The sequence below is a fragment of the Xenia sp. Carnegie-2017 genome, unplaced genomic scaffold (assembly GCF_021976095.1).
Source record: "Xenia sp. Carnegie-2017 unplaced genomic scaffold, XeniaSp_v1 HiC_scaffold_6, whole genome shotgun sequence".
NCBI classification, from domain to species: Eukaryota; Metazoa; Cnidaria; class Anthozoa; order Malacalcyonacea; family Xeniidae; genus Xenia; species Xenia sp. Carnegie-2017.
In genome coordinates, this window is record NW_025813526.1 from 6,743,471 (window position 1) to 6,861,717 (window position 118,247).

The 118,247-nt window shown below is 33.3% G+C and overlaps 1 protein-coding gene and 2 long non-coding RNA genes across 3 annotated transcripts; 2 read left to right on the forward strand and 1 right to left on the reverse strand.

Annotated features, from left to right (window-relative positions):
• Positions 1 to 53,675: 53,675 nt before the first annotated feature.
• LOC124457685 lies at positions 53,676 to 54,794 on the reverse strand. Its single transcript, XM_047007889.1, has 2 exons — positions 53,898 to 54,794; positions 53,676 to 53,781 (listed from the first exon to the last, which is right to left on the reverse strand). The coding sequence occupies exons 1-2, from the start codon at positions 54,744 to 54,746 to the stop codon at positions 53,776 to 53,778; spliced, it is 855 nt and encodes a 284-aa protein (XP_046863845.1). The 5' UTR covers positions 54,747 to 54,794; the 3' UTR covers positions 53,676 to 53,775.
• A 262-nt stretch (positions 54,795 to 55,056) lies between these two features.
• Positions 55,057 to 64,469, forward strand: LOC124458407. The gene is made up of 3 exons (XR_006953157.1): positions 55,057 to 55,067; positions 59,000 to 59,008; positions 64,403 to 64,469. It is a non-coding gene; the product is annotated as an uncharacterized LOC124458407 (long non-coding RNA).
• Positions 64,470 to 93,478: 29,009 nt separating this feature from the next.
• LOC124457697 lies at positions 93,479 to 113,015 on the forward strand. Its single transcript, XR_006952739.1, has 4 exons — positions 93,479 to 93,541; positions 102,649 to 102,657; positions 103,442 to 103,452; positions 113,006 to 113,015. It is a non-coding gene; the product is annotated as an uncharacterized LOC124457697 (long non-coding RNA).
• The last annotated feature ends 5,232 nt before the right edge of the window (positions 113,016 to 118,247 follow it).

Sequence of the window (118,247 nt, forward strand, 5' to 3'; positions counted from 1 at the left end):
TTTGTAGGTTTTAATTGTTCGTAGTTCTTCGTTGTTTAGGGTGACAGGTGGTTTGCAGAGGTTATTTGTGATTTTGTGACGAATGTTTTCGTTTGGTCTGTTGTTGGTGTACTTTAAAGCGGATTCCAGGTCGGCAACGTAGTCAAGTTTGTTAGCGTCTTTAAAGTTGTAATTTAATCCTTTATGTTTAAAATTTTATTTGCTGTTCGGTTAGTGGTTTGTTCTAGAAATTTCAAATTTTCAAACTTATAAAATCGACATATGGGATAGATATTCTCAGAAGAACAAGAAAATGGTAATTATTCGCACGTAAAGAGTCATCAACATTGGAGCAGCTTCACTTCCTACACAAATGCAAACAACAACGAATCCTACCGAACAGCATCAACTATCGACCACCATTAAAAACAACCCACTTTCAACAACTTGCACAATCAAACGGCCGCCGTATGTTAAACGTCCTCATATAGATGTACACAACCGTATTACGATCTCTAACCGTCATAAACTACATGAACATCGAGAAACCGTAACATCATACATTTACACAATCAGACAAATCCATGAAGCCATCAAAAGCAACATCCGCACATCGAACAAAACGACACCACGAACTTCATCGAAAATTACAAGAATCAAGATCTTACAAACAAGTCCATCCCAACACAAACGAATTTGTCACAAACATCTCGAACAAACCACTAACCGAACAGCAAACTAAAATTTTAAACAAAGGATTAAATTACAACTTTAAAGACGCGAACAAACTTGACTACGTTGCCGACCTGAATCCGCTTTGAAGGACACCTACTTAATAGACCAAACGAAAGAAGACATTCGTCACAAAATTTCAAATAACCTCTGCCACAAACCACCTGTCACCCTAAACTACGAAGAGCTACGAGCAATTAAAAACCTACAAAACGATGACCAAGTAATCATATTACGAGCTGACAAAGGACGCAAAACAGTTATCATGGACAGATCAGAATACATCGACAAAGCCAAAACCCTCCTACAAGACACCATCACCTACGAACTTCTCCACACAGACCCCAGCAAAACGACCACCAACCGCATCAACCAGAAACTGAAATATTTAAAAGACAAAAAGAAACTAAACGAAAACGACTACAGAAGAGTCCGACCCAATGACGCATCCACCGCCAAATTCTACGGACTACCAAAAATCCATAAAGAAAACAACCCACTTCGACCTATCGTATCGCTTCCAGGATCACCTACGTATGAACTTTCAAAATATCTTTATAACATTCTGTATCCATTAGTCAAAAATTCACCTCACACCATCAGAAATGTCACCATTTTCCTGGCCAGTATTGAAAACATTAAACTAAGACCAGACGAAATCATGATATCCTACGACGTGACATCACTCTTCACATCCATACCACTAGACATTGCCAAACAAATTACAAACGAACTACTCACAAACGACAAAACTTGGCAAGCTTTAACACAACTAGACAGAAATGACATCCTAGACTTACTCAACCTTTGCCTCTCCACTGAATTCACCTTCCAAAACACATACTACAGACAAATTTCAGGCACACCCATGGGATCACCACTATCCACCTTCCTCGCAGAAGCTGTCATGCAACACCTCGAAACACAATCAGTCACAAACAACACAAACATCAGACTATGGAAAAGATATGTCAACGACATCTTTCCCATAGTCAAGAAAGACAAAACTGAACAAATCCTACACACCATAAACAATACCACAAAGAACATCACCTTTACTAAAGACGAAGAACACGACAAAAAACTTACCTCCTCGACATCCTACTAACCAGAATAGATACGGCACACTAAACACACAAGTATACCGCAAAACCACCCACACAGACCAAATACTCGATTTCAACAGCAATCATCCAACACAACACAAAATAAGCTGCATTCGAACACTTTTCAACAGGATAAACACTCATTGTAATACGGAAGAAGCCAAAACAGAACGCAACTACTTATACTCCACATTTACTAAAAAACTACCCTAGAAACTTCATAAACAAAACTATATACAAAATACAAAACAAAACACAAACCGACAAAGCAACAAAACCGGACGAAACAGTAAAAATCGTCACATTACCATACATAAACGGAACATCAGAAATGACTGCCAGACTTCTTCGACCATTTAATATTAACGTCGCCCACAAACCTACACAAAAACTCAAATCATGTTTCACCAAACATAAAGACAAAACAACAATTCATAATACAACTGACGCGATCTATATGATACCATATAAAGACTGATACCATGTAAAGACTGATGAAAGTGTTATAAATATAAAAGGAAAAAAAGTAGGATAATTCTCAGGACCTTTGTAACTTTCAAAATCAACGATCATAGCAGTTGGAAAAGCAGGAAGATATTGACTGCTGTGATAGTTGATATCTGCAAAAGATCCAGTGGCAACATTGCAAAGGCTAACATTCGGCCACCATTTCATAATTTACATAACTCTTGCACTCTTAGCTAAATATATAAGAGGTTCAAGTCCTGAAAGGCCTTTTTTAAATTCACAGATGATATCTGCTTTAGAAACGTATCACAAAACAAACTTCCAATAAAATGAAAGATACTTGGATTAAGTTAGACATGCCCTTGAAAATCAGAATGACCAGATGACGTAAACAACGCGTTTGAGCATGCCCGCACGCTCGCATAAAGTTAGCTTACGAATAACTTTTGTAGAAATTATATAGCATAGTAATGCTGGTTTCTAAGTGCATGGCCATGTCGTTCCAACAAGCGTAGAATAGGTTACATTCGTAAGTTATTGCAAGGCAACATGAAGTGTAAGAAACGTTAATGCAAAATATGCGATCTGTTAATTTGGATTCTTTCTGAAAATATATTAAATTGCAACTGCCTTAAAAAACATTATAATATAAGAATCTGTCCAACTTTTTAAATTATTTTCAAGAAAATTTACATTATCAACGTTACTTCTTGAGATTGAAATACAAATCATTGAAAGAAGTTTTCTCAAGAGGTTTATTATATTATAAGCGAAGCTTTTCATTTTAACAATTTGACGTAAATATTGTTAAACTTCGCAGATTTGGCTTACCTAAAATGTACCCACTGAACACTGAAAAAGTTCTTTTCACTTTAATGGCATCATTGTTAGATCACAAATTCATATTTGCACCAATTCCTTTGATTTCACGTGCAGCTTAACTTAACACTTAAACTAATTCATTCTTACATTTGTGATAAAAATTTCACCTTTTTTTAAACTGTTTTCCACATGGAATTCGGACACAAAATCTACAGTGTGAAAATTATAACCTCCTGCTTTCAATAAAGGAAGAAACACAATGAAACAATGGCAATAGAATATTTTACAGGTAGTTGGTGTAGCATATTTATGACGTCATCAGCATCAAATGCTTAAGCATCTAATAAAATTTTTTTGTTGAGTCCTTCCCAGCGAAAGTGAAGAAAATCAGATTTGTAGCCTGTGCCCAGCTTTTATTTAACAGATATCGAAAGAGTACAAAGTTATTTTCGTGTTTAAAGAAATTTTTAAAATTTCTTTTTCTTGTTTAGCAGGCGCTATACACTGTAGCAAAAAAATCTATTTTTACTTTAGATATTTGAAAACTCTCTTTACACTTCACTGCTGCATTTTAGTTTGAACCGAATAGGCGTGGACAAGTTTTAGTTGTTCTTGTAAGAAATCTGTAAATTATGTTTCCATTCTTTCCTTTACGTGTTTATCATACTCTAACTGTTATTTTTCTTTTACCACTCTGAATTTTTTCCATAATAAAATGTGGCATAATCTCCATTCTACCACAAGCCAACGACTCGGTGCTAACTTTGCAGAGTGCATTTCCGAGATCTTCCACGAATTACACTAATGACTGGACGTTCTTTAGAAAGGAGTTGTGCAATAAAAGTTACGGAATATGAGGCCTTTTTTCGGGTTATTTTTCTTGAAAGAAAATTTCAATTCTTTCACAAGATGAGCGACCTCTATTCCACAAATGATGAAATTTTTAAGGTTAGCCGCAGTTTATGCCAGAAGAAGTCGACTTTTCCTCCATCACCTTTATTATTTCGTTCATCTTTTAATGGCTATTGTTCAAAGCTAATTTTGATAAACTATGTTGTGCCTTTTGTACAACAACATGATCATCTTTAAAATGCTCATGGAGTAAAGTAACTGAAATCGGCCAATGGATTGCAGGCGTCCTGCGTGCTCAATTGGGAATGAAATGGACTACTCTTTATTTTTTCGCCTTTTATTAAGTCCTCTGTTTCTTTAGTGATCAATCACACTTGATTTTGAATTTCTTTTCCTTGAACTGTTCAGAAGTATAATAGAGAACAACATACGTGACTTTATAACACAATGATCTAGCTCCATTAAACCCTAATCACTTTCTTGTTGGTTAATAACAAGCATCATTTGCCAGAAGTCTTAGATGGAACTGGAGCCTACAGTCTACAAAAGAGGTGGCATCATGTCCAACAACTAACAAAAATTTCGAGAAATATAGAGGAAGGAGCTCTTACCTCGTATACATGCATGTAAGAGATGGTTTTGTGCAAAAAACTGCCATAAGAGTGAGAAGGTAGGTATGATCATGGAACCTATTGCACAACCTGGAGAATGGCATGTAGCTTCCGTTCTAGAAGCTTGCCCGGTTAAAGATAGACTTGTAAGATCTGTCAAAGTAAAATCATAAGACAAAGAATACAATACGGCTGTGTATCGAATTTACTCATTAGAATACGTGCAATATGATGCATAACATTTACGCTTATCCGAAAAAACGTTTAAAATATAAATGCGATAAGCACTGTTCCATCGGGAGAGGGAGGGGGAGGGATATTAAAAAATTATTATATAACGTAATTTGTTGACTGTAGTGATTTTGTAAGAAATCACAGAAATCACTCAAAAACTAGGTCAAGCACACTGTCGTCACTTTAAGAAAAATAAAATCTTTTGCAAAAAGCATTTTTTAGCGTAGCCATCCATTGAGATTTATTTCGTATTTTTGAAAGCACATGCCAACTATCGTTACCAATCAACTGTTTTGACGGATTTCTGGCAGGCGCGAAGCGGTAATCCATTATTTGAAGACATCGTTACACTTATTCTTGTTGGCTCTTTTATATTTTGAAAGATGAGGACTAACCGCCCGCATTATAGCATCGACGGTTTTAACAGGCCAACACGAGACGTCGTATTTTTGACAGATCGGAACAAAATTTGCTATGAAAGAGGGGTAATTTAAAGGCTCTACAGTAGACCAAGACATATCAGTCGCCATACAGATTACATGGTTCAATTGAGTTTCGTTGAATGGAATTTTCTGTTTAGAGCAGATTTTATACATATACGTTCTTACCTTATTAAAATAAGAGACACGTGACTTCTCGCGGGGATCTATAGACGATTTTTCTGTATCACGTGACTCTTGCTCCGAATCTTCCGAATCACTTGAAACAGGCACTGGCAGGGTAAAATGTGGTTTATTATCTTGAGATTGGAAAGCAATAATTGCTACCACTGACTGTATTTCAGGTAGATTATAATTTTTCATTACACCCTGTGGGTCGTTCAATTTTTTGTCCTGTTATATAGTAAGATACAAAACATTTATCCATCTTCATGTATCTTTAATTAAAGTTAAAGCATGCTCAGGTCAGTTGCATCCAGGGGCGGATCTAAGATTTTTCAAACATCAGTCATAAAACGTCGGAGGCGCTCCGCACCTGGGGGGGGTCTGAGGCATTCTCCCCTGAGAAATTTTGAATTTCAGAGTCTTGAAAATGCCATTTTCAGCGTTTTAGAGCAATACAAAATGTATTTTGTGGGCATCGTTTTTGCGTAAAAACAACACATTTTTCTTACGTTTTTGTCAAAAAAAAATAAAGTGAACAATACTTGAATGTTTTGCCAAATATTTAGGCTCATTATCATGCCAAATATATGGCTCATTAGCATGTCTAGGAACGTAAATTTATTTTACAATAATGCTATTCAAAAACAGATATATTCTTTAAAATTTCTACCAAGTTGTCAGGCATAGACCCCCCTAGAGACCCCCATTCAAACCTCTATGTAATAAGTTAAGTTAGAAATTTGGTACTACAAGTGACAGTTCATAGATATAGAAAAGCTCAGACTTCAAACCATGCAAGTTTATTGTAACTCTTTACCCATCTCCACATCAGTGCCAGCAAATTCACCCTTTGAGAAAAACTCAAAATTTTTTTCTGCCAAAGATTAAGCAAAAATTATCAGAGTGAAAATTTGCAGTTAAGGTTAGCTTAATGCCATAAATGTTTATTAGGCATTTCACTAGACTATTATCTTCTGCAAGGTGTGCTATATAGCAATCACTAGTAGCATTGTATTATCAAATACAAACAGAATGTAACCAACATGTCTTTAATTATATAATTACATGAATGTTAAAAATGGTTTATGTGTCATGCTTACTGGTTATGATAAATATCTTTTCATATGATCAAAGCTTGTTTAAATGTAAATCTAAAATAATTTAGTTTAGAAATTATAATGATCATCAGAAAAATTACCTAGTGATCATGAAAAGTACTTTGCTGTTTTGCCAAATTTCAAGGTTTATCTGCATACATAGGAAGACATTTTTACTTTATAGAAAATGCTTTTCATACATCAATAGCCCTTTGGAATTTATGGCAACAATCTGGTATGAGCCGTAGATTAACACACCTTTACATCTCTACATGAGGTGTTCAGTTAGAAAAGGGGACAATATGTGACATGGGACAACATTTCATGTATGTGAAATACTCAGGTTTAATACCATTCCAGTCAAATTGTCAAAATAAAAAGCTTCATGGATCATAAGACTCAAGATCACAGGTTATAGTAAACAGCTTCTCATGTAATCAATGTTAGTTTTCTCAAATCTTAAACAATATGTAGTATAACTGTCCAATGATTGAATGATCAATGATCATAAACTGAAAAGCCCCAAACATTTGTTTATGATAAAGTAAATAATAGTATGGCACCTTATGGCTACAGATTTTTTGTCCATTGAAATATATTTGCAGAAATGTAGGATTTTGCTGCCATATAACGGCCACGATTCACCAAGCATTAAAGAAATCATAGCTAAAAGTCCTTTGGCAACAACAATTTTAGAAGCATCAATCTGCTTACCATACGCCATATTAACATAAATCCCATCACACACTCGCATAAATTGACTTTGATATATTGCATTCATGCATACACTTCACTTGTCCTTTACTTACGATTTTCGATGTAAATTTCTGCTGATAAAACTCAAAACAATGTTGGCTTTCTTTTGAACATCAATGACTGAAATGTCGCTCGCGAGATCGTCTTTGCCAAGCATTTACAATTCATCCATAAATTTTTTACCCTCTTGAAAAAATTCCCAGTTTGGAAAGCAGCATTCATGTCAACATATGAATTTGTAAAAGATTTCCATAAATTCCATCTGATTGTAGTTTAGTTTCTATCAAGCTTTAGAAAATTACTATGAACGATCAAACATTCAATTCAGATATTGAGCTTGACTATGTTAGTTCAGTTGGCTATCAGTCGAAATCGGTCAAACCAATCACAGTAAGACAAAAATTCAAATGAACCAATTGTAAGATAGCAATTGGACTCCCTTATAGGTCCGGCCACCCCTATTATAGGTCGAGATTATTCCAGACTGTCCACTCATCGGGCCATTGACCAATAAAATAGCGTTTCCGGCGTTCATAGACTCCTTTATAAGTCGAACCAGTCAAGCCACCCCGCTTATCAGTCGGTTATTCCAGGTCAATTAAAATTCAACTTATCTGGTTACCAAGGAGATATTCATTGCATTAGTCATTAATTTTCAATAATAAATAAAGCTGGATTTTTATCACGAAGTAAATGCGATAATAAAGTAAGAAAATTATTGATTTTTAATTAATATGAATAGGTAATTTTTGAATTTCAAACATCAGTCGCGCGATGGATTTGACATACTCTAGATCCGCCCCTGGTTGCATCTATGAAAGAGGGTGAAAAATTAGTCCAAAAGTATGCAAAAATCCGCGCGAATCTTAAGCGGCACTAATTCGATTTCAAAGTGTCTCGACAGCACGAAGGAGAATTCTTTGAAAGGGCGTCTGAACCAATTGTTAATGCTGAAAAATCTGTAGCAGAAGCTATTAACAAAAATCAAGACAAAGAAATTGAAGGGTTGCAAGAAGTCACTCAAGTGGTTGAGAACACTCAACAGCAGCTTGCCCAAGGGCTAGAGGATCTAGTCCTTTTAACAAAAGGCAAACAATCTTGTAAGGCTATAGAGAATTCATATTTGCTTGATTGGTTGAGGCTGTTGATTATATAAACGACGTAGAGTTTAAAAATCTTGTAAAATCTATTGGCCCATCTACAAGAAAAAAGGCTTCTCCAGCTACCGAGAGCCAGGTAAAGAAAAACAAAAACTCGAACGTTACAATGTTCTAAAAGAAAAAACAAGAAGTCGTCCAGACAAGTCTTTAAAACAACATGAACAGGAGTTAGAGTGCACTATTATAATAGCCCATCAGAGCTTATCGATAGCCTTCACCTTTCCTGCAAGTATGTAGAGGCTGGTAATGACTCTCGAGAGTTAGAAAAGAATATTGAAGCTTGTCTAACAAAACTGCCAGACGAAGGTGCGATAATGAAAGTTATTACCGAAAGATTAGAAAAAAAATACGTGCGTTAAAAATTTCCTCTTATAATATACAGAGGTAGTGTTTATTGTCGATATAAGTAGTAATGGCTGATGAAGTATTAGAAGATGAAATTACTATTGATTTAGACTAAATAGAATCACATCGAGTGTTCAAGGGAGACTTAATAACTTTGAAACTCCCATTCAACCTCCTTTGTCCTTAGATAATGACAAAAAATATCAAGTAGCTCATAATGAGGCTAGTTTGTGGAATAACATTACTCTTGGAATAACATTACTCTTGGAATAACATTACTACAGAAGACAATAAACTCGTCTTTGAGATTGCAAGAGGAAGTTATGGTAGCGATCCAAGCACAGGAGAGCTTAAACAAGATGTAATTCTAAGGGAAACGATCGCAATACCCCCAGGACTTACAACATTCCGACATCAATCAAGCCATTAAAGATGATATGGAATCATTGGGTATAAAGCTCGAACATGAAGATGAAAATGCAAGACGTGAGCCACCCTTTGAACTTTCCGTAAACATTCCAACATCAAAGTCTGCAATCACGATTAAAGGCGGCCTTTTGGTTTCGTTTAACGTAGAAAACAGCATAGGCCCTAATCTTGGGTTTGTTATTAACGGAGGGTTTGTTATTACTAGAGGAAAAACTCTAAGTCAGAATCAAATTAACATTACAGATGTGCAAAAAAACCAAATTCACTGCTCGTTGATTAATTCCTCTATAATCAACGGAAGTTATAATAATGTTATTAGTTCGTATGTTCCAGACCGAGGGTCAGAACGCTTGTTAAAAAAAGTCCTACTCCACCGATCTACCTACCAATTATGAAAACCAGCACCATTAGAAGCATTTGAATGGAAATTACTGACCAATCAGGAAACGTCATTGATATTAAACGGTTAAAAAGTAACTTACACTTTAAATATTCGCCCGAAAATTTAATTGTATATGCTTATAAGCGGATTCCGATTCAAATCTGTTGTCATAACAACAGCTATTTTCTGTAGATAATATACATAATAATGATAATTCAAGCATGGAGACGTGGTATAGTTTGTCGGAAATTCGTCGGGGGGTCATTGATAGGAAACCTTTTGGGCCGTGCTGGTAAGGCAAAGGGTGCGCTTTTAGTGCGGGGAAGTCCGCAGCCTTAGAATCTCGCTTAGGTAAGTTTGCTCCGAAAATCAAGAATGTGGCTGTGGCGGCTGGTAAAAAGCAACTCGTCACACAGCTACAGCAGCCAAAGAGGCGGTTATATCGACGGCAAAAGAGCAGTTGTCGCCTGAAAACGTAAGCAGTCAGGTTGCCGATCTCGCCCGCGGGGATCTTAAAAGAGTGGCTAGAAAATCTAAATCACGTGCATCTGCAGTTGCTTGTGCAGGGGCTGAAGATGGTATTAGTACCGAAAATACGCGCGCAAAAAGTGCCCACAGCGCCTTAATGAAAGAAGCTATACCTAAACTTAATGAACTGGTTGAGACTCCTGAAGCTAGAAAAGATATCATATCGTGCGCTGAAAGTCTTAGATAGATAGATAGATAGATAGATGATGTATTTGTTAAAACTGGCAGCCATATTGCTGAAATACGTTTAAGATTACATATAATACATATATAAATAAATTAACTAAATTACATCTTCAAAGAGTTATAAGTTATAAAACTATTTCTAAAACGTTTGGTATTAAAGTTAGTATTAAATGAAGATTGAGTCCTAAGTTCCATAGTTGAACGTTCTAAACGAGGAGGCAAAAGGTCATGAAGCTTATGTGAGGAGTCTGCTACTATCTTCTGAAACAACGCTGTTGTTATATCATTCCTCCTTTCGCTAAGGCGTTGCAAATTAGTAAACTGCAGAGCGTTTTCATATTCTTGATGAGGCAGGATTATTTTTAATGCTCGCTTTTGGACTGACCCTAGGGCATCTGACAGATACAAAGTCAGACTATTGTGGAACACAGACAAGCATACTCCAAGACAGGTCTTATACACGTTTTGTAAAATTGGAGCAATTCCTTGACTTCGATATTTGCTCGTTTTAGTTGAATAAGATAATAAAGGCGTTTACGGCATTTCTTAATTATTTCATTTACGTGGATGTTCCACTTAAGGTTACTGGCTATAACCAATCCCAAAACTTTCGCGTGTTGGACAATATCCAGTGTAATGTTATTGATGGTAATTGGTTGAAGGTCATTGGTGTTAGATCCAAAACAAATTCGCATCTCTTTACATTTGGTTTCATTTAACTGGAACTTATCACGCGAGATGTTGTTCGCTAATGTGTCCATTTGGTTTTGTAAGTTACTTGTTTGAAATTTCGTAATTACTTCACTAACAGTGGTATCGTCCACGAATTTCCCCATTTCATTATTTGTTAACTTGAGATCGTTAATCATTATCAAAAATAGCCAAGGCCCCAAGTTTGTGCCCTGCGGAACGCCTGCAGGTACGAGTTTCCACTCTGAAAAGCAATCGAATTTCAGCTATACTCTTTGTTTCCTGAAGGAGAGGAAATCCATAATCCAGTGTAGAACCCATTTCGGTATATCAACTGCACGTAGTTTTTCAACCAATAAGTTATGATCAATCAGATCAAAAGCTTTCTTGAAATCCAATAACAGCACACGAACAGCCGCCCCGTTACCATCAGTTGCTTTATTCCACGACAGTTACATACTAAGTAAAGCTATAGTTGTGCTTGAATTTGGGATTGCCCCATGCTGATTAGAGTCTATCTTCTTAAGTACAGCTGGCTTGACATAATTTTTCACAACAAACTCCTCGGCTACTTTTGATACAATCGCAGTAAGGGATATACGCCTTAAGTGTTTATTAATATCTTGTACAGCTTTCTGCTTTGGAATTGGTGTAATATTTGCTTTTTTCCATGATTCTGGTAAACGGGCCTCTTTAAAGGAGCTGTTTATAGTATCTGCCACGGGAGCGGCCAATAAATCAGCATTCTCTTTTAGAACCCAGGCGGGAATACCGTATGGGCCAGTTACTTTCCTTGCGTTAAGAGCTGACAACAACTTGAAAGCAGTAAACTCAGTGACAGGTAATAACCTCGGAAAATCGTCATTCTCATTATCAAAGCATAAATGTTAGGGCAGTGGGTTAAAATCTTTATGGGTGTTAGAAAAGATTCGTTGATCATGTTTGCAAGTTGCTCAGGAAAATGATTAGAGGGTGTTAGTGCATTATCAATATTTTGCAAGGTTGACATCATATCTTCCTGTGAAGAAACCGACGGTGAAATACCACTTAACTTTTTGATTTCCTTCCACCAACTTGCAGATGAGCACGATTTTAAATGCTCTACTTTGTTTTGGTAAAAACGTTTCCGACAAGATTTTCTTTCTCGGTTTACTTTACTCTTCAAGGTCTTCTTTAGCAATTTTGTCATCCAAGGAGGCTCATTATTGATCAGCATCTTCTTTTTTGTTGGGAGTAGGAAATGAAGACCAAAGTTAATGATGAGCTCTAACATTTTCATTTTGTCATCACTATTTCTCATTTTGTCGTCACTATTTCTTCCTACCCACTGTTCGACATTAATCTCTTTTAAATATTTACCAAAGGCCGAACGTTTGGATGGTCGCAAATCCCTTGACATTACCACTAATTTAGTCCCAGAGTTTTCAGACCTTTTTAATGGTTACACTTCCACGGTGACATGATCGGATAGTCCAAAGGGGGGACGTTTAATTGTAGAGTCGTAAAATTTTTTCAAATTTGTTAAAATCAAATCCAGCTTATTATTGCCACGAGTAGGAAAATTTACGATCTGAAGCAAATGGAAACTATTCTTTAGCAGACGAAAGTTCAATTTGTTAAAATCGCCCGAGATAATTATCCCACAATTTGGAAATTTTGTTTTAACTGTTTGTAGTGATTCAAAAAGATAATTGATCATAACCTCATCATTAGCCCCCGGTGGGTGGTACAAATTACATAAAATAATATTGGACACACCTCTTGTTTAGCGGGTCAGTCTTAGATCTAAACATAATGCTTCGAGCTCATTTGTTAAAAGGTCTTGCAGGATGCTAAAGTTAATTGTATTTCGAATATAGACGCAAACACCACCATGAATGCGTTTACGTCTATCGCGTCTAATTAAATTATATCCGGGTAGCGAAACAATGTTATCATCAATATGACTTTGCAACCAAGTTTCCACGATGCATAGAATATCCACACTTGAACTGGCAATGTACGCATGTAATTCATCGATTTTGGGGGCCAGCCACAGGATATTAGACAACATTATGGATGGTACAAATACATTTGGTGATCCACAACGTTTAAAGGATACTCTTGGAATAATAATACACTTGCTTTTGTTATGACCAGACGGTCTGCAACGGGAACGTAAGTTATAATGATCGCTTGGATTAAGAGACTATCTTACTAGTGTAGGTATTGTTCGAACAAACTTAAGCGATTGTGTGATAGACAAACAACTCTCTAATGTACTATCTTCTTTTTCTTTAAAAATGTCTTTCACTATAAATTGATCGTGTTGGTGTTGTTGGCTGTCGCCTTTTATACATAGCACAGGTATTCTCTCCAAGACTTTTGTTGTTCCTGTCTGAATTCTTTCGTCAGGCTGAATTCCGTTGGTAATTTCTGTTGATGGGAATCACGATGCTGAAGATGCCAAGAAGTCAACTGACGATTCTGCAAAGGAGCTTGTTCATGGAAGTATTGGTGATAAGGGCGTGGTTGGAACGACTGACGATGCCAAAAATGGGTTTGTTTATGGCCTGGTGCGTTCGAATGTACTCGCTTCATTACTCTATCACTACGTGTGATTTTTAAGTCTTTATCTACTTCAGAATTAAAGTTGCTCTGATGTTTTCGTTGATGCTCGGCATTCTTAGAGACAAGTTCGTTGCTAGGAGTTTCATTTCTTTGCGCCTGCTGGTTTTGAGTGTTAATCGTTTCGCTGATTTTACAGCTTTGATAATTATTCCGCTGCTTGCATTGATATTCATGTAATTGGGACTCAAATTAATTTAAGCATTTATTATACTATAGAAATCTTTCTGATATTTGCTTTGTTGCTTTCGTCGATACTCAATAAGCTGTTTATCAATTTGAACTTGAGTCGTTCTTCTACTCTTGCAGCCTTGACCTGCTGGAGGGGAGTTAACTAAGTCCTGCACGCCTACGCTCTTCTCGAGATTAGCTGGTTTTGCATTACAAATTAAGGGCACATTGTTTTGCGATATAGTCGTTTCGTCATTTAAAGGAATTTTTGGTTTAATAGTTGGCGTGGCATGTGACAAAACAAGCACTTCACTTTCCATCTTTGTTAAGCGTGACTTTAGATTCAAATTTTCTGTTGTCAATTTAAATATATCTTGCTTGTCTCTAAGTATGAGTTGCTTTTGTTCTGAAATTTTTGCCACCATTTCAAACACCGTTAATTCAATTTGATTTTTAAACTCATCAAACTTGTCCTCTAAGGATGTTTCAGTGTCTCCGGCTCAGTGGCGTGGTGGCATAGTTTTTACTGCGGTGGCCAACACAAATTTTGCGCCCCTTTCACCTTTTCTTATAGCTATTTTCAAGTATTTTAGTTATTTTTATTTTATAAAACACAAACATGAATCTTCATAAAAAGAAAGTAACTTAAAAACCAAGTTTCATCTAGCAATTATATGCCTGTTACGTTTTTTGTTTTTCATAGAAAAATATATTTATATTAATGCCTTTGCAAGCGTTGGGGAGGTTTTCCCAAGTAAAGTTATGATTCTGTCTTTGTCGACAGAAAGGAGAGTTTCCCTTTCAACGTTCATTAAAAGCAATGGTTCCAGGCGTTCCTGTACCATCGTAGATCAAATCCTCGTTTTTACTCTCTTCTGCGAAGAAAAAGAACGTTCAGCAGTTGCTGAGCTAATGGGTATTGCCACTGCAATTGAATAAACTTTGCATAATGTTGGATATGCGTCGACTAAATGGTAATTTGGAAAACAAAGCAGCTTCAAGGCATCTAACAATGACAGAGTTTTAGCCTTCTCGGTAATTGACGCATTATTCGAATGCTTACTTATGTCAGTATCAGAATAATTTTCATCATCACCATCATCATCATCAATAGTTTCAAAGTTCTGCTCATTATGATCATGGTAACTTTGAGTTGTAAACTGAAAACAGGGAAATTTTTTAAATGTTTCTGCAAAGCTTAACAGTTCAGTAGCGCATCTTTGGGAATCTCTCTTATATACGTCACAAAAGGCTTTCACTGCGGATTGAAGATTGTGAGATGTCTTGTACTTGCTCGAGAGCGCGTCAAATTGATTGGGTGCGATTAAAGCAAATGATTTCATTAGTGGTCGATTCTTTTCAAAACGATTCTTCATTGAAGATTGAATGGAATCTAGCACCTTAAAAAATTTGTCTCGCCTCCATTGTGCTTTTGGTGAATCTGCCAAATCATCTCTGGCTTGTTGTCCGTCCATTGGTCGTCGACGACGAGGTCGTGTATACCTCCATTCGACATCTAACGCAAAAGAATCGAACATTTCAATGATTTTTTCTGGTTTGTCACATATGATTTGAATTCTAGAAATTGAGCTATCAACCATATCCATTGCTTTTCCAAAGTCAGCATTTACGCTCTGTAGGTATCGACTTAAAGGTCCAGTAAATCCAAAAATATCTTGGAAAAGACAGGCAGTCGCAACAAATTGCTTTGTCTGAAAAGGTGCTTGCAATCCATTTGCTGTTGCTCGCTGACTTTCAGTGGTAACGTTGTCCGTTAAAAAGAAAAGAGAACTCTTCCCAGTGCTCTCGCCGACGTCTCCGAGTTCGGTTGCGTTGCCGCTTGTGCCACTAGGTGGCAGTATCCCTTTTCTGGTTCGGGAATATTAACCCGATTCCCTTTCGATAGGCTGTCCACAAATGGGACGAATTGTAACGGAATTTCCCTATCTCTTAGGATTGACTAACCCATGTCCAACTGCTGTTCACATGGAACCTTTCTCCACTTCAGTCTTCAAAGTTCTCATTTGAATATTTGCTACTACCACCAACATCTGCACCAGTGGCCGTTTCACCCTGGCTTGCGCCAAAGGCTGCGTCACGACCACTGCGCCCTCCTACTCGTCAAAACATCGCACTTGCTTTGACGGCCGAGTATAGGTGCGACGCTTGAGCGCCATCCATTTTCAGGGCTAGTTGATTCGGCAGGTGAGTTGTTACACACTCCTTTTTGCTAATGCCGAGATTAAGATCAACAACTGTTTCAGGATCAAACGTGTTTTCTTTCGTATCAATAGAAATATTTCAATTCAATTCATTTTCAGCAGATTCTGAGATGCCTTCGCCTTCCTTACGTTCATTTGAATTGACAAAGCTGTCAATATCAGATCATTCACCAACAAAGTCACTGCTTTTGATTCATTTGAAAGTATGCTCATCTTGATCGTTTACATATGTCGACTCAGATTTTTCTTGCGCATGCACTTTTTTAAGGTCTTCACTGTTGTTCGGCGTTTCCCCGAGTTTTAATTCTAACTCCTCTGTTGCTTGTGACAAAATGCATGGTGGGTCATTTTGTATAGGTTTAAAGTAATCAAGCAAAACTCCCCCAAGTTTTGAAAATTCTTCTTGTCTAGCTTTCTTTAATCTTCGATACTCAGCACCCGACTTTTTTCTCTTTGTGCTGTTGAAAGAATTAGACATTGCAGTTAGTCTTTAACATTGCACCATGATCCATGAGGTACATTAAATAATATTAAAATAGACTTCCCAACACAAGTGGAATTATCAAATGAAATGTTTGTTGTGTGAATTACATCTGTATTACATCTGCTCAAAATGAGAGTTTTGCATTTTGAGACATTAATTTAATTGGTCTTCAAATGTTGTTGTTTAAAAAATATCTTAATTTCAATTAAATATATGCTGTTACGCACATTTGATAACTGCGGATAAATGAATCTTGAACATTTACGACGAAGCTTTAAGTGATTTAAAAAAGTTTTACCGTATAATAACTTGCTTTACTACTGAAAATGACAAATGAATCGTCGTAACGATGAAAATGTAAATAACACAATACAAAAAATGCGGTACATGCTGTGGTATCATTAAGGGCTGTTATCATTTGTTGGCGATGTTAAATTCAATAGAAATCAGCAGAGCAAAGCTGAATATATGAATATTCATCCCCCGCAATTAGAGTTCTAGTTTCTCCCCTGCATTTATGTTGTCTACAGTCATCGTGACAAATCATGCAGGCGTTGTGGCCACAAACGAAACATCTAATTATAGAATGTTCGTCAATATCTTATTCTTTAATCGACCCCCTTACAAGGTTTCATTTTGGTCTGTCTTCTTTTTCCCTATTTCCCTAAAGTTAACTTTATTCACTGAATATATAACTGCGAAAATAACTGTTACTGTTTCAAATGCATTTCTAATTTTTTATAGCCCATTTTTAAGCCTTGATGACTCGTATTCAATTCAGCGCCCCCAAAATCAACAGCTAGGGGGGCCCTGGCCCCCCTGGCCCCCCTGCTACCACGCCACTGCTCCGGCTCGACATGGGGTTGCGCCGATAAGAGATTCCGTTAAATCGTCTTTATTTGTTTGTGAGGAAAGTTTTTGAAAGGAACTATCAATAAAGTCCCGTAACTCCTCGATTGTCGACTGGTCAAAAGCCGATACAGGCAAACTTCGCGTTTCAGCTTTAGCAAATTCGCCCCGTGTTTCACAGCTTTCACGTATAGTTTTCTCAGCAGATTCATGCTTATTTTCAATATCGGTGTTAATCTTATCGTGTACTTCAGACAAGTTAGCGCTTGAGGACACCAAGACGCTTATCAACAAATTCTTAAAAGATTCTCCGTCCTTTCCATTAAAAGACATTGTACTTAGCTTGCCCAGATACCAAGTTATAATCAAATCTAGATCGCTGCTAACAAACTTTCCGACGGTGTTTTCGACAAAATTTCGCAAAGATGTCAGGTCACCTGTCCACTTTAATCGTTGACCATCAAACATCAAAAGGGCTTCTTCTTTTATTAATTTAATCGCATGTATATCTGTTATATCTCGTATGATACGGCTTATTTCGAGCAAGTCCATTTGAACTTCTACCGCCGCCAGATTGTACGTATTATTATTTTAGATATCTCTTGCTAGGCAACAGCTTACTTCTCAAGACTTAGGTATTCTAAGGCCGCGTTCAGACTGAGTGCCGGAGAACGATACCCGGGTTCGGGCACAGATCTGCAGGCTGTTCACACTACGAAGTACTTACTAGTTTCGTCTATGTTTATTTTGATTTCTTCCATAGTTAACAAGTTTTAAAACCATGTGCAACACATGCCTCTGCGTACATTTCACTCTGGTTATGGTATGTTTGATGGCGGCCGTATCTATTGTTATGTTTCACCATAATAAAGCAGAGTCAAGCAGAAGATTGCAGGGTCATCGTGCTTTAGTTTTACATGTGACAAAAGTATTTTGCAAGACAAGATCTTTAATTCATAATATTATTGAATCAAAACATCATAATCGTTGTGGACGTGTATGGGCCTTTCCTCAAATGAAAAACATTTTGGACAGTGAATTCACTGGCTTGAGCGAAAACAGATGGCTGGAGAGTTATCGTTTACCAAAGCGCCTATTTCTGAAACTAGTAAATTCGATGCGTTTACTTGGTCGACAATCCACAACGCTGCGACCTGCTATACCAGTTAACATCATTGTAGCAATGATGTTAAAAAGGCTAGGAAAGGGTCTTGATTATCGAGAAATCGGAGACAAATTTGGAGTAGGAGCGTCAACAGCTTGTACAAAAGTCAACGACGCTCTGAAATTTTTGATACGTACGAAAAAATATATGTTGAATCGTTTACAAGAGCATAGAAATTTAAAAGAAATAGTAAATGGCTTTGCCAAAAAGTGGAATATCCCCCAGTGTTTAGGCGCAGTAGATGGCCCCCACATCCCTATTAGGGCTCCTGTAATGCATCATGCTGATTACTTCAACAGAAAATTTTTTCATTCTGTAATTTTGCATGCTGTTTTTGACAGTGAATGCCACTTTACAGACATTTTTGTTGGCTGGCCTGGCAAATCCCATGATGCACGTGTTTTCAGCTGTTCAAACATTGGACAAAGAACCATTAATGGGAATTTAATCGAGGGTTGTACTTTAACCAAACAAATTAATGGAAAAAACATTGAACCGTTCCTTATCGGCGATCCTGCTTATCCTTTACTGAAACACCTAATGAAAAACTATGCTGGTGCTAATTTGGGACATGAGAAGGAATATTTTAATGATAGGTTAAACCGTGCACGCATTCAAATTGAGAGCATTTGGCCTTTTGAAAGGTCGGTGGCGATGCCTACTACATCCTTTAGAATGTGACATTGAGAAGGTTTCACTCCATGTTACTGCCGCCTGCATTTTGCACAATATATGTCAGGAAGGTAATGCTGAGTATCTTCAAGAATGGGATGACAGGAATAATGATAATTTGGATTACCATTCAGAATCAAATTCAACAAGAGAGGAAAATGAAACTGTTGAAAATGCTGAAGATATAAGAAAAGTACTAACTCATTATGTCTCTCATTATTGATGGCAACAGCTAAAATGAAAATTCAATCAAGTACTTTGAATTTTTTTGATGCTTAAAGATAGCGAAGAAGTGTTTTTATTGCAGACTTTCACAAATAAACATTCTTGTTGAAGAAAAACAGTAACTAGGAGAAAAATCAACCAGAGTGACTGACCTGATGTTGGACTACCTGTTGTAGTTCCATTTAAGCAAAATTTAAGCAGCATAGTTTAGCAAATTGAAAAATTTACATACTTGGCACACAAAAGACAAAAAAGAAACCTGCAACTTTATTGAAATATACACAGATTATACATGTACATGCTAAGCATTTTACTTTATCAAAGAGTTGTTCCTGTTTAAATTCATCATGTTACCTGGTTTCTTATGTGTAGGGACAAAACAATCAATAACACTTGTCATTCTTGCTCACACTCCAGTCCATAACAGCCTAGTTTAATGCCTTTATCTTTATACCCACATATCTATTGAGAATTTGGAAGGCTCTTCAATAGAAAAATAAATACTGAACAAAAGAATACATTGTTAGTTGAGTCAAGAAATCATCAAATTAAGCAGAGTTCATTAAAGATGAGGAAGAGACTGCAAAGATTTGAAAGAACAGCTTATTTATTTCTCAACCTCTCAATTGAATGCATGAAGAAAAAATACACTTAAGAAAAAGACATGGTCAGTCATTTTATTTTTTACATTTCTGATAAAATGTCTATAATTGCACAATAATTGAACAATAACACTATTAAGGCTAACTAAGCTGTTTTCAACATAAAAAATGAATTACCATCACTTGTATGTAGAAACAAAACTGCTTACCATTGCACCTTTTAATTCATATGCAAAGCATTCAAGAATCCAATCAATGCAGCAGTTGATCACTTAACTTAAACTTAACAATCTATATAGTCTGACCTTCACATTATATGCTGACATGTAAAGTATGTTATCCTCGTGAGAATTTTAGTCATGCTGTGCAAATTGATCTAAATCAATATCTTCACATGATGAAGTGTGAGGTGATGGTGTCACTCTATCCGAAGGACTGCTACTATATGGCGATGAGCTTCTTGATAAAACATGAGGTTGAAAACCATGGGTCATGTGATGAGAAAATGGAGTATTTTGTGGGTATATTGGATTGCCGAAAGGTACGTGCTGTCACGCACCATGACAGGCCCCTGTCAACATTTGAGTCATTCCAACCATTGTGTTACAGAGATTAGAAAATATTTCCTTAAAAAATTCTCTGTCTTCTTGACGTTCAACCTCGCGCATTTCTGGACTTAAAACACTGTTGGACAATGTCTTCTGCAATTCTTCAAATTGATCATTAGAACTCTTGACCACATCAACTAGTCTAGCTCTTTTATTGTATCGTCTTTGAATTGATTTTCCAGCTCTTTTTCTTGTATTTTGTACAGCAGCATCGTGACCAGCAGCATCATGATCAGCAACATCGAGATCAGCAGCATGATGATTAGTAGCATCTACACCAGTGACCAATTGACCAGTACAATCCTGTCCAGAGTCTTCTGTCTGTACCGCACTATCATTTTGAAACAACTGATCCTCAGGAGGATCATTAACCGGCCTAGTACCTTCATATTTCATCAATAATTATGTTTACATTAATTGTTTTCAGTATTTTCAAAAACAACATAAAACTGGTAGAAAAACAAAGATTTTAGGTTGAGCTGTGATAATGCTATCTTACCGAGAATTCCATCCAGCAAGTCCCAGTGCTTTAAAGCCATTTTTTCCACGCTGCTAAGAGCGCTTGAGAAGTATGGGTGTTCGGATCCAGATGTTTTCATTCTGTCCTTCAATTTTACATATCCACTTCGCAGCTTCTTCAGCTTTGTCTTAATTTGATCAACAGTCCTTTCTGTATGTGACTCTTCTTTCATGATTCTTTGTATATTGTTAAACAATTCTTTATTTGAGCTCATACTATCAATGTTGTTTTGCACAGTTTCCGAGTTATAAGCGTTCAAAAGAGCAACTGTTTCCTCGTTCGTCCATTTAACACCCGCCATCTCTGTTGTGACGCCGTTCTTTGCGTTCACATTGGTGCCCGTGCCTGAGCCCCGTACTCGGGTACTACCTAATTTGGGGGTGCCCAAACCCGGGCACTTTAACTCAGGCAGCATCAAAATGTTGTGTTCACATTGATGCCCGTGCATGAGCACCATACCGGAGCACTCAGTCTGAACGCGCTGTAAGCAACTTAGTTTCTGGTAATGGTATGATGTACGCTTAAAAATATCTGCTTAATTGATTAATTATGATATAATAGCAGACAAAAATTTTTTTGATATGTATGTACAATGTCCGAATTGCAAAACTATAGCAATAAGTACGGACATCATATCTCCTGCAATTCAACTCTTTGACAAGCCTGTTGCCGATCACTCTCTTGAGCGTCTTCAGTACGCGAAAATTGCTTCCCGCGATCAAGATTACAACAAAAAAGATGTTACTATAACCAATGAAGAGAATAACAAGCTTCTGTGGTTTCACATAGCTGTCCTTGAGGTTAGGATAGTTATGTAGTAACTATAATAACAACGACAATGTTGCTCTAACAAATGGTGGCTGGAGCCTGTTTCAAATGGTTCAGCTCCAAGTTAACAACAAGACTGTTGAAGAGCTAAATAAGTTTGCTCCAATTGTCAACACTATCATGCAGCTGGTGATTGCATCGGAGGTTTCGTCCATGAGCACTGCTAAAAGCGCTTTCTAGTACCGCGACACTGGGACTGGTGCACCTAATCCTAATAAGCTTGTCGACAGAATAAACGTTCAGCTCCTTTAGCTATAATGTGCCTAATGCTACTGGTGTGACTGGTGCCTTCTTTCAGCAACATTTTAACTTAGATGTTAACGCAACAAAAAACCCTAACTTCAACAATGGCTCTGCTGCTCGCTGCCAACTTTACGCCGGTGCTAAAGACGTCACAATGATCCTTCCTCTCGCCAAGATCTTAGGCTTCGTCTAAGACTTTGACAACGCTTTCTTAGGTGTAAAGTTTACTTTGAAATTTACTCGCGACACTGCTGAAAACACACTTCATGGAGCAAATGGGGTAGGTGCTGGAAAATATAAGATAAATCATCTTTCGCTTTGGCGTCACATCAGGCCTTCAATCGAAGTGGTGTCTTTGATAGAAAGCAAGTTGGTCGCTGGATACACACGCACGTCATATGTCGAGCAGGGTCGTATCTACCAAAAACGATTTGGCCTTATAAAAACAAGTCATTGCGTCGTGGCTTGTAAAAACAAACAGTAGTGAAGAGCTACCAACTCACATCTTTGTGTCTATCCAAGACGCTGAACGCTTTAACAATCAAGAACAAACTATACATGTCTTTGACCATGCTAATTTAAATCAAATTTGTGTTGAGATCAATAATACTCAAAAGTATCCTGATAAACCGCTTGATGTTAGTTACACAGCTGCTAACAGCTATTACAGTAGAGCCTACATGATGTTTCAAGACGCTGAAATGAAGTACAGCGATCCAGATACTGGCTCTCAAGTAAGCTTAGGAGACTTTGCAAGCCTGTTTCCTATTTACCATTTCGATGAAAGTCATCATGCCGATGTTTTGAGAAAAAAAGGAGGCAAGATTAGAATTCGTTGGACTTTGGACCAATCTTTTCTCAGCGCGATTAATGCTGGTGGCAGCAATGAGTATAACATGTTCTGTTTGGTGCTTAGCGAACGATTTATTCGACTTAATGGGATAAATGGTAGAATTGAAGTAATCGTTTAGACTGTTAGTCTGCTTATTACTCTGATGTGATGTAATATGTTGATATTAAAGATTAAAAATCAAAATTTTTCTTGACTGTTTATATACGCAAGTTGTTTTGCATGTGCACAAAAATGTCGAACATTGATAACGCAATATTTATTGAAGTTCTCAGACCGGCCATGGAGCGAGTAATCACTCAGGATTTAAAGGCGCTGGTACTAATCTTCCAGGGTCAAGAAGTGTAAAAGGCTGTAGCTTTATGTGAAATTTTGTTGGAAAACTCATACCTACGGTCACTAAACTCATATCAAAAGTGTTACCGTCTCTAAGTTTAGCAGCTATATCAGGTGCTATCACCAGCAGCACGCAAAAAGCAGTTGCTGGTAGTCGTGTAGTTAGGAAATGTGGTGCAGCTTTTAAATGTGGTGGACGTAATAACTACACAGATTACGGCGTTACACTTTCAACGGCGCAGAAAAATAACCTGGCAAAGGCAGTTAGAGACGGAACCGGAGTGACTTTACGATTTACCAAAAAAAGCACTTGACGGCCCTGACATGCTTATGCTTACTAAGTCGCAAATTAAGCGCATAATGGGTGCAAAACCCACAAGATCTGGGTTGGGTGTAAAATTGTCTAAGAGTCAGATTACAGCCATGGCGCGCGCAAAAATCGTTTGATTCCTTGGTTATTTGCATGCAGGTATAGCTGCTTTCATCGTAGCGCCTGTCCTAGTGAAAATCTTTAGATTTGGAACGTCGTGGGAAGGAGTATACCTCCCCGGGACTCGGTGACGCGGGTATATAAGTGGAAGCCACTATCAAACAAAAATATCAATAGTATAGTAAATGATAATCTAAAAGCAGTAGCGAAAGGTTTTAGAGTGGTGTTCTCAAAAGACATGCTTCCTAAAGAGCCTCTTAAAGATGAAGAAAGTGTTATAAGCAACTTACAAGACTTTCTTCTTTGAGGTGGGACTCACTGTGTTTGCGTCTTTGCTTATGAATTATGTGTCGATTACTTTGACAGCTTCGACCTTCCACCACCGGACGTTGTCAAAAAGTAGATGGAGCGGTCAAGAGGTGTAAGATACTCTTGTAAAGAGATACAGGATCGTACTGTTTATACTGTTAGATAGGAAAACTTGTTGTTAAAGGAAAAATCGAATATATAAAAAGCCAACCAAGCCTCACGGGTAAAATGACAGTAGAATGACGGTTGCGTTTTGTATGCGTTGCAAAAGATTGCAACCAGTTATAAGTGGTATAGTTGTAAATCACAACGGCAACCCCAGACTTGCGGGCGCTGTGGTGTATGTCATAGTGCTGTTTCTAGGTTTTTTCCCAAAGTGAATCTTGTCACAATGGAGAAAAAAATAATCGTTTCTACGGAAGGAAGCGTTGAGGAACGCATTGTTGAGGCGTACTAGAGTCCTGCGGGGTACTTACGTCGCCGTGCTGCTATTCCAAATCAGGCTAAAGAGGCTGGCATCGGCGAGGACGTGGCTCATGAATGGCTAACAAAACAAGGTATCTGGTAAATGTACTTGCTCGCACCATTGCGAAGTGCTATCCCCCAACCTAAATTTGATATCAGCACCCCGAATGAGGTCCACAAGGCCTCTCTTGTATATGCCTCACGATCGAGTCGGAAGACGCACATTCAAATACTCATTGACGGTCGTCGACGTAGCAAGCCGTTAGAAGAAGGCCGAGGCAATCATAGACAGGACAGCGACCCAGGTGGGAAGGCGTTGGATTCTATTTATGCCCGTGGGGCTCTTCCATGTCCTAAAGTTTTACAAGTCGACCCTGTCTCGGAGTTACGCAGTGCTGTGCGAAAAATTTACCTACGTTAAAGTAGAACACACATTTTCAGGAAGACACGTTGTAGAAGACGATTCCCAGTATTTTTGCCAGGGATCAAGTTCACAGCCTAAAGCCATTTTTCCATCCAAGGAACACCACAAGAAAAACATAAAAGTACTGTACCAGTTAGCATGATAAACATCGACTTCTTTTCTTACAGTTCTCGACAATTTATTAATGCCCCAATCAAGTTCAAACCATCAGCAATATCACTACTTGAAGATTGAAGCTACTGAATATCTGGAAGAGTAAGATCAAAAACACATCTAGTTATTGCGAGTTGCGCAATAAATCAAAAGATGTCAAATTATGTAACAGACGGGAAAATTTACTAGAGGTCTTACGATTATAATTGCCTTCAACGTTAAAACTCATTTCTTCCAAGGAAAAACAATAGCAACATACAGTTCAACAAAAGTATCTAAGCTAGTAATACGCTCAACCCATCTTGTCTTTTCAACCTCTTTTTTGCAGAATTTTGACAGTGCTCTCCAATGCATTTCTCTAAAATCAGTTGTCTGCCCTAGAAATAGTTGAAAAAGTTAGCAACTTCCTTCACATGTTCCAAAACATTTCTTACATTCTGAAAAGCACAAACTCCACAAATAATAATATTTAATCTGTGACTAAAACAGTATGCTTTCTCATTCAAATTTGTAAACATTGCAACAATACCATTAGTGCATTCAGCAACCGCACTTGCGCCATCATAACCCTGCCAACGACAGTCCTGAATGTCCAAATTCAACTCCTCGTTTAAACATTTCAAAATCACAGATGCAAGGTTCTTCGCAGACATATGTTGAGCTCATCGTAAACATAACGAGAAACCAAAGACATCTGTTCCTTATTAGAAATATCACATGTTTGTCTGCAATCAATGCATAAAACTTGTGCTTTTTTACTTCAACTAGAAGCTGCTCAGTTATGAATTGACCAAAACACCTAATTAACTCATTCTGAGCAGTTTTAAAAATTTTTGAGGCATTTTTATCACGATGCTTAAGATGGGTTTCCTAAATGGTGACCCCTGCACGAGCACGGAAGTTTAATAATTCAGTAAAATTACCTACATGATTTTCAGAATATTCACCAACTTCAGGATGATACTGAGAATAATCCCGATGACCTCTAAGGGGTAAGTAAATGCAACCTGCAAGAATGATGGTACCAAGTACTAGAATCATTTTTTCCTATTCTTAGAAATCTTTTTTTTTAAGATACGGTCAATCATGACGTTTATTGGCTGGTCTTTACCGGAATTCTGATCGAGGATGTCCTTAAGAAGAGCAGCAGTGTGAACATGAAGACCTGATGGTGTACTTATATGCCTTTTTATTGCACTTTTAGCATCAGTCTAATGTGGTAATGGCTCAGAAAATTTTTTTAATTCTACTGTTTTTGGAGGGAAAACAATCACCAAACAAAACACATGGTAAGCAAAAACCATCATTAAGATTTGGAGAATGCAAAAACCAAAGATAATTCTTCAGCCAATCATGTCGAAAGGATCTACATGCGAAATTCATAGCATTCATCAGGTACGAATACATTCTTCACAAGTTTTTCAATTTCATGAATTTTCATACCTCTTACCTTTTCTCATGTAAAAACAACATCATATGGATTTCTAGTCAAACCAGCATTTGCAGTTTAATTATCTGGTAATTGCAAGGTAGAAGATGAAATAGAATAAGAAGTATAACAAGGACCCAAAGCACTACTCTGAGATACACCATATGGATGAGCCTTAGTTGCCATAGTTGTCTCAATAGGACCAGAAGGTGTAAACCTCAACTTTTTTTGTATATATACTGGGTTTTTTAGCTTGTGACGAGTGACTACTTCCCTTTTTTAGTTTCCTTCCCACCAAGTATCAAAGACACATAATAATTGTGTTTGAATGCAGTTGCTTGAGGAACTAAATATTCAAAGCAAAACAAAAGTCTCAAATAATTACTAGTGGAGGCACAAGCCCTAGATAAAACTCTAGGTTCAATTCTTTGTTCAAATAATAAATTCCACTTATAAGCACTAGAGTATATGCCAGGATAATAAGAAAAAATGCCACAGCATGTCAATGAAGAGAGTGCCACAAACAAACAAACGCGGTCCATGCCATATCTTTTGCATTTAACACAGTTTGTGCGTTCAAAGAGATCAGGGTATCGTAGAAATATTTAATGAAACTTTGGTGGAGCGACTTTTCGGTTATCAGTATCATCGCGAGGTGGCTGAGCCCGGAACTCGGAACAAAGAATGGGTGTCAAGATTATATGAGGTGGTTAAAGCGCTCAATAACGAAACTACTCGTTTGACGGGCAAACTGCCTTCCCTTGCGATTCGGAAGAAGAGCATTAATGCAAAACCTGCTGCGCCGGCGCTTCGTCAAGTTGGTTCCAAACAGCGGCGCATCCTTTTGGATGTTGTGGTGCAGTATTTGTACGCGCCTGGCGAACTCGAGGGTCACGAACTGTTTAGGGTGACCGATCCTATCTGGAGTGTGACCTCTCACCAGGTCGAGCGGGCTGTGGTTTAGGGCGGGAAGCCCGTGTTGTATTATTTTGTCCAAGCGCGCGTTTGTGCGCAAGGAGCTCCAAGAGGTGCCCTTTAGGACCGGAACACCTCCAACTTAGTCGACGGGGTGCTGTCATGATTTATTCCTTGTTGCGTTTTTGGGTAGTACACAAACGGAGCCTTGCAACTAGCCGTGGAGCAGCTCTTCTATGAAGATATTAGTTCTTTGTACGCCTGCGGCACTGGTATTTGTAGGGTAGAGATCCCATCAGCCACGATCTAGCACTTCATGTCCAGCGGGCTTAACATGTCTTGTTGACATGCTCGCCGAAGATCTGGTGCCCACGACTGCACAGCATATCCATACCATGGCGGAAGCACTTTTCTTCGAAGGGCGCCTCTTTGTACTGGGCATGCTTTTTCACGACGGACTTTTTAACACCATCGGCTTTCAGGATAGAGTGCATCTTGGGCCTGAGCCCCAAAAACTCAGCGATTGGCGCCTCAGCACTCTCATCCTTCATTTTACCCAGAGCCTTCTTGTTGGCTGTGCTGAACACCAAATAGTCTTTTGGGTAGTTGTTGGTGTCGAACTGACCGGCATTGCGTCTCATGTCGGCGTACACGTCCACAGTCTGGATCTACAGCACAAGGCTGTCGGTGTCGATGTAGGGGAGCTCTGCTGATGAAACGTACTTCAGCCTTGAGATGGTTGTAGTACCAGTCGCTCATCAAATGCTTCGAGAGGTCGAGAATGCTCATTCCTACGGACACTGGCCGGTTGAGCAGCTGACTGCTTTTATTCACGTGAACGGCAGGAGGTCTACCGCATCGCCAAAGATTAGATGCCGATTTTATGTCGGCTTGGCGACAAGTTTGCGGAGTCCCTCGTCCTCGCTTGGCCGTAGCAGCTTCATGTCGACACGCTTTCGTAGGTTCTCCATCGCCTTGCCAAAGACGCTGTTGGTCAGCAGCTTGTAAACGTTGACCTCGAAGTCACTTTTTGCTTTCTTCTGGTGTTCGGTGTTTTTCCGAATGTAGGTCTCCATCCATTGGCTCAGGTCGAAGCTGTGTGCCTTGTGGATCTTTATCAAGCGCATGCCAAGCTGCAGATTGAGCTGCATATTCCGATAGTGCAGGACGTATCGGGTCTTTTCTAGCAGGTTGGGGACCAGGTTTTCGACCTTGTAAGACGCACCCCCATACTTTTGTTTGAGGAGATTTTGCTGGTAATCCGACATCCACGCGTTGTCGACCTTCAGACGTTTCAGCGCTAACGGATAGGCATTTTGCTCATCATGCAGCTCTTCTGGGTATTCCAGATCAACTTCGATAATGTAGTCCTTCTCTGCGTCAACAGCTTGTCCAGGGTAGCTTTGCATGGACTGGGTGGACACACTCGAACGTGCCTTTTAGTAGCGACTGCGACATGGCCCAGCCGTGCAGGTTGTTGGCATCGTAGTACTGGATCCATCTTGTTGGCCTTCCTTCATCGTAGTCCTTACACCTTAGTGTTGTTGGCCTTGGCAAAGCACCTGCTGGCCATAATTATGCCGCCCCGCCGGCCCTTCTCAATAAAGAGACGCATATCTTTGTCAGGGAGAAGCTCAAGCACCACCCCTGTGTGCTTAAGAACAGCATCCCTAACCCGAGATGGTGTAGTAGTGGGACGCGTCTAGCTTGTATCGCCGAGGCAGAGTTTTGGAAAATCTCGAAGACGTCGGCGAGGCAGAGGATATCGGTCCGAAGGTAGAGGTCGTTTTAGTCTCTGAGGGTTGTACAGCCGAAGGCGTCCCAGACCATTTTTCCGCGGGCATAATCGTCATCTGTAATGCCTTCATCGAAGAGTTGGCTTTAGAAGGCCTCCTTCAGCTGGAGGGAATTCTCATAAAATTTAGACCAGCCGTCTACATACTCGTAGAGGTAGACCCCATTCCGGTGCAGGAGGGTACGCCTCTTGGGGCTTGAATCGAAGTCCACGGTGATGCACATGTTTCGCGGACTGCTGACTTTCACCAGTCTATCCAGACTTGAGAGCATAAACTGACCACTGTCGATAAATCAAAGCTGGCCGATGCTATACGAAGTAAATTTCTCGCGGTGCTGGGGATGTAAATAACCTTCCCTTTAGTCTCGGCGATAGCCTACACGATGAGGTGGCTGTAGTAGCCCCACAGGTTGTGGAAGACAACCAGTATGGTTTTCATCTTCGGACTCAACAGCAGCTTGAAGTTTCAGTCATTGTGGGGCGCATATCGATACTTGCAAGTAATGTGGCAGTGGTCTCGGACGGAATCGCCTTCGAGGGGCTTTCTGCATACTTGGCAGGTTGTGGCTTTCTTGTGTTTCCCCAATCCTTTCCTTTCATGTGCATAGGCTCGGGGTTAGACAAACTGCTCTTCCTCTTTGAGCGCTTCCAGCAAATGCTTTGCCGCGTCGGGTCCTCGGTAGAGCTGCGGTGGCTGCATTTTCCCGTCGGAACGAACGACTATGTACGAGTAGCCGCATGCCTATGAGCTGGCTTAAAGTTTTAAAGCTCCTTGAAATAAGTGAAAAATATTATTTAAAGCAAAGGTGTTGTGACCATCTAACATTCCTGTGTTGGATATTTATGAACAAAGACAATTTAAATGTAAATAAAGATGTAAACTCATTAAATGAATAGTTGCTTGGCATATTTTAAAAAGGCCGAAAGACCTCCTTTGTCTACTAGTAAGGAAGGAGTAATTCATATACCTAAATTCGTACAATAAAATATCTTCAGAATTGTGACCAGGGATATACCCAGCGGGAAGCGTATTTTCAAGATAATCATCAAAGCCCAGCAAAGTGCTTTTAAACGAGCCATTTAATACAAAAATAGCCTATAAAAAGAAATACTTACATAGAAGCGTAACGTCTCGTCTTGACTCTCAAGACATCAACAGAGAGTATTAAAATACAAGTGTAGAGGGATATGTATATAATAGCTATTTACATAATGTTAAATTACATGGTGTGATGAAAACGTGAAAGTAAATACGGGATAACCTGGTATGACGTGGCATGAGTAGAAACACGAAAGAAACAAAAAAACACACAGTCATAAATTATACAGAGATAGCGATGGACAAAGTCAGATTAAAGCAACTGAAGGACAATGGAGTTTCCTTGGACTTTAAGAGATGGTTTATTTCGCTGATTAAAAGGCTTTCGTGAATAAGAAGCTCATATGAGTCTGAGCGAGATATAAAAGTTTTAAAATCATGGAAGGTGGCGGTGTATCCTGTTGATTTAAGGTGTGATAGTATGGAAGAATGACTGGGATGATTAGAAGGCTTACCAGTCAAAGGGGTGATGCCCAAATGCTCTGAAGTTGGAGGGTGTAGGTGGCAGGGAGTTTGACCAACGTAGAATGCGAAGCAGCACCGACACTTAAAAGAATAGACAACATTTGATTTGCGATCCATACAATGTGTAACTGTACGTCCTTTGTATATATATATATATATATATATATATTATTATGGATAATATTCCTGGATAAAAGAGCGCTCAATATTCTATATATTAGAAGAGCGTAAGATAAAATGAACTAAAATAAAATAAAATGGACAATTGTTTGCTGTCGCTACTCAGAGTTTCACGCCGTAGGGCGATCTTCAGGCAACTGACAGATAATATTATATTTGCTGACTATATACATCGACTAAAAGGTGTTAAGTTACATGACGGCATGCACTAAACATATCGGAAAGTTTATTTAAAATGTTCTTTTTACGTCCTTTCAGGATAAGTAGCCTTTCTTCAAGGCAAAGACGGCAGGTTCTTTGGTTTTTGTTCGGAGGTGGAAGTTGTTTGATGAAGTCCCATTTAATGTTGTAGTTACGTTTGTTTTCTTTCAGTGTCCACGTGTATTTAGAAAGTTCTGTCTCGTTGCGGTATTTAATGTTCGTAATTGATTTAATGTGGTTTCGATATCGTGTCTTAAAAGCGCGTGCAGTAACACCTATGTAAGTTTTTGTTTCGTTGTTGTCAGTCGTTGTCACGTCGGCTTTGTAAATCACGTTGGGTTTCAGGCAATTTCCATTTGTCGGGCATAGATGTTTCTGTCTGCAGTTACATTTCTTTGGTGGGTTGTTCTTGTTCTGGGTTGTGTCTGGGTTAAGTCTTTTTAAAATAGTCTTGTTGTGTCTGGTTATGAAGATCATCTATAGTATAAAGTGTATATACTATGTGCCCTACCGGCTATCACCATATTAAAATGGTGACTCCTGCACTTGGGACACAGGACGTACGTTTATATATATTAGTTAACTTCTTTGCTGATCTAATTCATCAAAATTTTTAAATTGAAGAGATCAACACATTGAATGATTTAGAAAGCGACGACAACATCGTTAAAATAAAGCCCCGTGAAGGAAACGGTGTTGTCATCTTAAACAAAGACGACTACAAGAAAAAATGGCGACAACTCAAAATTCGTGCTCTTAAGTCAAGCACCGTCAAATTGACCATACAGTTTCAAAACCAAGTAAGGACTCTCCTGAAAAACTCTAAAGCATCTAAATAAATTAAACAAAGAAGATACGACGAGCTCTACCCAACAGATTCTTAATTAGGTAATCTCTATGGACTACCCAAAATGCATAAAACCAACATACCACTAAGGCCTATCCTATCATGAATAAATCATTACACGTATAAGATAGCAAAATTTCTTATCTCTACTCTCACCTCAATCTCATCCAATTCTTTCATCATCAATGATTTCTTTTCTTTTATCGAGGATCTTTTATCCTTGAACGTCAAAACTTATAATGTTGTAATGGACAATTTTGATATGTCTTCACTCTATACTAACATTCCCGTTGATGAAACCATTAAAATATTTACCAACCGTTTGTTTGCCCACCATAATTCTTTTCAAAGTCACAGTCGCGCCAACTTTAGTAATCTCTTAAACCTAGCAGTTAAGAATTGCCATTTTTCATTAAACTGTCATCTATACCACCAATTTGATGGCGTTTCCACGAGCAGCCCCTTAAGATCCTTGTTCCCTAACATATTCCTGCCAATCAATGAAAAAACATGGCTGAAAAATTGTCTCTCTCACTTTAAACCCTTACTTTATAGAAGATAAGTTTATAACTGTTTTTCCTTTTTTGTACTTATGACCATGTGCAACACTTTCTTACCTATTTAAGCCTCAAACACCCCAATATTAAGTTCACGAGTGAAATCGATTCCATATATTGACATCACTATTCATCGCGCTAATGGAAAGTTCTCACGTCCATATACAGGAAACCTACATTCACTGGTTTTTTACTAAGTTCCACAGCTTCATCCTACAAAAAATATAAACACAGTTAATATTATGTTTAGCTCACCGCTTCTTTAATCTTTGCTCCGCTTGTAAAAACTTTAATGCTGAAATCAAAAAAGTACGCAGATTATTTATTTCCAATTCATTTTCTTGTCACATATTTGTGCACAGTGTGAAGATGTTTTTTTGACGAAGTCCTCCAACCCAAACCACCTGTTTATACTGTACCCAAGAAAATACTGTATTTCGGCCTTCCATTTACTGGTTTACACTCATCTCAAACACTCCCTCAAATCAATCGCCTTTGTCATGCCACTTTCCCACACTGTGAAATATGATTATAATTTTGATACACCAAACGCCTCTCCAGACTGTTTCCTTTCAAGGACAAAGTGTACCTATAAAGGTGAGCTTTGCATATATGTATATTGTGTGTGTTTAGTGGTGTAGAGAAAAATCATAAAACTACATATTCATCCCGTCAAGCCTGCTTCGTGATTGCTCACTCTTCAGGGGATTTAATAAATAAAATACTTAAATGCTTAAATATAAAAGACGACGGAAGTTAGAGTATTAATTAAGGTGTATGGTTACAAATTACATTTGTGTGTTTTGGATCTATAGCCACAAGAAGAAACAAGCTCATTGCGTTTATTAAGGGATGATTTGGATGGTTGTAGAGGATGAAGAATTTTTCTTTGAAGCAAAGGTTTCATCTTTTACTGGTGCTGTTGTATGGTTTGCTGTGTGTGATGATGTTTCGTGAGATGTTGTGGTCAATACTGCAGTCTTTAAGGGTCCAAATGTGCTCACTGAAATCAGTTGAGTTTCGTAGTTTTTAGTGGCGGAAAGAGTAAGTGTGATTTCTATTTCTAGTCTTAAATTAGTTTTCTGTAAGTCCAATGGACTTACAGTTTGTTCACGTGACTACTTGACCACGTTGCCGACCTGGAATCCGCTTTAAAGTACACCAACTTAACAGACCAAACGAAAGAAGACATTCGTCACAAAATCACAAATAACCTCTGCCACAAACCACCTGTCACCCTAAACTACGAAGAACTACGAGCAATTAAAAACCTTTCAAAACGATGACGAAATAATCATATTACGAGCTGACAAAGGACGGAAAACAGTTATCATGGACAGATCAGAATACATGGACAAAGCAAAAACCCTCCTAAAAGACACCACCACCTACGAGCTTCCCCAAACAGACCCCAGCAAAACGACCACCAACAGCACCAACCAGAAACTGAAACAACTGAAAGACAAAAAGAAAGTAAACGAAAACGACTACAGAAGAATCCAACCCATTGACGCATCCACCGCCAAATTATACGGACTACCAAAAATCCACAAAGAAAACAACCCACTTCGACCTATCGTATCGCTTCCAGGATCACCTACGTATGAACTTTTAAAATATCTTTATAAAATTCTGTATCCATTACTCAAAAATTAACCTCACACCATCAGAAATGCCACCATTTTCCTCGCCAGTATTGAAAACATTAAACTACGACCAGACGAAATCATAATACCCTACGACGTGACATCACTCTTCACAACCTAACCACTAGACATCGCCAAGCAAATTACAAGCGAACTACTCACAAACGAAAAAACTTGGCAAGCTACAACACAACTAGACAAAAATGACATCCTAGACTTACTCAACCTTCGCCTCTCCACTGAATTCACCTTCCAAAACACATACTACAGAAAAATTTCAGGCACACCAATGGGATCACCACTATTCACCTTCCTCGCAGAAGCTGTCATGCAACACCTCGAAACACAATCAGTCACAAACAACACAAACGTCAGACTATGCAAAAGACCTGTCGACGACATCTTTGCCATAGTCAAGAAAAACAAAATGAACAAATCCTACACACCATAAACAATACCACAAAGAACATTACCTTTACTAAAGACGAAGAGCACGACAAACAACTTACCTTCCTCGACATCCTACTAACAAGAACAGATGACGGTACACTAAACACACAAGTATACCGCAAAACCACCCACACAGACCAAATACTCGATTTCAACAGAAATCATCCCACACAACACAAAATAAGCAGCATTCGAACACTTTTCAACAGGATAAACACTCATAGTAATACGAAAGAAGCCAAAAAAAAACAGAACGCAACTACTTATACTCCACATTTATTAAAAACAACTAACCTAGAAATTCCATAAACAAAACTTTATACAAAATACAAAACAAAACACAAACCGACAAAAGCAACAAAAAACCGGACGAAACACTAAAAATCGCTACATTACCATACATAAACGCAACATCAGAAATGACTGCCAGAATTCTTTGACCATTTAATATTAACGTCGCCCACAAACCTACACAAAAACTCAAATCATGTTTCACCAAACATAAAGACAAAAGAACAATTCATGATACAATTGACGCGATCTACATGATACCATGTAAAGACTATTCAAAGCAATACATAGGAAAAACATCTAAGAAAATTGAAACAAGACTCACAGAACACAAAAACGCTATAAAACGACGAGATCGGAACTCACTACCGGCAGAACATACCCACGGAAACAACCACACATTCGACTGGGCAGAAACTAAATTACTCGAACGCGTACAGACTAAATACGCACGCGAATTTAAAGAAGTACAGTGAAGACAACGACACAATAAACAGACATATCTTTATACCCATCATATAGTCACAACTAAAGAAAAAGGACAAAAAAACTACAAACAAAACCTAAACTACAACACTGCACTCTAATAATATTAACACCGATCATATTCACAATTCCCCAAAACCCCTGGCAATGCATTTCACCCCATCCATTCATTTTAATCCACCCGCTATTCCAATTAGACGCTCTAAGCGTCTACCAGCTAAAAGCACGTGTACATAAATATCATCATTCTGATGAAAGCTCGAAACTACGAGTCGAAAGCTCAATAAAAAGTTATTTAATATACGTAGAAACCTTTATCTTTATATATATATATATATATATATATATATATATATATATATATATATATATATATATATATATATATAAAATAAAATGAACTAAAATAAAATGGACAATTGTTTGCTGTCGCTACTCAGAGTTTCACGCCGTAGGGCGATCTTCAGGCAACTGACAGATAATATTTTATTTGCTAACTATATACATCGACTAAAAGGTGTTAAGTTACATGACGGCATGCACTAAACATATCGGAACGTTTATTTAAAATGTTCTTTTTACGTCCTTTCAGGATAAGTAGCCTTTCTTCAAGGCAAAGACGGCAGGTTCTTTGGTTTTTGTTCGGAGGTGGAAGTTGTTTGATGAAGTCCCATTTAATGTTGTAGTTACGTTTGTTTTCTTTCAGTGTCCACGTGTATTTAGAAAGTTCTGTCTCGTTGCGGTATTTAATGTTCGTAATTGATTTAATGTGGTTTCGATATCGTGTCTTAAAAGCGCATGCAGTAACACCTATGTAAGTTTTTGTTTCGTTGTTGTCAGTCGTTGTCACGTTGTCACGTCGTTCCGATATGTTTAGTGCATGCCGTCATGTAACTTAACACCTTTTAGTCGATGTATATAGTCAGCAAATAAAATATTATCTGTCAGTTGCCTGAAGATCGCCCTACGGCGTGAAACTCTGAGTAGCGACAGCAAACAATTGTCCATTTTATTTTAGTTCATTTTATTTTTACGCTCTTCTAATATATAGAATATTGAGCGCTCTTTTATCCAGGAATATTATCCATAATAATATATATATATATATATATATATATATACCAAGTGTATAAAAATGTGCCTGACCTCCTATATATATGTATATTTATATACAAGGTGTATATACAATATGCCCTCCGTCTATCACCATAGTGACGTACAGTTAGTTACACATTGTATGGATTGTATTGTAGAATCTCCATAGTGCTCAAACCTATAAAGGTAAGCTTTGCTGACTTTGGCAGGCTCAACTATTTATATTATAAATTGTTTTGTAACTAAAAAAAACCATGATAAAATTTATAATAAGAGAACCCGGGAGAGCGTTTATGAGGCAGTCAGCGGCTATAAAAATAAAAACAGAGAGCGAGCCTGTGTTGATATACATATAAATATAGGCAAATTAAGTGAAATAATAAATAAGATATATATAAAACAAATATATTTCAAAAAAGGTATATTTACTATACAATGCACAACATTTCGTTGACAAGATTCTAAACTCAAATTTTAAATGGTTTTATGCAATGTTCAAAGTCCAATTTTATAATAATAGGGACGTTTCTTTGTAAACATCATCATCATCATCATCAATATCATATTCCATTCCATATACCCTGTAAGAAAAAGTATATATGGTTAAATATGAAGTGTAACCATGTTAATAAATAAGACTACTTAAATGTCCTTACCGTTAAATCCAGACGAAATTAATCACATATACCATTATTAGTGGGATCATTGTTAACCATCATTGATTTATGTAAACAAAAAAACCCAAGATGTAGAAAATTAAAATGACAATTCTTTCACCTTCCATGTTATATTTGAAAATTTTTTAATCGAAGGAATACCAAATGGTTTTGGCTCTTCTAGTATATTAAAAGTACTGCTATTTGGTTATGGTTTTTGTAAGGTATTAATTTTTTCATGTAATTTCTTGTGTATTTTAATATATTTTCTTTTTCAATTTCTTATTACCATTTCATTTATTTCTCTTTTATTCATCCTTTGGAATTTCCTTTTTTTACTTTAATAAATTGATTTCTTCTTCAAGAATTTTTTTATTTCTTCTTCTCTCTACAGCATATAAGTGCATGACGAAAAACACACAGTGATGGACACATTGATAATTGTCCAATAAAAAGCGTTTTCATCTGATGACTTTGACAATTTTTACAGTAAAAACAGTATTTTTAAAATAGTTTTCGATATTTGTAATATGCAATGGTACTTTTGTTTTCATTCATTTCTGTCAATAACTAAAATAAATCAAATCAGTCATAAAAGAGCATACAATAATGTGTTTTTTCCTTTTTTCATTATTTTAAGTTCTTTTTTGTATATCCTGTAATATTTCTGAAGAAAAAATGTAAAGTTACGGTTTTTTATAATTTTGTAATAGTATAAAGTGTTTTTCACTGTTCCATTTTTTAAATTCTTTCTTGAATTTTTTTATCTTTTTTCAATATGATTTATATGATTAATAAAAAATTAATTAAAAGATAATTACTTGTATATTATATTTATTTGGTAAGGTATATGTATATGTATTTTCTACATTTAGTTTTCTAAACACAGTTAAAAATTCATATGTTTCATCCATTACATTCATAAGAGTGTTTCTTTTGCTGCTTTTCTTACTCCTAAAATAGAACATAGTTTAAAAAGAGCAAGCACAAGCATGTCGTTCTGATTAGGAAAAATTACCAGAAAAAAATTAACAGAGTTTTTAAAAGATATGATTATCTGTAATGGGAAATTTACATCTTATATTTATAAATAAATTACAGATTATGGGATATATTTTAAAGAATGAACAACTGTACAATGATTTAAGATACACCCCGTGGCATAATAAGGAAAAAAGATGAAGTGATTTTCGATTTAAAGAAAATACGAAGGAAATGAACAAAATATGTTTTAAAGGAAAATGTGAATAACGAAGTATTTATTATCTTGGCTGGTTGCTGTTATAATCATTTGTTCTGAAATTTATTATTCAGCTTTATCAATATTGTAAATGCTTGCCGGTATTCCAGCAACTTTTGGTTTGTATATTGGATATAAAGATATCGAAAGCATCTAACTTTATGAAAGTTTGAAATAGTAAATAAGGCTTGCAGGGAACAAGAAAATAAGAGAAAATTTAAATTAAAAAAACTGGTGTAGAAGATAATGCTACTTTAATTTTATTATTACATGTATATATTGATATGTTAAAGGATTTGTTAGTTTCTCATCATGTATATGATGATTTAAAAAATTGCATGGTGAGGACTCAAAACATTCTGATATTGTTGCAAATTATCCTCAATTATATTTGAACACGCTCAAGAAAAATGATGAAAATCAAATTTATTCACCTTGTGGTTATTCTGATTCCACGTATAAAGATGAATCGACAAACGGAGACATGAATAGTTAAAGAATGGATGAGAATTTTAAACTTGTAGACACTGTTTGTGCAGGACTGCATTTTTATAGAATTTATCGCAAAAATTGTTAAAATTATGATTATTTTAAAATAGGTATGGAATCTATAGGATATCCTTGATATTAATAGAATACTTGGATTTGTAGACAAAAAAATAATGTGTAAATACAGTGAAGAAATTATTAGAGAAGAAATAAATATTTTAAATATGGATATAAGAGAGGGAGTTTTTACAGTATATGAATAGTTTTTTTTTATTTGCCTCGTGATACTGCACAATACTTTTGTGATAGATATTTGAAAAAAAACGTTAGCTAAAATAATGATGGAAAATTAGACTAACCAAATTAAAATCACAAATTACGGATTGGAAAAAGTGATCACATAAAGAATGGTAAAGGAATAGGAAGAAAGACATCAAATTGCTAAAGTACAGAATAAAAATTTGTGGAAAGAGAAAAACCATTATTACGTACGGTCGAGAATAGCAATAAAAAGCTAGAAGAGATGAAAGCAATGAAGAAATGAAATGAATTTTTGACGTAATGACGTGATGAAAAATGAATTGATTTGTATGAATTAATTGTTAAAAAAACTTGAAGGAAAATGTATAATTATATATAAGTACAAAATTTTATTATTTTTAACAGTCATATTAAAATCACAAATTAATGGGTATTAAAAAAATTGGTAAAAGAATTGGAAGGAAAACTTTATATTATTTTAAAGTTGTATATTTTTATTGGAGATGGAAAATGTTAACAAAATTTTTACACTATTGTGTAAAACTTTGCAATACAGACAAAGATGGCGTTTTATTAAAGGCTATCGAAATGATGCAGAGAAATGTAGAAAACTTCAAGAACAAAACCATCTTTTTGTCTCAAGATTTAAAGAAAAAACAACAATAAAAGAAAAAACAATCTACATCTTAAAGCAAAACAATGTATAAATTTTTCAGTACAATACTTCATATGAAATAAACTTCGAGTAAAATAGTAAACGTTTATGCTGGTTGAAGCATGTGATGTAGTAATTTATTTGAAGCAAAATGTATATTAATAGAAGTGAGAGCAGTCGATATAAGTCAATGTTTTATTTAATGGAATGAAATGGAGTGAAATAAAAAAAGGTTTTCTCTTTCATCTAAAAGCCAATTCACTCTTCCTTTTGAGTCCGTGCGTCACCGGACGCACTACACAACGAATACAACTATCTCAAACATGTTATTGAAAAGAAGGAACTATAACACAGACCTCATCAAACGCAACACTTACAAACATAATGAACTAAATACTAAACGACAACAGCAAGGATACTTTATATTAAAGCGACATATAATACAATCTCGCGTATCTTTCGTCTGGACAACGTGTTATTTATAAACCAATCACAAAGTAAGGACACGAATCAACAAACATAAAGGACAAAGAACAATCCAACGTACGACAAGGTGCAATTTAAAAATAAACTGCTCCGACTGTCACGCTTCCAATTTTGGGGTGACTAACAGGAATTTAAAATAAGATTTACTGAACACAAACGAGCGAGAAAGAAGAATGATAAAACCAATCACATTGTTGAACATCACCGACTGACAAAAAACATCAGTAACTGGGACTCGAAAAATCCATTACTTACAGCACTGACTATAGACAACGGCTTATGTTAGAAAGTTGGTACACCAACTTGAAGCAAATCCTCCTGAACATATCATGACATTTACCGCCACATTACTAATGATTTATTTACGATATAAACAAACGAGCTACCGAACACATTACATTAGATTAGTCCACGATGTTAACACACCATGGAGAACTACACACCCCACATATCCTTTACAAGATATACGATGGCCTAAGAACAAGATAACAAATAACGCCAACTTGACGTTTACTCCTCATTTGACTCCAAAGATGACCATTGTTAAGTTTAGGATTATACTAACTAGGACGATCTACACCCAAAAACATAAAATAAATAATGGTAATCAATAAGAATTTGCATATCAGGAAGGACTAGGAGTAAATTTGCAGGTGGGGCACGCTACTGGTCATAATGAGTGATTATGAGTATTTCTAATACATAATTAAAGCTTTTTATTTTGACAATTTGACTGGGATAGTTATAAACATGAGCTATTTCACGTTCTTCAAATGTCCCATGTCACATATTATTTTTTTTCTTAACCAAATATCTTATGTAGAGATGTCAAGGTGCGTTGATCTACTACTCAAACCAGATTGTTTCCTAGAAATTTTTATAAGGGCTGCCTGTGTAAGAAAAATATTTTCCATGAAGTAAAAATGTGATCCTAAGCATGTTCAAAAGCTTTTGAGGCAATGTTAATCGGTTGCGTAGCCAGCCCGAACGTTTTGCATCTGCTGTGTAAGTTTTAGAACATAACTATTCATTTTTTTTAGAAATCTATTGTTTTTACAGTAAGTGAACACAAAAAACTTAACATAGCAGGACCAAATTTGCGGACTGCCTACGCCACTAATATTAACATCTTTAATTTAAATGAAGAACATTCATTAACATCTTTGGTCATCAATTTCATGTAATCTGTAGAAGTCATCTCATCTAGCTATCTGATCAAAGGCATGCTCCTTACATTCTGTTTGTATTGGCAAACACAGTACATCTTCTACTTCATTGCTATAGAGTACCTACAGCTTGCATAGACTTGCTGAAGTTAAAAATAAAATGCCTACAAAACACGAATTGCATTAAGCTTTTCTTAAATGCTAATTTTCACTCGCGCAATATTTGTTAAATATTTGGCAGAAAAAAATTGTGAATTCTCTAATATTGAATATGTTAATATTTAGAAACAACAGGAATGGTATGTACTTGTTTTTGTTATTGTTGCTCGTTCGTGTAATATGAAACCATTTGACCATAAATATTGTCAACAGACTTATGTTCATTTTATCTGAGTTAAGATGTTCTTTGGTAATGCAAAAATTCCTTTAGTTATTGGTATAAATTCTTTTACAAAATTTATTTTAGAATTATAGATTTTCCGACTTCTGACTCATGCTATAATACTAATTTCCAAGGTGTATCGAACAAAAACAGGATGAGGCCGTGGCTTTGAAATGTTGTGTATGTTTGTGGACAAATTTTAGTCCTTCACTGCAAAAAATAAGTCTGTTAAAACGAAAAAAGCACGCGTGCTGACTTGCATGTGTGTTAAAAATAGCACAAAAGCGCCTTTTAAATAAATTTCACGAGTAAAAAGAGCACGAAATATGATTGTTTATATTGTTGAAAAATAGCACACGTGCTATCATGTTGAAAAAACACACAGCACTTAGGTCGGAAAAAGAGCTGTATTAAAAAACAAGTTGCACTTGTTGTGATGGAATGCAGCATTAAGCAATTTAAGAGAGTCGACTACGAACAACGACTACGGTTGAATGTCGCAAATGAGAACTGGACGAGTACGGTGAAATATATTGAATTTTAAATTTTTGTTTGCAGTTTTAGATATTCACTACGCAGTACGACTACGTTTGATTTAAAGTTCAAAATGGCATTTCAAGAGGTGAGAGATTTTTTGGTTTTCTTTTTTGCTGATGGCATTCTCAGTGAAGAGGAGTTTGTCGTACTTTACGACATTTATAGGTCTACAAATCCTTCGCACCCTTATTGAGATTTTTAGCCATTATGCCTCGAAAAGATCGATGCAACAGAATGCTTTGCTGAGTTTCGAGTTGCAAAATGCGACATCGTTAGTCTTGCAAAAGTCCTGAGAATTCCGAACTAGTTCATATGCGACCAAGGAACTGTTTGCAGTGAATTAGAAGGCCTTTGCTTACTGTTGATGAGACGTGCATATCCTTGCCATTACGTTAATTTAATTTGCTTGTCCTATTCCAGAACTTTTTTCAATTTTAAAAACTGCTCTTGATTGAGCTTACAATACCCATGGACTTCGCCTGACATCTTGGGATCAGTTTTTTGTCAACTAGAGCTATCAGTAACAAAGGAAGCCATCTAACAATTTGTTTGGTGTTTATTGATGGCGCTTTTCTTCCAATATCTCGTATATATCTTTGTATAAATGGTGATCCTGCCTACCCCCTACGACTGAAACTAATGGGCCGTTTATAAAACGTGATGTAGCAGTTTGAACTGGGGAAATGAAGGCATTTAACAAGAAAATGAGATAGATACCGGTATCAGTCGAGTGGCTGTTTTGGATATTGCAAATTTTTTCAATTCATTGATTACAAAAAGGATTTAAAGATTGGAATGAGTGCAGTTGTGAAGCAATTTATTGTTAGTGCATTTTTCAGAAATGTTCTTACTTGCATATAAGGGAACATTACAACAAAATATTTTCATTTTCAGAATGTACCAATGGTCAGAACGCTTTTTATGTAGGTTAATTTTATTTTAAGATGTCCAAGTTACTTCATCATGTTAAAGAAATATTTCTTTTCAAATAAAAACACTTAAAACTATTACTCACTTCTCAGAAGTGTAAATATATTGATCTTTAAGACAAATAAGAAACCCAAATGAAGCAAAAATATACATTTCAAGAGTCATTCTTTGCTAAATAATTTACCTAAAGTAGCCATTATCTAATTTTGACTTTGCATTTGCTGTCCAATGAGCTTTTTCTTTCAGTTTTAGTTGTTGTTGGTGGTAGTCAGCCTGAATATGTAGTTGATTGAGACGTTGTTCTTGTTCTAACCACATCTGCTTTTGCATTTGATCCAACTTCGCTCTTTCTAATGACATTCTCTCACGCTTAATCCCAGCATGCTGTTTTTTGAAAAGCATGTCCTCCGGCCTTACTCTTGCTTTTTGCGCAATTTGGCTTCTAAATACATGAAAGCCTCTGCACTTTTGCGTCTGACTTTCCTTTCTTATTTTCTTTTGCATTTTTCGTCTTCACTTTCATCATTGCTGCCATAATCATTTGCATCAGCACAGCCGGCTTGAGATTTTTCCATGTTGTTGTCATGCCTTGTTGCCTAATATCCAATGCTTTTTTCTTTCGTTTTCACTTATGATCTTCTTTTCACATTCTTTTGGCGGAAATCCATCAAAATGAATAAGCCCAGTTGAGGTCTCCTATTTTCTGATGTTTGCCTTGTAATCTACAACAAGTTTATTTAAGTGTTGTCTTATATTCTATTTATTTCTTGGGTTTTCTTTAAAACCATAATAACCATTCAAAAAAATGCAAGTTCTGACCACTTTTGCCCTTGTTCTCTAAAGCCGAATTTGAAGTTTTATGGTTAAATAACTTTAACTTCACGAAGAAACAAAATAGCTTTTGGTCATTCCAGCGAAAAGTTCCACTATATTGGATATAAAGAAATTCATATAACAAGTGCAGAGCATTATATTTCACCAGGACATAATATCTTGTAATTTAGTTTCATTTATTCATCATCATTTCTAGTATTGTTCACAATACTGTAGTTTTCAACATCTAGTAGTTGTGGAAAAAATTGAATACTCTTTTGTTTCGAATTCTGAATTGTAGTAGGGTAGGGTTTGTTGTATGCAAATTTAAACAAGCAAGATTTCAGTAGCTTTCAATAAGAAGAGATCAAAATCAATTAATCAGCAGATCTTAGAGTTACTTTCGACAACAATTTACAAACGAAAAAGACGGCTGAATAGCAAGTATTGCTTACACTATGACATCTATGGAGACTGCACACATTATTGTTTGACATTTTTCAATATGCATCTTCAAGTTTTGCAAGAGTCAAATAAAATAATAGCACATTTACATTTGTAGTATGGTTTACGTAAATTTTTCTCACGACACACCGTCTGCAATTCCAGTACGAGTGCTAACAACTAATTATGCGCAGAAAAATTGTACCTACTCCTTTCGCGCAATTCAACAGTAGTCGTTGGTCGTAGTGCGCTATATTAAATTGCCTATTAAAGAACACGGAGCAAGCAATTTATTAATCTGCATGTTGACTTACATGTCTGCTAAAATAGCACAAAAGAACTCATGTAAACAAATTGCACGGGCATACAAACAGAAAAATTTTACAAACAAGTTAAAAAGTTCGCATATATTTTTCGAGATTTTTATCGTCTTTTATAAACGCTAAGTATGGATTCATGTAGAAAAATTATCCCATTTTTTTGTAATATGATTATTATTTTGAATTCATGTTTGTTTTTCAGTATTATTTATAAACAGTTATGTGTTCGTAAGTGATACATTTCTGCAGTAAAAAATTGTTTTGCAGATAAAGTATTGTGTATATTGTTTTTCTTTTCACCAAATGCAAGAACAGCACACCTCTTTAAAAACCTTTGCTTCTAATATGTGACAATGGAACAGTTACGACGATTGGTGATAAAATGGTATGTTTTAAGGCTCAATTCATTCTAATAATCTTTCATTAAATAGTTTTATTGTTCCTGAAAATGATTTTCAAATATTGATGGACTGTGAGGTAGTGGTTAGTTCCGTGATTGTCGTCATCGCTTAAAGGTTCAGGAACAAGGCGGCGTATTTCATTGATATGATTTGCGGAGAACTCAACTCAACTTTCAGGGACAGCAACCATATTGTTGATTTGGATATCACCGACAGCGCCATCAAGATCAATGCCATATAAAATTACATCATCGATATTTACGTCTGTTAAAGCAGATTAATTAAGCTGAGAGCGCCATAGTGCTGGGTGTGACATACTCCGCATAGTTCAAAGCCCATTATGATTCCACTGGTAAACAAACTCAATGAGCGATGCTTGTATTGCAAGAATTTAATTATGTTGCAAAGCAGACAAATTGATTTCATCGTGCGCATCAAGTAGGTCGCTTTGCTCCATAAATTGGAATAAATCTTTATAATAGGAGGAACTCACTCTATTCACCTCCGCTCAAAGAAGCTTAAATCTTTAGTTATGCACGTTGCGTCCGGCTATGAAATTTCCTCTGTTTAGTCCTCTATTAGCTTTCATAAACAGTGCAGCGTGTACATTTTCAAACACCCTATCACTCTGTACGCGAGATGTAAGCCCAAATCTTCGTGCACCATTTACATGGAATTCCGATGAAAAATGTAAGAGGACGAAAAAAACTTCAATGACCAATTTATGTTGGATTCACTTGGGAAAAAACTGACTTTATGAATCAAAACTTTAAATATTTCTAATGGTGGAAATTAAAAGGAATTTTTGCATATAAAATTTTCAAGAAAACAAGAAAAAATGTCAACTACACTGCAAGACGTCTTACCTTGAGAAAAATTTTGAGAAAATATATTGATGATGTAGTACAATATGCAATATGCTATAAAAAACGTGTTGATGGTAATGAAATAACTGATAATTCAGCAAGATATGCAAACGATGCTCGACGCTCGCGCTTTAGAAACAACTAGTTCTTAATATGTAAAATATTTAAATATTTTTTAAAATCATAAGAAAACATTAAACCAAACCCAGAAATATTTACTAATTACGGTGAGAATATTTTTAATGAAATAATTAAGTACACAAATTGATTTAAATTAAAATATTGACCCTAATATTTGTGCTAACAATACTAAGATACCTCTCTTTTGACTTTTTCTTCTTTTAACTCTTACAAATATTTGTCCTCTAAATGCTCCTTTACCCAATTGATTACTTGCAACTTTAATTGTTTATCTATTAAACGTTGATTTAAATTTTTTTTCTTTAGATCAAAATATTCCTCAAACTCTTGAAGTTTTTGCTGATGTTAACGCTAAATTTTTTTATTGATGCTTTTTTAATACACATTTGAGCGTATTGAGAATTTTACAAAACTTAATAAATCCTCTTTTTTTCATTTTCCTTCTGTTTGTCGTCTTCCCATTTTTTTGTAAATAATCTTATTTATAAAAAATACTATTTAAAAATTTAAATGTATTTTATAAAAAATTCGCTATAAATGTTAACACAATTGTTCTACTTACCACTGAACAATTAGATATTTCTTTTCATGCATATATTTATTGGAATTGCTTACTATTTAATTTATATAAATGTATTTTTTTAAAAAAATAGTTCAAAATAAACCATATTTTTCCTATCAAAAAATAAACATTAATACAAAATTATCTTCTGTTTTTTTCTTTTTTTATTAACTTACCCTCAATACTCTGATTTTTTGATTATGTGAAAAATAATGTTTAATAGTTTATTGAGATCTTTAATCTGTTTGAATTTTTTTTCACGTTTTTTTACTCTGATAACAACTCTTTTTGCAACCATTTTAAAATTTTAATAGTTAAATGATAGACATATATTCAATAGACTTCATAAATGCAAAGCATCCTAATTCCTAACTTCTAGACAGTTATTATTGTCAAACAAAATTAAGAAGTCAAGGTTCTGATACAAATTTAAGCAATAATTTGTATCAGCTTGCACCAAGTAAAAACATGGGCAATCATATCGTAAATGTGTAACGTGAAAGAAAATGCAATTTTTACATTAAATTTGAGTAGTATACCAGAGCGTACTCGTTATTATTATTTTATTATCAAGAAAATTGAAGCAGACAAATTATAGAAAAAGATTCATTTTTTTTTAAAGATGGAAGAAGCAAAAAACGTTTTGAATTATTTGTAGAGAGAAATAAAGAAAAATTCAAAACAAAAATTCAAAAGTATGAAATTAGAAAGAAAATCAAATTCAAGAATGAAAAAAATAAAACAAGCAATCATCTCTACAAACACCAACTCCGAATTTGGAAAAAATACTGAGAAATGTTGTTAAGAATATCAGAGTCGTGCATCACCGTCGCTAGAGCCTCCACACTTATGGACGAAGATTTAACAGAGTAAAGCAATGCTAAATTAACTCTTCTTTAAGTACTTATCATTATATCCTACAAAATAGGCCCCTGTAAGTATGCTTCAGAATGTACATTCATCAAAAAATATCTCTTAAAAAGGTTACGTCGATGAACCTTAGAAATACCATGTCTCCAATTGCAAACACAAATACTATGTCATGAAACACGTAGAGCTCTCTCTAAAACTATAACAATGTAACCACATTGCGTACTATCATAACAGTTGTAGAAAAAATGTAGGTAATCAATCTGATCAATTTAATCAAGATTAAGTATTTGCTCATTCCTATCACGTATTTACAAGTCCTCCTAGGAAGAATACTGATTGGATGGCAAAAGAAAGGAAGTTGATTGATGTTACTGAAAGTATAACAAAAAGAGAGGATGACCCAGAAAAAAAACTTGAAAAATACAACAAATAATTCAATACCAATCCTAAAACACTTAAAACATGTTACATTTTAACAACGAACAAAAATTGTATTTGTAGACAATTTTATTCTGATATGAAAAGAAATATCATATATAATAATGAAGAGTAAGTAAATTAGTTATCTTAACTATTTGTGAAAAGAAATAAATTACTTGATCAATTAAAACTGCTTAACCAAGAAATGAATATAAACAACAAATGGAGTATTATTTTAGAAAAAAAGTGAAGATACGATTGTATAACTATTTGTAAATACTTAATACGTCTTTCATACAAGAGATAGTAATAAATTTGTTTTTTCCCATCCGAAAAAAAGCAAAAAACTTGCCGTATTTGCCTTGAAGAAAGACTAATATCGTAAAAGGACTTAAAAAGAACATATTAAATAAACTTTCCGATATGTTTAGTGCATGCCGTCGTGTAACTTAACACCTTTTAATCGTTGTATATAGTCAGCGAATAATATATAATCTGTCAGTTGCCTGAAGATCGCACTACTACGGTATAAAATTCCGAGTAGCGACAGTAAAGAATTGTCAATTTTATTTCATTTTATATCTATATATATATATTGGTGTTAAGAAAAATTCACAAAACTACAGATTCATCCCGACAAGCCTGTTTCGTGATTGCTCATTCTTCAGGGAATTTAATGAACATGATACTTAAATGCTTAAAATATATATACAAGATGACGGAAGTTAGTGTATTAATCAAGGTGTATACTTACAAATTACATAGGAGGGTTTTGGATCTATAGCGACAAGAGGAAACAAGTTCGTTGCATTTATTATTGGATGAATTGGATGTTTGTTAGAGGATGAATTATTTTTCTTTGATTCAAAGGTTGCATCTTTTACTTGTGCTTTTGTATGGTTTGCTTTGTGTGATAATGTTGCATGAGATGCCGTGGTGAATGATGCTATCTTTAAGGAACCAAATGTGCTTACTGAGTTCGGTCGATTTTTGTTGTTTTTTTTGGCGGAAAGGTGCAGTGTGATTTCTATGTCTAGTCTAAAATTCGTTTTCTGTCAGTCCAATGTACGTCTCAGTTGTGTTATTGTCCGTTTGTTTAACAATAGCTTCGTAGACGGTTTGGATGACTGAAGGCAGTTTTGTTCAAGTGGGCAGCTTTGTTTTTGTCGGCAGGTGCATGTTTTTCTATGTGACTTTTTGTTTGTTGTGTTGTCGTTAGTTTTGTCTGATGTTCTTAGTATGTCTTTGTTATGATTGTTGATTATTTGTTCGATATCATTCATGCAGCTGTAGCTGAGTTTAATGGTGTTACGGTTGAATATTTTCTTGAGTTTATGGTCTATGGGGAATTTTTTGTCGACTATTGAAAGGAATTTGTGGCTATGTTCGTGTAGATGGTTTTGCTAAAAGGAGGGTTGTACCAAAGTATATTTTGTCGAAGTCTGTTTTTCCGTTTGGTAGTAGCGTCTGAGTCGAATTTTACTGTGTATCGGTATCCGTTTTCGTTGAGTGCTTTTTGGTATGGTGCAGTTATTTGGTGAAATGATGCTTTGTCGGATAATAGAAATGATAGACGTTTGTTGATGGGGGCTGGTATGTTCTTCGTTGTTGTTGGTGGATGGTTGCTTTCGCTGTGGACGTATTGCAGAGAAGTGTTGGGTTTTGTGTAAGGTCGATATGAAAACTTGTTAAGATTGAAGCTGATGTTAAGGAAGTCGATGATTTTTTGTTTGCTTTGATAGTTATTCGTAGTCCATTGTTGTTAAAGATGCGGCATATTTTTTGTGGATGTTCTCTGTTTCTCGTGGTCTGGCATTTGAAATGGCAAGTCCGTCTTCTCGATAAAGTCTATTGTAATGTATTGTAATTGAGAAAGGAGGGAGCTTCCTACGATTCTTCTTTCTCCATCAATGGCTAATTTGTATTCTAAAGTGTACCCCATTTCATCTAGTTCTGATTTAACTTCCCTTAAACAGCATGATGCCATTAAAATTTGCATGGAATTACCCTTGTATCCAAATGATGAGATTTGTGAAATATTTTGATTTCTGCACATATAGTTTTATCATGACTATAAGGGACTTCCTATTTCAAAGATGATTTTCATCGTTATAAAATTTGTCCCACATCCAAATTTGGATATATTATAGGGAATATAAACTTATGTGAAATAACAAAGCTTAAAAATATCCTTCCATGTAGTTTTTTAGATATAAACCTATATTTTCTAGACAACCACAATTCGCTCTTAGTTTACATTTAATTATATTATGCGCAAATGTGTCAGGGTAATTTAGCGATGATTTTCGATACTTTAGAACTTTATGCCACCTCCAGATTTTGGATATATCATAGAAAATATGAAAAACTATAATGTGTATCAAAGTTTAAAAAAATTCTTCCGTATACTTTTTGAATTATAAACATTTTTGTGTGAAATGACCGAAATCGCTCTTTATGCATATTTCATTTTATTATGACTGTAAGAGCCTTCCTATTTCGAATATGTTTTTTTCATAGTTTTAAAATTTGTGTCACCTCCAGATTTTCGGTATATCATAGAAAATATAAACAACTATATTATATATCCAAGTTTAAAAAAATTCTTGTAGGTAGTATTTTAACTATAGACATTTTTGTGTGAAATGAGAGGAAATCGCTCTTTATGCATATATAAGTATATTACGTGTATTTGTGTCACCGCACTTTAACTATGATTTTCATTTATTTAGAAATTTGTCCCACCTCAATATTTTTTGATATATTTGGGAAAATATCAAATGTTATACTCTAAGAAAATTTAAAAAATTCCACTTTGTTGTTTCTGAAATATAGGCCAAAATAAAGTGCATTAAAGCAAGGTGATACATCAAAGCTTAGTTTATTTATGAATTTCGTGACTCCCATTCTTTACATGTGATGTTTTAGGACAAAAATATTGTCGTACACCTTTAAGAAATGTTTTTAGTGTTTTATTTCATAGAAAACGTGAATTAAAAACAAGTTTTAGAGTTGTCATTTTGAATAATGAGATTTAGTCGAATGTGGTGTTGATTGCTTTGCTGATTGTTGTGTTGAGTGTTGTGCCCAATGTGGTTCCAATTTCAAAGCAGTTACCCGGCAGCCAGGAAGGATTATTAAAATACTTGATGATCGGCACCCGGGAAAATTGGAAATATACGCTGCCTTCGATACCCAGGAGTCAAAGTTCTAGATATACCTTCGTAACTTATTATAAAAATATAATAAAGCCATGGTTTATGATTTGCGTCACGGGATTTTTTGCTTTCACGGTTATCGTTCCGACATCTCTATTTACGAATTAAAAGTCAAGTATTGGGCTGAAATGTTATTTGTCATGTTTGGTTACTCAAGCAAAGCTACAAGTCACCAATGAAACATTATAAAGAGTAAGTTTGTCAATTACAGTATATTACTGCACTGTGATTTGACTGATTTTATAAACAATTTTTTATCTTCATCCCATATAGTGCATTGTTATTCTTAATGTCGTTAGTCCTTGATTTTCGTATAATTTCTCTTAGAGCCTGGATCCTTTTTTTATTTGAACAACTATGTTATTTGGATTCAATTCAAAAACATTCTACGATAGTTATTAGATTAAGGCTTATGTGTGACAGAACACACATGGTACGTATATAAGTGGTACTTTTTGAAAGGGGCGGATCTAGGATTTTTCAAACATTAGTCATAAAACGTCGGAAGCGCTACGGACCTGGGGGGTCTGAGGCATTCTTCCCTGAGAAATTTTGAAATTAAGAGCCTTGAAGATGCTCGTATACTTCTTTTGATAGCTCGTGGTTATGGTTTTCCTTTATACGGACTACCTCCAATGGTTGACCATCAGACGAAGGTGTGAGATAAATTTCAAATAGGCAACCTTGACGAACTGTTTTTTTGTGATTCTAAATCTGTCTGCTTTCTTCCATGGCTCTCCCCCAAACTTACAAGACAATAATATTAAATAGTACTGCAAAAAAAGGATTTGCCTTTTCACTCGTTTTGGAGTGCGCTTTTTTTGCCGCCTTTGATGATCTTAAGGCGGATCTCCACTAGACGATTTTTGTGACGATCGTCTTAAAAATTCGCTGCACCACATGCGCAGTAGGAAATAAAAATCGTCAACTAAATCGTCAAGCGCTCGACGAAAAGTAGAAACGGTTTCTACTTTTCGTCGAGCGCTTGACGATCGTCGTAAATTGAACCAATGAAATTTCATGCCGTGAAACTAATTACCATTTCTCTAAAGTCAAAATGGCTGCCACCAGTGGAGAAAACGAATTCCAACTGAACGGTACAAATCCTGTAGAAAATATACCGTCAGAGATTCAAATACTTGCATCTCCGAGGAATATCTCAGTGGTGCAACATTTTGTTGATCAAAATGTGGTACAAGATGTTGGAGAGCTCGATAAGGAAATGTTTTTGCAAGCTCTCCGAGACTATAGTTGCTTGTGGGATACAAGCAATATAAACTACAAAAATAGGACCATAAAACTTAATGCATGGAAATCTTTGTGTCGAATGTTCCAGCGAGAAGGTAAGTGTTCTAAATTAATGGAGGACTTCAAGAAACTTGAGAATTTCACTTATGTGTTGTTTGGTTATTGTGATGTAACATGTTAAACATGCTAAAGTGGACAGGAAAACTTCTCGACGTTTCTGCATAAGGGTGTTCGTCTCACCATTTCGTTTGACTGTGCTCCTTGACTATATGTGTTATTTCGTATTTTATGTCAACTCTAACAAAATTTGTTTCTTGCCCTTTTTTCAGTTCCATACCTTCAGAAAATTTTTAAGAACCTTAACGATTCTCTAAAAAAATGCCTTGATAGGAGACGAGCATTGTCTAAATCTGGGGCAGCTGCTTTGACACTTCCAACATGCAAATATTTTGAGGTTATGAGCTTTCTTCATGAGAAAACAAGCAATTTGGAAACTCGCAGCAATGTGGATCTTGAAATCCAAACAATACCAGAGAACATATTGGACATATCCTCATCACAATCTCCAGGACCTAGTCAGCCTTCTTCAAGCTGTTCAAGCGTATCAGATGAGGCAAAATATGGTAAAAGAAAACGTCCTAATTCTAACGATCAACTAGACCCATTTCTTGACCATGTGAAGAGTATGGACCAGAAAATGGTAAATTATTTAGAAGGAATGTCAAGTAAAAGAGAAAATGAAGATAAGGATGAAGCAGAGTTATTTTGTATGAGTCTTGTTCCAGTTTTAAGAGATATGGAAAAAAAGCAACTCAGACAAGCTAAATTAAAAATTCAACAGCTTTTGTATGATTTACAATATTCAGATACCTAATGAAAATTGTTGTAGAACTTCACATATTGCATTATAAATTAATAACAAACTCTCACTTATACAAGATACATTCCTTCCAATGAATACAGATATATAGCAAGTGAAATCATTTATTTTTAAAATTACAGCTTAAACATGTATTGCTAACTACATAAGTGAAAAACCCCTTTCGTATGAAAATCCATCACATCACTAATGCTCATATTGAATATAAATGGCTTTAAATTCGTTTTTTATTTTGAACACCTTACTATATGCCACTGCCAGTCAACTGCTCCTTCATTATTAAAATAATCAGCAAATTGTTCACGAACCCACTTAGCTTCTGCACCATAGTTATTTGATGCACCAACATCTGTAATGTCACCCAATCCATTCATACAATTTGCATCTTGTCGCCACTCACCAGGTTTAAACTCATTACCCATTTGCCCATCTTGATCAGCAAATGATGGTGGACAGTATAGATTTGAATCGTCATCTTCATTTATGCTCATAAGGAAGTTATGCAATGCCACAACAGCTTTAGTTATGGCAATCACATTATCAACTTTGGCAACTATAGGCCTATGAAACACACGAAACCGACTAGCACAAATACCAAAAGCATTTTCAATGACACGTCTGGCTCTGCTTAGCCTGTAATTGAAAATTAGTTTCCTCTCAGACAGGTTTGAAAAAGGATAGGGCTTCATCATGTGGCGTTTTAGGCCAAATGCATCATCCCCTACAAATACGTGGGGTAATACTTTCGTTGAATGGGTAATCTTGCCATCTGTGGGCATGTTGAGAAGCTTGTTTTCAATAGCATAGCCAAGATTGCTGTTGGCATACACGCTGCCATCACTTTGCCGCCCACTATCACCAATATCAACCAGTGTGAATTTATAATTTGCATCACTAACTCCCAACAAAACAATGCTATGAGTCTTTTTGTATTTAAAAAAACTCAATGCCTGTCCAGCAGGAGCAAACATCTGCACATGCTTTCCATCAATTGCTCCCAGCATATTAGGAAAGTTCCATCGATCTTCAAAATCTTTAGATACTTTTTTCCAGTCACTTTCAGTGCAAGGTGTTTTCATGAAACCCATTTCCTTTAGTTTGTCCCAAAGTGCGTTGCATGTTTCGTAGATAATTCGACCAACAGTCGTTGAGCTCATTCTATAATTGGCAGCGATAGTTGTATGAGCATCCCCAGTTGCCAAATATCGCAGAGTGACTAAAGTCTTTGATCTACACTTATTAGTTCTCGCATTTTCGTCTCTTTCTTTCTTATCATCGGGGCAATATACCCCAACAAGGTCTCAAAGTGTCAGGTAACATCCTGAAATATCTGAAAAGCATTTCATGATCGAATAATCGCAAGTCTTTAACCAGCAAATTGTACTCGCCTTTCTCATTTCTTTCCTCGTACAGTTTATGCATCCAAAATCTTGGTCGTTTTCGCTTTGTTTTCATGGATCTTACTCTACATGCATGAAGTAAAATCAAATGCCTTCGAAGAAGTAAATAATGCATTAAAGTTTGATTCACATCCGCCATTTTCTCAATTTCACATTGCAATTTGCAATCGTCTTTGACGATTTTGTTGACGATTTTATTTCCTACTGCGCATGTGGCGCAGCGAATTTTTAAGACGATCGTCATAAAAATCGTCTAGTGGAGATCTGCCCTAACGTCTTTCTTTCACAGCTCACAAAAATAATGATCTTTGAATTCTTTTTTGATTTCATATAACTGATCTAAACTTGTTATTCCTCGCACTGTGTAAAAAAGATTTTTTTAGTTTTCTCTAATTTTTGGGTGATTGTGGGCTTTTTTGTCCCACAACGTTTAATGTTCTTATCTTTTTTGAGAGGATTATAGTAGTCATTTACTTCGTCGCTATACGATTGCCGTCGAGTTTTGTTTATTGCCGTGACACTTGTGGGCATTAGCACATTTGTCATTCGCGACAGAGTAGTCGAATATCAAACGCGTTAAACAATTTCACGGCGTTTAAGCAATGGTCATCGAATATCGTGTTTTTAGTGATTATAACAATAAATATGTTTTGAAATATTTTGCGGACGACTTTGAAACTTGGTACATCTTATTTTCATGCTATGGACAGTGCAATAAAAGAAAGTTGTCTCCTAGCTTGTACGTGAGACTACACTTTTTTGAACAGGTTTAATGCCAGTGATTCTAGTGCAAAGTTTTTCGTTTGACGTCGTGCCACAGTTTTGGCTGAAACTTGAAGATATCTTCAACATTGCTTGTAAATTTAAAATCATTCGTTAACCTTAAAGTTGATCAAAAGGCAAGATTGTTTGCTTTTCTGCTTATTTTACAAAAGCGTGCAACAAATATTAGAACAGTGAGATAAATAAGCCATCGTCTTGTTCACGTTGTTGATGTCTTATACCAGTGTGCATGAAGTATATTCTGTTTACTTGAGCGTTGCATGTTTTCGATACGAATTGAGAAAGCGAGATGTCCCGGCAAGTCGGATTGAAAAGCATCGAATGAAAATTTTATTCCGTTAATAATTCTAATATGTATTGTTTCGTAAATCAATCTTTATGACAAACTTACAACGATAATTTTTAGATGATCAAAATACATATGCATATGTATATCATACATACTACAGTAGAAAACTCACAGTCAAGAGCAAACGGAAAGAGCGCTATATTTAAGGAGAAATTTAAGTAACAGATTGCATACGCAACTGAAAGTCGCTAACAAACAGAATCATAACGCGGTGTCCTGCGGTTCCTCGCCACATCTAGCCATGATTATCTTATTTATACTCTAAAGGCTATTTTCCAATATTGTTTTAACGCGACAAACGCGACAGCAATTAACTTTAATCGCGACAATCCCATATGAAAACGTGGTAATAATCGCAATAAACGGCGACTAACAACCGCAACAAACGCTATAAAATATCAAAAAATTTTGATATTTATTCCAGTTAATAAATAAAAATTTAGGAATTTAAGATGGCGAATCTAAAAACGTTGTTTTCTTTTCTTCGATGCCTTTTTACGGCGTCTCCGTCGCCTCTACAAAACATAAGCTACTGCAGCTACTACTAGATCGTGTACATGTTTTTTACCGACACCATTTTATAAAAAAAATCGCCATCCGACTTAATGGAGATACTTGTAATGGAGCAACCATTGCAAATAAAAATTGTCGCTATCGCTTTTATCGCGACAAACCAACAGTGGTAACCAGGCTTAATAACCCTAAAAAGTATTGCTGAATGTATCTCATGTCAAGATCCAATATAATGAAAAGAATTTACGTTAATTTTATACTCTTTCCAGCATCGGCTCTTTGAGGTACTCCCAAACACGGCTGCTTTGACCTAACACGCAAACACTCTATTGAATGTCCCCATATTCATATATTCCGTTCGTATGTTTTAATCCGTGTTAATCCATAATTTACGGTGGCTCACAAGGGACACCACACTAAATAATAATTATACAAAATAAAGATATTAATACATACACAAAATACATCACACACATACAAAATTAAAATACACACATAAAATACGTTATACACACACAAAACAAAAATGTACACACCAAATAAATATACACACAAAATATGATCGCGGGCGCTTGCAGTGTCGAATAGCTGACTACTGTCATTCTATTATAAGGTTGTAATCAGATATGTGTATATGTGATTTTAACATGTGGTCGACTAGTACTTGTCATCATATTTAATAGTTTTAACTGCAAAGTATTTTAAATAAAAGATGACAAGGAATGAAAAGCAAGCTCTTGCGATACCGAGTCGAAAATTCAATAAGAGAAACAATAAGCAATTATTGGATGAGGTTGAGCATGATATCAAGAATTATTCAGACCGAAGTCAGTGAAACAATGATATAAGACGAAGCGAAGCGGAGGCTGTTAATTGTTTAATGTTCATAGATACAAGTTTAAGTCATGCATAGATGGATTGTTAACTTTACGATTTTATAGAATTGGGTTTCGTTATTCGTTCATTGCTTTGACGGGTGGTGTTATGTTTATGACGGATGGATGACTAACTCTTTGGATTTATGAAATTTTATCATCCGATCAAAGGATTAAAGTATTTAAAGTAGCTATATTTTTGTCATAATTGGTATCTTCTTGTATATCTGTGCTTTGACATAAAAATTTTACGGTGTTTTAATTTGTACTGTTTAAGAATGTGTGCAATAAATGTAATAAAATTCAAGGACACAAATATAATTTAAAGATAAAAACTAAAGGAGTTGTCAAACCTTAAAAAAACTTTCACTCATATGAAAAAATATTTTGTTCTTCCATCTCTCGCGAAATCGTAGTTTTCCAACTCGAACTTAACTCGAGTAATAATGACTTAAATGTGTGTATTTTTGCTTCTTGTTCTATCGCTATTGTGTACATCCAAGCAAAGCCGCAATCCAGCAGCGGTTTTTCGTCGTACGTCAATGCGCGGTGATCATTGAAAACATTGTAAAAATATATAAGCAAAAGTAAAAATTACGCATAAGCCTATTCTTAGTTCCATTTTATTTTCTAAATTTTTAAATTATTCTGCGCAATGGATACGGATTACTTAAACAATTCCTCTAGTAGTCAGTCTGAAAGCAGTGTTTCAAACTACGAAGAAATGATTAACAATCAAAACATGATTCAACCATTTGCTTGTGCAGTGTTGCCAGATCGTGAGCAAAGATTATAGATTTGTGAACTTTTTGTTCTCTTTATGAACTTTCATGAGCATGAAAAATTTGTGAACTTTTTGTGAGCTTTTCGAAATTCTGTGTAGGATCTAATGAACTTTGTGTTGTCATTCTTTTAAGATAGAAAATAATAAGTACAATGGTTCAGTAAAAAAAAATAGTAAATTGTTTACTTCTTGTAACAAGTATTAATATTTTTGTTAAAAGTTAAACTTTTTACATATTACATAAATTATGTTAAATTTAGATGGAAAATTTGAAGAAGCTGAATTGCGCAAGGCCAGCTTTATCAGCAAGCATAACCTGTCCTTTAATGTAATGTATCACTTTAGTGATCTTCTGCCGCAATTTTGTCCTGATTCATAAATTGCATGCTGTTGGTTTTAAATGCAAACGCACTAAAGCTTATTGCTTTGCAAAAAATGCACCGTCGGCCAATTTTCATGAAGAACATGTACAAATTTTAAAAAAACACCAGTTTTACATACTTATCGATTGAAACTACTCATGTATCTACGTGCAAAGAAATAGCTATCGTTACCCGTCATCATAACAAGCAGTCTTTAACTGTGCAAAGCTATCTTTATGATCTTCTCGATGTCCCGCAAGCTGATGCAGAAACATTATATCAGACACTTGTAAATACCATACAAACAGCTAATGTAAGTTTTGACAATGTAATTGGTTTTGGAGCCAATATTTGTAACATCATGTTCGGAGAGCATAACAGTGTTGTCTCACACCTTAAAGAGAAGTTACTAAATGTTTTTTTCATGTTATGCATTTGTCACAGTGCTCATCTTTGCGCATCACACGCATGTGGAAACTTCCCCAGAGAGCTAAGGAGTTGGTGCGTGATGTATACAATTACTTCTCCAACAGCAACAAAAGTCGAGAGCAATTCAGAGTTGTCTAGCACTTCTGCGACGTAGTACCACACAACTTGTTGTGCCCATGTCGAAAAAGATGGCTTTCGATGCACTCCTGTGTGTCCAGGCTCATTAAGCAAATGGGATGCACTGATTATTTTCTTTAAAGCGGTGGCTGGTCACGAAAAGTTGCCAATCTCTGAGAACATTCTTTTGCTCTTGCAGAATCCTATGTAGAAGCTATATTTTAACTTTTTGGAGTTTGGGCTTCCCAAGTTCACGGAGCTAAATGTCATGTTCTACACTTCAAAATGTTGACGAAAACAACGAGAACTCGACTGACAGCAATTAAAAACGCTACATAGACTCTTAACAGCTAACTTCAGGCTTGAAAGTGAGCCGAGTATCGATGAATGAAGCCTTTACCAAAAGCATGTTATAGTTTATACAAGTTGAGCTCCCCTTCATTGGTTACTTTGGGAAAATATCTTTAGGCCTGATATCGCTTTGTTCCTCATATTTGTTTATTGTAACTTTAGCTCGTTAAATTTATTCAATTTGCTAATCAATGTGATTTGATAGAGCTATTTTGGATTTTAATTGATTATTTCTCGTTTTTGGTGATTTCGGGTCATGCTATGAGTATGCAGAACAATCTCAAAACCATTCTGGTAATTTTCGGCATTTTCCGACACATTCCGACATTAAAAATGTAGATAAATGAACTTTTAATTATTTTTGACAATTTGAAGACATAGACACTCCAGACTTTATTACAGATAATCCTAATTTTCGAAATCCTTGTTTAAATTATTGGGTATTACGACTGGCATGGAGTGAGTACAAAAAACACCATGATTCAAGAGCTGAGGATAGACCTGAACACTAAAGACAAAGACATGTGGCTTACAGGCAACTGGTTAGAGTACCACTACCATCTTGTGCTGTTAGCTGCTTGTCCTACCACCAGGTCTAAAAGAAGACTTTGTCCTTGAGGGTTTTAAATTAGCTGATGATTAATAATGGTAATGTAAATTATTATAGCCATATTTATAAGTATCGTTAATGATGAATCACTAATAAATAAAAATATCAATTGGATTTAGTAAATTAACAAATTATAATGATCATGCCAAACAAATTCTTTATTTGTGCTAATCAAGGATTTTGATGTATATAATTGAAAAGTGCCTTTCTAATGAATTTGCACAGCAAACATAAAATTTGGTTACTTTACTAGTAGAGATTCTCTTATTATTAATTATAAATTTTGATATATACATAACTATTTTTTGGGGACTATTTACCCGTTCTTGATTGGTGTGCATGTATAACACTTTCTTTGTTTGGCTTTTCTATAGATTCAATATTTCTTGGAATGTTTGCTGGTAAGGAAGTCTTGTTATGTACATTTTTTACATTAAAACAGAAGACATCTTCCATCATACCTTGCACAAAAGAATATGACATACTCGCCATAATTGGCTTGGCTAACCAATTTTTTCGCCCTTTTAGGAAAACGCTATTATATCACCTCTCTCCTTGCTGCTTTTCATATTTGAACTTGTGCTTATTTTCTTCCAGTGCTTACATTGTGGTAGATGACTGCCAACTTCGTTCTTGCAAGCATAAATTTGTACAAAAAGTGAACACGTTTCGGTAATTGTTTTAGGAGAAGTGAGTGGTAAACCTCAAGCTCCACATTGTGGTGTAATTCTGTTAGTTTTGTTAAGTTTTTTAATAGGTTTTTGTTGAGTACTATTTCTTCTAAAACAACACGAGCAGCAAGGCCATTTTCTAACCACTTTGTTATTCTTTGTTTTCTTTCAGAAAGACAGTCATGTGCCAAGTTTTTAAAGTATTTTTCCGCCTTCCACTTGTGCTTATTGGCAACATTCTTTAATATGTAAACCCATTATTCTTGCAACAAATCTGTATCTCCCTCTCAACATTGAGCGCACTACCACAGATGGTTGGATACAGACTGCACCCATTTGAGTAGGGGGTTCATGTTTCTGGACTTTTTTTTGACAACTTTCTTGTAACCCATTTTGAAAAAAACGCCATATAGCAAACTGGTGGATTTTGAAGGATATTTCTTCTTTAATGATCTTATGTTCCCATCTTGGTTGATGAGTTTGTTAATAGACTTTTGACAACCTTCCTATGATTTTTGTTGCATGATGCTCTTAGTTTTACGATGCTGCCAATTGTAGATGTTTCAATGTCACAAGAAGAACAACATGTTTTGAAAATGATAAACAACTGATCAAGCATACTTTCAAACACAATAATTTTTTTCTCATTGCTTAGTGTCCCTTCAGTGTCACTTAAGTCAGATTCATCATCAGTGCAAGTTTCTTGGCGTACACAGTCCTCATAACTTCCTGCTGACACACAACTGTCTGAAGGTGTTTTATCATTGTTAATTTTGTTGAATGATTCCTCTTCTTCTTCCATTACTTCATTTTGGGCCATTATTTTTTTACACTTTAATTGACTACCTTTGTTTACATTTTTCAATTTCAAAGGGGGAGGGCCTTTATTATTTTTGGATCGTTTTGTGCCTTTTCTTTTTCTTTTCCGTTGTGCAAGGGTTAAAACAGCAATGCTTTGTTTTGATATCATATCACATTGGACTTTAGCATCGACGAAAATTTGTTGGTCGCATTGTGTTTCGAGACATCGGAAAATTGTAACATCATCATCAGTCGTATCCTCCATATGCTCAATATTGGAGGACTCTCTAGGCTCATTATGAACACTGTTCAAAAAAGCTCCACACTTTGACTATAGAATAAATATTAAAACATCTATGTATATAATGGAAGGACAACGGTGTTTAAATTTTGTGAATTACAAATTACAGTACTTGTTGTCGTGCATTTTTCCTAAATAATGAAACAGACTTTGTCATGGTGACAAACCTAAGGATGGATTTCAAAATAGTAAATACCATGGTGAATGGTGATAATAACAATGTAATACTTCTTAAAAGAACTGTTTTAACCAGAAAACTAACCCAACAATTTAAACGAACCGTTATTTACAGCTATAAAGAGAAACTATGCATTTCGGCAGACTACACGTCAGGTGTCAACGTCTGCTAAATGAGAACCTCCAAATCATGCCATATTTATAATGTTACAAACAGTGGCGTGCGGTCATGCAAGCGTAGGCAAGCGCCGCTTGCCTAAGCATTTTACCGAACAAAAATTTTTTGGATCAATCTCTGAGCAAAATCAGTTTAAATTTTTCTGTTCTAAACAATGTCAATGTAATCTTTTGTCTAAATTGTCTTTACAGTTGAAATGCTTGCTATTTATACGCGATTTACTGTCGTGGTTTTCGGTTTAACTTTGCAACACTTGTAAGATCAGTCAAGTGGATTAAATACACCTTAAAAATTTCTTATTTATTAACCAATGCAAGCGCGCTTGGGTCGGCACTAGATCATGGTCAACTAACGTACGCGCCCACATATTATTCTTATTATGTCAGCGGTAAGTAACAATTGACGAATATTCATGTATTCATTATGCGAATGATTTTACCGCACTACATATGGCAATAAGGCAAATTGGCAATAGCGAAAGCGAGAAAAGATTACAAAGATTTCAATTCAATTTTGGTCAGATGTACTTTCTTTGAAATGTCTGCCTTGCAGAAGTAATGGATTGATAGTATTTTACAATACAATAACCGCACTTCAAGAATTGCAAATTCACTGGACCTAAGGTGAACAATGTGATGTTATAAAGTAGAAATCGACTCTATTTGTATTATAGATATGATATTAAATATTTTCCTGTTATTTGTAGTACTAATAAAAATTATTATAGATGATAAACACACCCATCTAGATTCGTATCTTCAAATTTTTTTCAAAACTTCCTGCATAATAATATAAAGTTTGTGTTTTTAATGTGTTTGACTGTTAGTCCATACTTGCTTGTAAATTTCTGATTTGAGTTAATGTGCAGGTGTGGTAACTTTTTTAACTTTGTTAAAGTTATTCTCAGGAAATTTAGAAAACTCATTGTCTCCAGCAGTGCCATCCACACAGTGAACCACAATCTAACTTAAGTGCTCATTAAATGAAATGGATAGTTTTCAATAGAGCATATTGATTTATCACGAAAAATTGATAGGTAATCATAGTACAGGTGCAGCCAGATTGAATGTTGAGTTGTGATATCAATCACAGTAGCTAATTCATATATGTTCCCGAAAATACTTTAAAACAAGAAATGGTAACAATATATCTTAACATGTAACACTGGGTATTCTCTACATTCATCTCTGGCAAAAATTTTCACATTGAATCTCTGAGCACCAAAATAAATTCTATTATGGAAAAACAGATTGTTCAGAAAAACCTTTGAGCATATAATTCCTTCCGTTGTCAAAGGGTTTTTCGAACAGTTTAAAAGGCTCCCACCTGCTTTTGTTATGCTTGTGGCATAGACCCAGTGCTGTAGAACATAACTTGCCTTAGATGCAACTCTCTCAAATAGTGAAATGTAATTGTAAAAAGTCATTGCATGATGTCATAGTGTTTGCAAATAATATTACCACTTAACATGAACAAGTTTCTTTATCAATTTTGTAAACTAAAAATCTTTGTCAAGTTGGGGTGCTTTGTGCTCTGCAATGACCATCCATAATTTCATGAAGAATGCTCGACTTCCATGCAACCACCTCCCAAACAGCATTGAATGCACCATTTCTTGATTTTATGGTCATATGAGAAGATACAATGGCATTTGGCTAAATGTTTTTCGAGCAACAAAAAATTCATATTTTCCTACATTGTAAAATGGCAACTTGCCATACGTATATTCTATGAGAATCTAAACATAAAAAGCGTGGGAAATCATGGAATTGTTGCCAAATGCTAGTTCGAAAATGGAGTTTCCAATGAAGTATGCGGAGAGTGAAGCAAAAAACAACAGCAGTTTAGACGAAGGTATTGTAATATGCCATTCCAAAGAAGAAATGCTGGAAATATTCGGTTATTATAAAAAACAAACTCGCAGTGGGTGGTGCTGTCTCAACAGAAATAAATTCATAGGTATATATTATATAATAACTTCAATGCAGAAAGCATACGCTTATCCAGAGATATACTACTTTTTGGTTATTGTGCAATGGTGAAGAAAGAAATTTCACAAAATTTCATACACATATTAAAGCAGAACTTTTGTTTAAATTTTAAATATTAAAGCATGATAACATGTATGAACCGAATACTTAATGATGACATGTATGAACCAAGTACCTAATGATGACATGTATGAACCAACTATTTAATGATGACATGTATGAACCAACTATTTAATGATGACATGTATGAACCAACTATTTAATGATGACATGTATGAACCAAATACTTAATGATGACATGAATGAACTGATGTAAGTGTTTAATAGACAAGACTACAGACGAAATACTCGCTGAGAAAGGTTCATTTGAAAGTATTACCCAAGCAATTCAATGTCACAATATTGGTCACCACTGGATGGTTTCTACATCCATAACTGGTGAAATAGTAGTCTTTGAATCTATGAGTATCAACCTGAATTCATCATTAAAAAGGCAACTCCAGAATGTTTAGAAAAACCTCCAAGAACAGGATGGTTTTTTAAACGTCAAAATGATTCTCCAACAACGTCAAAAAGGATCATCAGATTATGGTCTTTTTGCTGTGGCAAATGCTGTTGCTTTGGCTAATGGTGTGAACCCTTGCTCTGTTACCTGGCTGCAGGAGAAGATGCGAGTGCATCTGGTCAAATGCTTTGAAGAACAAAAAATCGAGATGTTTCCCCATATTGAGAATGCAATGCAAACCTGCCATTCAAAAAATTATATTCTGTGAGAAAATAGTAATTGTAAGCATCTAACATAAAAATAATCATGTATCGCTTCATTTTTGCTTGCAAACATGTACACTGTAATTGCTCAAATTGGAACACCTTGACAAATCATGCATGTATATATCTGTAAATAATATTAAACAAAATTAACATTTTCTATTTGTGAATCATGGACATGGTATTTATTTTTACAACTAACTGGGGACATATAACTAATGCTGTCTACAAAATGTAGAAATAATAAATTTACCTTATAAATTTTACAGAGTTGTGTAGTGAGCCCGGAAGATAATTTGGTCGTGTTATGTAAATTTGATATTATTATCAATAAACATTTCTTTAGAAATCTGTTGTTTTTACAGTTAGTGAACAAAGAAATAATTGTATAGTAGAGCAAAATAAAACGGGCTGGATACGCCACTGTTACGTTCATTGTATATTGTTCATTGCTTCTTCGAGTATCGTTATGATGATTTAAAATCGTTGAGCATATGACAATATATGTAAAATACAAAGAATACAAAACAATAGATGTGTAAAATAGTAAAACTATCCAAACCTGAAATCGAAAAACGAATTCTTCTCGTCATTTAGCCGCATATCGGTTAAATACGCATATGAAACTTGTGTAGTGACGTACATAACGTGCGTACATCACTCATCTAGATTCGTGTATTAGCAATAGAGGAAATAGCCAATCCTACACTTACTCAAACGCGCTACTTAAACTTACGCACTTAACTTTATAATTACGTAAAACTACTCAAGTTTCAAGTACATTATCCGCTGTGTAATAACTGCACCTTCTTTAACCAAATGTATAAAAAGCCTGTAAATAAATTCTAACAGATAGAACTCTCACGACTGTTGTAAATAACTTCTTCGCTAGTGAATAAAATAATCACAAAATTTAATAGCGTTCTAGTACATTGAACTCACGTTCAGAGCTCATACGAAAGACTTATATATAACGCTAAACTTGTTATTCTCAATGGTTATTCTATATTTTAGTGGTTTGTCACAGCTTATAGGTAATTACCAATGGTAATTACATAACATGAATATTCGTCAATTGTTACCGCTGACATAATAAGAATAATATGTGGGCGCGTACGTTAGTTGACCATGATCTAGTGCCGACCGCGCGCTTGCTTTCGGAGCTCAATCTGAACATTTGCGCATGCGTTAATCTAGATTTGGAGGCTTCTTATTCGAGGAATATCGAGAAAAGGCAAGCGGCGCTTCTAAGGGCGCCGCTTGATAGCGATTGGTCAACAGTCTTGTACGCTCGCAATTTTAAACACATATCAGCGCGCGAATAATATTCGTATATTCAACACATTGGATATCCGAATTATTCACGCCGTTAATGTTATCGTTTATTAAAAGGTGGCTGAGAGCGAAAGGTAATGTTCTGATTTCTAATTCAAATAGTAGGTGCTTTACTGGTTATTTTATCATTTTCTGCACACAATGTGCGTAAACAAGCAGGGGCCGCAGTCTGCAGATATATCGAAATGCAGGCAAACGTGTGTTGTGGTAAAGTATGACTAGCATTATGACCAAAACACTATGCTCTTGAAAGTCTTGTGTCGTTGAATTCGTAAATTAATGACTAAAAATAAAAGGTACAAGATACTAAATATTAAACACGACTCTCCGACATTCTGAAACGTACGAGTCAGTGCCAGACACATTTTGAAGAACGGGAGAACACGTTGCCATGACGTCATTATACCAAAATATAAACATTAAACAACGTCATGGCCTCAGTTTGTAACACACCGTGCCAATTTTGTGCGCGAAACTGGCTGTTCTTAATTGTTATAATCACGACTGCTACAATACATTTCGCGCCTATTGTCTTGCAATTTATGTATGTAGAAGATATTATCTGTAGCATGTAATACAAGATTATGATATTGACAAGAGCTTCCTTTTGCGTAGTAGTTTTGATATTTGTATCCGGTAGATTTTAGCGTTATATATAAGTCTTTCGTATGAGCTCCGAACGTGAGTTCAATGTACTAGAACGCTATGAAATTTTGTGATTATTTTATTCACTAGCGAAGAAGTTATTTACAACAGTCGTGAATGTTCTATGTGTTAGAATTTATTTACAGGCTTTTTATATATTTGGTTAAAGAATGTGCAGTTATTACACAGCGGATAATGTACTTGAAATTTGAGTAGTTTTACGTAATTATAAAGCATAATATCATTCAGAGTAAGCAGTTCGATATTGTCTTCTGTGTCACGAAAGTTCGCGAGACGAAAGATAAGATTCAAGAACAACGAACAAAATTCGTAGATTATTGGAATTTTACGTCAAGTATCGTCAAAGTAGCACTGAAATGCGGGCAAATTGAAAAGGATGTAAAGGCGTCCTTCCGTCAAATGTTTTTCTGTGTAGTCGATACCATTGTCGTGCAGATTGACTCTAGATTCGAAAGTCTTAATGCATGAGTCAATTCCAAGCGTTACCACCCCCCCCCCGGGATACCCCTGGGCATTTGCCCTGGAGACCTTTCTCGGGGGTCGGGAATTTGCTCGTAAAAGAGATGCTCGGGAGCCGGGTATTTACTCCGGCAGTAATACCCCCGGGGATTTGATACCATTTGAGTACGCGAGTCGCGACTATTGATTTCTATTAATCGCGACATTAAGTACCGATTCCCATCTCCTAGTATCCAGACGGACCATCGTGTAGTTTTTTCCTTACCCAGTTTCTGATGTAAAGAGACCTTGGGGAGGGGAGAATTGCGAAACATGCACGGGAGTTTGCTATGGGCATTATGTCACCGATGTGTCAGAGCTGCTAAATTTATATGCAGTTGGCAAAATTATAAGGAGCCAGCTGCCGTCTGAAATACTGGCAGACTTTCACAAGAATCACAGTGGTGGATGTGTAGAGGATACTGACATAAGCATGCTTGCCAAGAAATATTTGCTATCAACCAAGGATGTTAAATTGTGGTTTCAATACTTGACGCAAATTTCTGTGAACAGGAAGAGGTGCTGGAAAAGCAAAAGCAACAACAGAAAAGCGGAGCAAGGGAAAGTAACTCAGGAAAAAATTTCTATTACTACATTTATTTTTTATAGGATCTCTCATATATCTTGTTTAATAAAGTATTAAAAAAGTGTTCATAATTTTCGTAATTTAAAATTAATTGGTCCCGGAGCGGGGCATTTGCCATTGGCAGCTTGCCCGGGGACTGAGTATTTGCCTTCTTGCCTTTCCCCGGCACCCAGGAAATTGAACTATTAAAACGAAAAAAATCAAATGCCCGGCCATATTCTCGGGGATGGTAACTCTTGGAATTGACTCATGCATAACAGCAGAGCATTCGCTTCTTTGTTGGATCATTCAAAGCACGAATTGTACAGCCGGAATTTTCCCGAACGAGAGCTGCAATCGTTGCAAGATTCATATGGAACATTCTTTAATTATCAAATATTAAAAAGTGAACTAATCGTTGTATACGCCTCTGCCGAGCTCAAATCGAAACCTGTTTTTGATATGATATCAAAAATAATCGAACTTGACTTGAAAGCCTGTTTTCCAGAGGTGTACCGATTGTGTCAGCTCATTCTTACTATGCCAAGTACGTCCTCTGCAGAAAGATCATTTTCGGCTCTCAAGCGTATCAAAACGTATCTTCGCATTTCACAAGGGCAAGAGGGACTTTCTGCATTGGCTACAATTTCAATCGAGAAGCAGATGTTGGTAAGTTTGAAGGGGAAGCCACGATTCCATGAGGACGTTATAAAGGAGTTTTGCACAAAGGAAAGACTGATGGAATTTACATTTGAGTAAATCTGTTGTAGGATTTTAGACTATTTCGTTCTGTTACTTCTTCACTACAATAGAAATGCACGGGTAGCCATTTACTTAAAACGACTTTATATCACAATACCACATGTAATACTTTTAAACCGTAATTGTGATATATACTCTATAAAAGTTTTTGAATTTTTTAGATTTTTTCAATACTGTTTCAGTCATGACCGATACATTTTTTTCGACAAAGTACTCCCAGAAATCGCGGGAAATGCGCTCCAGTAGCCTTCAAAATCCAAAAATTTTCTGGGGGAGCATGCCCCCAGACCCCCTAGATAGGTTCGCGGCAAGCCGCGAACCTCACCCCCAGCGCTTGCCTATTAAATTTGGTCACCGCACGCCACTGGTTACAAAACGTCCTTGTCATCCCTATTTTTAGAGATGACACCTAAAACAGACACAGATTAAACACGTAATTCTTTTGTCGGCAAAGTACAAGATAAGTCAATTTATTTAATATCGACTCCATGACGCGTAGCTGGAATAACGAGCGACATTTTTTGATAATTTTAAAGTTTTCATCACAATAAGCATTGGCACATCGAGTGTTGCTTAAATATGTTTTCCAATCGCTGAATCACAAAGAATCGGATTTTCACTTTTTCACTTTGGTAGTTGTCGTAAAAGAACAGTTTATTCCCTGACAGAAGCTGGTACTTGCAGTTTTATTCTTTCACTCAAACTTTGAGAAGTCCTACCTACATAGCGAGCATCACAGTCACATTTAAACTCGTGGACTTCATTGCTTGATATTTGACCTGGAGGAGGCTCTTTGGGAGTGGGTGAAAGAATAGTTCTTTTTAAGAATATTAAGACAATAATGCATGCAAAAAACAACTCTCAGTGATATTTAATTTCCTTCTCGATGTCATTAGAGGCTTTAACAATCCAGAGAAGTTTAAGGAAAACAGGGCACTTGGCAGGTCCGAAAAGTTTATTCCGTTCATTGTTAGTGGATAAGAAAAGCTTTTCTAACAACTTTTCCGGATATCGATTTAACAAAAAAAAATTCTTTAGTGATATAAGATCACTATCAATAAACTCTTTTGTGGACAATCTATGCGTTCGCTTATCAAGCACTTCACTAAAGAAATCTTTTCACTATGCGAAGATAAAGAGTAAAGAGTGTGTACAATTCAGTGAAAGTTGCTTTGCGATTGATGCTTGTTAAGAACTGACCATTGCGTTTGTGTACAAGAAGATCTAAAAAAGATAATTGATTGTTTGACTCTAGATCAGAGGTGTAATTTAGTGCAGGGTGAAGAGAGCAAAGTTTATTCAGAAAAAGTTCTCGATTTTTATCGTTATGAAACGAAAAAAAGGTGTCATCCACATAATGCTTATACCACTACACATCCGGATAGTCTGAAGATGCAAGCATTTTGCATTCATGATAGCCAACAAAAATATTTGCAAGGACCGGTCCGAGTACTTTAAAAGACTTTTTCACTTTTACTGATGAGCTTAAACAACAAAATTTTTCAATGTATTCTAATCTAACAATGTCTTCTTTCGATGTAACTAGTCTCTTCACTAATGTGCCCTTAGAAGTAAACATTGAAATTTTTTCTCAAAATCTTTTTCACTCGGACATGACATTGCTGAACATGTCTGAGAATGTCTTTAGAGAACTAATGATGGCTGCCACAAAGGGTGTGGAGTTTAGTTTTGATGACACCTTGTATAAACAAATTGACGGGTTGGCTATGGGTTCACCCAGGGGCGGATCTAGGATTTTTCAAACATCAGTCATAAAACGTTGGAGGTGCTCCGCACCTGGAGGGGGCCTGAAGCATTCACCCCTGAGAAATTTTGAATTTTAGAGCCTTAAAAATGCCATTTTCAGCGTTTAAGAACAATAAAAAATGTATTTTGTGGACATCGTTTTTGCGGAAAAACAACACATTTTTTGCTTACATTTTTTTCCAAAAAAATGAATTGAACAATACTTGAATGTTTTGCCAAATATTTAGGCTCATTATCATGCCAAATATATGGCTCACTAGCATATCTAGGAACGTAAAATTTATTTTACAATAATGCTATTCAAAAACAGGTATAGTCTTTAAAAATTTCTACCAAGTTGTCAGGGATAGACCCCCCTAGAGACCCCCATTCAAACCTCTATGTAATGAGTTTAGATAAGTTAGAAATTTGGTACTACAAGTGACAGTTCATAGATATAGAAAAGCTCAGACTTCAAACCATGCAAGTTTATTGAAACCCTTTACCCATCTCCACATCAGTGCCAGCAAATTCACCTTTTCAGAAAAAACTCAAAATTTTTTTCTGCCAAAGGTTAAGCAAAAATTATCAGAGTGAAAATTTGCATTTAATGACAGCTAAATGCCATACATGTTTATTAGGCATTTCACTTGACTATTATCTTCTGCAAGGTGTGCTATATAGCGATCACCAGTGGCATTGTATTATCAAATACAAACAGAATGTAATCAACATGTCGTTAATTATATAATTACATGAATGTTAAAATTGGTTCATGTGTCATGCTTACTGGTTATGAGAAATATCTTTTCATATGATCAAAGCTCGTTTAAATGTAAATCTGAAATAATTTAGTTTAAAATTATAATGATCATCAGAAAAATTACCTAGTGATCATGAAAAATACTTTGCTGTTTTGCCAAATTTCAAGGTTTATCTGCAAACATAGGAAGACATTTTTACTTTATAGAAAATGCTTTTCATACATCAATAACCCTTTGGGATTTATGGCAAACAATCTGGTATGAGCCGTAGATTAACACCCCTTTACATCTCTACATGAGTTGTTCAGTTAGAAAAGGGGACAATATGTGACATGGGACAACATTTCATGTATGTGAAATACTAAGGTTTAATACCATTCCAGTCAAATTGTCAAAATATAAAGCTTAATGAATCAGAAGACTCAAAATCGCAGATTATAGTAAACAGCTTCTCATGTAATCAATGTTAGTTTTCTCAAATCTTAAACAATATGTAGTATAACTGTCTTATGATTGAATGATCAATGATCATAAACTGAAAAGCCCCAAACATTTGTTTATGATAAAGTAAATAATAGTATGGCGTTTTATGGCTACAGATTTTTTGTCCATTGAAATATATTTGCAGGAATGTAGGATTTCGCTGCCATATAACGGTCACGATTCCCCAAGCACTAAAGAAATTATAGCTAAAAGTCCTTCGGCAACAACAATTTTAGAAGTATCAATCTGCTTACCATACGCCATATTAACATAAATCGCATCACACACTCGCATAAATTGACTTTGATATATTACATTCATGAATACACTTCAGTTGTCCTTTACTTACGATTTTGGATGCAAATTTCTGCTGATAAAACTCAAAACAATGTTCGCTTGCTTTTGAACATCAATGACTGAAATGTCGCTCGCGAGATTGTCTTTGCCAAGCATTTACAATTCATCCATAAATTTTTCGTCCTCTTGAAAAAATTCCCAGTTTGGACAGCAGCATTCATGTCAACATATGAATTTGTAAAAGATTTCCATAAATTCCATCTGATTGTAGTTTAGTTTCTATCATGCTTTAGAAAATCACTATGAAACGATCAAACATTCAATTCAGACAGTAAGCTTGACTATGTTAATTCAGTTGGCTATCAGTCGAAATAGGTCAAACCAATCACAGTAAGACAAAAATTCAAATGAGCCAATTGTAAGATAGCAAGTGGACTCACTTATAGGACCTGCCACCCCGCTTATCGGTCGAGATTATTCCAGATCGTCCACTGATCTGGCTATTGACCAATGAAATAAGCGTTTTTGGCGTTCATAGACTCCTTTATCCGTCGAACCAGTCAAGCCACCCCGCTTATCAGTCGGTTATTCCAGGTCAATTAAAATTCAAGTGATCTGGTTACCAACGAGATATTCATTGCATTAGTCATTAGTTTTCAATAATAAATAAAGCTGGATTTTTATCACGAAGTAAATGCGATAATAAAGTAAGAATAATTAATGAATTTTTAATTATTATGAATAGGTAATTTTTAAATTTCAAACATCAGTCGCGCGACGGATTTGACATGCTCTAGATCCGCGCGACGGATTTGACATGCTCTAGATGCTCTTGGACCTGTTCTTTAATGCAAAATGCTAGCATCTTCAGATGACAGGATTTGCTGTGGTATAAGCGTTATGTGAATGACACCTTTTTCTTTGTTTCATAGCGATAAAAATTTGCTTCCAAGTTAAATAGCTCTTTTAATGTTTGAAAACAATCAGGCGTAAAATGCCCGCTGCAAACGTAACATGACTTTTCTTTCTGTATGTTTTCGCGTCTGACACGACTGAACCAAGGAGTGGATATAGGACTTTTCAAACGTGAATCGTAGAAACATGGATGCATTCCACAGCTAGTGGGGGTCTCGAGAACATGGTCTTCTGGAAAATTTTGAATTTCAAAGGGTTGGAAATGCCATTTTCAGCGTTTTAGAGCGATACAAAATGTTTTTTGTGGGCATTGTTTTTGCATAAAATAACACATTTTGCTTGCAAAAAAAAACCCGTGAAGTAAACAATACTTGAATGTTTGCCAAATTTTAAGGCTCATTAGCATGCTTGGAAACATAAAATTTACTTTACAACAATGTTATTCTGATGCAGTCTTTAAAATTTCTACCATTTTGTCAGGCATTGACACCCTAAAGACCCCTAATCACACCTCTATGCAATGACTTCATTTACAATTGATATATTACAAGGGACAGCTCTTAAATGTAAATATTCCCAGACTTCAAACTATGCAAGTTTTTGTAACCCTTAATCCATTTCCACTTACAGTGCTAGGAAATTCATCTTTCGAGAAAAAATTCAAAACTTTTTTCTGCAATGCTATATAGCAATTACTAGTAGCATTGTATTTGCCAATATAAACAAAATGTAACCAACATGTCTTTAATCATATAATTACATGAATGTTAAAATTGGCTCGTGTGTCATGCTTACCGGTTATGATAAATACCATTTCATATGATTAAAGCTCGTTTAAATGTAAATCTGAAATATCTTAATTTAGAAATTATTATGATCATCAAAAAATTACCCAGTGATCAGGAAAAATAAATTTTCTGTTTTGCCAAATTTCAAGGTTTATCTGCATATTTAGGAACACATTTTTACTTTATAGAAAATGCTTTTCATACATCAATATCCCTTTAGGAATTTATGGCAAAAAATCTTGTATGCGCAGTAGATCAACACACCTTGACATCTCTATATGAGGTACTTAGTTGGAAAAGGGGACAATATGGGACAACATTTCATGTATGTGAAATAGCTCTGGTTTATAACTATCACAGTCAAATTGTCAAAATAAAAAGCTTCATTGATCAGAAAGACCATAATCACTGGTTGTAGTAAACAGCTTCTCGTGTAATCAATCTTAGTTTTTCAAATCTTAAACAATGTATAGTAAAACTGTCCAATGATTGATTGATCAATGATCATAGCTGAAAAGCCCCAAACATTTGTTTATAATATTGTAAATAATATCACGGCACGTTGTGGCTACAGGTTTTTGTTCATTGAATTACATTAGGAGGAATGTAGGATTTGCCTTCGATATTACGGCCAAGATTCCCCAAGCACCAAAGAAATCATAGCTAAAAGTCCTTCGGCAACGACAATTTTAGAAGCATCAACCTGCATGCCATAAGCCACATTGACATAAATCGCATCACATACTCGCATAAATTGACTTGGATATTTTACATTCATGTATACACTTCAGTTATCCTTTATACACGATTTGGATGTAAATTTTGGCTGAGAAATCTCTAAACAATGGTGGCTTGCTTTTGAACATCAACGAGTGAAAAGTCTCTCCCGTCGCGAGGCGAGATCGTCTTTGCGCGAACATTGACAATTCATCCATAATCATTCACCCACTTGAAACATCACAATCTGGACAGCAGTATTCATGTCATTAAATGAATTTGTAAAAGATTTTCCTAAATTTTGTTGGTGTCTCTGACTATAGTTTCTATCATGCTTTAACAAATTATTATGAAACGATTCAATTTAGACAGTAAGGATGACTATGTTAGCTCCGTTGGCTATCAGTTGAAATCGGTCAAACCAATCACATTAAGACAAAAACCTAAATGAACCAATTATGCGAGAGCAATTGCACTCCTATATCGGTCCGGCTACCCTTTTTATCGGTCGAGATTATTCCAGATCGCGCATTGATATGGCTATTAACCAATGGAATGGCTTCAATTGACGTTCTTGAACTCCGTTATCGGTCGAACCAGTCAAGCCACCCCGCTTATCAATCAGTCAGTTTATATAATTCCAGATATGCCAAAATGTACTGAACTGTTTTCTAAATTGATATTTACGTAAGATTTCAGATATAAAACAGAATGTTGGCAATAAAATTCATACGATTATTCATCAGGAATTCAATGATCACAAAAAATTGTAATCATTAAATTTGATATATAATTTTTAAACTATAAACATCAGTTGCGTGACTGATTTAACATACCCTAGATACGCCCCCGGCAGGATCCTACGGGCATCGTGTCTGCAAAAATATTTTTTTCCTATATAGATGATTTGGCAATATCTAGCGCAAATACGAAGCCACTGTCAACCAAGGGAATTACAAAATTGCGACAATGCACAAGAGCAAAACATCATTTTGACGTCATTTTGATTGTTATGATTTACCATTTTCCATATTACGATACAATACTTTTGTTGAAGTCATATTATAAAGATGCATTTGAAAATTAGGTCATTTGTGGGTCTGAACCAAGTTTTTCACACGAAATAATGGTCATTGGTATTCAGAATGGCTTATACGGTTATGAATGCATTGGAGAAGCTATATGAAGATATTAATTTATTTTACTCCCGCCAAGTATAGTAAGAAAGGCACTTTCGAAAAACAACAAGTTTAATAACTAGGGAGATGGGGCATATTCTATATTCATAGTTTTTAATCAGTGTTCATCTCTAACCACAATTGATTTCAATAAAAACTACTAAAGTAAAACTTGTCTACATAATTATTGCCCATCCCTCCGAACTATTGATCTTGCTAAATAGATAATCCAAATCCTAGTCCTTAACTAGTTTTAACCTTATTCTTTGGCCTACTTCTAAACTCTTGTCCTAACGTCACTCTTTGCCATAATCGAATTGACGTGGGGGTTTGGTCTAGTTTTCGTGCATGCATGCTACTCACATCTCTGCTGTGACTGTTTTTCTGAAGTATTTTTTCACATTGACCAGAACTGTTTGCAGCAGAAAAGATTTTGTTTTCGGAAGCTTGTCTATCAAGCTCTTAAATCGATAGCATTCCAAATCAAAACGTTATTGATCCCCATTTTTATTTAATATGCACGAACATGTTGTCCTGTCATAAAATGTCAAATTCCAGGTCTAGTTATAGATTACATTTTTTCGTTTGTCACAAAATTGCAAGATAAAGGACGATCTTCAAAGTCTAACAATGAATAAGTCCGAAAAGTGTTATTTGTATTTTTGAGCAGGCATCCTTATTATGCAGGCTATTTTTACATAAATGATGACACACATGTAAACTGGTGGACATTTCTCAATCTTGATAAGAACAACTTGGTTTTGAAGGTAGGCTAGAGTAATGAAAATACGAGTCATGAATTTGGCCATAGTCCTCTCTCCACTGTATTGTTGGGGTGGAAACACTCGGCTATTCCTTGTGAAGAAACATACGAAGTAATTACATAGTTTTAAAACCACAGTTCAATCACAATATAACGAAATTAGTACAGACCCAAGATGGGTTAGGAAATGGTAATGGAAATTGTATTGTGCTCTAGGATTTTCAGATTAGTTTATGATCCAGGAAGGTTGAGCGAACAATTTCAGAGAGTTTCTTCTATCTTTCACAAAAGACGTGTTTTTCTCGAAACAGCTGTGCCAACAATGTTCACTTTCCTTGAGGTAAAAAATTTTTGGAATTGCCTTATGGTACATAACTACCTGAAAAATATGGTTACTCAAACTTTGCCAATGGAAAGATAATGAGGGAAAATTATAATTTCTACCTTTACTACATGCATCCTGTAAAATTTCACGACGAAACTAGCAAAGAAAATTTGAAGAAAATCGTGATTCCTTATTCAAAATTATTGCTCACATGTTAAAACTACAAACTATTTATTATCGTCTGTTTACATCAGTAGCGTCACACTAATACCAATGGATAACTATAAATAATTTTAGATTAGTTTCTTTTTTTTAATATAAAATACCATTCATAACAATTTCGCGAATAAATTTTTTCTGTTAATAAGTACTTTAATAAAAATATTGTGTCAAATCTAGCATCATTGTATGCAATCCAAACAGAATTTCTTTGTTCTAGCGTAAACTGAACTAATTATGATGTTACATCATCATTATCACAATCAAACACAAATTGACGATAACCACAGCAATCAGGGGGATCAATTGATAAGTCAGTAATATAATCCATATCGGGTAGAAAATACTCAAAATTTTTGTAAAAAGGAATTTTATTGCCTTTTGGACATATATTCTGAACAACAGAGTAGAATGGTATTATTAAATTACTTTCATCAGTTTTGGTTTCCAAATTAAAAAAAAAATATGTTATGGTATGCTTATACTTAATAAAGTCTAAAGATTTGATGTGGTATTTATGTTCTTTGTCTAAATATTTTCTACAATGAGCACAATATATTTTTTGACAATCATGAAAAACAACCTTACTTTTTTAACAACGAAAAATCTTGGAACAATTTTATTACATGTATTACAAAAAAAAATTTTGACATAGGCTGACCTTAATACTGTTCTTATTTTTAAACAATTTATTAAACAGATGTTTTTTAAAAATATCTGCAGATTCAAAAATTATATTACATTCTGTGCGTTGAATATAAAAAATTGCTTCTTTCTTTGATTGCTTCTTTATTTAGCTTCTTTATAGATTGTTTAATTTCTCTACAGTAACTATTTGATCAACTGATTTATTTAATTTTTCTTTAATTTAGATAGTTTATCGTCATTATTTATATTCATTTTCAAATGTAGATATAATCTTTGCACTTTGCTGGACAATTTAAGCCAGACTCGAACCCATGACCTCTGAGGTGCCGGTAAAGTGCTCTGACCAACTGAGCTAAGGAGTCACAGAGTGGTGAGCAGGTCAATTTTGTTTGGTTGATGTTTTCTCGTAAAATGAATGTCATATGAAAAAATGTTTTATGCATTGCGGTTTCTTTCATATGACATTCTTTCATATGACAATCGTTTCACGAGAAAACTTGAGCACAACAAAATTGGAATCTCGTTGAGTCACCTCAATTTGTCAGGTTCATGAGACAATTGCTTAAATTGTCCAGCAATATGCGAAGATCATATCTACATTTAATTTTAAACACCGCACTGCGTAAAATATTCTTTCATATACATTTTTCCAATTAGTACAACAACAGCAAAACAACAATTCTTAATTTGACTTCGTAAGTTGTCAAACTTAATTTTTAAGATACTATTTCTGCTTCAAAATCGGAAAATTTGTTTTACCACCACCACTACTTTCATCATCAGGCTTTAAGTTATAAATAGGCTTTTTGTTTTGTTTTCCCGAAATAGTCTTTTTCTAAATATGATTATCTCCTTTTTATATTGATTTGGAACAATCATAATACATACAATAAATACCCAATCATTATTAAAAATCTCTGAAATATTACTTAGTAAATTATGTTCAAAAGAATCTAATAATCTCTGTATAATGAATACCCATAAAGATAACAAAGCTGTCGAAAAAGGTGTTAACAGAGTTTTTTTTAATTAAAATACAACTGAATCATTCTCAGAATTTACAGATAATTTGGCTATATTAAACAAATAGTGTAATATATTAAGAATTGTTTAAAACAAACTGGTAAATTGTTAAAATGGTTTTTTGTTATAAAAATTTGATATAGGTGAACACTTTGAAAAGCAGTCAGTCACCAACAACATACATATCAGTCAATGGAGAGGATTTGTTGACGATATCTTTGCTATCGTCGAAAAAGACAAAACAGAACATTCTAAACACACTAAACAACACCACACAGAACATAACCTTCACCATGGACAAAGAACAGAGCAAACAACTTACCTTCCTAGATATTCTACTTACCAGATCACATGACAGCACATTGAAGACACAAGTATTCCTCAAAAATACACACAGACCAAATACTCAACTTTAATAGCAATCACCCAACACAACACAAAATTAGTTGCATACGAACTCTCTTTAACAGGATTAAAACACACTGAATTACAGAAGAAGCCAAAAAGAATGAACGCAACTACTTATACTCTACATTCATAAACAACAATTACCTACGAAACTTAATCCACAAAGTATTAAACAAACTACACAACAAACCACAAACCGAAAAACCTAAGGAAGATACATACGAACCAGTAAAAATAGTGACATCACCATATATAAACGGAACATAAGAAATGACATCAAGACTACTTCTACCATTCAAAATAAACATCGCTCACAAACCAACACACAAACTCAAATCATACTTCACTAAACATAAAGACCAAACAACTACATTTGACACAACCAACGTCATCTACAACATACCTTGTAAAGATTGCCTTAAACAGTACATAGGACAAACATCTAAGAAATTGAAACAAGACTCACTGAACACAAGAATGCCATCAAATGACGCTACCCAAAATCACTACCATCAGAACATACCTAGGATACCAACCACACATTTAACTGGACAAAAACACAACTTCTTGGACGCGCACAGACAAAACACGCACGAGAATTCAAAGAGGCATTGTACAGCAAAGACAACAACATATTAAACAGACATATTGGCATTACTATCATCTATTCACAACTAAAAACAAAACCAAAACAACAAACTAATAACACAACGATTAAAATAAAGCACTCGAATTTCATGAACGCAATCCATACACTCGAAACCACGACAATGCATTTTATAGCATCCATTTATATCAACTCAACTACTAACCATACAATCAGACGCTCCAAACGCCTACAAAATCTTTGTAAATAATATATTCTTAATTCTGACGAAGAATCAAACCACTGAGTTGAAAGATTAAAAAAAGAAAATGCCTACATATAAATACAGACAATCCCTAATATTATCATAATATGCCTAAGTTACCAATCTTTAAATATCTATATTTATATATATGCTAGCACAATTGTAATACTTCATTATTTATTCTTTATTTTAAAGTAAAAATAAAGAAATGTATAAAATAAAAAGAAAAATAAAGAAAAAGAATTAAAAGAAGAAAATAGAATAAGTCTCAAACGTGAGAAGTTGCTGGAATAGCAGGTTTGACATTAAAAGGACTCAATTCAGCTATAACCAATGGAGTAATTAAGAATAAGGATTTAAAAAACTCTCAAAGAAAATGAAATTTGTAAGAGAAAAAAAAGAAAAACTATTGTATTTAAGGATAAATGAATATATCAAAAAGAGGTAGTGAATATTTAAGGACAATGATGAATAAATATAGGATAAATAGAAAATTTGTATTTAACTCCTCCATTATTTATCATTACAAGTTAAAAAAATAAACTATATCTATCAAATTATTTTTTGTAAATAAGATATCATTATAATTTGAACCATGAAAATTAGGGTCTTTTTTAAATATTAAACCAAAATCTTCTAATGTTCGATGTACACGTGTTAGTACTAAAATAATTGTTTTTCTTGTTTTGCATTTTTCAACTATTAAAAATTGAAAATCATGTAGCGATACATTACAATATTTACATGACAATATGTGACGTGCACAAGTAATATATATTTCATTTTCTATCAGAAATCTATAAATTACGTCTTTATTTACATTAATTATGTTAATTCTAATACTTGTATCGTAAAATTCTTTATATGATATATTAATTGATAAATAATTACCCTATTAAAAAAATATCTATATAAACCCCCACACCTTAAACCTAAGTGAAAAATACTTTTTTTTCAACGTGAACATCGTGCAAGTAAAATTTAAAATGATCATGTAAAACGGTTTCCTTTACCATTTGTAAAATTAAAATCACTAGATGTACAACAAATATCTTCATTAAATAATAATAACCTTTTATTTTGCATACAATTTTTCCCCTTCCCCCAATAAGAAGAATTTTAATAATTTCTAACAACGTATAATACCCAATGTCCCAAACAACTTTTCAATAAAATCTAATTTTTTAATAAGTTTTGTTTTTCAAATAATAATGAGAAAAATTTGACTGTTCTCAATCTTTTGCAGTTGGTTTAATTTTCATCAATTTCATTTTGGATGGAGTTCTTTTTTATTTCAACAAATGGTTGAATACAAAATGCAATGGATATAGTAAAAGATGACCAGGATAAATGTTTTATTTATATATTGTATAGTTAGACTTTATGTCAACTCTAGGTTAAAATTGACTATAGTAAAAATTACAAACCATCACTAATAAAAAAATAAATTAAATATTACTAATTTGTTTTTCTTCGTTTCACAGCTTTTTGCCACTTATCATTTTTCATTTCTTGCCTTTCTTTTTATTTAAATCAGTTATTCCATTATCATATTCCTTTTCAGTATTATTATCCTCATTTTTTTGAGTTTACACTTCAAATGAGTTTACACTTTATCGAATAATCCATCGGTATTTAATGAATCACAATCCGTTTTTCCAATTTTAAGTTTTAGTAGGGCTTTATCTTCCATTCGATAACAATCTTCCATGGACGTACATTTTCCACGAATAAAATGTAAAAAGTCGGCTTCGATATAATCCAGCATTAATCTTGCCAATGTTAACTAGAATTTTATATAACAATTATATTTTCACAGTTCTGAAATTTACTATCGCAGAGATTTTTAAATATTTTCATAACTCTAGTTTTTTCAAAATAAGTCATAATTTTTCATATCAAAAAATAAGCAGTAATTATAAATTGGTTTCTGGTTTTTATTTTTTTACTAACTTACCCACAATAGTATGTTTTTTCATTTTAAGAATAAAAATATTTAATACTTTATTCAGATCTTTCATTTCTTTGAAGTTCTTTTCACGTCGTTTACCTTTGAAAATAAATTTTTTTTGCAGCCATTTTAAAATTACTTTAGGTAATTGATACACGTCTTTACAATAACACTTCATAATGTATTCCAATTCTCAACACAAACTTTCATCATATTGATATCATTTGATCATCTATAAATTTTTTCCATTAATAAACTTACAATTAATAGAAAAAAAATACTTTAAATGTAATTTACTCGAACATTTGTAAAACATTCAAGGTACTGAGAGATTGTTAGTTTTGAGACAAACAACTTTCTAATATAATTAAAATTTACTTTTTTAGAAAAATACAATTAGTATTAACCTATTACATGTATACGTTTTTCCTTAACAGTATTTGGAAACAAATAGCGAGTTTTTCCAACAAGATTGTCAACAAATTTAACCAACAAACAAACTTTACCGGAGCTAGAGAAACTTTGATGCAATTGTGATATTTAAAATTTACTTTGTAAATAAAAGGCAAATAGTATTCAATTCCTACCTGTATATGTTTTCCTCATTAGTGTCTGGAAACAAATAGCGTGTTTTTCCAATAAAATTACAGACGATTTTCAACAAAAAAACTTTAGCAGAGATAGAGAAACATTAAAGCAATTGTAATACTTACACGTTCTTAAATACTCTCGTTACAACAAATCGCCTTTTGTTATGGTTTCACCTTGAACGTTCGTATCTAAATCTCAATATAGTGCATCTTTTTTGTTACTTGCCCTTGAACATTCGAACTTGACCATTTTGATAGTAATTTGATTAAAATCAACTTTTTACCCTAAATATATGTGTCTCATACAGTCTGATACTGACTTCAATACTAAATGTGAATTGTATTATAACAAATATCGCAACTTTTATTGTACAGAATCACAACTAAACTCAAAACCGAACTGTATATATTCGAGACATTATATTTGCTGACTAATAATAACTAAAAACAAAATTCGCTTGCTGTCATCATAGCTTTTGAACAATTATCTTTAATACCTGTGTCAGGTACAATCTGAAACTGACTTCATAAAATGGAAAATATGGGATTTGTATCAAAACATAGCTGAAATATTTCTTTCACCAGTTTGATATATTTAGTAGTCATTGCTGTTTGTGCTTGTGTTTATGTTGTAGAATCACAGCTAAATTCAAAACAGAATGGTAGAAATTTAAGAAATCATATTTGCACACCAATAATTACTCAAACAAAATACGCTTTTTTTACCGTATCTATTAAAAAATATAACCACGGTTGGTGCTATCTAAAGCTGGCTTTAATAAAATACAAAAAACATGTTTTTTTTGCAAAACTTACCTGTAAATTTTTTTTCTCACTGTATTGATATATAATACAGAATGCCGTTGGTGTCATTACAAAAAACACGTTTAGTAAGTATCTAAAACAGGTAAACGCAAAAAATGTATGGTTATATGGTCACAGGACTCTATTTTGGCATATTTCAATCTATAAATTCAAGTATTTATTTCATTTGACCCAGTGGCAAGCAGACTCTTATCGCAAAAACAGTGAAAAGTAAGCAGTGAAAAGCCGTGAAAATGGTAAATGTCAAAGGCTGGGAATTGCAATAGAAAGGAAAAGCAGCAAAAATAAAAGAAAAAAGAATAGAGAAGCAAAAATATATAATAAAATATCAAAAGACGTATGAGAAGAAATAATAAATATGATTGAACTTGAAGCCATTGAATTTGAAAAGAAGACAAATTAAAGGCAAAAACAAAAAAAATTGAACTTAAATTGCTTGAAGAAAAGAAACAACAATAACAAGCAGAATAAATGAGAAAAAAGAATAGTGAAATAAAAAAATGTATTAACTATGTTCGTTATAATTTCTTATCTTGTGATATTAATGTTAGCGAAGATGAGAGACGAATACACTTTGAATGTTTTAATAAAATATTTGATGAATTGTATTAAAAGTCATATTATTCAAACAAATATTTCACTTTAATAAATAGTTAATAAAATATATCAGACATCAATTTAATAAGAAAATTATTTCCATTTATCTTCAGAAGCATTTATTTCATCTGTCATCGTTTTGATATCACACTCTGAGACAGATTGACCTAAATAATAATTTTAAAGTTTATCCAAAGTAGCTTGTGCTAAAATTATTTTTACTTCAGGTTTTTCTTTTTTTTCACAATCTATTAATAAATGCCTTAATTAATCGAATTCATCTTCAAAAGCTTAAAAATATTTTCAATCTGCCAATTGTTTTGCTTCATTTTGATTTTCCGTCTCTTTAAATTCTTCATATTCAGTTTGCAAATAAAATAGTTTTTGTATAAGTCCAGCATTTTGGTTTGAGTTTTTAATGTTTGGCGTTTACATCTTCATCATCACACATATAAAAAGAATTTTGTTGGCGCCAATTTAATGTAATTGGACTTGAATTTTTTGATGTGTTTGGAATTTAATTTCCTAATGTGTTTAGAGTTCATTTTTCTGATTCAAATATACAACATTAAACGAGCTTAACACTGTATGATACGTGAAATGTTTAATGCATACGATTTTAAACAAATCGTATGGGACATCTCGTTTTCTTGATATTTAATATAATACAGAAGTTTGTATAATAAAAAATGGTGAAATATTTCGCAATTATTCCAAAGACATTATCAGAATAATAGTTAACAATGCAGGCTACGAAACTTTCATATAATTATTTACAAGCGGAAATAAAAGTTATGTAGTTAAACAACTATAACACTAAACAATCATGCAGTGTACTTAATTAAAATAGAGGTTTTCTTACAAGCTTTAAGTCCACTATTAAGTTGTAGCATATTGCATTTTATCAAAAGCGCTTCTAAGATGAAAATTTCATTAGGATTATTATTAATGCAGCGATATAAGATTTAGGTGTTACTTGGAATCAAATTACAAGGATTGATTGCACGCCTGTGAGACAGGGGTCTGAGACAACGTCAGGAAGTGAGAAAAGGTTTGACTATGTAGTTGGCGTCTGGACAAATGACTAAATGCTGTGAGATAGCACTAGAATTATTGTAATTAATGGCATGTTGTGTTAGTTTTGTGCGTAGGTTTCATTTAATTTTGCTTATGTATGTATGACCACAACCTGAACATTTCGATTCATAAACATTGTCGGCTTAAGAAGTTCAGGAATTTTGTCCTTTCGGGCACATAGAATTATACTTACATTTTGCTTATATTTTTGGAAAATTGAGAAATGAAATCAATTAAGGATATAAATACATATTTGTTTTGAATGTCGTTTTTAATATTTTTATTATTGTTGTGAATTCAATTTGAAAACACAAAAAATATATATATTAAAATTAAGTAAAAATAAATAAAAATCAAAATTTAAAAACTAATTGTTATTGATTTTACCTTAAAAAATTATCTACATTGATCCAGTAACAATTTCTAATTTCCTATAATGAATGGTGTAGTAATTAAGAAAGAAAAAATGAGTAGGGAAAATATGATATGGAAAATGTCTTCATTTGAAGAAAATATGTAAGAATTGATAAAGATAAAAAAATTAACTAAGAAAAAAATTATTGAGAACATTGACATTTTAAAAATAGCTGGATGAAATAAATGATAAAGAAAATTTTCATACTGATGATGGAAATGATTATGATGATGACGACGATGATGATGATGATGATGATGATGATTATGATGATGATGATGATAGCGATGATGACGTGAAAGAAGTATTATAAATGAACAGGTTTTAAAAATAATTGTTCAATTTTATGAGTTTTCAAAACAAAAGTAAAGTAAAAAAAAAGTAAAATATATTAAATAATTTGGATTCTCTTTTAAAAAATATTTTAAATAAAAAAATCATTTTACATGAAGGAATAAATCCCTATTATAAAAAATTGTTAGTTACAAGTTTAAAACAAAAAAATTGTGATGATATAAAACTTTTATTTTGTTAAGATTACCAAACAGAATATTTATAAAAGATGCTCATTACGTAATTATTAAAAATGTTAAAGGATAGTGTTCATAAATTTGGTATTGTTGACGCAAGTCAAATAAATAAACTAATAGCAGAATTGAAGGGAAAACGTAAAAAAGATGACTTGATTAATGATATAATACAAACGCAAAAAAACATAAAGTAATAATAGCGTATAATATATAGAAAAATGGAAAAAAGAGGAATTTAATTAATGTTTCAGGAAAGTGGATAATTTTAGTAGGGCTATAGCTAAGTTTTTATTTTCATTCAAAATCTGACGAAAATAAGCAGCAAATTCATTTTCTGTTTATTGTGCACTTCTATTTAACTCTTTCTCTTATCCATTCGTGGTATAATTCAATCTGTAAATGAATCCGGTGTGTTTCAACACTCCGTTTTGGCCTTCCACGCTTAGGAACGACGCTAATTCAAATCAGAACTTTACTTATCAAAAATTACGTAAAAGTTCTATTTTAAAATTTTAGTCAACACAAGCCGCCGTTTTTGCAATCCAGAAAATAGTCGTCACGCCGTGATGAAAACACGATGCATCTTGGTTGACATCAGTGAACTCTACAACAACTGGAACGCAAACTTGGGCTCCATCCTCGCACCATGCATGATCACCGCCATTGAGGGTACGGAGGCAAAATACATCACTTGAAAATTGACGGATTTTTAAAAACAAATGGTGGTCTTCGAGATAGCTTAATGTCTAAAAACCTTAAACAATGTTTCTTCTTTGTCATAAAGCAAGTTTGAACGAAATTTGTACATGTTTAAGCTTCTTTTTAGAAGGATGACAAGCGAAAGTTGTTTTGGCACGTGAAAACATGCCTTATAACTTGAACACAAAACTGACATGCTGGTTTTTTTTAATTAAAAGGATGTAAAACACACTTTTATATCCTTACGATATTGTTTGAAATTTTTAAAATAAGCTGCCAAGGCAAAAAACGCTGTTTGTCAGCAATTTTTGTGTTTTCAAGCAAAATTAGCTTGCCCCAATAATTTTTGAAAGTGTAGAGCGTAAACAAAAAGAAAAACACTTTGCAAAATAATTCAAAACGTTATCTAAAAATATTTTCAGTTCGTTTAAAAAAAAATGTTATGCTACATTATTGTGTTATTATTAATTGCACCTTTAAATATTCAAAAAGGGTCACTACTCACTTAAAAAATCAAAAAGACAATTGACACTCCATATTCATAATTTTTGGAACCATTGAGTAAACATTGTAAAATAATACAAGTATGAAAAAGATTATTAGTCTAATATTATAGAATCATCTTATATTTTCACAAATATGACCAAATATTTTAAAAACACATCCTAAAATTTAGTATATTACATCTTACAAGAAAAATCTAATTTAACAATCAATATTATATACTATGAAATTTTGATTTATGAGATAGCTTTGCTTGCTTTATAAATATTTTAAAACCCAGATTCAAACCATTGAGGATGACGGGTGCTTTTTAGCATTTATGTATAGCAGGTTATATTAGCAATACTTGTCATGATGCACACTTGGCTATTTTAATTATAAGCATGAACTTTCTTATAAAATGCTCAATACACAAATATGGACTCATGTCAAATCTTCCACCAGTTCTTAAGAAGTGGGAGAAGTAAATGACAAGAACCAACAATAACCCACAGTTCAAAATTTATAATCATCGATTTAACACAGTACAGTAAAAACATGAAATTCTTACAAAGCAAGTCTAACTTTAAAAGCAATAAAATTGTTATGAAACATGTTATGATAATTTAATTGTGTGTATTTTGAACAGCATTTAAATATACAGACTATCTGTTATCATTTTTATCTTAATTTTTTTGTCTTTCGACGACAAATAAGAAATTCATAATTCGAAGCAAGTTCTTACTCTTATGTTTTATATAATACAGCGTTACTTATACAAAACATGTCTTGGAACGTCGATAAAACATCTTAACACAATAATAACCAAATTTTGTGACGGTTTTTAAAAAATAAAGCATTTAAGCATTCTATTTTCAAGTTACCAGTTTTTGCAAAACAATCAGTCACGCAAATGAAACAGTTTACGAGAGATGCACGCAAAGCGGCAAATCAGCTTCTGAGTGGCTTCAGACAAGTCTAGGCTTGTGAATATTGAGTGAGCCTTCTAGTTGTAGCATAAGAGTTCATTGGTTGACACATATTTTCAATAGATAAATTTTATTGCAAAAACTTAATTTTCGTAGGTTGGTTGCACAAGCTATCTATTGGATAACTTGCTATCCAGGGTATAGCCTTATCCATTGTATAGCAAGTTTTTTTAAGCTTTTAAAAAGCCTTTCAAAAAGCAAAAGTATAAGATTCGAATTGAACAATTGCTGAAATAAAATATTTTTTTTGAAGATTACGAAATTCCTTTGTCAAAAGAAAAGTATAAGCACCTCTTTTGCAAGTTTCAAGATTTTTCCCATGCAATTGATAACCTTATCCAGGCTTCGTTAAACCAGACCATCTATGTTATGCTTAAACCGGTTAATACCGCTATTAAAATTGCTGTGAGTGTTTTCAAGCAGCAAAAAAGAAGGGAGAGAGGGTGCTCTGTGTTAAGAAAGAAGCTGTTATTCAAATTTGTTAACGTAAGACTTACACTATATTTTTACTTTAAAATGAGTATTACCATCTATACTACTCCATTTTTGTTTATCACATAACAAAGAGTAACTTCTGCACTCAAATGAAAGAATAGACTTGGAAGACATTATTGTTTAAGGTCAAGCTAATTTTCTCAATTTTTTGCTATGTCTTTTTATAGTATAACGACACTTTCCTTAATGAAAAGCAAGTCCAACAATATGGTTGTTGATGACCTCTATCAAAGCAACATTGTATATATGTTGTTGCAGAAGAGAACGTTTTGTGCAATATATCAACAAAAAGGCTAAGTAATGCTCAGGTTGCTTTTTTGGCCACATATTATGCATACAATGTAGAATATAGTGAAAGCAAAATATATATCTTTTGTGAAAAGTTGAGGTGGAGTGTTATCAAATGTGTTCAACAAATGACGCATGCTCATGGCTGTATAGATTATGTTTTATTCCAATTCTCTTTTGTGAAGTTTAATTTGGATACAACTACAATTATAAATCTAGTAAATCACCATTAAAAAATAACAACGTGAAGTTTTACGTACAATAACATTATTTTCTAAGCATTTTGATAAAAATATGTTCTGCAAAATAAAATTTACTTCTACTTGTGTCCATTATGAAGTTGGTACCAACTCAGCACTCGCAATTGCAGTCAAATTTTTTAAATAAAGTTGTTTTTGCTGAATTTTCAGCTAAATTATATGACGTATTTCGTGAATTAGGATTCAGTGTACCGATTGCTCAAAAATTAACGTTTTAAACATAAACAAAAGCGCGCAATGCCTCGTGGCTGACACACATTCTTTAACCGCGCTCTTACCATGCCCAAAAGTTTAGACCAAACTTCAATAGCAGCAGGTTTTCGTCATTAAGGCTTGAGCGTGTTATAAATTTCTTTCCAATGTTGCAAACAATTCGCCATCAGTCTTTGCGTGTGTGAATTAATGTACACATGTTGTCATAGTCTACACAATATAATGCCTAATTGCAAGCTTGTAGCAAAAACTCTCTTTCAATATCAAACAATCATCCAATGCTCTTGCTTGAAGCTTGAGTGTCTGCACATATGATAAGTTTGCTATAGTATTAGCTGAATTTATCGAAGCATGTCTAAATGACTAATAAACTAGCACATCATTGCGAGTGATATTTCTATGCATATGCTTAGACGGCTCATAGTGAAAATATCATGTTTGTCATGACGTAAAAGCGCACGCCACCTTTGCCCGACCTTGTTCAACGTCGACATTGACTACGAAAAAAGCGGTAGTTTTTACAAAATATAATAGTGAAATAATCGGAGCAAATTTATGATGTTATTTTTATCTATTATGTTTGGGAAGTTAAATGTTTCATTTATGTACGATATGAATTTAGTTTGTTTTCTTTCACAATTAGTTATTAAAAATTTCTTCATTGAATTATCCGGAAAAAGTGTATTTTGTTTACACTCAATCGTTTATTTTGGCTACAATAGACAATGTCGATCACGAGTAAGCAAAATTCAGTGTTTTCCTCTGTGTCAAAGAATAAAAGCGTCTTATATATCAGAAATGTCTTAAAAAAATCATAGATAACTGTCGGATTGTAATTAAAGCTTGAAATTGAAGCTTTGATTATTGCTACTCAATCCGCCTATTAGAGACCTTTAACTAAATGAAGCCTAAATGAAGCAGCTATCTCAAGCGCAGATTTAGATATCCGGATGCTGTAAATAAACATGGCGGATCTCGTCATCTGCCACTGAGATTCACCGGAAATGACTGCCTTTTATAAAAATTTCACAATTTTTCACTCCCCCTTTAGAAAGGAGCGAGAAAAAAAGTGCTTGTATATTTGGAATTAAGCATAGACTATTATGACGAAAATCAAGGTAAAAACATAAAATTGACTTCAGGGAGTCCATTGTGGTTGCAGGTTTTTGGCTTCAAGGAGGGATGCTATCGATGAAGGAACTCCCTCTCAGTCACAAATAAACTAAGATGTGCGTTCTAAGAGCACTCGAGAAAGTCTGCCATCCAGCAGAACGTAAACAAGGCAAGTCATGTATACCAAAAAGAACACCTTGGTACATCTCTACGGTTCACGAGAAAAAGTTGGCTTGTTGGTTATCATTAATTTTTTACTTCTTTTCCTGGCATTGGGTGATGGCCTTTTTTGCTCAAGTTGTGCGATCAGTACTTGTTGCTCTAGGAAAATAACCTATAAATCTTTGAACAATTACAGCTTCACTTATTGTATATGATTTTTTGTAATTATATTTCATAAAAAATTTCATGAACACTCGAGTTTGATTACGTTTGACAAATATAAACAATCAAGACTTTTTATAAATCACTAAGCTCAATATTTGTAATGTTATGAACCGCAGCTGCATGAAATACCATTACGTGTAAAGTTGTTGCACATTTTGATTTTTTGGCCTTTTTTTGCATGTTTTTCTTCCATTATTTTGCTTAGTTATTGTTTTCATAAGAAGGAGGGGGTAGAGGTTATAAATTTAAAGTCTTCATAATTTCGAAAACGCTTTTAAGCCTCTAGAATAAAAATTTACAACATATGTTTAATTCATTTAGTTTCATTGCCTTACTGTAATATATTCACCATACTATAATGCATATGCACTTCATCATTCTTGTATGCACAAAAAACCAGTTGTGAATACTGAGGAAAAAAATCGAGTGCTCACTACATTTGAAATTTATTATTGAGGTGAAAGCTGTATTAACCATTTTAATTGTACACTTACATTCCAATTGTAGGTGAAACAAAACAAAGAGAAAGAAATTTAGAAGTATCAGAAACATAATTTTGTATAAACAGCATTCAAATATAAATCATTTTGCAAGCATAAGAATTTTCATGTTTATTTACATTTTACCTATTTCATATTTCATTGACACCAACTGTCATCACATCTATTCGACGATCATCTCTAATAACCGTGTCTGGTACAATCTTATACAAAGTATTATATAAAGTGTTAGATGAATTATTATATATAATGTTTACAAATAGTTATATAATTGAATTTTAAGTCGTTTTTCTAAAAAAAATACTTGAATGTGTTGTTTAAATTAGTTTCTTTGTTGAGTTCTTTTAATTGATCAAGTAATTTTTTTCTTTTTTCAAATAAGTCAATTAAAAACTCTACGTCCTTCTCATTTTCACAGATGATATTTCCTTTTATATGTGAATATAGTTGTTAACACACTTTTCTACGAAGGAATGTTTTATGCAGTGCGGTGTTTGAAATGAAATGTACATATTATCTTCGCACTTTGTTGGACAATTTAAGCAATTGTCTCATGACACTGTGTGACTTCATAGCTCAATTGGTCAGAGCACTGCACCGGCACCGCAGAGGTCATGGGTTTGAATACCGTTGAGTCACCTGATTTTTTCAGGTTCATGAGACAATTGCTTAAATTGTCAAACAAAGTGCTAAGATTATATCTACATTTCATTTCAAACACCGCACTGCATAAAACATCATACGACATTCCTTTCACGAGAAAACATAAACCCAACAAAATTGACCTGCTCACCACTGTCTGACTTCATAGCTTAGTTGGTCAGAGCACTGCACCGGCACCGCAGACGTCATGGGTATGAATTCCTTTGAGTCACCTGCATTTTGCATGTTCATGAGACAATTGCTTAGGTTGTGCAAAAAAGTGCGAAGATCATATCTACATTTCATAACACACTTTTTTTCGGTGTTTAGATATAACATATTGCAAGTGTATTCAGGATTATTAATGATTTCTTTCTTTTATTCTTAGCTTTTTCTTGGTGGGACGTCCTCTCTTTTTATACGTTCTGTAACATCTATCAGTTGTCTTTTTTCATATGCAATCGGTTGTATTCTTAGGAGGACTTGTAAAAACTTGATTGTGATGAGGAAATACATGATCTTCATTCGTAAATTACTAGGAGGACTTGTAAATACTTGATCTTGATTCATTTGTTCAGGTTGATTAAATGCAACGTCTCCCAGTTCTCTAAAAATAGTACGCAGTGTGGGGACATTGTAATTCATGAGAGAATTGTACGTGCTTGATAAAACGATACTTGCGTTTGATAATGGAGACATGATATTCATAACAATTAAAGATGTATCTTTTTTTGGAGAATTTTTTGATGAATTAACAAAGTTTTTAATTGTCGTCTTTTTTATCGTAAAATGCGGTTCTTTTGACATTTTCCGACTCTTTTGCCTTCACTGTTTGCTTTTACCGCTTTCACTGCTTTCGCGAGAAGTGTATGCTGCAAGTGAAGTAGATGAAATAAATGCTTGGATTTTATAGATTAAATTTTTGCGGAAATATAACCCTGTGACCTTACAAAATTACTTTTTTGTGTTCATTTAAATCAAATACCTTAAATCTTGCGATTTTTGTCATAACGCAAACCATATGAAATATTAAGTACATTAAAGTGATGGGAAAAAAAATTGCATATAAATTTTATAACAAAACACATACTTTCGATTTTGTTGAAGTTAGTAGTGTTAGATTCCATCATCCATGTTTATTTAAGATAATTGTCTAATAGATGTGATGACAGCAAGCTGATTTTGTTTGAGTTTTTAGTCTTCTCTAAAATTTACACAATTCTGTTTTGAATTTAAGTGTGATTCCATACAATAAAACTTGCAAAATTTGTCATAATACAATCCGCAATGATGTTTAATGAAAAACAGATTTCTTTAGTTATAATACAGTACATTAGGTACCCACATATAAAGTATAGTAGTTGAGGGTTAACCAGCCACGGATATTGAAGATAATTGTTTAATACATGTGAGAACAGCAAATCGATTTTGTTTGAGTTATTATTACTGTTGTCTAAAATTTACACAATTCTGTTATGAGTTTAGTTGTGATTCTATACATTAAAATTTGCGGGTTTTTTCATGACACAAACACATTGATTATTAAATACATTAAACTGGTTAAAACAATTTTCGCATCTAGGTTTTAATACAAAATTCCTATATTCGATTTTGTTGAAGTCAGTTTCAGATTGCACCAGCCGAATGTATTGAGGATAGTTGATTAATGGCTGTGATGAAAGCATACGGATTTTGTTTGAGATATTATTTGTATTCTCTCAAATTAACACAATTCTGTTTTCAATTTAAGTGTAATTTTATGTATTAAAACTTGCGATTTTTGTCATAACACAAACCGCTTTAATAAATAAATACATTAAAGTGGTGAAAACAATTTTGGCATTTGGGTTTTAATACAAAACTCATATTTTCGATTTTGTTGAGGCAGTGTCACATAGTACCAACCAAGGGTATTGAAAATAATTTTTTTAAAAGATGTGATTACATCAATCGCGTTTCGGTTAAACTATTATTAGTGCACTGGAATGTTTAAAGTAAGTAGCAAAAAAGGCCCAGTGCATCGAGATGTAGATACGAACGTTCAAGGCGAAACGAAAACGAGGGGTATTTTGTTGTAACGAGAGTATTTCAGAACGTGCAAATATCACAATTTCATTAAAGTTTCTCAAGCTCCGCGAAATTTTTTTGTTGGAAATCGTTAGCAATCTTCTTAAATGTCATTTACCACTCGCTATTTGTTTCGAAATATTGTTGAGAAAAGGCGTTTACAGGTAAGATATTAATACTATTTTCATTTTATTTACGAAGTATGTTTTAAATATGTCAGACAATTAATTGTGAAATTATTTCATGGAAAAAATTTATAGATGATCACACGGCATAGAAAGCGAGTAAGAGATCTTTTAAAAGAGTATTCATATTATTTCTTTTGAAAATTTGTTTGAAGGATGGGAATACATTATAAAGTCTTATTTTAAAGACGTTTAACAATTACCCGGAAAATTTTTAATATGCATGCAAAAAGAATATATTATCAAAGTAAAATGACACGAAAAGAATTTCAATGATATTAAAGATCTTAAAATAGTGTTAAATATTTTTATTTGCATAATCCAAAAAATGAGACCAAGGGTTTTAAAAAAGTATAAGGTAATTTATGTTAATGTTTTTATTTGTAGAAAAAATTATGAGTTGTTTAAAAAAAACAAAGTTTCGAGCATATCTAAAGAGCTCTGCGATGGTAAATTTCAGAGCTATGAGAAAGGTGTAACTATTGTGTGAGATTCAAGTTAACGTTTGCAAAATTAATTTTGGATTATATCGAGGCTGATTTTTTTTATATTATTCATTAAAAGATACAAAGGAATATTATTTTCAAATTAAAGACGAATTTCTATTAAAAAAAATGAATGCTGAAAAGTGAACTGTAATTTATTAAATACCGCCCGATTGTTGGATAAATTGTATACTCGTTTAAAAATCGATAGTGATAATGATACTGAATACGAAAAAGAATAGGATAAGGATATAACTGATTTAATTTACAAGAAAGGCAAGAAACAAAAAAAAACCGAGAAAAAAGTTTTTAAACAAATAAAATAAATAAAAATATTTTCTCATTTTTTATTACTTATTTTTTGGAAATCAGTTGATGGAAACATTATATCAAAATCATGTGCCGTAATAGTATGAATTGGATATCGTTTTTTATCGTGTTGGACATATTTGTGGACTTGATTGCAATTTTTACTACAAACAACACAATCCTAGAGTTGATATTAACTCTAAATAAAAAATGTATATAAATAAATTTGCTATTAAATATCGATTGCTTCATTTTTTAATAGTTTATTTTTTATTCTTTTGTTTATAATTTTTTGCATATAAAGGGACAAAAAATTATAAAAAGAATAGAAGTAAATTGATACTTTTTTTGTAGATTATATGACAGAAAAGTAATGTCCAGAAATTGAACATATTTGATATTTAACGAATTATTTTATAAATTCCTTTTTGATCTTAATGATAAGGGATTTATAGTGTATTTTACATTTTAATTAATGTAAATAAAAAAGTAATTTATAATTTTTTAATAGAAAATAAAATTTATATTGATTATTTACGAATTTTTATACTTCAAATTGTAATAATAGTTATTTATTTAAAAAAATGGATTTGATAAATATGAATTATTTTTAGTAAGCTGTAATGATAACTAATGGAATGAGTTATTAAAATACAAGTTTTCTATTTTTTCTATTTTAATTCATCATTGTCTTTAAATATCCACAACCCTTTTTTTTTTATTTTTTAATGACCCTCTTATAAAATAATTTCTTCTTTTTCTTTTTCTTTTAGACATTTTAGTTTTTTTCAAATCTGCATTTTCTTAAGCGAAATAATAATCATTCCCTTATTCACTTATCATTTAATAACTTTATTAATAATTCCACGGGCCACAACTAAAACAATTCATTTTTATGCCAATGCTGCTAGTCCCCCACTAATTCCTCCCTGTTGGTGTTTTTTTCGATATTTTTTTTCTAATTCTTTTTTTCTTTCATCAATTTTTTTATTTCTATTTTTAAAAAAGAATAAATAAATAAATAAACAAATAGTAAGACAATTAAATAAATATATGCATGAAAACCGACATCTGTTTATTTATGCAAAATTAGTAGAATTGAGCTAGTATATATATATATATATATATATATATACAAAGTGTATAACAATGTGCCCTCCCGGCTATCAAAATATTAAAATGGTGACTCCTGCACTTGGGACACAGGACGTACGGTTACACATTGTATGGATTGTATTAGTGACCTTAAGATTTGACGACGCGCTCATCTACAACGCGAGCGGAAATGAATTTTAAACCAATGCGCATGTGCGTGCGTCGTTGAGTTTTGTCGTGCTTCTACTACGTGGCGTCTTTGCTTAATCCCACGTCGTCCTACATTGAAGGTGGAATTTTTCACAAAAAAAGTTTTAAAGTAAGTATTCAGCTTTTAATTCACCTGTTACAATTGTCTGTGGAGTCTGGTATGTGATTGATGTGTTGATATTTATCTGTGAGTAAAATATGTTTACATTTTTGCTTTTAGCAAGGCAAGAAAATGGCAGAACAGTTTTCATCAGCATCAAGTGATTGCTCATCAAGTACACCACGAAATTCACCGTGAGTTAAATTAATTGTTTAGCTAAATCAACATCCAGTGGCTTTGAAATTTTTCTTATATTGTAATAACGGTTTGTGTTCTCCTTTTATGTTTGAGTAAACATACTATGCAACGAGTACTCATATATCAATTAAGGCTAGTATATATTTCTAAATTGTTTTAGAATCAGTTTTGTTATGAAGTGGACAGCAAAGCATGATGTCGAACTGTGCAAAGAAGTTGTCGTGTCAAGACTTTTTGAAGCAAGAAAAAATCCCTTGAAAGAGAAAAGGTGTGGGAAGCCATTGCTAAGAAGTTGGAGCAACATGACCACCTTTGCTTTCGTGTTGACCAGCGTGCAGTAAGAGACAGAGTACGAAAATTGCATGCAAACTATTGCAAGAAAGAAAGGGGAGAAATAAATGCAAGTGTCATTTCTCCAGAAGCAACTGAGCTGGATGATTTACTTGAAAAAATTCATGGTAGAGAAAAAGCTAGTGATGTTGTTGCTGCTGAGGCTACAGCTGTTGAAAGAAGAAAAAATAATGCAGACAAAGAAGCAGCAGAGGAGATAAGGAGAAGGGCTATGGAAAACGTATCCCAAACCAGGAAGCGAAAGGAAAGCGAGCAAGGTGGTGCTAGAAAAAAAGTCAGGAAAGGAGGAGATTCTACTTTAGAGTTTCTAAGAGAAAAGGGGGAGAAAGAAAGAAAATTAAGAGAGGAAAGCTTAAAATTGGAAAGAGAGAAAATAGAAATGCAAAGGCTGCAAATACAGAATGAGAAAGAAAGCCAACAGCAATTCATGGAGAAACAAAATCAGTTGCTGCAAAACATGATTGAATTGCAAAGGCAACAAAACCAGCAAGTTCAAGCAAATCAAATGTTACTGGTTCAACAACAGCAATAACTATCCCAAGCCCTAGTACCTCTTTTATCAAAAATTGCTGAAAAATAAACTAATCGTGTTTTTTTAACAAAAATTTCAGACAAATAAAATAATTTGCAATTATAATGTATGAGAAACAAGAAATATTCAAAAAAAATTATGAGAAATACGTTTGAAGAGAGGGTGGCTCCAACTGAAAAAGTCACTTGTCATATTTAATTGAAGACAAGTTAGAGCATTTCTAAGCAGTGATGCAACTATATACATTTTGCCCACAGAACTTAAGCTAATTTTTAGATTCTTCTTAAGTAGTATAGTACATGGGGGTACGAGAGCACAAAAAGTGCTCTCATATCCCCCATGTATTATACTACTTTTATACCATGGGTAAAAACTATCTTTAACAAACAATTGGTTTCAAAGGGGGGTAAAAATCTCGAGGTTACAATCTATCGTTTAAAAATATGGAATCTATATGTTTTAAAAACTATCTTTAGAAATAAATGCTAAGAAAGCATCGGTTCGGAGGAAATTCGGCAGCATAGAGCATGATGTGAATATTACGAAGTTTAATACTCAAAAAAGTTAATACGAAGTTTAATACTCATAGTTTAAAATCCATGCTCGAGCAGGGGAATGGAATTTCCGAGAATCCTGAGACCCCGGTGGGGAAAATTTTTACGAAGTGAAAACTCGGGGTCTAAAGTGGCATTCGATGAATTCGAAGAATTCGAGAATAACAGAGGATTAATATATGCTCTTTTACAATCTATCGTTTAAAAATATGGAATCTATATGTTTTTGAAATATATAGGTGCGTTTAAATTTTAAAAACCGTCTTTAAGAATTAATTGTTAATAAAGCATCGGTTCGGAGGAAATTCAGCAGCACAGAGAATGATGTGAATATTACGAAGTAATATTTACTCCATGCTCGAGCAGGGGAATGGAATTTCCGAGAATCCTGAGACCCCGGTGGGAAAAATTTTCACGAAGTGAAAATTCGGGGTCTAAAGTGGCATTCGATGAATTCGAAGAATTTGAGAATAACAGAGGATTAATATATGCTCTTTTACAATCTAGCGTTTAAAAATATGGGATCTATATGTTTTTTAATTTGTCTGTTAAGCGCGTGTCTTAGTGCATGTTTTTAATAATGGTTGTTTAATGTAGCTAGCACATGTCACCAGCGCATTTTAATAATCAAGTGTTAATAATCAAGTGTTATTAAAATATCAGTAGCAGCGCGCTTTATAGTCTATTTGGTATATTGGATAAACTAGTGGCTTTTAACAATGGTCTTAAAACCCAGCGCGTGGTAGAAATATTCTTTAATAATCAAGTGTTAATAAAGCATATTTTTAAATCGTTGTCTCGGGGCGAAGAATTTCAGGCAACTAAGCCTGAAATTTTGAGCGCAACAATGTCATAGATGCTCTTTACAAAATATGGAATCTATATGTTTTTTAATTTGTCTGTCAGGTGCGTGTCACATGTAAATGTTTAACAATGTTTTATATAATTTTTGTTAAAAGTGTTTTTACTAATTGTTTCAGGATTTTGAATCTTTTTGTATATCGCTTTTGTATTAATTGCTATATTACTCAAACAGGGCTACATGCTTACTACACATTATAATTGTTTGTTAATATTTAGTTATTTGAACCGATATTATAATGACCATAAGCTAATGTTGTTACACCATCATCTAATATATATCGTTTATCATCAAAACAGCTGAGTGATACTTTATTAATTTCATAACTACTAAGTTGATGGTTTACACTTCTAATAGTTTTCATTGTATGATGCATTTGTTTGTTTTCAAATAGTGTTGTTTTATAGTCTTCATGTTTTATTTCACTCTTAATAATATTTTTCTTAAATCCTTTACATTTTTTATCTACTTTATTATTATCTTTAATATAACTGTACATTTTACTTCGTAACCCAACAAATTCAGTAATTGAGATTACAGAGGCTTCGTCTTTAAATTTACCAATGACTTTTTTATTAGTTTTATCATGATATTTATGGTATTCTGGGTAATCACTAAAATCAAATTTATCTTTATCAACCCAAAAATCTTTATAGACGTCTTCAGTTTCGATTTCATATGTTAAACTATCTGTGTCTGTGAAAAGAAGTTTAGCTTTATCACCATACTGCTTTTTGATATGGTTGTAATGAAAATCATACATAAGAACTTTACTCAAATCTAACATACACATGCCAACATATGCAGGCCTATTAAGGGTTAGTGTTTCTTTTATTTTATGCACAGCTACTAAATTTTCATTAAAGATCTTTGAACTTACATAAGTAGGTTTTGAAGCTAATTTTAATAATTTATTTTTATTAGTTACTAGTCTAACATCTATTCGTTTTCGTAAGTTTTCCATGGTTTTACCGAATACCGAATTATTCATTAATTTGTAGAAGTCTTTTTCAAAAGAATTTTTTGCATTAGTTCTTTTTTGAGTATTAAAGTCTATATATTTTTTCAACCATGGAGATTGATTAAATTCAAGTACTCTATGTACTTTTTTTAACTTTAACCCAAGATCTAAGTATAATTGAAGATTTCTATAATGTAAAACGTATTTGTATTTATTTTTTAAAGTCGGAATCAGTTTGCTTACTAATCCTGTTGATATATTGTAATTAGAAGCAATTGTCTTACAATATTTTGACAGCATGTTGCTAGTTACCTTAACTTTTTCTGGTGCAACAGGATAATCGTTATGTAAATCATGTAGTTCTTTATTGTATTCTAAATCAACTTCTAACATTAAACCTTTTTTTGCTATCTGCTTGATATTCAGCAAGGTTTATGTTGTTAATCTGTTTACCAGTTAACCATTTGAAATTACCAGTAGGTAAGTTTTGTGACATAGCCCACCCATACAGATTTTTTGCATCTAAATACGTTAAATACTTCGATGGCTTATTATTATCATAAGATGATTGATATTTGTTATTAGCTTTTTCATATCGATTAGCAATATAACTAACGCCTCCTCTCATACCCTTTTCAATGAATTGAAACATATCAATATATGTCATTAATTCTAATTTAATATCGGTCATCTTCAACATAGCATCCCACGACAACCCTGGTGATGTGAAATAGTGGCATGGGTCTAATTTATAGTATTCTAAGCATGTTTTTCGAAAGTTTTCAAATACATCATTAATAGAAGGATATCAGATTTCAGATACAGGTCGTGATACTCACCCATGTTTTTAAGATTGAATGTATTCCACACTTTTTGTGCATGATGGTATTGTTCATCTGATATATTCTCAGCAGTAAGAATACTATGAAAGTCTTTTTTTGAAGGCAACCCCACATCAAACTTTTCAAAGCTTTCCATATAATCATATGGGTATTCACCTTTTTTAGTCATTAAATTAAATTTTTCACCTTGAAACTGCTTAGAGGTATATTTTAATGAATCTTTAGGTAAATTACTAACAAGCTTTTCAAGACTAGAGCTCATAAATTGAAAACTATCAATGAAAGTAAGATGGTTACCTAACATAAAAGCCATATATTTTTCCATGTTATTTGGTATAGCATTTATATTCATCTGTGTTTCTTCACCTTTTTTGTTTCTATATGTATGGTTTTTAACAATAGCTCCGATTTCTTGCATAATAAAATGGCTGTCATACCCACGCAGATTGTGAAATATTACTGGTATCTTTAATTTATCAGAGTCTATTCTAAGTTTTAAATTACAATCTTGATGTGCGGAGCCTCTGTATTTACCAGTGATGTGACAATGGTCTCGAACTCGAATATCTTTGTTAGTATATTTTTTGTTACAGATATGACATTCATCAGCTTTTTTAAATTCTTCTTCATCATCAGAGGTCATTTTTAATGGTTTATTAAATAGGTTTTCATAATATTCTTACAATATTTAACTTCTTTTAACATAGCTTCCATAAATTTGTAAACAGCCTTTTCACCTCTATATATTTGAATTTTTTTCGTGAATTTATCATCATAACAACAAACAACTTTATATCCATAGCCACAGTCTGTGTGCTTCTGATAGGCTTCAGTGAATGATTTTTTATTATTCTGATTACAACCAGATATCTTTTCTGTAATAGCCTCAAAGTCAGCATATATAACAAATGGTATTGGTTGTTGCTTATGATAGTTGTTGAATTTAAGTATGTTATTATTTTTATCAGGCATTCTTACTGATTGTATACCATTTATTAGTATACAGTTTTCTATATGGTTATTTAATATTTTTTCAGAACTAAAACATTGAAGACATCTCATACAAAAATGTTTTCTTTCTTTATGTTTAGTTTGATTGTACATAAATTTATTAAAATCTTTTATTAATACATAATGTTTGTTTTCATTATCAGTTATCAATAGTAGTTCCATATGGTCTTCAAATTTTTTATTTGAAATGAATAATGGGTATGGTTGTTTATCTTCATAACCGAAAACGTTAATGTTAATTCTGTTCACGCTTGGCATTTTTGTGCGCAAAATTAGAGAACTAGAATGTGCCAAATTTTATTGCCGGCGCGCGACATTTTTCGAAGCTTGGTAACGAATTTATCGAACAGCAAATTCCTTATTTTTGTCGATGATTTTCCAGCAAAAGTTTTCCTTGAGCTACTTGGGAACACAAGAGTGTTATAGAGGATAACTAGAGGATCATTTTGATATCTCGTTTGCTATGGTTACACATATAGTTTTTCAACAGACGAGCTTGTTGCTCGAGGGTTTTTGGCGAAATGGCGTCGGTTGGCGAAATTTGATAATTTACTCTAACTTCGGCTTGTATAGGTTTCTTTATCCGATCATTCGTTTGTTTAAATTTTGGTTATTTGGTAAAATAAATAGTCTTCTTACAATCGTATGTTTTTTGTTTTGAAGAAAATGGGATAATTTAGCGTCAATCATGCCGTTCCGCAAGGCAACGAATTACAAACGATTCAATTTTGGGGAATACATGCGCAACAAAAGATTGGCAAGGGAAGGAAATATGAGCAAGCAAAAGAAAGCAAAATGTGTGTCTAAGAAACTTAAAAGTCTTGATGATAAGGTAAAAAATGTTTAGTAGTTTTATTTGAAATGATCTTTGCTTACTCGATCTTTTCTTATGTCAATAAGTCAATAACATATGCAATATTTTGACATGATGTGTCAAATTTTTGTATTGATAGGCTTTTTTTTAATGAAAGATTGTTTTATACAGAATCGACATATTTAGCACAAGGCGTATTACTATTTCAGTTTAATTGTATTTTAATTAGTGAACTGTTTGTGCTTGTATTTTATATCAGAATATGTATGCCATTTTTTGCTGGAACTGTATTCATAAATTTTACAGGTAAAAGAAATTGGTGAATGAAGTAGAAGAGTTAGATAGCATCAGGACAGAGTTCATTGAAGGTGGAAGTAGGCAGGAGGAACAAGAGGAGAAAGTTTTAGCATAGGCAGGAAGGGCAGTTGTTTGAAAGAAACAAACCAACTGGGCAGGCTGGTGTAGGTCCACTGGTCGAACACGCAGGATGGAACTATGTTGGCAGCTAATGCCATTCATGGAGGTAATAAAGATGATACAAAGCCTGGTGCCATTGGAATGTTGGAACATTAGAAAATAAGTGCAAAGTGGGTGATATAGTAAAAGTTAGAAAAGTGCAGTAAGTTTAAGAGCAAGGTTTTCCAAAAATTTACAAAGAAGATTTGAAGAAGTTCGAAAGATCAGATGAGAATATGTTAAGATCGATTGCTGTGTATTATAGCAAAGGAGTTATGGGCAAAGAAAAGTATAGAAGAGTTTATAAGGCAGCTCATATGAGCAGATATGTGGTAGTAAGGGCTAAACGTGTTAGTGTTGCTAAATGTCCCACCCTCGGCTGGTTCCTATGATAGATTAATGCAATACATTAAATCTATTGATATTGGTAAGTTATTTAGTATTCGTGAACATCTGTGCAATGGGTTGATGAGTGTGAGAAGGTCAATGGTTTTACAGAGATATAGAAGATATTCTTGTTAAGCTTGCAGAATTTTATTTGAACATTGGTAAGTATAAACTTTTCAACTTTAATCAGCCAAACTCATTTCATGTTGCTATTGGTGGAGATGGGGCCCCTTGGAAGAGATGATTCAGAATGCTCTTGGCTGGTAGTTTTCTAAAATTGGACATGGCATGGCCGCAATGAAAATTTCCTGCTCTTGGGGCTAATTGTTCAGAGAACTGTCTCCTGTAATTGCTTATAGCAATCATTCTACAAAAACAATTATTTAACAATTGCTTTTTGATTGGCATTTATACTTTTTGTGATTTGTTACAAAGCAAAATAATTTTATGTACAAGCTGAATGAAGACAAAGATATTAAAATAAGTATATTGTTTGGGTAAGTTGTAGTATTGTAATTGTATATATATAATGTAACAAAACTATTTAGTCTTTTATCACGTTTGGACAAGTATAATCTGTGCAACATAATCTTACCAGAATATGTACATGTTAGAGCATGCAAGCTTGACATGTGCATACAATCAAATTTGCATATATTATACTTATCTGAATTTTACATTGACTGATATTTGTGTAGTTTAACTAATTTTAAAACCTTTGTCAACTTTAATAAAACTCAGAAGAAGCAGAGTGTGGTGTCCTCATTGAAAAATTTATGTCTAGTAGTATTGCAGTATTGCTAGTTTACCCTATTTTGGTTTTAAAGCAGGCAATGCAACAATTACCAAAGCTAATAAATGGCTCAGTTGTTAGTCAGGTTTCAACTTTTTTATTTGAAATAAATTTAAAAGGTATTTGTAGATCTCTTTGTTTTTAGAGGATGACATGAATTAGGTTGATTTTTCATACTTTTTCTTAATTTTTGAATGAGTTGCTTCTTTTATGTTTGGCAAATTTTATGTTTGTTTGTCCTATGTACAAAATAAGAAACTGGAGGCTCATCATTGAATAAACAAAGTCTTTCACCTGGGTTACATTAACTGCTGTTTGACTGCCACGTCCGCTAAAACTTCGCCTTAGGTAAGCAGCAACATCTTCCTGGACAAGCCAGACAACAAAACAAGCAACTCATTCAAAAGGCGCATGGAGTGAAGGATATCACCTCAGCCTTCTTGTTTTTAACCTGGTAACAAAGAAAGCCACAAAACTATCCAAAGTGCGAACAGTACGCATGGTATGGTAGCAAAAAGCATGCAGGAGTAACCCTCGTAATTTCCCCCATAATGGGTTTCTGATGCCTTTTTGCCACCAAGTCGTCGATGATTCCCATAGCCAAATTCGTGACTCCTCTTTTAAGAGCTTAGCTGGATTGATAGAAAGTCCATCAATCTCAGCGAACTATTGTTGTGTGTGAAATCGACCTCTGCAAGTTGAAGCGTATCTTGCACTTGCCCAACACCGCTTTGAGACAATTTCCACATTTTCGCATTGCATGTCTTGCAATGCGAAAATTCTCTTCAACTTGTTAAGGAGGAAGGTGGCTGTTGAACGGCGCTGTTGTATATGTCTTCTTGATGTAATTTTCTTCTGCTGAAAATCACACATTAGAAACAGCCGCCATCTTCATTAATTAATTATTTTAATCAAGTATTTTGTGCAAAAACCGCTGGACACAATGACTTACAAACTAGCGTTTTGGCATGCAAAAATGCCAGGCGTGGTTTTGCTTTTCGATTTTATTATAATGTTTAACAGTCACTGGAAATTCAATCCCAGAGTAGTCTAATTTGTTAATGTATTCCTTATCAGATTTTTTATTCGTTGTGGGGTATTATTTTGCGGGTTAATATGTCTAATATGACACCATCTAAAGCATTCATTATCTATTTTGATATTAATTAATCCTTTTTACTATTTTTAAGTTCTTGTGGTAAATTAATGTATGAACTCCTTTAAGTGGTTTATATATTGCAACATTAACATAATGGTTATCTACAGAGCGTATAACCCATGATGAAGATTCTTGAGTAAATTATCAATCTTATTTAATATATTTTGTTTGAAATTTGTAGGATTCATTGATTTCATTAGAATTAGTAATTGTTAAAGCTGGACTGTTGAAATAAGCATTTTTTGTTAAATAACCAGCAGTACCGCCATCTTTTATTTCAAATTTTTCAAATGTTATTTTAACAGTTTCAATATATTTAAGTGCTTTCATTGATGTTAATATTTCTTTAATATAATATGTAAGATACTTTCTAGTGTTCTGTAATTGTTTCAATGGATCTTTATTGTTAATAATGATTATTTCATATGACTTTGTATAACCTTTAAGAGCATTGTTTGTTTCTCTTATTTTAACTCTTGGTGTTGGTATTGGTTTTTTATTTTTATCTGATATCATCTGTGTAATGTTCTCATACTCTTTAATCATATCTTTTACACTCTTTCTTGGTTTTGGGATTGGTGTTAATACTTTGATTAATTCGTTTTTTCTAAGTTTATAATAACCTTTAACCTTTTTTTCTTTAGCAATAACTTTTTACTGAGGTACAGTCATTTGTTTGATATTGGATTGTGATAGTACTTTTTGTACTGGTTTGGAAATTAAAGTATTATTAACTTCAACCTTAGGCTTTTGATTTAATATTATATTAATTAAATCATTTCTAGTCAACTTTTGGAGCGCATTTCTATTCATCTTATGCATATTATATAATATAGGTTTGTCTTTAAGTACCTTTCGATTTAAATAATCTCTATTCATATATACTAATACTATATATATTACTTTTTTAAGTGTCTTTAAGGTGCGTTTAAATAATTAAATTCAAATAATACAAATAAATTGTACTATTTATTTTTTTTTTAAATATTCTCTTAATTTAGCTTTAGTTTTTATTGTGTTGGGTAACATTCCTGGTTCAAGACCGAAATACCATGGTATGAAACCCTTCTCGTGTATCCAGATCATTTTGTTTAATTGTTTTCTAATAATTGGGTCATCAAGAGCTTCTTTTACTGTTCTATCGTAATAATACAATAATTCTCTTTTTTGATTATCAGGTTTAAATCTTAATAATCTTAATTTTTTATTATGTTCAACTAATTTTAGATCATATTCAATTGCTTCAGATATTAAAGTATGTTTAAATGTTTCAAAATCTTTACATTTTTCATAACCCGGTTGATCAGGATCATAATGTTTTAATTTTGTTGGTAAAGCATCAATTAATATATATACATCAAATTTAGATAATAAATTATCATCTAAAATCAAATAACCACAGGCCCGAAATGACATAATGATATTTTATTATTACTCATTTCAATGTTATTAATATCATCTTTTGTCTTTAAGTCTTTTAAGTTTTTTCTATTTTCTATCATATATATAATTTATATATATTTCTTTAAGTATATTTAAACGCACTAATTTTAATTATAGAAATAAATCTATATTTAAAACTTTTTATAAAAACTATATTATTTTTTATTTTTTTGAATTTCGAACATGTTTTTTTGTCCGAAGATGTAAAGTTTTATATGCTAAACTATATGTTTTATTACATGAATCACAATGCCATGGTTTTGAGAGCATATATGATGTCCTATGTTGTTTGATTTGTTCTTTAGTATAAATTTTTGGTCTTCCTCGTATTGGTTTATCTGAACACATATATACTAATACTATATATTTTATTTTTAAATAGTTATTTAATGCGTTTGAGATAAATTTTAAAAATTCCATTAGCACTTGAATGATTACAATATTCATATAAATCAAATTTTATAACATAAACATCTTTATCTATATTGTTAATGTCATACTTAAAATAACAATCATCCCATCCATGATATTTATTAAACAGAGCTTTAGTGATATGTGTAAATTGTGGTATATAAAAATCACTACTAATAGTCTTTATATTAGATGGTTTAAATATATTTAGTATAATCGGTTCATAATCAATATTCATTGTACACATTATATGTAAAATTTTTTTTATATTATCAACATTATATCTATTTTTTGAAAAAGATAACCAGTCATCTGTATGCAACTCTTATTCTTTATATTTAACCTGATCTTCTTTATAATGAAGCTCGTAAGTTAATGATTTAATATACATGTTTTTTTCTTCCATTAATATATTTAATAAACCTAAATTAATTTCATGTCCTTTAAATTTATACACATCTTTGTTTTTTATAACTTTCACCATTCTATATAATTACTATATATTTTATTTTTTTTATGGAGCGTTTTTATTATCCTTTGTTTTATACAATGCTTTTTTCAAAATCCTTCAAAGTATCTTCTATATTAGAACTAGTTTTTTTACAACATAAAATAAAATCTCTGATCCTTTTTAATAAAACTTTAAGATTCATATATAATAGTAAATTTTTTATTTCTTTGACTCCATCCAATTTTTATAATAAGTACAATCAAAATCAATATCCCACTCAAGAATTTTATATACTTCACCGAATAATCTATCATCGAAAATCCGTTTTGTCTTACTATTTTTCATATCTCTAACAGGGTGTTTTAATGGTATACCCCTCCTACTAGCTAAACGTATAATATAATAGTTATACATACTAACATTTTTTTTATTAATTAATTTATGTTTAATCATAGTACAAACAACCTTTATAAAATCATTTGTAATCATCTCAACATATTCAAAAGTTACACACAATCTAATTTTATTACTAAACCATTTTTTCCTTGAATGAACTGATTTTTGACACTTCCAAATCTCTGGTATCCATTCATTAATTATATTATATGAGTGAACAGAACCGCAGTGTATACAAACATTCATTTTATTGTTATCTGAAATAATTTCTTGATTTTCGCAACATAAGTATGTCTTAGCAGATCTATTAATATAACTATCACATATCTTTTATCACAAAAGCAACAATTTACGCATAACCAAAAACTCTTCTAACTCTTTATGAATCAATTTATTACAATACATATAATATAATATAATATATATCTTTAAGTAGTTTTATATAATAAATATCCAGATGTAATACCAAGCACTACCATTGTACCAGATTGATAATTTTTCATATTCTTAGATGGTTTGTAAAAGTCATTTAATTGTGGTTCTCTATGAAATGTTAGTCCGTTGTAATGTATAGTTTTTATTTTCTAAGCGCATCTAAAGCTCTATTAGTCAGTTCTATATCATCATCAGCATATTGAAGTTCTTGTCTTAGCTGTTGAATTTTATCATGCTGCTTGACTTCATTTTCATAGAATGCCTCTTTAGCTCTTTGTAGTTTTCTAGAGCTCATGGTATCTTTTCATTTCTCAGCGTAACCGTTTTATCAAGTTTATGAAATAGCCAGCCCTGCCTGAAAAGGCGAAACTCCAAGCTGTTCTGTCCACTAGTAATAACACTTGTCATATATATTTATACAGATTTAACTGGATTTTCAGGAATCCATTTTTTCTCTTGAGCATATTTAACTAGCATTGTTGATGCTGTAACAGCAACAACCAGTTTAGCAAAATCTTTGATACTGTTTGTGTCTGTTAATTTTTGACCTAGTAGTTTTTTAGACGCCATAGAAAGACCTACAGCAGTTGTTGTCACAAGCACTGCATCAAAAGCTTCATTCATAAATTGTTTCTTAGTCATAGTATTACTCATATATAATAGGAAATATTTTATTCAAATGAGTCTAAATTATATTGTTTATTTTTTTGTATCAAAACATGTTTTTCACTAGTTGTTTCTTCTCTAGCTTTATCGTTTGTTAATTTTTCCTTCCTTTTATCATTTTTCCTTGTATAATAGAGACTAGCAAAAGCAATTAATACTCCAATAGTTCCAAACAAAAATCCGTAATTAATGTTCCAGCTATAATCCTCAATTTTTTTTTTATTTTCTAATTCAATCCTATCTTGCATCTTTTTTTCTTTAGCAGCTTTCGATATAGCAGCCAAGCGTTTCCCAGCTTCAACTCTAAGAGGGTCTTTCTCTTTCTTAACTGTAGTTATCTTTACGTTTTCTTCAGACATGTTATATAATACTGTAGATTTTGTTCACAGATAACTCACAGATAATCTTATAGATAACTTACAGATAACTCACAGATCTTTATATTTTTTGTTATATTTACTCACCAGCCTATCTATAGTAGTACAATTGTCTATTATAATATCATCGATAACTTTTATGTCTGAAAGAAATATCACTTGATCATAAGCTAATCCTCTTAAATATGATCTTATATCCATAAGTATTTTTTCATATGATGTATATGCAAATTTACACATTTCTAAGTTATTATTAATCTTACTCCTAACCATATAACCTTGAACTAAAGCACCTATACCATTCAAGCTGGCTATAACTATCGGGTTGACGGTTATACTACCTACAATACCAGCAGTCGAGACTAGAAAAATACTTCCCATGTTTAATGATAGTCTAATTTTCTTTAATTTATTATACTTCCATTTATAACAGGTATACATCTTGTGATAGTATAAATACAACTTTTTAAGCATTTCAAATTCCTCATTACTCAACTCACTTGAAATATGATTAAAATCTAGAACTTTTTTCATATTATATTATAAAACATATTTAACTAATATGAATGATGATAGCGTTGATATACCAAGTAAAGTAATCATATCTGTTTGATGGGGATTATTTACTATCATTTTTGTATGTTTATGTAATAATGGTTTTTTATGCACTTCGTCAAGAGTATCTAGGTGTTGTAAGGGTGTTATATCTTGATGTACTTTTTTTAGTTCTTCCTTTTTAACTCCATAATAATTTTTTTTAGAATTAATACCGAATTTCATAGTTTTATTCGTTAATGTTAAAATATTATTATACCCATAAATCTTTTTATTCAATATGATCATACGGCTGGGTATTAAAATCATACCAGGGCTGATTGCCATATTTAAAATAACATTCGTGTCTTTTATACTCTTTCTTATGTTAGATATCAATACAGTCGTATCATTCTGTACTATAGTATCCTCTACTAATTTCCTAAAAACATTTTGAGTTTGCATGCTCTTAGCTTCATGATTAACTATTGGCCATCTTGTATCAGCCTGGCTATCTAGAACTGAATAAACAAAACTTTCAATGCTCTCTTGCAAAAGAGCTTTTCCGATTTGTGTAATCCCTTCAGAATGATATGCAATGAAGCTCTTATAATCAGTAGTTGAATATTGAAAATTAACAAAATAACCAACACCATCTTTATTGAATTTTAAAATACCTTTAAAAGGTATATGCTTTTTCAATTCCGTAAAGTCATATTTATCTATCTAATAACATTTGGGATCTGATAATACAAATGATATTTGGTGTTTTGACATAACTTTGAATATTTCGCTTAAAACTGATTGGCCATAACCTGCAACATAGCGTAGGGCGCTGCCTTCATTATCATGCGTATAACTTTCTTCTGTTCTTATATGGCTGATGCCTTATTATTGTAATTTACTGTTAATTTCACTTGCCACGGGCTGATAATAAACATAAAAATTAATTTCTCTGTGACATACAATCTGAAGTTACAGACATTTACCGGCCTTTGAAATGTAGGTTTTACAATAAACTTTGAGGACCATCGATGTAACATATGATCGAAATAATCCTCAAGCTGGCTACCTTCATCTCATGCAGCTGCTATGAGATTTGAAAACAAAGGTGTTTTAGTTGTTTCTAAATATATTTTTGGCCATGTTTGTATATGTTTTAAATTATCATCGCCTAATTTTATAGCATTTTCTTCTATTTGCTTGTTTGACATATAATATAAGCTATGTTATATATGAAAATGTTCACTATTTTTATTGACAGAGATTGACTTACAAGAAAGTATAGTAACATCTAACTATTCATATTTATATATCAAAAAAGCTCATGTGTATTGGGAATATAAAAATGTAAAATTAAATAATACTTTAGCTTTTACAATAGGCGCAACAAAATATAATATAGATGCTGGTTACTGGACTTTTAAAATGCTTAAAACGTTTTTTGAGTCTGTTAATGTAAAGCTTGAGATGGTAGAAAACAACGGAACTTGTAAAATAACTATAATAATGACGAGGTATTAGTATTGTCTGATACTCTTATTAAAATGATAGGTTTTAATGATACCATAAAAACTATTAAAAAAGGTATCGTACAAAATGGTGTTTCTAAAGTGTATATAAACAGAGGATTAAACTATATTCAGATTTCTTCTAATATTGTAAATTCAAGTTATAATTATAACCCTGAAGGAAAAAAAGTAATATAGCTTTAACTTCCAGTAGTAATAACAATTCAGTCGTTATTTGGCACTGTATACGAATACAACGATATTGAAAGTAAAGTTATAATGAGCCTTTAACGAGCTAATATTTAATATATTAGATCAAAATGGTGCTCCCAAAGATATGTACAGTATTCTTCTTGAATGTTATTATCTTGAGTAAGTTAAATGGATGAAGACATTAAAATTGAGCAAAGTTTAAGAGATATTTATTATGATCCGAAAACAGGGTATCAATCAGCAGAACGGCTGTATCAGAAAGCATTAGAAGAAGGTATAGATGTTAGTAGAAAACAGGTTAAAGAATGGTTAATATCTCAAGATACATACACATATAAACCTATTATTAGGACATAAATTCAGACAAACAAGGGTAAACTATCTTGGTGAACAAATACAAATGGATTTAGTTGATATGGGTTCTTATAAGTATAAAAACAATGGTTATTATTGGATATTAACAGCTATTGAAATATTAAGTAGATATGCATTTGCTACCCCTGTTTATAGGAAAGACACAAATAATATGACAAAAGCTGTTGCAAAACTATTAAGTCAATTTAAAGATAGATTTAATGATTACCCGAAACTAGCGCAATTTGATGATGGTAAAGAATTTTATAATGTAGGTGTGAAATCATTATTAGAGAAACATGGAATTAAGTACTTCTCTACAAAAAATAGTAAAAAAGCTTCTATTGTCGAACGATTTAACAGAACGCTTAAAACATCTACGTGGAAATATTTTTACAACAAAGGAACATATAAATGGATTGATATATTGGATGATTTAGTATATAATTATAACAATACAAAACACAGTACAATCTTGATGAAGCCTAAAGATATTAATAAAAATAATGAAGATGAAGTCTGGAATACATTATACGGTCATGAAGTTGCTTATTTACCATTACCTAAGATTAAAATTGGTGATATGGTTAGGATATCAAACTATAAATCTATATTTACGAAAGGTTATGAAGCAAATTTTACTGAAGAGCTTTTTAAAGTGGCTAAAGTTATTAGAGGAGATCCGAATTTATATGAGATAGAAGATGTAGAAGGAGAGCCTATAATTGGTAAATTTTATGAAGAGGAACTATCAGTTGTAGATAAGATGATGTTTATAGAGTTGAAAAGATATTAAAACGTAAGAAGGTTAAAGGTAAAAGATGGTTTTAGTTAAATGGTTTGGTTATGATAATAAACATAACAGTTGGATTTCTGAAAGTGACATACAAAATATAAAGTAATCTATATAATGGATGAAGGAGGTTTTGATTATATTGAATTAGAAGATAAGAAGAAAGAAGATAATAATAATGATAATGAAGATAATAACGATGAAATGAAGATTGGCAAAATTTTCAATTTATTGATGAAACATCATTTACTGACGATAATTATGGTGTAACAATAAAAAAAGACAAATAAAACTAATACTCTTCCTGATGTTCCTACTTCAACTCCTGTTTATACAGATATTATTAGACCAGAAAATGAAGTTTCTTTTGCTGTTGAATCTTTTATTAAAAAAAATTATAAAAAGAGTTTAGATTTAATCACTTAAAAGGTATGGCAGCTTCTGAAGGTATAAATTTTAGATTAAATTTAGGTAAAACTGATATAAATAATATTACTTACAAACCATTAAATACAAAGAAATAAGCGAAGCAAAAGGTATAATTGTTTGCGCATGTAATAATGGAATACTACAATATAATAAAACAAATCGCTAAAGAAGCTGTTAAACAATTTAAAAACGAAATTAAAAGAATTATTAATTTGCAAGATGAATTTATAAAAACTGAAGAAAGTATGCCTATGGTTGATTTAAATAATCAATATACAGAAAATTTCAATCAAATAACTAATCAAGAACTTAGAGAACATATAGGTGTGATGACTCCATCTGGAACTATTGATAAAAGAACACGACCACAATTCATAGAAGCACAAATAAATCACTTTGCTGAAGAGTTAAACAAAACTGTAGCTAGAATAGATGAAATAGAAAATGAAAATGAAAATAATTTTGACAATATTGATGAATTAACTAATTTGCATGAAAGAGCTGCGGAATTAGAAAGTATAATTAGAGAAGAAGAAGATCAATTAGAAAAAGAGGATGTACGAGATAAACAGGAAGAAGACATTACTAGATTACAACAGTTTAAAAAATGGGTTAAAGAAAATATCAGGATTATCAGCTTTAGCTATATCTGTGGCTGGTATAATTACAACCATTATCATTGGTGCAAGAAACAATCCTACAAGGTGCTCAAACTGCTACTAAATTTTTCTAAGGCTTTAGCAAATCTAGGTAAAAAATTATGCCATGATGTTAGGACCATTATTGAATATTATCGCTCAGGCTATATCTTGGGGAGCTAAAGGGTTAGCATGGGTAGCTTCTAATCTATGGGTTTTAGCTATTGCTGCTGCTTTGTTAATATATGATCAGTATAAACAAAGAAGAAAATAAAATATGTTTTAATATGTATGAATAGATTATTACAAGAAGAGCTTTTACCTGGTTATAAAAGGACTGCTATGAAAAATTAAAGGTAATACACTTTTATAGTATAACCTTTAATCCTAATAGTCTTGAATGAACAAGTTTATATTAATATTCCGAATTGAAAGCAAATAGTTGCAGTGCCTGGTTCACTTAATCTATCGTTTGATCTTAAAATCAGTAATACAAAAGTCACTTTATAAATAATCTCAGTCAGATTTTACAAAACAGACTACAAATTAAAGTTGCTGGAGAAACCCTTTACGATTGTAGTGAACATAATGTTATAAAGTGTATACAAAGACTTGTGGTTACCTAAAAGTGATCGACAAGGTCCTTATTGAATATGGCATATGTAGTCAAAATCTAAGAAATTTATTTCTAAGGATGATAGTGCTGCAACAAGTGGAGATTCAGGAAAAGTAGCAGACAAATTAATGTATGATATTTATAGTACAAGACAAATTAATATTGATAATATTCTTAAAGATCATGGTTTGTATTGCCCTTTCAATATGAATAATAACTTTCAATACATAATAACATTATACCAAGTGATCAAGTCCTTATTGCTCAAAGTGAAACTATCGGTGATTATGAATTAGAAAATATTCAGCTGGAATATGAAACTATTGAAGAAATCAAGAAATTGCAGATGAGGTGACAAATTTATATTCTATAGGGAGAAGTCTATTTTATGAACATATAACCCTTTAAAAAGGAAAAATGGGATAAGTCAAGTACATTACAGAATGTAACGTCAATGTGCCTAGAAAAGCATGAAAGGCATTACTACTCAGAAAATTCAGTTAGTGATAGTGAAAATTTTATATCACTCATAATGAAGTTAAAATAACTGCCGAAAGGTGCCTAATGTGATTTTCGCCCAAGGTATGAATAAAAACAATTTTATGAAGAAGCAAGAAAATTTTTTGATAGAACTATTCCGATAGATTGCTTCATGACAATTGAAAAATTTTCTAAGAATAAATTTGCATTAGTTATCGATCTACGCACCTTTCAACAAAAAAATATTGCTGGTAACGGAAAAAAAATCTTTAATACTCAAAACGGCATTCTTCTCGAAATTAAAAAGAGAGCATATACAAAGATTTAAACTGTTACATCTATGTCGTTAGTGATGCTCTTGTTCAATTTGTTAATAATGATTTACAAAGTATTCAATACTAGAATAACCAGTAATATATATATGAATACACCCTTTAATATGATTATTTTAGGTACACTTGACGGAAAAAAAACCTTCTTTCTTTAAGAATGTTAGAAAAAACTTTAATAGACATTTTGATTATATTATTTTATATATGTCCAACTCTATCATATAATAAAACATATCAAGAATGGAAATATATAAATGATTCTGATTTAATTAAGTAGAATGTGACCAAGATCAGGTAGATGTTGTTTTAAAATATGTTAGTGATGTATATAAAGGTACAAATAGTCTTATTATACTTGATGACTGTGCGAGTTGTTTAGATGTTAAAAATAGGACATCGCAATTAATAATTAGGGTTTAGTGCTCGCTACTATGGGCTTTCTACTATTGTTATACACAGCAATTGACTAGTATTTCAAACCTTATCGCGAAAATATAAGTTATTTAGTTACATTTTATAATACAAACCGCAATGATATGAAACCATATTTGATGATTATCTTTATGGTGTTGAGAAAGATGATATAGAAGAAATAACCAAAAAATTGAAAAATAATAAGTATGCACATTTAGAAATCCAACTTGTATTCCCATACAATGGAAATAGTTATTTAGCAATAAAACATTTGTTATATATATATGCCAAAGCGTAAAGAACCTGAAACAATTGACGATCTAATTAATGAGATTGATTCCGCAAATGATACTATTAAAGATGCTGTATGTGATGAAAATATACAAGATAAACCGCAAGAGGGTTTTAATAAAGAGATCAACTACTTAACTAGCTGAAGATGGTGATCTAAATAAGTCAGTTGCTTACATTAAAAAGCTAGTCAAAAAATTATTGATAAATTATACACTGAATACGAGAAAAAACGATTACAAAAAGCTAATGAGTTTTAACTGATTTAGTTATATCAAAATTTTCAGATATATTAAAAGGGTTTGATGCTATTGAAGACTCCAAAGAATTAACAAAACAGCTTAAATCAGACGACCTTTAAAACGAGATGTGTAAAGGTTTAGTAGAAAAATATCACCCCTATTACATTTTAGAGGTTTTTATCTGGCTGTATAACAACCGTTAAACATGTTTACGAACATAAAAATAATAAACCGGATATAAAATCTGAGGAATAATATAAATGAGCTTATTTTATGGGCATAAAACAGATATTAATGTAAATATACAAGGATCTGTAGATAAAACACATCTATCAGATAATTATTATACTAAAACACAAGTTAATAATAAATTTAATGACCACTATAAATAAAACTCAAGTTGATAATAAATTTTAGACCACTATAATAAAACTCAAGTTGATAATAAATTTAAAATGACCACTATAGTAAAACTCAAGTTGATAATAAATTTAATGACCACTATAAGTAAAACCCAAATTGATAATAAATTTAATAGCTAATATACAAAAATGAATCAAATTCCAAGTATGCTTTGACTTATGATTTATCCAAATTCTATACAAAAAATGAATCAAATTCCAAGTATGTTTTGACTTCTAATTTAACTAACTATTATACAAAAAATGAGATTGATAGCAGAGTAAATGGTAAAGTAGTATACCATAGCAATCAATTAAATTATAAAAATTTTAATAGCCGACAAGATACTATCAGAATTTTTTAATAATATTAAATTTATTGAATTTACACTTTTATTAATAAATATCTGATAACTCTAAAAAATTGAATTAGATATATGATGGTAGATAAGATTAAAAAATTTATCATTAAACTAACAAATGATAATGAAAAAAGATAGTTAATGCATTACTAGATTTATATTACGTATACTGCTGATGATGATTTAAACTATATTTATATTATTATTGAACCAAAAAATCTACAGCTTCAATTGAATTATGAATATATGGAAAAGAAAATGGCAAAGCATTTAATGGATTAACAAAATTCAAGTTTATTCCAACATCAATCTACATTATCTATGACATTTAATGGTTTTCACAAAATTTTAGGGCTACTATAGAAGAAATATTCTATCAATTAAAAATTTGTAAATGATGAAATCGAAAAATTAAAAAATTTATTAAAGATAACTATCAAGCTAAAACTTAAGATGAAGAATAATCCTCATGTTTGACTACATATCACATAACTGTTTGTAATAAGTAATTAATACAAAAGCAATATACAAAAGATTCAAAATCCTGACAATTAGTAAAAACACTTTAACAAATATTATATTAAACATTGTTAAAGCATGTACATGTGACACACTTTAAAAACATATAGATTCCATATTTTGCCAAAAGAGCATCTATGACATTATTTAGCGCTCAAAATTTCAGGCTTAGTTGCCTGAAATTCTTCCCTTGAGACAACGATTTAAAAGATGCTTTATTAACCTTGATTATTAAAAGAATAATATTTCTACCACGCGCTGGGTTTTAAAGACCATTGTTAAAAGCCACTGGTTTATCAATATACCAAATAGACTATAAAGCGCGCTGCTGCTGATATTTTAATAACGCTTGATTATTAACCTTGATTATTAAATGCGCTGGTGATGACGTATTGCTAAAGCTACATTAAACAACCATTATTAAAGAAACATGCACTAAGACACGCGCTTGACGAACCAATTAAAACATATAGATCCCATATTTTTAAACGATAGATTGTAAAAGAGCATATAT

What these genes read in the sequence shown, in the direction of transcription:
- LOC124457685 (XM_047007889.1), bottom strand. Translation starts at nt 54,746, where the DNA reads ATGAGCTCAACGACTGTTGGTCGAATTATCTACGAAACATGCAACGCA.